At 32.9% G+C, this 143,726-nt stretch overlaps 6 protein-coding genes and 1 long non-coding RNA gene across 26 annotated transcripts; 4 read left to right on the plus strand and 3 right to left on the minus strand.

Annotated features, from left to right (window-relative positions):
• Positions 1–3,216: 3,216 nt before the first annotated feature.
• Positions 3,217–45,863, plus strand: LOC148611205 (coiled-coil domain-containing protein 180-like). 11 transcript variants are annotated; one of them, XM_088591486.1, is made up of 38 exons: positions 3,217–3,380; positions 4,581–4,780; positions 5,038–5,126; positions 6,364–6,421; positions 6,695–6,746; positions 7,105–7,209; positions 8,827–8,961; positions 9,621–9,716; positions 11,366–11,529; positions 12,035–12,154; positions 12,775–12,854; positions 13,404–13,492; positions 14,637–14,759; positions 15,363–15,536; positions 15,898–16,013; positions 16,469–16,592; positions 17,299–17,340; positions 25,372–25,404; positions 25,812–25,850; positions 26,781–27,004; positions 28,156–28,237; positions 28,716–28,809; positions 29,861–30,041; positions 30,721–30,867; positions 31,699–31,875; positions 32,285–32,468; positions 33,557–33,692; positions 34,087–34,192; positions 34,936–34,991; positions 35,421–35,550; positions 36,546–36,584; positions 40,994–41,141; positions 41,470–41,614; positions 42,202–42,362; positions 42,867–43,116; positions 43,479–43,595; positions 43,976–44,100; positions 44,801–45,172. In XM_088591486.1, the coding sequence occupies exons 1-38, from the start codon at positions 3,312–3,314 to the stop codon at positions 44,927–44,929; spliced, it is 4,539 nt and encodes a 1,512-aa protein (XP_088447612.1). In that variant the 5' UTR covers positions 3,217–3,311; the 3' UTR covers positions 44,930–45,172. The 11 variants fall into 11 exon arrangements, with proteins under 11 accessions (XP_088447612.1, XP_088447610.1, XP_088447611.1 ...); XM_088591484.1 differs by lacking the exon at positions 36,546–36,584 and adding an exon at positions 37,207–37,254; XM_088591485.1 differs by lacking the exon at positions 36,546–36,584 and adding an exon at positions 37,207–37,254 and having other exon boundaries at positions 33,557–33,686.
• LOC148611206 (arrestin domain-containing protein 4-like) lies at positions 19,211–23,161 on the minus strand. Its single transcript, XM_088591496.1, has 2 exons — positions 23,071–23,161; positions 19,211–20,500 (listed from the first exon to the last, which is right to left on the minus strand). The coding sequence occupies exon 2, from the start codon at positions 20,469–20,471 to the stop codon at positions 19,350–19,352; it is 1,122 nt and encodes a 373-aa protein (XP_088447622.1). The 5' UTR covers positions 20,472–20,500; positions 23,071–23,161; the 3' UTR covers positions 19,211–19,349.
• Positions 45,864–48,204: 2,341 nt separating the features above from the next.
• On the minus strand, positions 48,205–63,994 carry LOC148611207 (nuclear hormone receptor FTZ-F1 beta-like). Its single transcript, XM_088591497.1, has 6 exons — positions 63,860–63,994; positions 59,403–60,299; positions 57,592–57,771; positions 55,303–55,742; positions 53,080–53,338; positions 48,205–51,320 (listed from the first exon to the last, which is right to left on the minus strand). Exons 2-6 carry the CDS (start codon positions 60,295–60,297, stop codon positions 51,061–51,063), a joined length of 2,034 nt encoding a protein of 677 aa, XP_088447623.1. The 5' UTR covers positions 60,298–60,299; positions 63,860–63,994; the 3' UTR covers positions 48,205–51,060.
• A 9,863-nt stretch (positions 63,995–73,857) lies between these two features.
• LOC148611208 (uncharacterized) lies at positions 73,858–106,342 on the plus strand. 7 transcript variants are annotated; one of them, XR_015924087.1, is made up of 6 exons: positions 73,858–75,544; positions 77,489–79,322; positions 80,317–91,696; positions 94,143–94,256; positions 100,177–100,285; positions 106,117–106,231. XR_015924087.1 is itself a non-coding variant. In XM_088591499.1 (4 exons), the coding sequence occupies exons 2-4, from the start codon at positions 77,525–77,527 to the stop codon at positions 106,253–106,255; spliced, it is 2,046 nt and encodes a 681-aa protein (XP_088447625.1). In that variant the 5' UTR covers positions 73,858–75,544; positions 77,489–77,524; the 3' UTR covers positions 106,256–106,342. The 7 variants fall into 7 exon arrangements, 3 of the variants coding, with proteins under 3 accessions (XP_088447625.1, XP_088447627.1, XP_088447626.1); XR_015924085.1 differs by lacking the exon at positions 80,317–91,696; XR_015924084.1 differs by lacking the exons at positions 80,317–91,696; positions 100,177–100,285 and having other exon boundaries at positions 106,117–106,342.
• A 7,836-nt stretch (positions 106,343–114,178) lies between these two features.
• Positions 114,179–116,164, plus strand: LOC148611209 (uncharacterized). The gene is made up of 2 exons (XR_015924088.1): positions 114,179–114,414; positions 115,705–116,164. It is a non-coding gene; the product is annotated as an uncharacterized LOC148611209 (long non-coding RNA).
• A 4,836-nt stretch (positions 116,165–121,000) lies between these two features.
• On the minus strand, positions 121,001–137,617 carry LOC148611210 (pseudouridylate synthase TRUB2, mitochondrial-like). 4 transcript variants are annotated; one of them, XM_088591506.1, is made up of 10 exons: positions 134,002–134,191; positions 132,894–133,044; positions 131,415–131,553; positions 130,194–130,379; positions 129,386–129,466; positions 128,665–128,732; positions 126,108–126,189; positions 125,172–125,244; positions 124,018–124,157; positions 121,001–122,296 (listed from the first exon to the last, which is right to left on the minus strand). In XM_088591506.1, the coding sequence occupies exons 3-10, from the start codon at positions 131,533–131,535 to the stop codon at positions 121,914–121,916; spliced, it is 1,134 nt and encodes a 377-aa protein (XP_088447632.1). In that variant the 5' UTR covers positions 131,536–131,553; positions 132,894–133,044; positions 134,002–134,191; the 3' UTR covers positions 121,001–121,913. The 4 variants fall into 4 exon arrangements, with proteins under 4 accessions (XP_088447632.1, XP_088447633.1, XP_088447634.1 ...); XM_088591507.1 differs by lacking the exons at positions 132,894–133,044; positions 134,002–134,191 and adding an exon at positions 137,525–137,617; XM_088591508.1 differs by lacking the exons at positions 132,894–133,044; positions 134,002–134,191 and adding an exon at positions 135,357–135,389.
• LOC148611211 (uncharacterized) lies at positions 137,597–142,364 on the plus strand. The gene is made up of 4 exons (XM_088591509.1): positions 137,597–137,731; positions 140,250–140,475; positions 140,735–140,949; positions 141,885–142,364. Exons 1-4 carry the CDS (start codon positions 137,615–137,617, stop codon positions 142,038–142,040), a joined length of 714 nt encoding a protein of 237 aa, XP_088447635.1. The 5' UTR covers positions 137,597–137,614; the 3' UTR covers positions 142,041–142,364.
• Positions 142,365–143,726: the final 1,362 nt, after the last annotated feature.

A 143,726-nucleotide genomic window follows, 5' to 3' on the forward strand; every position in this document is an offset into this window, starting at 1 on the left:
CGTGTTTGATATTGGTTAGAATCATTGTGTTTAGGATTAGTTTTGTTTGGTTGGAAACCCTTGTTGCAGTATAAAGACTACAGTAGAGCATTTTCTTGAAAAATTTCGGTCGATTTTATGTCAGGACAATACACTGTTTAGTCTATGTTTCAAAGATTGTGCTGTGTAATACAGTGGATTATTGACCAACTTTCGAATATTAGCCTAATTATGATAAAAACTGCCAATATAATACAGAAGTGCGCCAATACGAGATTTAGTCGTCCAATACGTCATATTGGCCTGGTTTAAATCCATATTGGCCTTGGCCAATATGACGTATAGGACTAGTTAGTCAATAAAGGTATAATTGCGTATGGTTTTCCATATTAGCTGGGTTATTGGTCCTCGGTTAGCACTACTGAACTTCGGCTACGTCTCAGTCAAATATGGCTAAACTCGGACCAATAACTAAGCCAATATGGATAACCTTACGAAATAATACTATATTAATGATTGTTCGTACACGTTGAAATAGGTTAAAAAAGCCTAATAAAATGACCAATCGGTGCACCTGTTTCTTACTCCATATTCATAGTTTTTGTGTATTTCTGGTTCCTCTTCTTCTTTGGTATGTTGTAACTTGCTTCGTCTTCGACCCTTTGTATTTGTTCTGTTTTGTTTTGTTTCAGTCATGATTACTTTGTTCTACTTCTTAAGACAATTTTTGTCTGAAATTAGATTTGCAAGTCAAAGCCAGAGGAAGTAAAGTAAAATAATGTCGTTCACTACTACATACACAAAACGCGTTCTGCACAAATCATTTTTTTTTTTTTTTTTTTTTTTTGCATCAAGTTTATTATGTTTTTATTATGATGATGTACACATGCTTATGCAGAAAATAGATCGGTTTTGTTGTGTAAGCTGATTCCCAATATTTTTACTAACGCATTTTAAACCAGAGACTACCACTACGATCTTATTCCCTTCGTGTAAGCTTATATTATTTAAGTTTGATTTGTTCATTGTCAGATATCGCATGCTACTCGTGAACGACGCTATAGGTTTTACAATTTTCAAAATATAGGTCTTCTGTACAAAAATAAATGAGGGTGGCAATGTCAGTATAAGTAAACAAGTATAAATCTTTAAGGCTAAAATATTGCCCTAAGTAATCACTTTGATCAAAGCTAATTACAAATCAGGCGGTAACCAGTAAAGGACATTTATTTACACAATCTGTTTCACCCACCTACTGTAACACTCAATTTGTTAGTTCATCTTCTATAATAAAAACAAAACAAAAAATCAGATGATTTTTAAGGGATTTATAGAGTTATATTTTGACGGCCGTAATTCTCGTGTATTCCTACCTAAATTTGCCCAAATATTAAAATTCAATGAGAAAATTACGCATATAAAACGACGGTATAGCAAATATTATTTCAATAAGCCGTGCAAAATCAGGGTGAACGGTAACTACTAGTGGCAGATATAGGAGAAAGGTCCTGAGCATATAACCCTTTCCTCTTTGCTAGAAAACAAACCCAACCATCCCTTTTAAAACTTCTTGACCGGAATCTCCTTTTACAAACTTCTGGATCCGGCCCGAATGGAAGTCGGGAAAAAAATGTTGACTTGTATTCATCACCATTCATGCTTGAAGATGAACGCAACAATTATAGATATATTCATCATAGACCAAATGTTAGTAGACAGTTAGAGTGTAACTTTCAGTGTTTATCGTTATAGATGACTTTTCGGTGACTTATTGATTGAACTTCGCTTGATGGTTTTGCTTCATTTACAAAATATAAGTTACCTTTTTCCTATATTCAATCTTTTTTTTTCAATTTGAAAGTTTTTGGGGTAGACAAAACATACATACTTTTCCAACTGTAAAATGTAGACTTACTTAACATTTTGTTACGATCTTAATTTCAAGAAATTTCTCTGATCGTGTACATGTATAATATATTGTCACATCTATACCATCCTCTGTTTCTTTACCGACGTCCCTGGTCACTGAATCTGTACAATATTAAAAGCTGGTCCAAGATGGTGAAACCCAAGGGCCATCCTTCAACCTGATGCTTGTGAAGTTTGGTTGAATATCAGAAGAAAATACCTGCAAATAACTTGAGTGGGTTCCGTTCCAGGCTTTTGTTTCCTCATTTTTGTCCAAATTTTGCACGAAATAAACCAAGTTTCTAACAAAAGGGTAGTTCCATCCCCTGAACACCACTTCCATGGATGATGTTTGTGGGATGTAGCTGAATGTAGAATGTTTGCAACTGACTCTTTCTCTCACAGGTGTGTGCGTGCGTGCGTTTATAGTATTTTTATGTATGTATGTATGTATGTATGTATGTATGTATGTATGTAATTTATTGATGCGTCATCTGCAGCCCTTTTAATTTGAATGAAACATAATTATTTATTATATGATTAGATATTTTAGAACTTCTTCTTCTTCTCATCAGGCCTAGACTACACATAATTAGCATTGACCTTTGAGATATTTTTAACGGTTTGAGCCCTTGGCGTTTATTTCGGTTATTAGGACCATTAGCAATAAAGACTCATGTGCAATCAATGGTACAATAGTACAGTCACGCAGTGGTTAGAAGAAGAAGAAGAAGAAGAAGAAGAAGAAGAAGAAGAAGATGAAGAAGAAGGTTTATTTTCCGATTAAAGGACCAATGAAGGACATAGTCACAAAACAAAACGATTCTGATTAAGTTACATAGGGAGCAATACATGTAATTTTACAAAATAACCTAATATAATATATGATATGATTTAATGGTACAAAACTGTATTATAGTGGTTTTTAATTTTTAGGCCACATGGTATATTAGCAATTACCACAACGGTATAATAATACAGAACAGTCCACAAGGGCTTGTTCCCGGTCATTAATTGGGGCTTACTATCAAACGGGAACACCACTACCAAACAGCAACGGGCATTAATTATTTTGTGAAAGGTGACTCAATTGCAAAGAGTACCAAGGGATGGTGCATAGGACGACAACAGTTTGGTCCGACTTGTCAACTAGCATTGTTGTGGAACGCACTTGAATTCAACAAATCTGATTCGAATATTTTACACTTATTATACATACTTTATATTTTAATTAACATTTTTATGTACATTGATTCATGTTAAGTTCTTAATGAAGGGGAAAATTTCAACAATTACTATGTATTCGCTCCATTCAACAATACGTTTACATGTTGCTGTGGCAATAACCAAAATGGCGCCCGAAATTATTTTCCCATATAAACAGTTATTTTAAAACAATAATAACCAACTTACATTTATTCAAGATGTCAGACGCGACATCTGTGAGGGTAGTCCCTAGTGGAAAAATTTACCGCCAGATGTTCGATGCCCAGGTAGGTCTCTTGCATCAAACAAGATGTTCCTTCTGTTCTGGACTTAAGTCTAGAATTTGAAAAGTTGTTATTGTAATATTGATAGCATTGCACTGATTTACAGATCCAATGATATGACCCACTCATTCTATATTTTTGGGCCCTAACCATTCTTACAGAGGGTGGATTTAGCATAGAATTTTCTGTCAAGTTTTCAAGACTCAAATGGCTGAGATTTGGCAAAAGACCAAAGATCAAATGCAAAAACAATAGATCATGCCCAAAATTAGGGGTAACACGAATCACCGGAATGCCCCGTAATCACCGAAATGCCCCTACAAATCACCGGAATGCCCATTGAAATCACCGAAATGCCCCTTCAAATGACTTTACATGATGAATTTCATAAAGATTAATGCTTAAAATTTTCATAAATGCATAATTCCTACCATAATTAAATATTTTAAAGTGTTGTTTCTCGAAGCGTCAATTAGTTCAAAGAGCGATAACTCGCATTGGAGATAAAGACTATGTTGCGCAATCTCTAGTAATTACCAGTAATCAGGTGGAAACTCAATATGATTTATACTTCATAGACTTTAATTGATAACTAAATGCTGAAATTAGTTCATAATATTTTTTTATTGGTACACAGTCAATAATATGTCAGCAAAGCAGATAGCAAATTCTTACAAAACACAGAATATATGAAGCTACTAAGAAAACGGGTAAGTCTCACACAGACTGTGTGAGAATTGACAATATTGCTGCAAGGATGCATTTAAGTGTTCTTTCGGCAACATTGCAGAAAAGAACATTGTTTCAATGGATTTTTGTCCACTAATTCCAAGTTGTCTTCTACACTTGCAGCATGACACTTGGTTAGAAATGAAGGATTTCATCCTAATGTCAATAGTGTATAATGGTTGATAATGTTGGTCATTAATGTGTCTTTGTGTCATTATTTGACTTTTTTAATTTATTTTGAAGAAGTTTCATCATTTGTTTACTCACAGTTTCCATGAATTTAATTACTTTTGTTGTCATGGTCTTTCAGAGCTTACTTGAAGGTGTGTTTACACTTATTTAAGGCTTTTTTTGGTGATCTTTGTAAGTATTTATGGTGTATTTATTGCATTTCACCATTTCTGTTCCTTTTTCTATTACTATGGAGGTAGGCCATCCTGCCGTAATTATATGACCGTATATTCTTTTTTACAGCTACAACTGACACAGAGTTTGACAAAACTGAAGCGAGAAGATACCCAAAGTAGTAAGCCGTTGACAAGACAGAGTACAGGCATTCCCTTGGTAAAGCTTACTCGTGATGAAGTCAGTCATGGGTTACTAACTGAACGACAGAGGACATGGGCCGATGGATTTCCAAATGAGCCTTACATTGAAAATCCAGTTCTTCACAAGTACGTTCAACTTTAATATAATAACAGTGTTGATGGTGATGTTTGGGATAAACTTATTCTAGTTTACTGTCCTCTTTTTAAGACTTTAATGCTTGCCTTAGTGGTTTCCTTATCCAACTGTTTACATGTATTTATGATGTAACCATTGTGATTGCTACTATTAAGTTTGGTAAAAGTTTGTAAATTAATGTCATTTAATCAATAATGCCTTTTATTATACTAGTATGTATCTAATTGTGTCAATGACTTTATTACAGGCAATATTCAGAATTTGTGCAGGCATCACAAAGAGAAAGTGAACAGACTACTCTTGGCAAGGAGGTTCAAGGTCTACCAGATGTTGTTGGTTTGTATTTTTTATACCATATTTTGGTGTGTGTAATACACATTTATGTATTGTGTGCAGTGCAGTTTTGAAGGTCAAAAGGTGTGAAGAAAATTTTTTTCAGACATAGACTGAAGTTAAATTTTGTAAGACAATAGATCCATACTTTGCACTTGATCAGTCTATTTATTTACTTTGATGTTGTATTTCTTACAAATATGTGAGGGAAAGTAGCTTACAAAGACTCTAAAACATATTGTAAAGATCAGTAGCAACATGAATAGGATAATTTTAATTTGGAAGCACAATTAAATTGACACAGTATGTATGAAATGGCTTATAAAACAAAATCAAAAGTCGGGATAATCAGACATTTCCGGTTTTGGTTGTAATCAAATTTCCCAATTTTTCATTTTAAAACATACTTCTAAGGAAGAAAGTTGTAAGAAACAATCGAAATAAGTTTCAAAATAATCATTTTCAGCTGCAACAGCATTTAATAAGGAGGGTTAAAAAAGGACTTTGTTGCTTTTTGGTTTTTAGTTGCTTCATTTTAATCTCTAACCGTGTTTTATAAGAAAGAAATATTGTACAATCTTAGTCTGAAACATATTATTAGGACATTTGAGCATGATTTGATGAAAATGTCATTTAAAATTCAATGCTTGAAGATGTATTTGATGAACTTCGATCCTTTCAGTAACATTTCACTTCAGGTTTGTGTGTCTACATTACGCAATGTCTTTTCTCGTACAAAAATCTTTTATTTTGTGACTATTTCTTATATATTGATGCATTATATGCACCCCTATGTTCAAGAAATGATTTCTATGTAAAATATGTGCATTATACACACCAAAATAATTAATCCTTTTATGTCATTCTGCTGTACTAATTTTCTATTTCTGTTTTGTAAACAAAGAAGAAAATAAAGCTACTGGAGATTTAAGCTGGGAACAGAATTAAGTATTAGGAAAAAGTTTTAATAGTTCATGGGTCAGCATGACTAATAAAGAAGCAATTTGAAAAGGATTTTATAGTACACCAGTACTTACATGTAGTTACTCACCAATAAGATTTTTCGGTTTTCTGTTAGTTCTGCATTATTTCATCTTATGACAGCACAGTTGCTTCATTTGACTGGCTCAAAATATGAATCAGCATAGGGTTTAAAACCTTGAAATATATTTTTTTTTAAATGTACACTGGTGTATAATTTCAAAGACCTATTTGTGTATTTGTATAATGATTTTTTCAGTACCAGCAAAGGTTGGATCAAATATCATTGATAGGATAGCGGCTAACAGAAAAGAGAGGTAAGTTTAATTCACAATGACACTGTGCTGTGTAAGGTGACTAAGTTTCAAGTTAAAACATTTTGAGTATATGATTAAAGTTCAGATTAACTTGAATGAATGAAATGAAGGAAAAGTCTAGAATCTCATCAAATTCTAATCAAATACATATTAATTGGAAAACGGTTAAAATATAAAAGGGTTAAACTATAAAATATTTCAAGATGTTTGACCTTTCTAGCAATCCTGACCTATTAGTCTAAAAACTAATACAGTACAATTTATATTTTTCAGACATGAATCTGATGTTGAGGATATGCACCAAGAACTAAGTGTTATCAGTGCTGTAAGTCTATGTTCAAATCACAGAATTATATTTCTAAAAAATGTTAACATTAATGAAACCTAGGATTGTGTATGCCTTAACTTCACTAAATATTATGACTTGACAATGCAATTTCTTATACTTTTTTTGCATGTGTGACCTAAGGCATTTATTGACTAATACAAGTGAGCAGAGGTCATGTTTGATTTTAATGTCCATAAAAGATCATACAATGTTTGAACATCTGAAAGTATCTAAACTGACAAATGAGTCATGAATATTTGTAGAATTGTTATGTAATTGCTACTGGAATGCTATTTGGCATTGTTTTCATTGTGATGTACTGACTTTCATTACGCACTAATTTAATAAATTGTAGGATGTTGAGCCTAGAATAGAAATACATTGTGAAAAGTTGATGACAAAGTTAAAGGAAAATGACACAGAAATAGAAGCAATTTTAGATAGAATCAAGACGGATGAGGTACTAAATATTAATACCTTACATTTCTTAGAACTCAGAATTTTACTACTCTGTGTAAATTGCAATGGACATAATTATGTACATATTGATTCATAGCATTCTCTCACTGTTAAGTTACATTTTGGTAATATTTCATAAACTTTAATATTTGTTTAGTTTTTACTCAGAACATTTTATTGTCTTAAGTCATAACACTGTGCTATAGGGTATGTAAGTCTCGTTCTAGTTTCATTTTCTTTACCAGAATTTAGGACGTAGAACATGTTGAAAACCGAAGACCGATCTGCATTTTATTGTTTACTTCCAGGTACTCGAAACGCTGTGTATCAATGCAAAATCTTCTATTTTATGTTTTCTCTTAATACCTTTATCATGTAGAAATAGATATTTGTTATTTTTTATCAGTATTTTTTACACAAAAAGATGTTTTGCCCTCAACACTGAACTCAACACTTTCTAAATGACAAGTCTTCATGCTTTTGAGTGGTAGACTTAGAACCCAACATCGTGAAATCACATCGTGGGTCACATGACAAGACTTACATACCCTATTGTGATCATTGTGTTATTTTACAGTACTTTTTTATTAATATTATTCAAAACCAAAAAATGAATGATAATAAAAAAAGATCTTTAATAAAGAATCAAAATCTAATCCTTCTGAGGAAACACACTGTTTTCTTCTTTCTATCTGTCAAACACTGTTTTCTTCTTTCTATCTGTCAAACACACTGTTTTCTTCTTTTTATCTGTCCAAACATGCTGTTTTCTTCTTTCTATCTGTCAAACACACTGTTTTCTTCTTTCTATCTGTCAAACACACTGTTTCCTTCTTTTTATCTGTCCAAACACGCTGTTTTCTTCTTTCTATCTGTCAAACACACTGTTTCCTTCTTTCTATCTGTCAAACACTGTTTTCTTCTTTCTATCTGTCAAACACTCTGTTTTCTTCTTTCTATCTGTCAAACACACTGTTTTCTTCTTTCTATCTGTCCAAACATGCTGTTTTCTTCTTTCTATCTGTCAAACACACTGTTTTCTTCTTTCTATCTGTCGAACACACTGTTTCCTTCTTTTTATCTGTCCAAACACGCTGTTTTCTTCTTTCTATCTGTCAAACACACTGTTTTCTTCTTTCTATCTGTCCAAACACTGTTTTCTTCTTTCTATCTGTCAAACACAATGTTTTCTTCTTTCTATCTGTCAAACACACTGTTTTCTTCTTTCTATTGGTCAAACACAATGTTTTCTTCTTTCTATCTGTCAAACACACTGCTTTCTTCTTTCTATCTGTCAAACACACTGTTTTCTTCTTTTTATCTGTCCAAACGCACTGTTTTCTTCTTTCTATCTGTCAAACACACTCTTTTCTTCTTTTTATCTGTCCAAACATGCTGTTTTTTTCTTTATATCTGTTAAACAAACTGTTTTCTTCTTTCTATCTGTCAAACACAATGTTTTCAATAACCTAATATATATTGGATGCAAGAGAAATTATGTATAATGTAAAGTTGTGGAAAAAACATTGAATCTAACAAATTGTTGAATTATAGGGTAAAAGGGGAACATTTTTGATGTTTAAGACAAACTTTAATTGTATACACTTCTATTTTACAGGACCTTCTGACCTATACATTGAATGGACTACAAGATATATGGCAAGAAGTTCAAGGTCACACACAACAGCGACAAGAGTGGATAAAGCTACTGGATCAACAGCTCTGTGATCTTGAAGATGAGAGAATGGATTCTGTTAGTATTAGGGCTTTTCTCGTAACTAATTAACAAAATAATATTATCTGGAAAAAAGAACAATTGCTTTGGGATAAAAATTTGATGTTTTCCATGACAGTCAAGGAACAGTTCTTAGTTCTGAAGATTCAATATTTTATGATGACTAAGTGACTTTTTTTTCATCAACAACTATTCTTACAACTGTTTTTCTTCTAAAATATTTCAATGGGATGTGTTAATATTTGTTGATCTCTTTGTTTACTCATTGAAAGTTAATTTAAAAATTAATTTGTACCTTGAGACAGGTTGATATATTTAGTAGTCTTTATGGAAAGAACCTTTTGTCCGTTGCCCAATACTCTGTAGAAGATAATAAACAAGGGTCAAGCATATCCTTTTAGCAAATCTGTATTTTGTTGTATTTAGTATATTGTACAAAATAATAGGTATTTTCTGGTTCTTTAGGTATTCTTCAAACTACTAATTACATATAGTAATATATAATTTAAAGTTTATGGTAGGGTTGTGATTGAACTTACAATATTAGAATTTTGAATACTCTGTTAGTTGATATTAATACTTACATGTATTTAGCCCTCTTTATGCTTTAGTGCAAATAAATCTATGGGTTTCTAATACAATCAGTTGAATATCATAATTTATTCTTTGTATTACAGATCAGAAATGTATTCTCCAGCTATGCCAAGAGGTTAGAGAAGATATCCCACATGATGCCCCCAGACCTGCAGAGATTTATGGACCAAGAAGCACAGGTAATATGGAAGAATTGTGTATTATTGTGATTTGGTTAGTGATTATTATTATTTTGAGGATATAGAGAAAACTACCACTTATGTAATGCTCAACTTTCACTGATTTCTCAATTATTACAACTGATTTGCATCATTTCTGAATTTACATCATTTGAAAAGCCAAAACAAGCAGAAGAAACAGTTACTGTATTTTTTGGACTATAAGTTGATACTTTTTTTGCAGCCTCGACTTATCATCCACTTCGACTTATATAAGGATTTTTCAAGAAAAAATGTTCATCTACAATGTCATTGGATTTGTTTATTTCCTTTTTTATTGCTTTCATTCAAAATTTTGGGTAAACTGCAATCAACAAAAACCGTCAGTCACACAAACTGTCAAATCGGCGATCGAACTTGAAGATTATTGATCATTGCTACTATCCTGTATGAATGAATATGATGATGTTAATAAAAATTTAAAACAGTTGAAAGATATAAGCAAACTCTAGAAGATACATTAACAATACTCTTTTACTGTTAAAACAGTATCGAGTGTTCCAGAGTTATCGGTCCTTTAATATGCAAATTTATACCCATTTATGGTATGTCGTAACACATTGGCACATGGCTCAAATTATAATCAGTTAAAGTGTTATCTATATGGCTAATTGCAACTAAATTTAAAGGTAAGAATTTTCTTAATTTTATTTCGAAATACTAATTTCACACCTGGGTGCAGACGCTTGACATGTTTATGATTTCTTACACCTGATGATCCAAGGCTTCAGAGCAATTGACACGTAATTCTATAAAAATAATTGAACTCGCAGACAAAGTACACTTTAACAAAAAAACTATATTTAGTTCAGAAATACTATACAAAGTAATGTAGCTGGAATAATATGCTGTGAAAAAAACGAACCGTTCAACTCGGATCACTGCTGACATCTGGCAAATTTGACTTATCTGTGTTTTTTTCGTCGATTTTTGTCAAAATTAGGCAATTTAACTTACACTCCACATCAACTTATAGTCCGAAAAGTATGGAACTTGAGTAAGCATGTAGCAGAATTCTTCAGATGTTACAAAAATCAGAAATAGTTATTAGTATTATAGTCCCACTGATGAGAGGTACTGTACTTCATTCACCATAGTCCTTTCACCAATAAATTATACTCCCACTGATAAGACATACTGTACATCATTCACCTAGTCCTTTCACCAATAAATCATACTCCCACTGATAAAAGGTACTGTACTTCATTCACCTTAGTCCTTTCACCAATAAATTATACTCCCACTGATAAGAGGTACTGTACATCATTCACCTTAGTCCTTTCACCAATAAAACATTTTGTAACTTTTTTCTCACTAATTTGGGCAAATATCAATAGCAAAAGAATTGCTGACAACTTTCAGAATTTTTGAAATTACATTGTAAGTTTGAATTTCACATTTTTTTATAATAATGTGAATGAAAATGATTTACTGTGAAAGAACATTTGTTCATCATGGAAATTGATACCATTGACCTACACAGTAGATGTAACTTATAAAGCATACTGCAGCATGTCCTTAAAAGCTAGAAAGAATGGTTCAAGATTGTGAAAAGGATTTTTTACGATCTTTTCTACAGTAATATTGTATGCTTCAAATGTATTTTATAGGTTATAAACCAGACTATGTTAAGTAACAGACGAGCATATTCAGACCTGTATGTTAGACTTATGTCATCTGACATAGAAAGAGAAAAAGCACAACATACCATGTGGAAGAGACGAGTCGAGGACTGGAAACAACTTAAAACCAACCTTGCAATTCAGAAATTTATGTAGGTTTAGGGAAATTCTATTTTTTATCATTTTATTTAAACAGTAAGATGGAAAAGAAATTCAATATTGATAGGGAATAAAAAATTAAAATATGTAGATGTTTAAAGAAAAGCTGTTAGAACATTTCCTTAAAGAACTTGTTTGGAAATTATTATAAAAATATTGAGTATAAAAAATTTATTTAGAATGAAAGGAATGAACTTTAACTGAGTTTTCAGGAAACTTATTTTCTAGATTATTTGGTGTACAATTAATTTTGAAATTATTTTATTATGGTGAAAAAAATGAGGTGGCTTTATGTAAAAACTTGCCCAGTCCCATCATTTGAGCCAGTATTCCTAAAAATGCATGACTTCTTATACCCAATGGCCCCTCAAATATGTTTTTAAAAAAAATTCAGGAGGATTTAAACTAAAATGAAAGACTGCTTTATTTCTGTAATCTTTGCAAAAAAATCAACTAAGCAATATATGAGAAATTATGAAATGTATCTGAACTTTACAGTGAATACATGCAAGGAGACAATATAATAGACCCACCAAGTATACAACAGATTATGACTGAGTTAGCTTCAGAGCAAAATAAAATGAATAATAAAAGGAAAGAACTTGTGAATCAACTAAGGTAAGATTAAAATGTAGGTCTTGGAAAGTTGGGGTCTCATCCACTGTAATTAAATAAGTCAACATGGCAATTTGCTTAACAAATTTGGAAATTTATTTTTTAAGAGCTAAGGTATAGTAGTGATTTATTTTCCTGTAAGAGCTAAGGTCTGGTAGTGATTTATTTACCTGTAAGAGCTAAGGTCTGGTAGTGATTTATTTACCTGTAAGAGCTAAGGTCTGGTAGTGATTTATTTACCTGTAAGAGGTAAGGTCTGGTAGTGATTTATTTACCTGTAAGAGGTAAGGTCTGGTAGTGATTTATTTACCTGTAAGAGCTAAGGTCTGGTAGTGATTTATTTACCTGTAAGAGCTAAGGTCTGGTAGTGATTTATTTACCTGTAAGAGCTAAGGTCTGGTAGTGATTTATTTACCTGTAAGAGCTAAGGTCTGGTAGTGATTTATTTACCTGTAAGAGCTAAGGTCTGGTAGTGATTTATTTACCTGTAAGAGCTAAGGTCTGGTAGTGATTTATTGTCCTTCATTATGATTATGATTGAAAAGTTTGGTATTTAGTATTTAAAGAAAATTGTAAAATGTTTTTGTTTTCTTTTACCTTAAATGATTTTACTTTATTTTCAGGGAATTAAAACCTCCAGCATCCACAAAATCTTCAGTTTATCAATGGAATAAAAACATTCAAAATGTTTCAAAAGAAATAGGTAAGTAACTATTGAATAATAATTAATGCTAAATTTTGTTCTTGTTATCTCCCCTTGACCACATAAAATTTTGTGATTTTTCAACATTAATAGCAGATAAAATTGCAGGTGGAGATGAGATGATTTTTTTTTTAAAGTTAAATGTCTTTTCTGGATACACTGGTAAATTGTCTTCATATAGATATCACATGAAAATCATGTGAGGAAAATTTGCCATTGTAAAAATTTTTTGTTTTGTTTTTTAATGTAAAAAGTAATGTCAGTGCTGGAAAGTAAGTAAGAAATTTTGTCATCAATTACCAGTCGTTATACCAAATAACATGTACAAGTAGCAACTTCTGATTATTGTTGATATTCTAATTGTAGTCTTTTTTGTAATATTTTAAAAATCAACTGGCAGCTTTCATCATTTAAATCATTTTCTGCTTAAAATGTCTGAAGATATGATTGTGCCGAAATTAATTTTTAAAACTAACAAGGAAGTGTTTTAGCTAGAAAAATATTGCTTATGCTGTAAATGAAAATAAAATTGTTTACTTATTTAAACAGATAGCACAAACCAAATATTCCTGACCAAGTTACATGAAGGTTATGAGAAAGTTTGCCAAGATTGCTTAGAACAAGTAGATTCAATAAAGGTAGGTACAACAGGCATCTTGTTTGATTGTAAATCATAGCTTAGCATCATGGCTTATAGCTATGATTAATTATATTAAAATTTCTTTTATTTTGGGCATCATCCTTTTGCACCAATTGGATAAAAAATGTAGTTTAATTGGGCCAAAACAATTTTTTCCCATTAGTTGGATTGCACCTAAAAAAGACTACCAATTGTGCAAGTTCACCTGTAAAATATCTTTATATAAAGCCATTTATAGCAAATATTTCACAAAAAACATGAAAATAATATATATCCAAAAATGCTTAAAAGATGAAATCCATACTTGACAAGAATGATTTACCTTTTATTGGATCTAGTATTTAGATAACCTAAATGAACATTAACTCTGCCAAGGTCACCTGCTGGTCCCAAGTCCAGATAAAAGGAGGAAGGACCATGTTCATATGTTTCAACATCTTTATGTTTCAAGACATGAAATTATTTTGATATTTACTGTATATATTATCATTATAATAATATCAAGATAATTGCAAATTTATCTGTATTTTGGCACAAAAGTATCCTATTTTTTTGGCGCAATTCAACTTTGAAATTTGAAAAATAAATTTATGCCAAAGTATTACTGGCATAAAGTGTTTCTGTTTGTAATGTAAAAAATGTCTTATCAGTAACTGGTAATTGCCCTACACGATTCAAACCCTGCCAGTGTATGTTTTTTTTTTCGTGTATTAGTTGTGTTGCTAAAAAAGTTACTGGTTTATAATCATAGAAGTAAAAAAATCATTCAGGAATTTTGTACATTACTTAATAACTCTTTTCATTTATTCTGTAGTTTCTTTGTGTATTCTTTCATTTGATTTGAGTTATTTATAGTGGTGTGTTTGTTTTCTTGGTCTAGTCTTTGTCCCTGGATTGTTCATATCATGTTCCTTGTTTTAATCATGGTCTCTTTGCTTTAACTTGATTAGATCATCACAAACAAAATTAAATGAAAGTTTGGTTTTAAGTTGATAACAATAGTAACATATACTAGTTTCTATATTTACAGTCAACTTGAGGATGTTTAATTTATTTTACAACAAATGGTGTTTGTTGTTGTTTTTGTTTTTGTTTTTGTTTTTTTTTTTGCTATTAGAAATACATTTTTTATTTCTTTACAGAAATATTTGATCGAATCTGGTATTTGTGGTTTACTGAAGGCTAAGATGATTGTTGAGAATAAATTGTTACCATTGGTAGGAGATCGGCAGAGGATTTATGAAGAAAACCTTGAGACCATGGAGGTTAGTGTGGTTTATGTTTACATTCTAAGTGTAATACACATAATTTTATCTGTAATTCAAAATTTGTTGACAAAAATTTAACATAATCCTTAGGCCATTCAAAATTTATTTCTGGGTTCTTCGGCTAATTCTTTTAAAGAAAATTTATTATGGAGGGAGGACTTTTTTGATACATTTTTTATTTTCAATGTATCATTGATGATGATCCTTTTTAAGAACTTATCTTTCTAAGAATCAGACAAAATGTGTACATTGTATAAAGAAAAGAAATGCAGAGATTTCATTGCATTATCGAAGTAATTTTTACCTAAAAGTCCCCAGAAATAACATAAGTGTTAGTAAAGTTTAGTTGAAATGCACAATGAAAAAATGAGAGAAGAATTTTCCTGCACTTTTTCCCTATATAAGCAGTCAAAATATATCTATGTCAGAGATGCTTCAGAATGGTACTGAAAGAAATATGTAATGTGATCTATTGTGGCATTCCATTGAAAACATTTGTATTGTAAATTTACATTTTCATGTGTAAAATATGCAATTTGCATGGACACAAGATGAGAAGATATGGATTTTACTATGTACTCAATTTGATTTTTTTTCCAGAAAAATTTGGAAGAACACAATACAAAGACAAATGACCAACTAAAAGCACTGTTTAAATATGCTCAAGGTGCTGCCCATGTTTGGGATGTACATGAAATAGGACTGGCCAAACAGGAACGTGCTCTCCAGGAAAAATTGGAAAATTGTCGACAACAACATGACAATCAAAATCAGGTGAGGGGAGATAATAATCTAGATTATGTTTAGTTTTTGTTACCAAAGTGTTGGTAAAACCATTATGATCAAGTCCATGTGAAAATTAAAAGAGTTTTATATGTTGTAGGGTAGAAATTTTGACATCTGATGCAATAATGATAATTGCTTAATTCAGCATGGTCTGTTGCAGTTGAAAATTCAGTTTTAGAATATGTATTTTAGCTTAAATTTTTGTATCTTTTCTTGTTGAATTCCAAAGCAGTGACACAGTGCAAACAGCAGGATGTGATTTTTGCTGAATACATTCAATACCAGTAAAATCAGCACCCAAATCAAGTTATGATTTATAGAATGTTTCAATTTCTTAAATTATTTTTAGGATAAAGAAGCCCATTTAGATATAATTATGGACAAGATGAGACAAGATGCTAGTGAAGCAGCTCTCAAGTTCAATCTTACAAAAGCTCTGGAAATGTTAGAGAAAATCAAAGATGCGTAAGTATTATTCAGTTATTGGTAGCAATTTTTTAATACTAAAATTAATCAATAGAAAAAAGAAAAAGAAAATACAAGGATAAGTAGTTAAAGATCGATATCTAATTATTTTCAATACTAAAATCAAACGACAGTTGAGTACAAGTACTGCAATTTTTGACTTCCATTAAAAAAGAATTAAAAATTATGTCTTCCCTACCGGTGCACCTGGTCCGTGCTCCCAGTTTTTAGTGGAGTCCGAGTTGCTCATTTACTTTTGTTACTTTATATGTATGATTTTAGTTACTTTATGTTCTTTGTTGTGTATGTATGTTTTCCATGTCTGGTCTTTGTCCCTTGATTACATTCTTTTGATTACCGCTATAACCTTGGTTTCCTTGATTACTCTTTAAGTTGGCATGTCTATATTAAAGATAATTTATGGTATACAGAAAAAAATAACTTAATTTTTACAGATATGAAGTTTTCCACCAGGACCAGACCATTATAGTAAAACAATATCCTGACATGGTCAAACAAGAATTAGAGGGTTACGACTTGGCTGTTCTAAAGTTTTTCATGGTCGGCAGAAATCCTGATGTAAGCCTAGCTCACTGTCAATCCTTGTATAAATCAGACAGAATAGTTAAAATAGTCAGTAGAAAAAAGGTTTTTGACAGTATAATTTCATCATAAGTACCATTAAATAAAGGACCAGTGGAATAAAGACATGATTTGCCATGTGTTTTTTTTTTTTTTGGTGAAATTGAAATTTCATTTAAAAGACTTACAATTTATACAATTTCATTGAAATGAGTTATAATTTCAGAAAATTTCATTGACAAGGTATAATTTCATGTTATGTCATTAAAATGACTATAATTTTATATATTTTCATCAAAATGAGTTTTAATTTGATTAAAATGCACTGCAATAGAACAGTATAGAGGGACTTTACGCAAACACAATTTTTTTACATTTTATTGCAAGTTTTTCTTATCTGCAACAATATTGCAAGATTAAATCTTGTTCATTTTGAGAGAATAAAAACAACTATGAATGGAAATTGTCAAACAGGTGGGTTTTGGAACATGCATGTTTCAGACATAACAAATTCGTCCTGACCTTCAAAGACTTTTAAATATATATATCTGTAATATCAAGTGACAAAAAATCTCATTTATTTGTTGGTACATTACAAATGATTAATTGTGTATAAAATTTAAGGATTTTTTGCTTGATCTTTTTCTGTTGTTACATTAATTTTGAAATGATTTGTAGTAAAATTATAGTTTTGTTTTTATAGACACCAAACAGAGAGAAGACAAAAACACCATCAAAGAATAAAGTAAGTTATTAATTATATGTACTACCCTAAATTTATAAATGTAACGCCAGAAAAGGATTTTAGTCATCATTTTATTCAATAATGTAGAAAATTACATGTTTCATGATGTGATTATTTGTCCTGTAATGGTCATGTGACTATGACATGTTCTTAGTTTTCTTGTTGTATGTCAAGTCACGTGACAAGTTTTTCAGTAGCACGAGGTGTACCAAATTTGACCACCTTTACGTATATCACAGTATACTATATATAATTTTGTATAGTCTTCATTGAGTGTGTTACTGACTACATCAAAGAAGAAACAAAATTTAAAAAAGTAAAAAATTGATTTTTTTAAACTTCCAGATATCAATTTTTACATCAAAAGATTTGATGCAGTGAATTATATTTTTCCCTATAATAATTTTCTATAAAGGTGTGACTTGATTCTTCATAAAACTGGATTAGTTTAGGTGAATTCTATTGTTGAAGATATTGCAGAAATTTTACTGTTTTATGTGTGTAATATGTGTGGATAAATAGAAAAAGATAAGTTTTAAACTTCATTAATGTCACAGTGATGAAAGGGAAAGTTCTGTTAAATGCCATAATGATGATATCAATTCATAATTATTATACATCCCCCCTCCAATGAGGTATATTGGAATCACCTTGTCCATCTTTCTGTCCATCCAAATATGGGTGCAAATATCTCGGCTCCCAAAAGGTAGATTGATTTCAAATTTGTTATGTAGTTACATATAGATCAAGCATATGTTGTAAGCAATTTTGGGTTATGTCTGATATTGGCTTCCTGTTTTGTCGAACTTTGCCATATTTTACTACATAGAATGATAGAAAAAAATTTGTCATAAAATCTTGGCCCCAGCAAATGGATTGTTTACAAATTTGGTGTGTGGCTTCATATAGATGGGTCATATACTTCTTGCGAGGTTGGATGCCTAGCATGACAATGTGTGCAAGTTCATGTTTTATAGAACTTTGACATCTATACACCATATTTGTTGTAGCTATATTATGGTCAGTGACAATCAATTTCCTTTGTTATGTATATACCAGAAACAGCTTTGAATTTCCATTTAATAAAAACTCACTAATCATTAATGGAAGTGTTAAATCCCTATGTTCTTTTCAGTTTATTTCATGTAACCTATGCTGGTTAATGAGTCACTCCAAGTTTTGCTATTCCCATTCCTCATTCTGGTGCACTTGGTCCATGCTCCCAGTTTTTAGTGGAGTCCGAGTTGCTTATTTGCTTTTGTTACTTTGTATGTATGATTTTAGTTACTTTATGTTCTTTGTTGTGTATGTCTGTTTTCCATGTCTGGTCTTTGTCCCTGGATTACATTCTTTTGATTACCGCTATAACCTTGGTTTCCTTGATTACTCTTGCATACTGTAAATACAGAAATTATTGTGATTTTGTCAAATAAGAAAAGGTAAGAAAGCTTTTTTTATTTGACGTATTTCACAACTACAAACATAAACTCTAAAAAGCCTTTTAGTTAATATACTAATAATGAATTATCATTAAAGTAGTTGAAATGAGATTTTAGATAAGTCACATTTCTGCAATTACAAAAAAAATAGCACAATAATTTCTGAATAACAGTATATTTCAAGGTTCCATAGTTATGCTTTTTGTATGTATAGATTTTAGGAAGACTATTCAAACTATTTCTGGTAAATGTAGGTGTTTGCCCAGGAATATCTTTGTTATCAAAATAGTACAAATTTGTATCTGTTTTGATAATTGAGAAATTATCTGTAACTTTGACTTTTGAAGGCTTATGTGGTGATGTTTTCAACTTTTTAATCTGTGAATAATTTCTTTATTATAGGAATGCATTGAACTGTATTAAAACTAATATAAAAATGCATAACAAGCATTTAATAGCAAAACTTATTCATTGTAACATTTTATGAGAGGCATAACAAAATAAGTTTTAATGAAAAGAAGTGATAAATATGCATGAAATACAAAATCTAATTTATTTGATTTTTTTTGGTTATAGTTTTGAGCTTTCAATTATTTCTTCTGGGAGTTCATCTTTGTCAAAAAGTGGATTTTTCATTTCTGTATCAAAAGGTCGTAATTCAGGTACAATGCCATGATGCCATTCGTTGGCTTCGTGGCCATAGTCAATGTCTAGAGGAGGATAACCATTACTAGCGTCAGGACTTTCCCACTGCTTGTTGACACGAGAGTTTACTTTTTCAGGAACTTCTAAGCCCTTTGGAACAGATCCTATCACAAGAGGAATTTCAACTTTTAATTCTTTACTACCTGAAAGTTCCACTCTGAACTGAAATGAATATGATATTTCTATGATGTCACAATGTTCCAGATTAGTTTCAGGAATGTATGGTGGTATCGTTAATCGAACATTATGCCACTTACGTCCTTGACCTTTTGACATTTCTTCCTCATCCCGTCTTTTATTCACGACTTGACGGAATGGGATGAGTTTTTTCTTAGCATGATATAAAGTATTCATTATTATAGAAGCTTGAACTGCTGTCACGTAAACTGGGCTCTTGTTGGCAATTTCAGCCTGAATGAACACATCCTCACCAGGACAAGCACCAGTTTTGTCAATGATAACATTAATCTCAAGTTTACCACTAGAACACAAATTCCAGTAACGTTTTTCTATTTTTCGGCTTTCAGCAGCTCGTCTCTTTTCGGGAACAGCTGCTTCTCTTATCACTAGAAATGGCTCACTTGTAATATTTGTTTCATTTTTCTCTCCATTAACTATTGCCTTCAGAACATAAGTCACACTTCCAAATTTTCCAATGAAAGATGAAGGAAGATTGTTAGGAAGCTGGTATTCAAATGGGAACTTGTGTTGCCCTTTGACCAATATCAATGAATCCTTTGACCTCCTATCCTCTACATTATGTATTGCATTTATATACTCCTCATTTGCACTGAATGAACCATACTGGGGGTCCTCCCATGCCACTGCACCTTGACCAGTAACAGAAATGTAAATTCTAGTTATGAATGTTTGTCTGCTTGTTGTCACGGTAACATTTCCTCTAAGAATTTCACCAGGTTGATATTGGTACTGTTCATCAATGTCATGTTCTAAAGTAACATCTAACTGTTGTATAGCTGTTCCCATACTTGTTCATTCATTGGTCTGTCATCCAACTGTGAAATTATCAACAGTTTTGTTAGTCATATTTCCTTCCTTGTCATGTGCATTCATTCAAATAGTCACAAAATACTTTAGTTTGAAATTGGAAGAGTATATTATTTTCTGTTTTTACACAATGCTAAATTTGTATGTTTTGTTTTAACATGTAGCCTTTATAGTGACAGTCAGAGAGGAATAATGGCATTCTTTATTATATACCAACAGTTGAAAATGATTCCTAATTTTTAAAATACCATATTTTTTTTTCTTTAAGCCACCTTCGTTAATAGTATCTAGGCACCTAAAATCTTATTGAAAATATTTTTTTCAATTCTATCAGACCATAAAATCATATTCTTAAGGTTGTTACAATAAATTTTGTTCAGTCATAAAATGTTAATTAACCATCTTGCATATTTATCCAAATTATCAAAAATGAAAAAGAGAAAAGGAAACTTCAAAACATGTTATTTCTTGTGTGTTCCATTGTATATTAACAAAAATACAAATTATTAAACTTCTGTAACATACCTCCACAAATAAAAACCCATTGTTAGTAGAAACCATTTATAGCATATTTTGTAGGTGTGACATAACCAGGGTTGGGCTAAAGGCTATGAAAGTTGTTTACTTAGAGAATGAAACATAGGTTGCTAGATTTTACAACTAAGACTCAGGCATTGTAACTTCAAAGTGATTTAATATTGAAAAATGTTATTGATTTACAAGATAGTTGTAACTGAGAAACAATGTTATGTTTTTATTTACTTTAGAGAAACAATGTTGTGGTTTATTTGCACAGGGCAATAAATATATATTTGTTAGCACCTTTGAACATACTTGAAGAAACTATTTGTTTGAAAATATATTGCACAGTTTTTTAAATGATTTTCTAGTATTTTGTCAAGTACTACTGTCTTTTATTGATTTAGAAAGAAAATTAAATGCAAGTGTCAGGAGGCAGCAAGGCAAATTAAAGTTATGGAATAATATGTTGCATACGGAATTCTGAAAATGAAGCACATTAAAGTTTTTGCTTACTTTTCTTGATCCAAATTCATAGTTAATGTGGGCTGGTAATTCAATAAGAATCCATTTGAAATGCATGCATGGTTCATTTAAAATTTTACAGTGTGTTAAGATTGCCATCACAAAGACAGATTTTGAATCAGTTATGACTAAAATTTTAAATTCAAATCCCATTTTAATGGAAAAAAATAGTTGGTTGACAATGTGTAACGATTACTGACATTAAATGGATTTTTCATTTTGTAACGCTTAACTGAATTTAAATGATCAAACGGCATTACATAAGAGGAATATGTCACTACACCCAAGAATTACTGTTTTTTAATGTCTGAGACTATTTATTTAGTCTATTTAGAGATTGGGTGTGGGTGTCCCTATTAGTATGTCCCTGTGTGTACTTAATGAATTAAGCAATTTATTTTAATCTTTCATTTCCATGGTGTAAACATTATAATTGGTATGAAATAAGAAACTTGAGATATAATCTGATTAAAATCAAATGACATTTTATTTATTTTTGTTGGCCTGATAACGAACATACCTTTTTGGTCTTGATAATTTCATTTGAATTATAATACGAGAATGAATACAGGTAATATGTCAAAGAGAGAACAAATCCACCAGGTTGAAAAATGTCAACCAAAGGCCACCGATGGGTCTTCAATGAATGACAAGGAAACCCTCACACTACAGGGCAGGCTGCAGCTGGCCCCAAAACTACATTATACACTGATTAGTTTGATAGATGAGGTCATGTAAAATTAATTCTTCGATATCTTAAAAAAAACTTTGAAAGAAGCAGCCAAAAATGATGGTTTTGGTTTTCACATAGAATCCATTCTTCATAGTATGTGTTTGTAATAGTAAGCATTTATAATATAACAACTATAGTCTTGATATCTTAGTGTGAAATACAAGTCATAAATCTAAAAAAGGAGATATTTAGCAGGATACAGTTGAATTTTAATTCAGTAAAAAAAATATTAGTAAAAAATTGATGCAGCAAAATCTTCAGGAGATAAATCAATGTAACACAACTAACAACTCTAAAGGTCAAAATCATTAGGATATAGTATGTAATATGAGGATAGTTTATGTGTTGAATTTATGTACAATTAAAATAGCTAATAGTCGGAATTTAAAGGTAGATGACTGAGTGATTTTAAGCTTAATCCAAAACTTCTATAATACCTTGAAATTAATTTAATTAATTCCTATTTGATGAACTATTTACGGCCTAGTATTTCATACAATTACAAGTATTGATTGAAAGAAATTGAGCCATTCAATATTTTTGCCTTTGACTTCAATTTTTAACAATACAGAATATTTTAAGCAGTTCATGATGACCAACTGTCACAAATTCCTTTCTACAAATATTGGTTGTTGAACTTCGAAAATGTACATCATATTCTATGACTTAGGAATCACATGACATGTTGAAACAAATTTGTTTCCTCTGAAACTGCTGATTTGGTTATAATTCTTGAATGTCTTGAAAGTGAAATAAAAAAAAGTTATGAATGAAAACATGAATTATGTCAAATGTTCTTACCTGTCTAGAGAACATATGATTACCTCTGACACTTGTGTGTATTAAATTACCTGGGTAGTTATACCTGTGCAGGTAGCTATGTAAGGAACTGGTTTCTATTGAGAATCTATAGACCATAACAAAATCAATAAAGATATTTAAAATAGATGAGGTTCACTGGGGACAGTGTATACTATTGTAACATTGTAATTATTTGTGGTTAAATTGGAAGTAAAAGTACTTTTGTCACAATTTATACTGTGCATATTTAGAATAGACATACCAAAAATTTTTAAAGGCCTAATCAGTCATTTGTTTTTATTTCAGTACAATGCACTATTCAAACTTTTTTTGTAATAGTGAGGTAGTACATGTATTATGAATGCAATGAAATGAAAGATTAATATTCATCAATATTAAAAAAAAATGTCATGATGTACAAATATTGTTTTATTTTTATTTTTTTTTTGCTTTTCTTTTTTTTCTTTTTTTTATTGTAGTTTATTGAGTTTTTTTTCTGAAAGGAGTTGTTCTTAATGTTCACACCCTGTGATGGTAACAAACATTGAAACATGTTCTATTTCAAAGCAGCTGGCACAGAAGTCCTATCATTTTTATTTGCGAATTAATAATTTGTTACAAAAAGTTAGAAGAACCTCCTAAACGCAATCTTAGCTGAATGGAATGAGTTGTACCTAAATTTGTTTATTTAGTCAAAAGACATTTATTATTCTTACTTCTTCTAAAACTTTATCTGGTTTAAAAGGTAGGCATTTGGTAGTAGATGCTGTAGATACCCTCTAGAAACTAATATCAAGGTGCGTATGGTTTGTTTTTGGTATAAGCTTATGATCAATAAAAATAAGCTTTCTGGAAAATTATGTGACCTATTATATAGTTTATACGCAAACGGTAATCGTTCTTTGAAGTGGATTAGCTTCGTAAAATCTATTTTTGACAATATTGGCATGAGTGAGATATGGGATAATGTAAACTTTTATACATTGAATGCTTTAAAAGATACTGTAAAACAGCGTCTTCAAGACCAGTTTATTCAGAAGTGGTTCTCTGATACTGATAATTCCTCGAGAGGGAAATATTATTCCAATTTCAAGACTGAATTTTGTTTTGAGCCATACCTTATACGTCTTAAAGAAGCAAGTAGATTATATATATGTAAGGCAAGAACTTGTAATTTAAAAATCCCTATCGAGACAGGGAGATGGAATAGAATTCCAGAAAATGAACGAATATGTACACTCTGTGGCTCTGATATTGGAAATGAACTCCATTACATTGCTCATTGCTCAAACAACTCAGTCACTGAAATACGAAATGAGTATATACCCCCCAATTACAGAACGAATCCTATCCCACATAAGTTCTACGGTATGTTGAAGTATTGTAACATTAAAGTTTTGACTCACCTTTCTATCTTTTTGCGAAAGGTTGAAAAGATATTGTCCACATCCAGGTAATTTTCATGAATACACTGTTTGTTCCAAAACACTGACAAAATGTTACACAAATAAATTTTCGAGAATATTATCCTTTTTTATGTAAACCCATATATATATATACAATGCACATCATAATATTAAATTTCATGAATTCCGTTAATTTCACTGTTATACACTTCTTTCTGTGGTACGTCCGCATGTACCTGTATAACGTACGGTAATAAAGCTCATTAATTAATTCATCCATAAAAGGTGTGGTACCGCCCATCATACCCCTCTAGGTCACATGACTGATGGATAAGTAATTGATAAATTAAAAAGTAGTTTAATTTTTTTTACTTTTTTTATTTTTTGTAATCGGCGTGTTGTACTCATTTCGCTTCCTTGACTAAAATACTATAGGACTTCTAATCTGATATATATCATACTAATCAATCATGTACTTTATTGTATTGTAAATTTGTGTTAATTCATTATTTCATTTTCGCTCCTGTAGCGCTTATCAAGCGCCTGAGTGTTTTCTTGAATAAAGTTTTTTCAGTTTTTTCAGTTTTCAGTAAACTGATTAATTTTCATGGTTACTGATTAATTTTTATGGTTGCTGATTAATTTTCATGGTTACTGATTAATTTTTGCAGGTTCTGTTAAATGAGCATATTCCCAGGTATCAGTTTTCACTGATTTTAAGATGATAAATGTTTCAAAATGGTAAAAATCAATTTCGCAGGTGCTATTTTTTTGTGCTGATCTTTCAACCATGAAATTGCAACAATTAGTACACTGTGAAAATGGTTACCTTTAATCATAGATTAGTGCTATAATACAATTAACAGGTATTTAAATTGTTTTATCATGTTTTAAGGATAGTGATGAAAGTAGTGATGTGACAATTAAGGTATTTATAAAGTGGAGTTAGGTTAATTGTTGGTTTTATTAATTTTAAGTTGAACTATTTCATGTTTGTCATTATAATATTCCATTTTTCAGAAATCTTGATAAATGTAATACCTTTCGTTTGTTCCCAACAAAAAGGAGATTCCCTTTGATGTGTATACTGAAAACCACAAAACAACTAATTCAGGAATCCACAAATTTGTGTTTCTTCCATAATCCATGAAAATTGGTATCCACGAATTAAAGTACTTTCACAGTAGTTGTCATGTTAACTATAGGTGCCTTTAAATTTTGAACCTTCCATGTTTGCATGTAGAAGCAGGATTTTCTTTCAGGTAGAAACTTGGTTTACATTGAATTCAATGAACTATGTAGATTTATAATGATAAGTGTTGTATTGTATTGTAGCCAGATGATGAAGAAGAAAGTTATAATGATGAGGAAGAAGTGAGTTGTTGCTTTCTAAAGCAACATGACAGCCTTGACCTTTGACCTCATTAACTTTCACTGTGAAATAAATTTCAGAATATTTTCTTTTCTTTGAACTAATACACCATGATACAAACTTTTGCATGTTTTATTCACTTCACATGTATGTCTAATGCTATGCATACTAGGTCTCATCTACATTGTGCATGTTTCTTTTCAATTTGATCTCATTTTAGCATGTATAAGATACTCAGACTTGCTGTGAGCATGTTTAAGATACTTGAATTACTACAAGCAAGTTTAAAATACTTTTACCTTCTTGTAGCATGTTTTTGATACTTTGACTTACTTTTAGCATGCATAAGATATCCTGATCTACTTTTTGCATGTTTTAGGTACTTTGACATACTTAAGCAAGTTTATGATACTGTTGCATACTTGAGGAATGATTAAAATTTTTTACCAAATGAAATATTAAATTATACTTTTGATTTAACATTTTATGCTATTTTTAGCATGTTTAAATACTTGGTCTATATTTTTAGCCTATTATGCTGATAAGTTTTTTTTCTTTTCTTATTTTTGTAAATTGGACCAAAGATTGTTGTGTGAGTTGGTCTTTATGTAAGTCTGTTGGATTTCAAACATTTGCTGATAGTTGTAAATTAGCAACTATTTCCAAAATGAAAGACAGTTAATTTGTATGGTCCTTTAACACTGAGAGTCTGTTAAAAAATGAATGAGTATCTTTGTAGAAAAGGTCAGATTGATTTGTTTGGAAAGTTGTACTTAACACAACTGTATAATGTTTTGCCTGAAAACATTTTTAGAAAGTGCATAATTCTTAGCAATTAATACAATGATGTTGGATATATTATTACCGGTACATGTATTAATGGACTGCAATGCTGTTGAGGTCTCTATAACCCATAGTTTGTATATTTTCAGGGTAAAGGTAAAGAAACAACACTCCCAGATGCCATTACTGAGATTTTGAGAACTGAGAAAGGTACCATGTTCTATGTCTTGACTGAGGCAGGGGAATATGGTGTCACCCAAGACAAAAGCAAAGAGCCTGCATTCATGACAGAAGTTGAATCACCAAGGACCCAACCTAGCTACATTAGAAATGTAACTGTAGAGTTGGATCTGATCAATGAGGTTAAAAAAAGGTAAGGACAATAACTCAGGGACTTTGTTGGTGGTGTGTGAAGTACAAGTCCATGCAAGAATTAGGCAACATTAATCTGAATCTGACCCACCAAATATGTACAATCTGATTGTACTTTCCACTCAATCTGCTCTTTTTGGTTAAAACAACCATTTAATTTGCCACTAAATCATTTTTGTTGGAATGTTAGAAAACTGCTTTTTAATAGTCTTCAACAGTACAATGAATTGTTTGAAATAAATTATGTTACAATTATAATAAAACTTAGTTAAACAATTGAGTAAATCAAATAAACAATTGAGTAAATCAGATCTTTAGTACAAATATTGATATTGCACCTTCAGAGTGGTGTATTTTAGGACCAGTGTTTCACTCACTGCCAGATTCATACAGATACTTGTATGCATAATAAATACTGACCTTGAGATTAATTCTATTATTATTACAGAGTACAACTGAATTCAAAATGTGGCTATTAACACCTTTAAAGAAATGTTTTGATTGTAGACCATTTTACACCCTTAAGCAACAAATGAATAAAAAAAATGTTTACAAAGAGGATATTGTGCTGTTACTTTTACCGTTCAAGGCTGTCTTATAATTAAAACACACAACTTTGAGTTATCAGTGTGTAGCCCTCTCAAAGGCCTCTACTTCATGAAGTCATACAAGGAAATGAAAATTACTAGAATTGTAATTGAAATAAGCTTTGAAAATACCATGAAACTGGGTCTTTTCTTACATTTTTAGTACTTTTGTACTTGGTACATGTTTAATTGAAAACTGTTATATGCTTTGTTTAAAATGTCTTAATGCCATATTGTACCAACTTCTGCTTAATCAGAATAAACTAGGATTTATGCAGAATTTGTTTAGTGAGATCACATATATTATGTATATGATTTTCTGTTATCTGACATTTTTTTACTTTCTGTAGATTGATACTTCATATTTTCCATTGCCTTACACTTTATAAAAGTTTCCATTTACTGACATAATATACATGTATTTTCTGTTGACAAAAGCTGATCTTTATACAAAGATTTTATTTTGGTAAATACTGAACATGATATTATAAACTTTTTAACCGATGTATTATCCTGTTACAATTGAGCTCAAGTAACATTTAATATGTATGTTTTGTATTGATAGAGTGAGAATGAACTTTTTGAATCATCTTGAAACATGGATAGAACAAGCTACGGAGAGATCTGAAAGTGTTGTTGTCTCTAAGGTAAAAATATACAATATTTTAGAACTCCAGGGTCAACATTATTTTAGTTAAACAAATTCTTGTTTCTTATCAAACATGGACAAATTTTATTGGTTATTAAATAGGCCATTCCAAATTAATGTTAGGTATTCAATCCCTCATTTCTTGTGAGGTTGCTGCAGCAATCATTTTAATGAAACAAAAAAAACAAAAAAACAAAAAAACACCTCCCTATTATTTCTATTCAGACTCCTTGTTACTTTCTTGGGTCATTACTTTTTGATATTGAAAAAGTAAACAGATTTCTTTCCTTTATTGGTTTTGAATGGAAATTAAGGGCAAAACTGCTTTATCTGTTGTTTTTAACTAGATTTAAGCAACAGGGGAGATAATTCAAACTACTGTTTAATCTACAGACTTAGCATTGAAACTAAATCTGAAGATTACCTTTATATTTCACTCTATTTAATAATTTTGGATTGCTCTATTTGGTTTTCAGTGTGAAGAACTTAACAGTGAACTTGATTTACGACTTCATCTCCACAAACCTAGAGCTAGGAGGGCAGAGTTTGATGTACATAATGTCAGAGCAGGTTAGTTAGGATTTCTTTGTTACGAAATGTGATTTTAATTGACTATTTATACAATGTATAATTCTGTTTAAAAGTATCTTTTTTTTATGGATATTCCAACCTCTTCAAGTGATTTGATTTATTCCTCATTATACTATTTTGAAGGCCCACAGATGTGAACCATTGCACTATATGTATTTTATTACTTCTTCTTGGTCAAATTTTTTTTATATTTTATATGCTTACTTGTATAATTTACCTTTTAAATGATGACAATGATTGTACTCTCTCAAGTGCGAGAAGTTGTGGGTTGAGTCATACTGAAAACTTTTAAAAAAGGTAGTTGCTGCTATTTCACCAAGCATTGGCATATATTAGGTAGAGTAGCACCTGGTTGGATCACAGTGACATGCCTACTTGGGAGCTGTAGCTTCTGTAAGCTAGCTCATTTTGAATATGGCTCAAATTGCCAGATTGTTATATTTGTTTCTTTTTCTAGTGGTTCCTCGACTGTTCTAATACACAAAAAGCCAACAATTAGTCAATTCTTTTTTTTAACCATGCATCTCTAGGTACAATCAGTCAATTCTACAGCACTGCCCTGCATCTCTAGGTACAATCTGTCAATTCTACTGCACTGCCCTGCATCTCTAGGTACAATCTGTCAATTCTACAGCACTACCCTGCATCTCTAGGTACAATCTGTCAATTCAACTGCACTGCCCTGCATCTCTAGGTACAATCTGTCAATTCTACAGCACTGCCCTGCATCTCTAGGTACAATCTGTCAATTCTACAGCACTGCCCTGCATCTCTAGGTACAATCTGTCAATTCTACAGCACTGCCCTGCATCTCTAGGTACAATCAGTCAATTCTACAGCACTGCCCTGCATCTCTAGGTACAATCTGTCAATTCTACAGCACTGCCCTGCATCTCCAGGTACAATCTGTCAATTTCTACAGCACTGCCCTGCATCTCTAGGTACAATCAGTCAATTCTATATCTCTTCCCTGCATCTCTATATATAAATGTAGTACAAATGTAGCAATTACCATTTTTCTCTTTTCTAGCTGAGTTAGTGATGCACTCAGAGAGAGTAGCTAGACATACCAAAGGTGTACAGCAGGCCCTGACTGACCTCAAACAGGAGTTTACAAACATGGAGGATGAGCATAATAAACTTACACATAAATTCAGAGAGGATATAGAGGCATTAGAACTTGTGTTTATCAATGCAACTAAATCTTCTAAGTAAGTTTATATGACTAAGGCCATGCAGAGTTGTTTTTTTTTGTTTTTTGTTTTTTTTGATTTTCAGGCCCTCCAATGTACCTTCTGAGGTTGCCTCATCACTCATTTTCTTTGCTATATCAAAATAATAGAAATTAAAAAGTGCTTCCCTCCGTACTTTTTTCTGTCAATGAACATTGTCACTTTCATCAGACGATAAAACCATTTTGAAAAAAGCATCTCTCCCTGTTTGGTTTTCATATAAAATGGCCAAGTAATTAACTTTAAAGAATATAAATTACAGTTATTGATTATTTTTAATAAACTTATTAGAAGGACCAGTTTCTTTGCAACTTTTTTTATATCAGAATTTGATATGGCTATGAATGTTTTTTACATAAACTTTTGTAACGATGGAAAAGGAAATGCTCTTTCAATTTGCTGATTCATGCAAATTATTGATGTGGAATACCCTTTTCCTTATTTTTTTTTGCAGCTTTTGAAAGAATTCTTCTCTACTGTTTTAATGTGTACATCGTATACATTAAACCAATATATAATACTAATTAAGTGTACAATAAAATCAGAGCAATTTGACATTTTACAGAATATGATTAGGGAAGAATTCAAGGTTTTCTCTCTTATTTGTTACAAGATATACTATCAATCTTAGTTACATGCAGTTGTTGTTTTTTTTAAGACTTTCTTCCTTGAGAATGCATCTTAAAGATGAATCTGAGACATTTATGACAATGATTAGAACCTCACTGAAGAACTTTAGACAACATTTAGATGACACACTTCAGAGACTTCGGGAATCTAATGCCAGATTTATCAAATCATTCAAGTAAGACATCTGTATTTTCTTTGTTTGCCTGTTTTATAGGGTTTAACACCATTCATTGTGTATTGAAGTTTTTATTTGTTACCTGGATAGACTTGAATAGAACCACACCATTGGGAAATTAAACTTCAATCATAGAAATAAACTTAGCAAATAAAACTACTTTCAATGTGCTAAACTGTAAGTAGTATGCACAATTTAATAATTAGAGTTCTAGCATGTTACTCTCCACTAACTCAAATATCTGAACTAGTTTAGTTAACTTTAGTAGAACTTTATTTTAGAAAACAAGATATCAAGATTGACTTTTATTGATAGGTTATTTGAAAGGTCATCGTCCTAGCTTGTAGCTAATCAGAGAACATGTGTATTTGATGAAATCTTTTAATTCAAATTTCAGTAATTAATAGAACAACTGATATAAATCTACTTAATTGAAAGTATAAATAGCTCTACATTGATATTATACAATGACATGACTGTAAAAGTACTTTGATTGAAAAACAGCATATCATCTAATGAAAAGTAATAACAGTATATGTTATCTATTTTGAGATCAGTGATGGTCACCATTTTAGGAAGGAAACATGGAAATGTGAGGTCTACATACAAAGGCAAATACTTTTAAATTAAAAAAAAGATTTAATGAAACAGAAGCTTATAAGCATTATTTTTATCACATGAAAATATGGTCCATTTATTAAATTTGTTGACTTTAGGTCAGCATTTGGTCTATTTAGTAATTATGTGTATATGTATGTGTAATAATTGCCTATAAAACAATGCAATCTATATTTTTCTTATCTATGAAATAACCTTTTCTGTCAATTTTAGGGTGTTTTCTGATGGTGGAAACTTCTGCCCAGAGGAGATAAAGGAATATTGTAAGAAACTTGACCAGTCATCACAGAAGATAGATAAATGTGAAGGTGCTATAATGTTAGAACTGGAAGGATTAGAATCTAAACGAAGGGAACAAGTCACTAAAGTTGTCACAGAGTTTGATGATAGGTAAAATAATGGTCACACATTTATATGAAAGATAATGTATTGAGTAAACTTAATTGATAGTAAATGATAAATAGGATCATATAGCACAAGTCTTAATCTAGAGGGAGAAATGAGCGAAAATTTCTTGTTTATGCTCACTCCTCTCAGTAGTCTTTGACTGGGAGAAGTTTTTTGTAATAGATTACATAGATGAAAATGTCACAGAATGTAAATGATTCACATAACAGAAGTTCAAAATGTACTGTAAGTTCAAAAAATGATGTTAGATCAATTTTACTTTAGGGCTTTTATAAAAATCTTTCATGTCCAATTTTAATTTTAAAAGAGTTTGAAAAATTACTTTTTTTCACTACAAAATTTTTATCAACTTAAATCTTTATCATTGCATCATACTTATTTATGATTACAGATTCAAGCACCACATGATAGATCTTGTATTCATGGAGAGAATAGCTCGCTGGCTGACTAACACACAGGTTAAGATAAAGGGGGAGGTAGCCAATAGTAACTCACAGGCTCAACAGCTGGCTCAGCACCTCAATGATGTGATAAGGAGGATTGATGCTTGTGAGAGACCTAACCTTGACAAAGAGGTAATATTTAGGTGTCTTACACATATTAAAGGTTTAAAAATGGTACAAATAAAGGAAGGGAGATAGCCAATAGTCCAACATCACTTAGCACCTCAATGATGTTGATAACAGGGTTAATGCTTGTGAGTGGCCCAGCCTCAGCAAATTAACTTGTGTGAGTTTGTGTAAGTGTGCTGGTGTAGGATCACATAAATTTGATGTGACTGTATATGTATGGTGCAGATATTACATTTATGTGATGAATAGTACTCTATACTGTAATATTAACATAAAATTAGTACATATAAACATGTAGCACTGATTTCACATGTAGCACAAATATGACTATCATACTTCAATTTGGAGATAACCTTATCGTATTTGAAGGTCTAGATGCCTCAATCATAGGTTTGAGTGTGGCCAATATGAGTTTACTGGCAACATGTGAGCTTTAATAGCTAATAAACAAATATTTGCCACCTTCAAATATAGATTTACGATGACAAATCTTCAAGTACAATATGGTTATCTCCATTCTTATGCAACTGATAGATATATCAGTGAAAATAACAATTAAATTTTTTTAAATCTGTGCATGCATTAAAAAATATTTGGTGCTATCCAAGGAAATACAGTGTTTCAATGAATTAGAATTAAATTTTACATTAAAACATTTAATAAAATCTTTGTATGATAGATTTATCTTACTGAGAAATTTAATTCAAAAATTTTATTTGTTAATTTTTGTATTGTATATGTTTTGGGTAAATCTTGTATTATAGATATATATTTTTCAACTATTGAGTCATATATTTCTATCATTTTAATGTTGTCAATAATTTAAGAAGATGTTTTTAAAAGAGGTAAGCTGTGGTATATTTTTTTAAAATATTTTTGATAAGCAGGTTACTGGATTCTTATACAGTGGGAAATGGGAAGTAGATTTTTTTTGTTTTTCTAATCTATTAGGAATTTTCATTAGTTACAGGGGCTTAAAAATTCTTGTTTAAAGATACTCATTGATGTAGATATTTTTAGACTATCAAATATGTGGAAGTAGTTTAACCTTATTTTCAAGACAAAAAATAATTGGATTTTTTTTTCTTCAGCAAATAACATCTAAACAGTTGAATGAGTCATTGAAAGCAGTATTTGATGCCTTCCATGCCCGGAGTATATACCTAAACAGTCTAAAGGATACTATAGCTAGGCCTTCATCTGCCATGCAAGGTCCTCCTGGTACTGGTGAATATCTTCTATTAGTGAATCCAAAGGGTAGCAGAATGTACAAGAAAAAAACCCAAAATTGTCCTATTCAAAGGCAGACTCTGGAAAATTTCTCACCATTTATTGAAGGCCCATGTACTGCCTTTAGTGTTTTTTTTTTTTTTGCTGTTTGGTGGAGTTTTTGTCTTCGACACAAGTTCTTTTCAACACAAGATGTTTTTTTTTCTGAGATCCAAATAAATAAAACCTATACTGAGACAGAGAAACCAAAACATTGATTTTCTAAGCCAATAAATTCCTGTTCTACTTCCTTTTTTAAAGCTGAAGGTCTACTGAAATCACATCCGATTTCTGTTAGTTAAATAGAAAAATCAAAAGGCCTTGGTTTTAACCCCTTTCCCTTTATTTTCAGCTCGAGTTATATTTACAGCAGCTGAGACCACACCCACCCCTATTAGTAAGGCAGGGAAGCAGCCTGCAGAAGATCCATCAGTTGGTGTTATCAAAAGTATACTCAAGTAAGTATAGTAAAGTTACAATGTACCAGCTGTGTATCACATCTATACTGCTAATGTTATCTCTGAGCAGTTGAAATGCATTGACCATTGTGAGGTCACAAAATTTATTTTTCTAATTGCCAGAACATTGACTGCCTCAAATCAAGAGCATTGTTTCTCTTGCTGAAATCATTATTTTGTAATTTTTAAACTTGACAGTTTCATGTGCATATGAGTTTAATTTGAACTAGTGAACATGCTTGGCACAGCCATTTATTTATCCACTGTTCTAAGCTTCATCTAAGTTTCATGTCAAGCTAGTGCACTGTTATTATCTATATCTTTTTATACCTGTGCTGGTGTTGTAGCTTTCTGCAAAATTAAATAATGAGTTGCTGAAGACTTTTTGAAATTATGAAACTTGTTTGGCTGAGTGGGATCATGAAAATTAAGCCTCTTGTAGAACTGTTAATGATTTAAGTTTTCTGTAGTATAGATGGAACTCACAATTTATAAAACAACAACAACAATCACAGAAATCAAACCAAATGTTCTTTCTCATGGTTTTGTAATAAATTGTTTCTTTTATGATTTACATGTCACTTAAAAAGTTTAACCCTAGCAGAATTAATGTCTAAAATCTAGACTTTTTTCATGAACACTTCCTGCTTTTCTTTAATTTTCAGTAAATTTAAGCCTCGTTTATACTTATATTAGGCTATACTGTTAATAAAATATCAAATTGTGTATCTCCTTTTTTTAAGGACTCAGAAGACAAAGATGAGGTTTGGTATGGATGCTGAACTTGATGGTGAAACCTGTATGTAGTTTTTATACCTTGTCAAAATCAGCTAAAATATTTGTTTTACTTTTTAACATTTATTGCTGCTAAAACCGTTTTAAGGAGGTAGACCTAAGGTAAAGGACACAACTCTTACAAATTATCGGAACGCTTGTATTTAGCATTTTACATCAATGTCATGTAAGTATCAAAGTAACTTAGATTGATTTCATTCTGTTTCAAATTAAAGCTTGATAGGCTTTGGTAAAATTGAATATGATACGAACATATTACTGATTTCAAGAGTTTTGTCCCTTACCCTTGGTCTACCTCCTTAAGTTGAATATTTTTATATGCAATAGATTATGCCCCCCCTTGTAAATATTTTCACATAGTTTTTATTCATTATATCTATGATTCTGTGTTTGTATTGGTTAATTATTTTGGTTTACCTGGTATTTATTTCAGATGGTCAACCATTAGATATGAGAGAGAAAATGAAATCATCTTTGTCAGCAAGCACTCCTACAGAGAGAACCAAATCAAAGAGGAATTTAAACAGTGCATCAGATAGTCCCCCTAAACGTGTTCAGTCAGGGTAAATATCAGTTTGTCTCATGCTCAGCAAACAAAGGGCTATTCATGAATTATAATGTATTGCGGAATGAAAGGTATTGGGGAAACTTTATATTGGAGTTCACATAAAAAGTTGTATTTTTGGTTTGTAAGAAATTATAGTAGGCATTTTTTTTCATATTTTTGATTTTAGATATTTTTTTTTAAAGAAAAAAAATATTGATGATTTTTCCGTATACTTAAGTACACCTCATTTACTTAATTGCTAGATTTTTATTATGTTCTTTAAAACTATGGTATTTATTTTTTTTTTACTTTCTTCATGATACATGTACAATGTAATAAGTTTTTGATTTTATTGTTGTCTAAATTTTTAAAACAACTCACTTATTTATTTGGGGGTATTAAGTTTGGTTGTTTTGAGGTTTCCTTTCATTCCTCTGTACAGTATTTTAAGAAATAGCTCATAGAGAAAACTTATAAGTGTGTCAGTCACTGTACTAATTTCATAATTAAGTAGAACAATTCTGATTTAAGTGTCAGTCTCTGTAAGAATCAGGCATGGGTGAAACATGGTATAAAAACACATCATTTTGATGGTGTAATTTGACTATTTGCACCATCAGAATCAAAGAAAAAAGACAATATATTCCACATCATGTTGGTGCATTGAGTTATAATATTCATTGAAATGTACTGAAAATGAATATTCCAAGGGCAGATAACTGTCAAAAACCTCATTTTTTCTAGCATTCTATTTGAAAATTTCTGAGCAAAGTCAGTGATGCAGAGCTTAAATAATGGTCTTTTCAAATAGAGAAAGTATCCTTCAGTGATATTACATTGTCAGATCGGTGGGTTTTTTGAAATGCATGTTTCTGATTTTCCATTTTGCCTGATTCTTACAAACACTTACACTTAAGTAGAATAATCTGAATTAAATATTGACATGGAAATATTGAAATTAATTTGACTAAAAGCATGATGTACTATGATTACCTAACTTTGTTATTTTAGCGAGCCAAGTTTTGTTGGGACGCCAGCTGCGGCCCCAAGGTAACGTTGAATTTTCCTGATGCACAAAGTTTTAACACTGTGGTGGATTTCTTAGCTAAAACAAACAAGGCCTGAACTATGCAGTATTAGAAATCCAGAATAATATTTATCAAAGTCCAAACTCTACATTTTTGAACTTTGAATTAATAATACGAGGAGACTGTTGATTAACCAATCACACAACCTCTCTACCTATGTACTGAGAGAGTACTATCAATAGTAGGGTACAAATTTTCATGGATTTCATCGTAAAACTATTATTTTTTTTCTCTGTGAAATGTTTTGCATCATTGCCACAGTTATGTAGATTATTCAGAATTTTTTTAAATTCAGATTACAAAGTTTTTCTAAACATGCAAGTTTGTGCCCTTGGACTAAAGTGCTTATCTTGGTAGTTGCATGAAATTCTTCAAGGATTTCACTCTTATCTGTTAAACATTAAAACCCTGTCACACACCTATTAAAAATAAATCTCTTACTCTTCTATTACTGATAACTATTTCTTAGTAATATCATCTGTTTACACTATAATCTGTTAAAACTAATACCCATGTATGACCAGATCAAATATCTTACAGATAGTCTTAAAACATATACTTTAAAATAGTCCTTATTTTATCAGATTACAAAAAGTGTCATCAAATCATCAAAAGCCGACTGCCAGGCCAGGGTAAATAGTGTTGTTAGCCCTGTTCCATTTGTTATCTTGTTTATATCTTGTTCTTTTTTCTTTTTAGCTCACCTGGCTGTAGGCCATGTGAGCTATTGCCATCACTTAGTGTCGGTCGCTGTCATTGTTACAATTTTTCAAACATATTTTTGTCTGAAACTATTAAATTCATTTAGAAGAACCTTAGCATGATTGTTCAGCGTATCTTGCACTGCTTCGATTTTTGATCCGTCATAAAACATGGCTACTGTCACTAAAAATAGAACGTACAGGTCAGACAGCAGTTTTTTTGTATATATCTCCAATCCATATGGTTTAACCAAATTCTGACAAGGGTAAAAGTTAAAGCATGATGAGATCTATCTGGTGAAAATCTGTTGTCCTTATTCAACATTTTTGGCTATTTTTGATGTTAATATATCAAAAATCTTCTCTTCTGATACTGCTATTCAGAATCAAATGATCTTTTTTAGATTATTTTTTAGGGTATTCTGCACAGACTGATTGTTTAAATTTTTTGATATGTGAAAAATTTGGCCATTGTTAAAAATAGAACATAGCGCTCAAAATTCAGTTTTACGCAAATAACTCAAAAACCGTTGAATTTAGCATAAATTCTGAAGAGGGTGCAGGGGGAGGGGGTACCCACCTTCGGTTTACCTTCAGATGACAGACCTATGCCGAAAATTTGAAAATGATTCATCACACAATGTAATGCCCCTAAAACAGATATTTTTCCTCAATTATAATAATGAAGATTAAAGCTACCCATAAGGTAAATATGATATTCTGAGTTGACATACAGTGTTGAAATTTTTTTTTTAGTCAGCCATTTTGCAACCATTTCCACCTTAGGAAACATGGTATCTAAGTTGATTGGTGATGAGGAAAGTTTGTTCTGGGTGGTAATTTTCCAGGTGGCTGCCATTTTCCTGCTAATTATATACTTACTTTCATTTCAATGACATTTGGTTTACACAGTAAACATGTTCTTCTGATTTGAATGGTGATGAGGAAAATGTTGTATAGCCATAATTTAACTTTACTTTATGTTCTTTTTCAGCAAATTTATACTGAGCTAATGACCCCTCAGTCCCAGTTGAAATGTTGTATAGCCATATATAAACAGGGCATAGGGGAACCTCTGCCCATATTTTTCCAGAGGTTCTTAAAAACACTTTTAAGGCATTCCAACATTTTTAGTGCCTTAGTTACTCAATTGAACTTCAAGTATTCATCAATATAAGCTCTTTTACAGCAATTTTTTTGTCAAACATGGTAACAAAGCATGATACCTTTACTTACTTAGTTTATAGGGCATGGTTTGCCAGGTGAGCGATTCAATCTCATTTAGAGGCTCTTGTTTTCTTTCAGGATTTATTATTTATTTGTTTCGTTTGATATCTGGAATTAATGCATTACCTAAACATCTCATCATCATGTTGTTCAATGTTAAGACCAAAATGTTATGTCCAACTGAATTAGATGTACATGTATAGGAATATTTTGTTTTCTTGTCCAACCATTTATGAATCTCTCTGCTGATACTACATAACCAAATTGCATGAAATTCTATATTGCCAAATAAACCATAAAGCTCTTAAATATTTTAGACTTACCTCAAGCTTATACATGTATCATTGTAGCTATGGACAAGTTTATCTTTCTGTTCTTTCATGGAACAACTGACTAAATGCATTCCAGTTTTGAAGTTCTGTGAAAAAACAAACAAACAAACAATAATAGTTACAATCAATCAGGAAGTAATAGACTTTATTTTATTTCACTCCATTGAGAATTCTAGTAAATCATACATACAAAAATATGAATTTGCATTAGATACCAAAAAGAAATCCACAGTTTGAGGTCATTATAACTCATGTCTGTTTCTCAACTACAAGATGTTTTAGAGTTTAAATGTGGCTGGCAAAATATTCTCATTTCCACTGGTAAAATATTCAAATGACGTTTTCTATCTCAGTTTATCATTTTGTATCATTTTTTCCATTGTTATTTATTGATCCGTTAGATAGAAACCATTGGCTTTCTGTGTGACCATGTTTGACATTGAATGCTTTGTTGTTTTTTTTTTTAAGTTTGTAGTTATAGTGTTACAGTCTGCAAGAATTAACCATGGTTTTTCATTTATTGGAACATAAAACTTTTATTACCTTGTTGTGCTATACCTAGACAAATTTAGATGGCATGCTAGGATTGTGACCTGTATTTTATGTCTCTCTCTTGGTCTGCCAGTTTTCTCTTTTATAATTGATTTTATGATTCTGTGCTGTATTGCTCAGTGCAAATACTCTAGGTTTGCATCAGCCCATTTGACCATTATTTTCTATTGTGTTAAATTCCTCAGGGAATGTTTACAGTATATAATTGTCTTTTTGAACCTACATGTATTAATAAAACGTTTTGGCAACAGGCCCTCCCATTTTAAAAATCCAGTCTCGTAGTAACAAAAGTTTAATGTATCATGTTTCAAAATACCATGCTTAATATGGGCAGATTGTAATTCAGTTTAGACTGTTTGTTGGAGAGCCTTTTGTGACCTGCTTTGACTTAAAGGGACTGCTTATAGATGCTAGAGTCATTGCAGTGGTTTGATATTTTTTTTTTGCTCAGCTGATGTTGGCTGTATCAACAGGAATGTTTCAACAAGCATTTATTTTAAAACAGTTTAAGATATAACTGTAATAGAATAATTAATTGGAAAAAGTGAATGGCCAAAATATGATCACATGTGCCACAATTTTGTGCCACGCCTATATAAAACAACTGTGCAGAACTTGTTAAATCTTAAAGTTTTCTTGGCTTGAGTAATTGTATCTTGGTTATTCACCATAGTACCAATCTATAAATTATAAAGATTTTCTCTATGATTTGTTGCTATTCTCAACATAAATTTTTAATTTTGTGATCGGTATATTGATATTTACTTCGTGACGTTTTTGCCAGAGAAAATCCAAGAGTGAAATTATGAAAATTATTTCACAATGTGAATTATGGACATTTTTTCACAAGGAGCATTCAATAAATCATTGCTGTCTAAATAATAAATTGATTTTTATACCATTAAAATAAGTATTTTATTTGAGTTTTGGAATCAAACAGAAATTTGTTTTTTTCTTTAGAGGAAAGGCTGTGTCATATATTTGTACTTACTGAGTGAGTCAAATATTTTGTAAATGTAAAAGAAAAGTTAAGTTTCGATCACTTTCCAAAAAAAAACTATTTTCTACATTTTCATCCAAAGACCCTTTATAAACTTTGAGTGACTAAATTAGAGAAATCATGTTTTATTCTGATAAAGAATGAACTAGTAATGCCAACTAAATCTTATTTGATTTGCTTGATCTGTTTTAAGGGTGCTACATCACCAATTTTAGTTGTATCATTAAAATACAAACCAAAACATAGCTTCCTCATAATTTTTTTACTTACTATTGTAAAAAAAGCTGGCTGATCAGTTTGGAGGGTGAAAGAAAAATTTTGAAATACATGTATAAAAGATACCTCCTCCTCTCTCATTAATTTTAATGAAATATGGACTAGAACCAAGAAATCAGCTTTGAATGGTCCTATAGCAAAACTGTCCTGAAAAGAACAATACCAGTTCTAAAATTGTGATCAAAGAACATTTCATTCAAAGGAATGTGAACTTAACACTGAACAGCAGATTACTTTTGGCGTCTTTTTTTCTTTACAAACAATATTTTACAATGTATTTCAGGTTGAGAAGAACAAGCAAATCAACCAAGTTTGACAAGAAATATCTTGTGTTTGGTGAGAAGGATGAGGAAGGAGAAGAACTCCATCTTCTTGGAACAATACGGAGAAATCTTAGAGAAGCTCTGGATGGGTTGTTAACATCAGCTGAGGTAAGGATTGAGACACATCCCCTGGCTCATTGAAAGAAGAATTAACTCCATCTCTTTGGCATTATAAGGGGAACATCTGAGGGAAGCTCTAGAGGAGATGTTGAATAAGCTGAGTTTTACTGTCATAATTATCTTTCAAGGGGAATAACTCAATCTATTTCATCTAATTGTGAAGAAATCATACTTTTTTTTTGCTCATGGATGACACTGTCAGAGAATTTAATAAAAATAAAGAAATATTTATACCAGGAAATGTACAATTGTCTGCAATGATAATGAATGTTAGTGTGCATAATGGAAGTAATGAAATAGAATTAATTTTTTTAAGCTGTATTACAAGAACAAAGGTAATCGTCAAGTTACAAGACCCCAAGTTTTACAAGAAACATTTGAACAGTGTGCAGATGTAGTGGTTCAGAAATTACAGTCTTATTTCACTCAAGCTGAGGAATATCATAACCAGTGTTTGCAAGGTAGCTTTTAATTTTAATACCAGTTTTAATATTAAACCTATCATGGTTTATCTTGAACTCTTCCTACTTTTAAGGCAATGAATCAATTCCTGTCTTTAAGAAACGAAGTAAGTATAACATTGTAAACTTAAAGCACTTTACCTATTTCCATGTATGAAGATTTCCATTGGCCTTCAATGACTTAAAACCCATTCCCATATTACTTCACTTACAAAATATATACCTTAAATAGTTACTGCCATGTAATAAGTGGAACTAGCATTTTGAGATTGCCATAGCAGAGCTTTTAGACCAAGTCAAACATTATTACCACACCATTTTTTTGTATAATTTTGAATCCCAGCAAAGGTCGCAAATAAGGTATAGATGTCAAATTTGGTATACTGATTGACTCCTGGTGCTGATGTAATATTATCTAACATATAACAATAATTCACAGAAAACCTTGACCATATGACAAAAAAGGACAACTTAGCATATATAAATTTGGACACAACCTAAATGATGTTTGTGTATTTTTAGACTAAAATATTTTGCTTTCATTTAAGTTGAGTAAGATTTCATTCAAAAGTTGCCTACTTTAACAGAGTTTCGAGCCCAGTTGGGACAGTTAGAGAAGGCAGTTTCGCACGTTCCTGACTTATTACTGAACGACCTGTTAGAGGAAGAACTAACCAAGTCTAAGGATGCTAGAGATACTGTTTCTAAACAGTTCTCTTCAACACTTGATAATCTACAAAAACGACAGGTATTTTTTTCACTCCTCAATGCTGTTTTAAAATCACTATCATAGATTTTTGGAAGAAGAAAAAGCATTTTAATAACAACTTGTTTTTTAGAAATGAATGAAAATGTGATTTGAATGACTCCCGAAAAGTTGTTAATGTCAAGCTGATTGTAAGTACTGATGTCACAAGGATGTTTTCTATTTTGATGTCATAATTTACAACTAATTATACAATTATGACTTATTGTGATTTTTTTTATCATAAAATTTATATAATTTTAATAAATTGACTGTGATGGAGTTTTTGAAACAGTTGCTGCTAAATAGTATTATATTTTACTTGTTTTAATGGATGAAAAAAATTGTTTTGAAAATTTAAATGTGTCAAAGAAATAAAATCCAAATTGATTGCATTTCCAAATAAGAAAATCTCTATTCACAGATAAAATTGAGTTCAAATGAAAAATAAGTCTTTTAAAGAGAATTGTTTTTTCTTTTAATTGAGTCTTACATTTATTTTTTCAGAAAGAACATTCCACTTTACTCCGTCCTACATTGGGACATCCACACCAGAAGGGTGAGATTGCCTCCCTTTGTGAGAAGGAAGAAGAGAGACACAAGGAATACATGGTTGCTGTTGATGACCAGACTAAACAACTCCAGGCTGTAACATTAGAACAGGCCAAGGTCTTCGTGGAACAATTGTCAAGGACATCAGAGAACCAGCTTGTACAGTATGATAATCTTCTCACAGTTGATGATGTAGAGAAAGGACGTAAGTTCAAACTAACTTAGATTATCATTGATTGATTCTATTACTCAAACCCACATTGACAAGAGTGAATAGTTCAAAACTCAAAATTGATGTAACAATAGACCTTATAAAAATGAAAACAAGAACATATGATCAGAACAAAACTGGTGTTGAATGATCAGATATCTAGAAAATTGTGAAGAAAACAAACAGAGAAGCCTCATAAAACATGAAATACAATAAAGCAGAAAAAACTGACCACTTTCATTGAACAGATCCATGAAAAGATTTTAAAAAAAAACATACACTTACACCATTTTTTTAAACACCAAAAATTAGATGTTTTAGTAGATTATAAAGTTCATGTATTTTGTAAATCCCAGGTGTTGAGCCAAAGAAATATCCTACTAGTGAACTGATTCGAAGGAGAAATGCTAGCCAGCCTTTAGAAGATGATGAAGACAAGGATGCTCTACCTAGAGGAAAAAATACTTGGCAAGGTATAGAGTTGTTAGGCCAACACAAGTTATTTATGCTCTCCCTGACTTGTCAGAATTAAAATAGAATAAAGTAATTCAACTCATGATACTCAGCAAAAATGAATGTATTACATGTTTGTATTAATGATATTGTTTAGCTATTTAGCTTTTAAAACTTTGAAGTCTTGTAACCAGACTCTGGTTTGTCCTGTGCTTATTTGTATGAGAAATTGTGTTCAGTGTTGTTCCTAAGTGAGAGATTAAGGCTTCTTGTTGTTCAGAGTTGATTCTTTACCTCATAATTATGATATTAACCAATTGATTTCTTATAACAATTAGCTTACATATTCAAGTTCACCTCAAATCTATTTATGGTGTATAAAAATATGTGTATGCTACAGGAATACCTTCCAATGTGCTACAACTAGAGACTCCCAGTAAAGTACAGCAGACTGCTTCAGTTACAACTGCCAAGACAACCCTAGGACACAGTGCTACTGTAAATGCCAGGGACAAAGTTTTCCAGGTAATCCAAGCAGTATGATAAAGTTTATTTTGTATTAAAGGATATGATTTTGCGTATTTCTCTAAAGGACTTTTGAAAAAAGTCATTTCTGCCATATAACAAACTATGAGCCATGTAGTACAGGAAATACAAAGGAGGTAAAGTTACAATGTACCTAAATGGGATTTTTTGTAGGTATGATTTTTTGTGTTTGTCAAAATATATATATATTTTTTTTTGTGATAATGTTTAAATGAAAATTTTCCCTGTTGTTGGGTTTTGAATAAAAGAATTGAGCAAACAATGAAATTAGTACCCTGGAAAATGGTAGGTCTTTCTGTGTAGATAAGTCCCCTGGAAAATGGTCGGTCTTTCTGTGTAGATTAGTCCCCTAGATTAATTACCATTTAACATTTATCTCTGTATTTGTTTTTTTATTTATAAAGTTTTTGAAATGCTACTGTTTATGCTCATAATTAAATATACATTTACATCTTTGATGATTGTGGTAGTATTTTAAATGTCATTTATCTCACACTGAACAGTTTAATGTTACAAAATGTGATAGTATTTTAGTTCAGTCAATACATTCGATGAGATGTAAATCCATCAAATTTAAGAGTTACAAAGTTACAAATATTTTTGAATTATTTTTTTCAACAACTTAAATGCTTTACTTTTGATCATTGTATTAAGTTTTTTTCTCTCTCTCTCTGTACAGAATTACAAAGACAAGTTTATAAAGACATTAGAATCAATTGAAGAAGAAAAACAGAAGTTATTGTTAGCTGAACAGAGATGGGTGGACAGTTGGAATACGTCTGTGGAAAAAGTCAAACAATTGTACTGATGAACTTCTATAATAATCCTATGTTGGCCCAGAGAGATTTACTGATCTCTGGGTTTAGTAAATGGTGGTGACAGTATTTTGTTTTACTTGTAAATTTGTGGTTTGTTAGTTTTCTGATATAAACCACAGCATTTAATGTTATTTGTGATATAAATTATTTATTCTAAAAGTTATACATGCATGGAAAATTTTGTTACTCCGTCCTACAAATGATTTTTACTTGAAAAATTATTTTTGACATTATTACTGTTGTTTTTTTTATTTGTCTGTCTTAAGTACGGAACAATTTATATGTGCAGTTAAGTGGTTTCCCTGCCTGAGCCAAGCAGTACAGTGTCTCCTCAGGACACTTTATAATGAAGCCTTAAGTTAAATTTAATCTGTCAGTACTTTGACAGTATTATTGGAAGAACACTACTGTTTTACTGTTTACTGTGATAAATCTACGTTTGTCATTGGTATTTATTTGTCTTCTTTTTTACCTTGAATTTATTACAGTAATAAATCACATTAGAAACCAAACAGCAAAGTGCCTACCTTGATTATACAGAATAATCCAAACCTGTCATTAATATTACAGGAATTTATTCATACCTTTTGCAATGATAATAGTTAGTTATATTTCTAAGGTTATTCATAGTCAATTTCTTGATTCTGAGATCATTTTTTCATGAAATCCTACATGGAGGGCATTTCCTTTCATTGTTTAATTGTCCCACAATGGTGATGAGGGTTATTTACAGTGATATAAAAAAAAAAAATATGTGGAAAATATTTTTTTTTTTTCATTTTGTGATTAAAATTGGTAATGAGGCACTTTCGAAACAGACAAGACCTTTATGGATTGAAAACAAAGAATTTTTTTCATTTGGCCTAAGATGAGTTATATTTTACAAAAAGTTACATGAATAAAAAATGTAAATATAGTATGAAATTTGGTTTGATTTTGCTATACATTAATGCCATCAAATCTTTTATAATACTGGTAGTTGCAGAACATTCTACTACAGTTTTTATACGCCCGTCTTAGACTGGACGCATTATGGATACTGTTGTCCATCTGTTCGTCGTCGACACTTTAGACAATAACTCGAAAACACTTTCACCCATTTCTATAAAACTTTGGTGAATTGTTCATATCTGTTGACATAAGCTCCCTTTTGATTTTTTATAAATTTCAGATTTTTCGTTTCCCTGTTGTGAAGTTTTTATGCTTAAAAAAGGGGGATTTTCAAGTTTTTGCACAATGACCCAAAAAACTTTCACTAACTGTTATGAAAATTTGGTGAATTTTTCATATTTATTGAAGTAAGCTCCCTTCCGATTTTTATAAATGTCAAATTTATGTTTCTGTGTTATGAATTTTTTTTTTTCTTTGGAAAAGGCAGAAATGGCCAAGGAAATTTATTCGTTGAAAAATCTGTGAAAACTGGCCATTTGTTATGATAGGGCCATTTTTATTTACTTTTTTTTGGGGGAGGGTTAGGGAAGGGATTTGACAGGGCTCACAGTATTTCTAGTTGATCATGTAACTTCATTAAAAGCGTAAGGACAAGTTAAAAGGGCAACAGGCGTATCATGCGCTTTAAGCGCAGCTCTTTATTATATGACCAGAAAAAAAAATTAGGCTCTGTCATCATCTGTCAACACTTGATTATCATGCTGTAACTTGAGTATTAGTTAGTTGATCTTTTATAAAAAGGTTCTAACAACAAAAGAAAGGTTTGTACATGTATTGATTTTTGGGATTGTGGCCCCATCTTTTTTGGAATTAGGGGTCAAGTAGGAGCAAAAAACAAGCTTTTCATAAAACTTAACTACGTGTATATGACTCCAATAAAAGCATATAGATGTTTATGCTGTTCTATAACATTCTATAACATGTAGGACAGACTTTGATAGATTTTTGGGTTTAAGATTTAAACTGTTAAAGAATGAGAGAAAAAATAAGGGGCCTGAAACAAGCATTCCCATATGCACAGACAATGACTTGACTATAACTTATTGGAACTCTGAAATTGTACCAAAATGTGCCATGCCATTGAAGTAGAGCTGGGATTAAATTGGGGGATTATGATTTGCAAACGAACTTTTTCCTGGTGTCAAGACAATAACTTGACTATATGTAAATAAATCTCTTAAATTGCAATAAAGGGTGCCATACCAAAAAAGGGATGAATTTTTGGGGTTGTGACTTCATTTGATTAAGAATTAAAGGCCACTGAGTGGTAGAATTAGTTACAGGTATTTTTTTCTGATTTCTGGATGATAACTGGAGTAGAAGGGATTAGATCTCCGACATTGTACTACAAAGTGCTATATCCCAAAGGGCTGGGATTGATTTTTGAGGTTGTGACTGGAACCATTTAGGATTAGGGGCCAAAAAGAAACCACTTTGATTCTGGTCAAATTCTTTTCCAGTGTCCTATGTTTAATCCCAGTTGAAATTAAAAGCTGTCAAAAATTTAATTGGTGTGTCCCACTTTCCCCAACAATTCAAGGTTGACCTCTGCTGTCATATCAAGTTTGCCTGGACCCTGAGAAGCATTTGTTAAGACCATATTGCAATCATGTTTGTTACACATTTCTATATCAGATTTCTTTATTAGCTTCTATTGGAGGGAATGCTTAAATATTTGGTATATTGCTTTAGCATGCCAACTTGTGTCTCCCCTTTCCAGGTTTATCTACTGCTTTTGACAGAAATAGTTGAGTGGGAGTGTTCTTAAGAGGTTATACCATGCAAATTCTTCTTTTTAACATATGAAGTGTCATTCCATACAAATTAAAAAGTTGTGTGACGCATGAAAGCAATCAATTTCCTATTACATGTATTGTGTATTATTATACCCCAAGCAAATGAAGTTGGGAGTATTTCAGTTTCACCTTGTCTGTCAATCTGTCCACAACTATTTTCTAGGCAGCCTGCATCATTGTTCTGAAACTTTTATCGTAATATTACAACATGGAGATGTGCATCCTGTCAGGAATTTAAGTTTGGGCAAATATTGTAGAGACAGGCATTTTCATCAATATTTGGAAGAGGTGTGTTGTCCACAACTGCTCCTCAGCAACTTTTCATCAAATTATCTTGTGTGGTTTAAGAGTTTAGCATGCATGAAATATGAACAGGAAGGGTTCAAACATGGAATCTGATGTAAATTTGAAGGACATATACATAACACTTAAATTAAGCCTTATGGATTGAGCATTAGAAATGAACTTTATCAAATATTTATATAACCTGTTGAACAACAGAAATACAAGTCCATATATCCAGAAAATTATGTTTATTGCATGGAAAATTTGACATAGATTTCCTGATAAAGAATCCACATGATACAAAAATGATATCAGAGTAAATATATACATCCAAGACACACAATATTACTATACAGTAAATTCAGAAACAATATATACATTCTGACATCTAAATTGAATGCTTGAAACAATTTATATGCATTTAATTGTGTGATAAGTAATGTTAAGAGGTTTTGTTCATTGAACAAATTAGCTGTTAAATAACCTTTAAGGTTTTGAAAATAACCAGATGTATATAATTGTGTGAGCTTCAATGTCTACATCACATCATTCCAAAAGAAGTCAAAACTTGTGCATACTTTGAAGATATACAAGTTTTAAAATATATGGAAACTGTCAAATGTCAACGTCACTGATGTTATCTTCACAACAGCATTTGGGATAAGACTTCATAAGTTTGACTAACTTGTGTCCTATCCCATTTGTTCCAGTTGAGCAAATAAAATTGTTACAAACTAAACAATATCATGTTATTGTCTTGTTCATCTGTAACGTCATAAAAGTAACAAATACAACTTGAAAAAAAAAAAAAAAACAAGCATCTTTTTGAATATCCTAACATAAAGTACTAAACCTAACACCTTAAAGACATTGATGCTGTGACCCAGATAAGTTAAATCTACTTAAAATTGTGTCTTAACACAATACCTAACGTCTTGACCATTATCTTGAAATGTTAACTTGGCTCAAATTTGAAGAGCTGATTAATAGCGTTGTTACCTGGGTATTGATGAAGTCCATATTACTATCCTGGAATAATACATTAGACTGTTATAACAATCTATCTCAAATATAATCAATAAAATTAACTTCTGGCTAATGAGAAATAATTTTAGTCTTGTGTTGATGACCTACTTAAATATCCTGTTGAGATATTGATAATAAAATGAAAATGAGGATGTCGCCTACAATTAATTTGGATATTCTAGCACCAATATAGATATATTTTTTCAGATCTGGTTCTCTTCATTGTAAAGTTGTACGACAAAGTTGAGTTCGTATTTCCACTCACCACTGTAGAAGAGTGCATCTCATAACAAAAAAAAACAACATTTTCTTATAATCTTTGTTAAACTGAGTATAGATCAAGTAGAAAAGCTAGTAAATTATGTACCTACAGTTTTGGCCAGGAAAACAAGTCGGTCATATTTTTTTTTGCTGTTGGTGCAGTCACTTGATAAAATCTCTGCTTCCATTAACAACTCACAAAGGAGAAAATTCAGAACAAATTTTTATTCACTCCATTAAAAGGTAGCGATAAAATCTCTGCTTCCATTAACAACTCACAAAAGAGAAAATTCAGAACAAATTTTTATTCACTCCATTAAAAGGTAGCCAAAATTTTCGCAATGTATTTTTTTTAACTATCATTTACATGCACTGAAAAATTTTCCAAAATCCACTCAACTGGAAAGTTGAGATTGGACAGGGGCCAAAATTGTTAACCCAACCATGATGAATGGACACACTGAATCAATTTTGATAAGTTGAAGCCAAACTGAGAGAAATTGGGATGGACTGACAAAGTGATTCCAATACACCACCCACTCTTTGAGTAGGATATGATATCTATTAAGTAATATGCATTCCTTCTCCATCCATTCCACTTCAAAGTTATTCCAAAATCAAAATCTAGGATGCACACAGACACACATAAAAATGTCAATATACTCGCTTTTCCAATACATTATAAACTGAAACAATTTGGAAAGATTTTATTATTTCCATACTTCATAATGCATTTATTTATTTTCTCAAAAAATTGTGTGAAAGTATTATTTTTCATGGAAGTACATTTTATGATAATTTTATAATTTCTTAAAAACAGACAGGGGATATAGATATTTTATTCCAAAATATTTGGTAACTGGTCCTTTAACATCTTGCATAGGTTCTTACAATCTTGGTTTTGTGGGTGAATACATGAAGAATAATAAGTCACTTTTGTGCAGGGGGAGCAGGTCCTTGACCCAGACATACATAAAAAAAAACACACTAAGTATTTTCTATTTATGCAATGTTTTTATCATTTCTTCAACACAATGTCAAGGAGAAGTTTGCATATATCTCATCATGTAATATGCATTTGCCTTGCCTTACCTTGCCTATGCATTTTTAAAAAAAATTCATAACACCTCAAAGAATATGCACTCAAAAAAACTTTTCATATATTTTGGATGAAAAGAAATATATTGAGAAGTATGTACTGATAATTTAATATGTATAGGTGTGCATCCTAGATTACATGGAAAGAACCTTAAGTTTGTATACAAGTAACGTTTAGCACCTTAGATGCATCTTAGTATTTGACTGAACATTGTGTACACAAACATGATTAAAAAGAAGTGATTTCCATATACAATAGTATTAAAAACACCTGTACATACATGTACAGGTACAGTTAAGCACTTTTAACCTGTCCGCTAGTAATACTGTTAGAAGATTTAATTTTAAACAGTTTCTATAGAGACTGGTCTCTATCATACATATCATGATTAACAAGTACCTAGTATTAGAATTTAGTTCCATATATATAAGTAGCAGTTTTATAAAATATCAGGCAGAAAGTGATCAATAACCTACAAACTTCACTTTAAAACATTTAACATTTGAGACTAGTCTACATGTGTTAACAATAATAAGATTTTAAAAATGCTTGTTAATTTCATTCCTATAAAATGATCAACTAAAAATCAATTTAATACATTTTCCCATAATTTTCAATGATGGAGATTAATTACATAAATTACATGATCACAGGTAAAAAGCACATATTAAAATACAGCATTAATTGACAGAGAGACCTATAGTTAGCTGTCATCCTTGGCAGCACCATCTCCTTTCAGAAGTTCAAACAGCAACCCACATGACTGGAACCCTGGGGGCATTAAGGTGTTTAACAGTTCTTTACCAATACTGCTCACACGAGTAATTTCTGGCAGTCGCAGCAGCATTTCACCATATTTGTCGGGAGATTGAGGATAATGTGAAGTAGTGTATTTGTGTAAAGCTTCACTTAATATTTCTTGTTGCTCACGAGCACGTTCACTTTCTTTCATTCCTTTAACGTCTATAAATAAAAAACAGTAAATTAAATAAAAGATTTTTTTAAAATAATAAATAATCAACAATTTTAGATGTAGAATTATGAAGTGAAAAACAGATTTTAGAAAAGCAATAGACATTTACTGATGTCACAGAAATTACTGAATTTGTCAGAATATTTGGAACTGTCATAACTTGCTTTAATTACTTTTATTTTTTTTATCTGTTTGCTTTCCAATTCCATTCATGTATGTACATATATACAGTAAGTTGTTTGGAGTTTTGGTTCTTCATAAAATTTATTGTTTTTAACACATATTAATGATATGTCTATAAGCATAGATGATGACTGTAAATTGATTTTATATGCAGATGAGAGTGCAATATTATTTACGCATAAAAACCCTGATGTTATTTCAGATAAATTCGGAAAGGTTTTGGAAAAATGTTCTGACTGGCTTATAGATAACAAACTTTCTTAACATCTAGGTAAAACAGAATGTATGCTTTTTGGTCCTCCTAAAAAGGTTAATAATGTTTCAAATTTCAGAGTGAAATGTTACAATCATGTTATTGATTCTACAGATTCTGTCAAATATCTTGGTGTATATATAGATAAATACTTAAATTGTGAACAGATTGTATCTAAACAAAGTCAATGGTAGACTGAGATTTTTATATAGAAACAGCAAGTGCTTTGACACGAGAACAAGACTGACCCTCACCACGGCATTAATACAATGCTATTTTGATAACTCATGTTCGTTGAGGTATAGTAGTTAAGGGAAGGGGTTGTTAAAAAAGTTTTACAAAATAAGGTGGTGAGGTTCATTCTCAACCTCGGTCTAAGAAGCAGAGTAAATTGTGAATTATTAGAAAAGGTGAATATGTTGTTTGTGGCAGATAGAGTGTCTCAATTTAGAATAAATCATGTTTTAATATACTTCATTGAAAGGCTCCTGAATGTGCAAATTGTATTCCGCCATTTGTTGCCAAATGCCAATTGTTGACAAAAAACTGATAATTGTATTTTTAAATTTCTGTTGTGACAAATGTTCTCGCAATTTTGAAAATAAGTATTTGGTAGGAATGATAACCTTCAGAGAATTTTAGACACAAAATCAGGTGGTAAAACATTGTTTGGTCAGATTACAAACAACCAAAAATCATCTTGTTAATGAAATCACAGCTGATTTGACAATGTAAACATTGTGATGTGGATTAAAACGTCATCAGATTTGAACAATTCACATTTTAAGGAGCAGCTGTTTGTGATATGAATGAGTAGTCATTTAACAAAATTTAAAAATCAGTAGGTGTCAATAAAAATGTATACAATTTTAAATTCAAATTTAAACATAATATTATATTTGTTAATGTATATACATGTATGTGACACCTAATATATATACCCCTCATTTGAAGTACATGTAGATGTAACAGGAACAAGCACTTTTTAAGAACACAGACTTTTCATTAAGAGAGGGTACCCTGTACTTTTCCCCTTCTAAGCTACACAAAGGTACATTCAGAATTTTAAAAATTTTATATTTTTTATGAGAGAAAATGATGAAAAGTATCTGCTACAAAACCATTGGTACCTAAACTGCAAAATAAATAATGAAACCCTTGAGAACAACTCACCCACCAGGAGATAAGGGAAAGCACTTTAATAAGAACAAGCACTTTTTAAAAAAAATAGTAGCACGGTATTTTAAAGAACAGTTAACTCACCAGGAGTAATCAGAATAAGTACATGTAGTTTTAAAGAACACTTTACTCACCAGGAGTGATAAGAATTAGCACTTTTAAAGCTACATATTCATACTGATCAACATGTAACCTCCGTAACTGATCTGTTAAGTCTAACATTCTTTGTACAATGTCTTCACATCCCTCACTAATACCACGAGCTTTTTCCAAATCAACAGTTTTACCAAGTGGAAGAAATATTTCAGTTCTACTCTCAATTGATTTCATACAACAGTTGAATATAAGAAGCTCCGCCCAGCTGTTTTGCAGAAGTAGTATTTGGTCATCTGTCTGTAATATGAAAAGATAAACCCTGAATATCTCTAGTATTATGAATAATCACCTAGCTCAAGCCAAATATCTTTTTAGAAAGTTATTAGAAATCTAACTGACAGAATTTCCATAATAAAAAAGAATTAACAAAAAGAGGCACAGTTGAACCTGCCCTAACAGCACCTCAAACTAGCCGTCACTACTTTCATCCTGCCCATGGTTTTCCCTATATATTTTAATTCCATTCAGCGGCCACCACTCTAACTCGGTCAGTGGTCATCAGTTTATGTAAAAAAAATTGTCTTGTTCTACATTCAGAACTTAATTTAAATCTACAATTTGTTCACTGTAAACACCCAAGAAGTACAAAAAGAATTACTGGTGTTTAAATGATTAATCAATCAATTGGCCAGATTTAACTCACTAATAAAAACAAAAACACATGTATAGTTAAAGGAATAGTCCAATGGTGTTGAAATCTTCTCACTGATAGGTAATAATTAAATAACTTCTAAATCAGTTTGAGGCAAAACGTCTCAGTCAGATCTCTCGTCATACAACATGATCCCATAACAATACCTTCCTTTCTTTGGCTAAACAAAATGTATGCAAAGCAGATATGTGCATGCATTTCTATTCAAATTTTCACTTTGGACTCAGAAAATTGTAGCATTTGACCAAACCCCTTTTGAAAGATCATCCTCTTTTGAGAGGTCACTTTTACCATTCATCAACAGTGACCCCTTAATAGAGGTCACACTATCAGTAAATCAAATAATTCACTTGGATATAACAATTAAAAGAATTACATGCATCAAAGTCAATTTTTTTAACATGTACATGTATGTACATGTATTAGCTTTTCATATAAACAATACTACACTTAGTTTGCAAAGTGTTATGGTTTTACAAAATTTTTTTGGGGTACAAATTGTAAATAAAATGCTTCACAGATCGCAGCATGATACAACCCCAGTGGTCGAACCCAGAAGAGTAGGGACAAGTGCAGATACAATATAGTTTTCGACACACTTAAGCATAGGGAATAAGGATTCATTATGGATACAATATAGCACAAAACTTCAAATTCCATTAAAAAAAATTTAAAATCCAGACCAAAAATTAAAAAGTTCATTTTTTGGGGTGTGGCCCCTTTGATCATTATAACTCAAAAACCTTAAAGATATCTGAAATCTCATGGATTTTCAGAAGGAATCAAAAAAAAAAAAATTCAAAATCAGGCCAAAAATTAAAAAAAACAGAATTTTTGAGATGTGGCCCCTTTGACTCCGTAAAACTCAAAAACAGTTAGAAGTATATGAAATCTGAAAAACTCAGACATGGATTTTCATAAGGTATCCAATAGAAAAAAAATTGGAAATAGGACCAAAATTTTTAAAATATTTAAGTTTTTGTCTGGACATTTTCTGCCCCACTTTTTGGCCTCTTATTTCTAAAGTTCAAGTCTTTACCCCCAATGTCAATATAAGTCTGACGATTGTGGTATAAAATTTTGTTGAAGAATATCATCGACAGTCCTATGCTTTTACTGGAGTTACATAGTTGAATTGAATGAAATATGTGTATTAGACCCCTTTTTGGTCCCTATTTCTATAACGGTTGGGCTATATGCTCCAAAATCAATACATTAGACCAACCTTCCCTTTGTGGTTTATAAACTTGTTAAATAATTTTATAAAGATCAACCAACTAAAACTCAAGTTATCCCATACAAAACCCAGTGTCTCTGGGCAACGACGACAACGACACAGACGACAGTGCCATACCAATATACAACCTCAAATATAAGAAGAAATGCCTCAATCTTAATTTTCATCAGAATATAGATTTTTCAGCCATAAGTACTAGGTCCAAACTTAACAAGTGGATTAATTTTTCTATAACAGAACCATTTTCTGGCACTTAGCACATGTACATTTTTGTACAATCCATTGAAAATTCAATTTGATAACAAATCTTACTGATATTGCACTGAACTGAGGCAGATTCCTGGCCCATCTCACTAATTTATACAACCGCACTTCAGCAATTTGCAAAAATGTCAAGAAAAAGTTCTGGTCACCCTCAGCCAACTTTTCAGGGAGGTCAGAACTTGTTTCATCCTCGGATAATAAAGATTCCATATTCATTACTTCTGTAAGAACAGGAGGGACAACAGGAGTAACAATTTCTGTAGGTTTTGTTGCTGTTCGTTGAAGAGCATTCACCAGTTGACTCCCTGAGATTGTCCCTCCTGATGGGAGTTTAAGCTCCATTGTGTGTAATTGTTTTATATAATCAGGTTGCAGTTTTTTCGGTTTAGGAGTTATTTTTTTGTCAAGGAATGTTTTGCTGGGGCGTCCATGTGGAGAACATCCATCATAACAGCTTCTACCACCACGAGTCCTATCTAATCTGACAGCTGAAAATAAAATAATATACATTAACTTGTGTACTACATTAAGTGTATGTCAGGTGAATACCTTTATCATTATAGTACATTCAGAGATCAACATGAACTAAGTGCTAAAAATGAAAACTTTGTCCATCTTTTTACTAGAATGGGTACTACAGGGATGATTTTACAAGGTCAACAAATAAAGTGGATATTTCAAAATCAGAAACAAATATACAAATAAATGAATCGTAACGGTTAAATTCGGATTTGAAATAGCTGAAATCCACTAAAAAAGCAGAAAAAAATCATCCCTGGTACTATAACCAAGTTTTGCTAAAAAATGCCTAAGTTTCAACCGCTGTCATTTTTATAATTGTTGCCTCAACATAAATTCCAGGCAACATGCATATCTCCATGTGGTAATCTAACACCACATTAAGTTTCATAATAATCCTTTGAATCGTTGAGGAGTTGCAGACAATGCATCAGACCAAGTTTTGCTGAAAAAAGCCGAAGTTCCAACAGCCATCATTTCTACGTTTTTGTCTAAACATAAACCCTGACAGTATGCAAACATCCACATGGTTATATTACATCCTACAAAATTTCATAACAAAGTTCCTAGCAGCTAAAAAAAAGTTGTACAGGGTGAAACCTATATACACCCAAATAAAAATTGTGATTATTTTTGCAACTGGAAAAGATAATTTCAGATCATCAACTGAATGAAGATTTATAGGTGTACTTCGGGGAATTATATTCAAAGGGAAATAACTCTAAACAAATTGAAAATTCTCTAGTTAGTTGTACAATGTATATGCATAACTACAAACAGTGTCCTATCTACGCACCAAAGTTTCTGAATTTCTGTTTGATAGTTTGAGAGAAGTTGCTTTAGTCCAGTACTTCTGCTGAATACACGTAAGTTCAAAGAGGTGCTCTAACTTACTAAGAGGGATCATACAACAACATATTGGCTATTTTCTATATAATTTTCATAAAACTCAGTTTATTGATGTAAGATGGGTTGTTAGGATAAAATAAGGACTGACTGTCAGATATGTCAAAAATGTTACTTGTAAACCCTCTTTGTGTGGAGTATAATAAATTCTGTTCAGATTATTTATTTCCCTTAATTATATTTTACTATATAAACACACATTCAAAGACAAGTAAAAAAAGTAAAAAAAAACCGGTTTGATTCATCAACCTTAAATTTCAATGAGGTCCCTGCAGTGTTTAAATTTCCAAACAAAACAAACAGTTTTATGTCAGTATACTTATATTTATGTACATGTGTTGAAAATTTCACTTCTGGTATCAAGATTTACATTGTAAAGTACATGTACATGTACAATATACCTTTGAAAATGAATGAAATCATGGGAATTCCCATGCATGTAGGTCATATGACCACAGTCTACTTATTTCAAGTATGAAAATGCCAACTGGCACATGATATTTAGTAGAAGGACAACTTGGGAGTACAGCAAACTTGCAAAAAAATCAAAAATCAAAACTTGTAAATTCCTAAAAATTAAATGGCTCTTCCTTGTCCCCTTCACATTTTTTTTCTCAAACAGTTTATCAAATAATGATTGACCTTGCAATTTTATACATAGTACTGCAAGTGAAAAGATTCCTACCCTTATTGCACTTTTTCCTTAAGCTTTTTTGTGAAATCAAGGCCTTTTTAATTTATTTCTTTATGTTCATTTTTAGTCAAATATTTTTATGCTCTTGCTTTGTTTTACATTTTTGGTGATCAGAATTCCCTGTTGCATTTCAAATTTCAGTATGCCACTTTTTCAATCTTAGCATACATTGTATCTAATTTCAATCCTACAAGATAATAAAAAAACATTATTTATACCTTCTGTTTTCATTCCTACAGACAGACATTTGGAAAAACGACAAGCTGGACACTTTTTTCTATTATTTCTCATCACATCACAATCAGCATTCCTGTGACATTGGAATGCCTTTTTGTTCTGAACTGTTCTCTTGAAGAAACCTTTACAGCTCTCACATGTGTATATTCCATAGTGGTATCCTGAAAATACACAACACACAAATGCACATTTACCTGTGTACAATCTGTCCTGCTTTAAACACACATTACACATGTACCTGTGTGGAATCTGTCCTGCTTTAAACACACATTACACATGTACTTGTGTAGTAGCTGTCCTGCTTTAAACACACATTACACATGTACCTGTGTAGAATCTGTCCTGCTTTGAACACACATTACACAAGTACCAAGGAATTCTATGACCTAAAAATGAAAGTCCCATAATTCTGAAATTAAAAATGTCCAAACAGGGCCCATGAAGACATACATGTAGATGACAAGAAGCTTCAGAAAATTCTGTTTGAAAAACAACAACTGACATCTTTGTTCATGTAATCTATTACTGAAGCTTTTGCCTGTCAAAGACAAATGGGAGAAGTGAGCATTAACAACAAGTTGCAACTTGATACAACTACTGTAAACCGATGGGGCAAGTACATGTATATGTACATGTTGACACTACAAAATTTACATTAAGGTTTTAACACATCTCTGCATTCAAGTTTATTTTTGCAAAAGCATGTTTCTCCTGTCCCACAAACTGTTCTGAGCAGAAATGAAAGCTACATGTATGCAGATAAAGAAATGGTTTCCTAATTTTAGATTATTTTCGGTATGAATTTCTATTGGCAAGTTTTATCATAATATCTTTCTTGGATATTGTAAAGGTCGTTACAATTATTATATAATAACCCGAATAATTTTCCTAATGGAGCTGTGCTGACAAGGCAATTCATCAGGATTTTTGGCAAATGTCTAAGTTCAAAGGGACATAACTCCTACAAAAATTTGGGGATCAAAATTTCTTGGTTATATGCACAACTATATTTGATGTTCTTACAACATACCACTTTTCCTAAAATTCAGTTCAATAGTTTGAGAGGAGTTGCGCTGACACAGTTATTGATGAGGATTTTTGGCAAAGTTCAAAGGGGCATAACTCCTATAAAAATTAAGGGGTCAACATTTCCTGGTAATATGCACAACTACATATGATGTTCTTGCAACATACCAAGTTTCGTAAAATTCGGTTCAGTAGTTTGAGAGGAGTTGCACTGACAAACTTTGTTACGGACACAAGGACAGACAGACGGACAAGCCAAAAACAAAACATGTATGTCTCCTGGCAAAAGTGGGAGGGACACAATGAGATATTGAATAAATATAGGAAAATGCTAAGGTCCCCATTACTTAGAGAGCTAAAAATGGAATTTGACACTTATCATGCTCACGTGTAGACACTTGCTGATATGTAGACAAACCAATAAAAACTTCTTTTTAAAATGTGACCAAATTTCAAACAAGAGCTACCTCTCTTACATGATGTATGTAACCTAATTTGACATGCAGTATGTGGCCATCAAAAGTAAATAGAAATGGACTACTATACCTTTTTAAGTAAAAAACTGAAAATCTACCAAAATTGTAACTGAACAATAACATTAGGCATCGAATAAACCTTAATTTCAATTTTTTTTTAAATTAAGCAAAGTTGAGAAATATGTAATTATAGACTCTTTATACTTCCATGTGGACCAATTCAAAAATGGTGACAAAATATTATGATTAAATTCAACATATTAAAGAACCCAATTATACATGTATTGTACCTGACACCTGGTCTCCACACACTGGACATGGGTCTGTCACAGGGGGAGGGGGAACAACTGAAACACCTATTCCAGGATTTCCTTCAGCCTTCTCAGCAGTACTTGCATACGTCAGAGAATCAGATATGACCAACTCTCCTTTGTCATTGTATCTAGCCTGCTTGATTAAGTCTTCACATCTGGACTGATCAGAACCTGATTCTGTATCTTGCTGCACAATATACCTTTGGCCGCTTTGGTCAATCACAACATTTAAAGCTGAACCAGCATCAGAAACAACAATATCATTAGCTGGTGATGGAACAGTTATATTGTTAGTGGTTACTTGCTGATTGTTGTAGCACATAAAAATCTGATCATTGTTCATAGTGCTTATAATACTAGGAGTAGCTTGCACTGTAGATTCATTATTGAAATTTTTATTCAGTTCTGTAGGTACATGTATATCTGTAGAGTTTACATTTACACTATCTGAAGACTTGGACTGAGTTGCTGCAACATTTGACAAGAAATTTATCATTGATGAGTTTGTGGCTGGTTCTGTATTTGCTGAAAATGTGGTCTCTGGTTCAAGATTTTGAGCAATGTTCTGCTGAGCTTGTTGAGCAAGTTTGAGGGCTATGATTTGACGAATGTCCTCTGCAGTAATTGTTCTTTGTATGCCCTGACCAGACAGTCGCTGCTGTACTGAATTCACAATGTCAGGCAGAAGCTGTGTCATGTCTGCAGTAAGTCCTGAGTCTTCTTGAGAACTGTCATCATGATTTTCTATCATTTCCTGTTTAATAAATGCCGGATCCATAGCATTTGTTATAGGTCTTTCTTTGGAAGATATTTTCTGACTAATTGCTTGCAATAAAAATGGGGATATCCCCAGCTCAGTTGAAACATTCATACCTATTTAAAAAAAAAACAAAACAAAATCAATTGCATAATTCTTATACTTCATTACCAATAAAATTTGGTTTTGCCTACTCAAAAATAGTTCATGCAACTACATTGTACATGTATATTGGCTGAATACATACAGAACTAGCCCCGTGCAGGTCCAGGTCTTAAAAGAATAGGCCTGCAGCAGCGCTAAGCTTGTCGTAAAAGGCGACTAAATAGTGCTCAGAACCCTAGCCACTAGGGTGCTCTGCCCACAGAGCAACTGGGATGTGTACCCCAGGTGGTGGAATGGGGTACCCCTAGCGTGTTACATGCTGGGTTTGTCAGGCTATACTACAGAAAACCTGACCGCAAACCATAGTGGTGCACCGTGTTGGGAAAGATGCCACGTTCCTCGCACGTTAAAGAACCCTACTGTGGTATTCTCCCAGAGTAGGAACCATAGGAGGCTAAATTGCCCAACCCTACCCACCTCTCTCTATTTCCAGTGGCAATCAAAATTTGTCGACCCCATTGTCCTTGTGTCCCATCCCTTTTTCATTTCATGATCATTTCATGTTCATTTTATCATCAATTTCATGTTCATCGTCTGAATATAGCTGAAATACTGCTGCTTGGACGTTAAACCCCAACAAACAAACAAACAAACATACAGAACTAAGGCAAACCAACTGACCTTAAAGATTTTTCACAAAAAATCAGAATTTTCAAATATCAGTACGTTTTGGTGAGCTGTATTCTCAGCAACAGATCTTATGTACAAAATGTGTATGTACACCAGCTGGTATATGTGTATGTAGAATCAAGTGAACCTTGCAGTAAATGATAAAAATAAGGTAGCATGCCTGATGGTGTGATAAACTGTTTTATTGTTATTTATTAGTAATGTCCTATGACAACTTTAATTGTATTGATGCATGTAAGTCTAATGTAAGTGTTATCAAGTTAGAATTAAAAGTTGTAATTACTCTATTTACTGCAATACAGGATTTCCAAGATCGATCGCTCTCTGCGAAGGTAGGAAAAGACATTTCTGGTAATGTTTTGTTAGGCATAGTTCAAACACACTTGAGGCTCTAGAGAGCCTAAATCGCTCACCTGGTCAAAAATAGTCTTTATAGCTTTCTAAAGCTGGACTCTTGACCTTACCCTACAATTGTCACAAGAATCATTTAATACAGAAATCTAAGTTATCCATCAAGTTTTCATACCATAAAATAAATCTCTAATTGTTATTTTTTCTCTTCGAAGGCAAAAACTCAAACATTGAGCAACAAATCTTTACGAAAATTTAAGCAAAGATGTAGGTTGGTCTTACCATGTTGATCAATTTTCCCCCAAGAAAATTAAGCTACACCCTTCGGTTTTCAACTTGTTTCAACAAATCGTCAATTTTTATTAGTGGTGGCCATGTTTTCCACAGACAAAAAAATTGTTTAGGTTATCCTAACAAACATTCATAAAATGTTTGGTTACCATCCATCCTACAAGTACAAGTTATCTATGAGGAAATTTGTTTAAAAAATCAATTTCCAGACCCATAACTCATTCATTTGTCAATGGATCCTTTTGAAAATTCTGGCATTCATGTACATGTAGGTAATCCAATCATGCTGAACAATACTACTCCCTGCCAGATTTTAGCTAAACCCAACTGTTTTTGAGTTATTTGCATAATTCCACAATTTGACACCTATGGTCTATTTGAAGTAACAGCAGCCATGTTTTTTGCCAGATCAAAAATCCCCACACAAGGACTGCTTAACATGTTCTACGTAACATTGATGCAAAGTTTTGTTTAAATCAATCCAGTGGTTTTAGAGGAGAAGATTATTAAAGTTGGAAATGTAAAATTCTGGAAAAAAAACATTTTAGGATCCACAACTCATTCATTCATCAACAGATCTTATCTGAAATTTCAGCATAGGTCCAGCCCGTCAAACTGAACAATTTTACCCTCACCAGATTTTAGCTAAACCCAACTATTTTTGAGTTATTTGCATAATTCTATAATTTGACCCCTATGCTCTATTTTTAGTAATGGCAACCATGTTTTTTGCCAGATCAAAAATCCCCACAAGGTTTGTTAAAAATACCCTAACGAACATTCATGCAAAGGTTGGTTACAATCTATTGAGTAGTTTCAGAGGAGATGTTTGAAAAAATTGATAGACAACGACGACCGACACATAGTTATGGCAATTGCTCTCATGGCCTTTTGGCCTGGTGAGCTAAAAATGTGAATATTTTGTTGTTAGTTGTCTTTCTACCTTCTGCAATGAAATTTTGCACAGCACACCAAAATTTTGAAAGGGTGTCAATATTGTTTGTTTAGGTTGATATTTTTTGTTTTACAGTTTTTTTTTTCGTTTTTTTTATGCTGATGATTTTATTAAAGTTGTTCAAATGTATAAATGATTTAATTTTCTAAGTTAGAATTATCAAATGAAAAATAAGTTGCACAAAAATGAAATACTTATATAAGAATATTTAAATATTTATCAATTAAAAATTAGCAAGTTTCAATAATCTAATGATTGAGATCACCTAGTACATTGTACATCAATTTTAAGTAATCTAAAGTATTCTTAATGATTTCAATTCTTAATCAATTTCAAATAAATGATTATTTGAATAGGAATTGAAATAAGATAAACATCATTTTGAAATAATTTGCCATAAATAATGAAATGTTTAAATTCTCACATAAAAATATTTCTCTTTAAATAGACTAAAAAAATATTCGATAAAGTTATTTTTGTCCAGTACTATATATTTTTTTTTTCAATAAATCCAATACTAGCATATTTCTATTTATTTATTGGAAATGTATTGTATCCCATATGGCTCCCCATACTTGTTTCATCTCTGAACCGGATATGCACGGATTTGGGGTACGACAACAATAATAGTGGGTGATTGACATTCAACTTTCAGTCACTGGTGTAATGATTAAATAAAGCCATGCACATAACATAATTTACTGAAGTGAAACATAGAATGTCTGAATTTTATTTTTATGAACAATAATAGCGCCGTCTGGTCAAATTGATAATTTGATCAGAGGAATATTATTTTGACCAACGGAATGGGGGTACCCCGGTATACATGTACATAAAATACAAAGTTGCACTTTTCCACACAGGACCTATTATTGTTATGTCATGCGCACTTTCCAAAAATCCTGGGGAGAACACTGAATAATGTAGCCCATGGTACAGAAAGTCATGCAAATTTATGGTTGAGACATCAGATATAAAAACAGTGGTGCATTATAAACTAACTCAAATGTTAACTTGGCCCTGATCTTCATAGGCAAAGCCTAAAATCATGTTGTTAAGCGCATAATGGATTCAAGAAATTTAAGTGCATGCATGTTATGTATCACATGCACCATAACGTAATTTGTATACACATGGACGTCATGGTCATGGACATGGTACTGTTGAGTATTGCATTGTTTGTAAACATAAAATTTGCAATGAAATTACAAAATATGCAACATCGAGGATGCCATTATTTTCAAAATAAGAACACTTTTCTTATGAAACGACATTGCAACATACTTCAAACTTGGAACAATTTGCATTCGCTCTTTGAAAGACTTCTCAACTTTCGGTTTCAGCGAAGATGTTCGTTTCCTTGATCTGGCCATGACCTTGGTCTTGCACAACGTCCTTCACAGTTCTCTTTGTTCCACCACGCCCCTTTTTCTAGTATCAGTTCGTAATTTACAGATATAATTCTATTTTCAATGGTCAAACACAACAAAACAACACAAAATGTGACAATTATAGGAAGGTTTTCACTATGGCTGCCGTTTTGACCTAGAAAAATTACAAAGAGGCTTAAAAGGCTTTGTTTGGAGATTATTTTGTCCGCGAAGTATAAAGAGTTATGTCCCCATTAGACTGGTTCCCGACCGCAATATTCAGTATGTTACACATGTACAGGTACCAGTATCGTATTGCATATCCCTGAGCGGGTGTACGCAAAACATGGATGCTATAAAAATATAGTGCATTTTCTTTTTGCCTCTCTACAAACTAATATTTTGTCAAAAGATATGAACAATGACTTATAAAATAGAGCAAACATCACACTGTAAGATGAAGAACTTTTTAAAAAGAAAATCTAACATAATATCATAAAAATGTTCCACTGAAAAGGTTGGTTTGGTGAGTGCAAAACGAAAGTGAAAGTAGGGAAAATGGCTATTTATAGTTCGAGACTACTTTTCTGTCCGATCTTCGTGGACTCACCCTATTTTCTTTGCGGGAAATTATTTTTTCACATGTCCTTAGAAATGCTACATAAGTGAAAGTTTTATTGAATCAATTTACATATTTTTTAAAAAATCCTAAAAATATGCACTTCACTATAGAAGTCTATGGGAAAGTTAATACGATACTGAGACCTACAAACTTTGCTTGCGGGGGGGGGTGTATACCAATACTAATCTTAAATAAATATTGTGATTTTTTGGTGTGTTGAACACGTGTTTCAAGGAGTAACTTCTCGTCAGCCCCCAGCATTAGAAACAAAAAACAATGGAGGATCAAGATCCAAAATGAATAAATGAATATAGTGTACAAGTAACACTCATAAACACAAGTCGAATCAAGCACCGAGAAATTTCACAATGTGTAATATAAGGAATGGTGCTCTGTGTTTTAGAAGTTTGAATTGTTTAATACTACCAGTTTCGGTTAACAAACTACTGAGCTAGTGAGTGCCAAATTAAGGTGTGGTGACGAATTGTGTGATGCGCAACATTTATACAAGTGGATGTCTCAGCTGTAGCCGAAATTCGTGAATCTGTAAAGACTAGAAACTTTATATGCAACCTACTAGAAACTGGGTGTTTTAAATTGTATAGTTCTTATATAAAGGACAGATTTTTTTTTATTAAATTGATTATCTCATAACAAATAGCGATAAACCTACACTTAATCTTCATAACATAACAATAATATATTTGTAGCTGATACATGCAAGTGAAATCAAGGATACATGTAACCACAGTTAAAGGGATATACAAAACTCTTCATTCAAAAAGAAACGAGTACATAGTAACGACCAGTTGCTTATAGGAAAGAAAGCAGACGAGTGCAATTTAGCGACACTGACTGTAAGTATATATATTAATGCTTCTTTCCAGAAGGTTTAAAAGACACAATTTTCCTAAAATGAAAATTTGAAGGAGAGTTATACTAAAGCTGTTTTTAAGTGATTCTGGTTCAGGTCTTACATAAATTATAACAACCTTAGCGAACATATCAAAAAGCGCGCCATTTGTCCCGCCATTTCAACAAAGTTTATCAATTGACCATATATTTTTATATTCTTACTCTGAGGTAAATGCGACTCTCTATCATCTGTTAAAATTTAAATGAGTTATTATTGGTCATTTCTTTGCGATCAAGTATTTTGATTACTTTGAGATGGTAACAAAAATGACAGGAACTATCAGTCATTTAATTCATTGAGAGTTAATTGTGTTGTGTTACACTTGTCATGCCACACTCAGAACTACCTGCGTTTTTCTGAAAAGGTGTCCTGAAAAAAAATATACAGGCTAAACTATTTATTTTGTAGATTAAAAAAACACCGACCATTTTAAAATACTGAAAGGGGGGCTGGGATTATTCTTTAAAAATTTGATCATAAACAAGTTTTTTTTACTCCGCATGAATGGACAGAAAAATTTGATTCAATATTTCCGCCATCACTTAATAATATAGAATTTAAAATTCTAATTCTTGCAACAAACTCCTAGGCCCTTCCTCGAGAAGAAAAAAAAAAATAGCTTGGAAGCACTTAACGCCACATTCCAGTTTTCGGAGCTTCCCATACACACTTCGGTATTTTCGTATCTTCTTCACTAAAAAGCGTCTATTATATGGTCTTCATAATTACTTAGATGCAGATTCTTTTTTTTTTTCGTTTCCGACATGACATAGGAAAGACGCCGGTCTCACTGATTAGTGACAAGAAGTATAAAAAAGTGCCAAAAAGTGACAATAACCATCTTGTCTAGAAAAGGCGACAAGAGGGGAAATAGCGACAAGACTTTTAAATATAGTTATTACATGCATCTATATATTCAACTTCGTCCACTTACGGTTAAACCTGCTTCATATCATTATACTAAAAATCGAAATCGAAATGAGAATCGCTCATCATAAAAATTGAAAGCCTACTAAAACTTATCATAATTTTTAATACGGTGTACATGTACAATAAAAAAAATATCATGGACATTAAAACTCGGTATCGGCCGATTCAGTATGCAGGAGCGGATCCAAGGATGGACTTTTCGGGCGTACGCCCCCCCCCCCAATAATTGGGAAGGAAAAATATGTTTGCATGATATCTTGATTTTTTACAATTTCTACGTCCATTTTTATTTTGCCGCGCTTCGCTCAGCATTAAATATTATTAACGCCCTATACCTGAAATCCTGGATCCGCCCCAGGGTATGAAATCTAACAATGCATAATTCAGATCAGAGCAGTTTGGATAGTATAATAAGGACACGATTGCAAAGGATATTAAAAGGACAGAGAAATAACAGTAAATAAAACTCAATATCAAACACCGATTTGATAATAATGAAAAACCAACAAAGTCCGGTATGGGAATTCGATATTTTTACAGTCAACACACCCAGATATTCATGATCACCTATTTAAAAAATTATCGTCATTATCATCAACAAAATAATGTTTTAACAGTGTCATAAGCAGGAAAAGGGGAAGGGAAAATTCTTCAAGCAAATAATTTGCAAATCTGAGTGAGCGATGCCGTAAAAAGCGACTGAGTTTGTATCGGAATCAGTTTTCAAATTGACGTAATATATGTAATTCATGTTCGTTGTACTGGTTGATACAACTCGTGCCAAGTTGAGCAGTGTAACCGCAGTGGTTGAGTTGGGTAAACTTAAATGTTATATATATACCAGTTTTATCCCTCGCATTGTGATACTTTTAATGCAATTTGCATTATTAAGCATTTCATAGTATAACCAAAACCTCAGTTATTTATCGTTGTCTTGATACCTTCCATTTAATTCATTTTAGTATTTGGTGGTTATGCCTCCTTTACGTGGTATAAATGTCAATAATAAGTGAGTTTCACTTAAACACACATGCAAGATTATAAACATTTGTAAAAAAAAATAACAAACAATATATGTAGGAAACAAAATTAAAAATACATAAAAAACGTCAAACTACTTTCGAACATGGACCGAATGTTAGGGATATCTAGAGTCGGGTGCCTAAGAATACTTCCTGTAGTTTGTTTTTTAAACAAAATGGTGCAAACAATATGACGAATTAAATTAACTTTTAAGTGAGAAGTTTTGGCAAAAATAGTATGGGGTTCGCTACCGCTGCACATGTTTATATTTTGTTTCTGGTGATGGGAACAAGAGTATCTTTTCGTGAGCTTAGTTCGCAATTGTTTTTCTTGTTTTAGTATCACAGACGAGTGACTTTAAAAAAACGACGCGTAGTTTTCGACTTTTTGCACCCACCTTACGCACAACTGATTTTATCGTAAACATAATCTTTGACTTTTATCGAACGCTAAAAAATCGTGCCGTAGTTTTTTAATGCAATGGACGTTTTTTTTGAGGATCATGGGTGTTTATGAAAATTATAGTACTATGTTGAATATGCTTTCATTATTATGAGCTGAATTTATTTATATGTAGGCGCGTAATTTTCTATGTGGGTACGTAATTTTTGCCATACGTTGTTGTTATCCTAACACAAAGAGCATCGATAAAAAGAACGAGTTTTCTTCTTGGTTTAAAGTAAAAACTGACGTCGAAAAGTTTAGATTTTTAAATGAAAATCCTCATTTAACCGGTCTTTTTTTCATCTGATTAAGGTAAATGGGTGATCAGTGAACATAAGTACACTATTCGATGCATATCATTTTATTAGTAACCATATAAGAGTCGTGAAATAGTTTCGCTTATTTTTTTTTATTGCGCTCCCGCCCTGTTTTCCGCTTCCGCAGTATTCAGAAAGGTTTATTTTACTACAAATGTCCTTGCAAATGTTTTATTCAATCTAACTTGGCTGTGTGTGTGTGTGTGTGTGTCATGATATATTATACATAATTTTAAACGGCCTTGGAATGCATTTCAACATTTTTTTTACAATAAACAGTGCTCTGTTACAGGTAGTAAATTCTCGCCAATTTTATAAGTAAATACCAAATACACCAAGTGTATACATGAAATAAAATTCATCATTATTCATGAATTGTCTTTATTTCAGAGGTAAAGGTTTAACTAGACAATTTACATTGGTTGGTGATTATACAATTGTACTTGAATTTATTTCTGTTGTAACACGCTTTATGATTGGATGAAAACTTCATAGACAAAATTGTGTGATGTGACTATGACGTCTTCAACCTTTTTGTAATATTGATTTACTTATTAAATTTTGATATTGAAATCAAATTATAAGGAATGACTGTTATATTCTTTGGTCTATTTGAAATAACCCCAATACTTGATGTTAGTTCATAATAGACCTAAAACATAACAGATCATTCCTTCAAAGTCCCTCATTAGCTGATTACAACATGGGTGCTAATTTTACGGCTTTACAAAATATCAAAGTACTCATGTACTGAATCAATTCATATCGATCGTTTGCATTTTTAAACCCCAAATAATCGTCAAATTGCAAAAACATGGAATAAAAGGAAAGTACGGGGGTCGAATTCAAACGTATTTCAACACAAACTTATTGTTATAAATGGTTAATATTGATCTTTTTGTATTATTTTTAAATTCACCATTCTGTTTATGAATGACATTAAAACACATATACACACATACAAATTCACGATGCATCGTACCAGTGCCCCAGTTTGCGTTATATTCAGTTTCGATATCGGTTTACATGGAACACCTAGATGAATGAACACAAAGTTCTCCTACTCAGTGCATAAATGAACTACAAACTACTATTTGGCCAATCTCAGTTTTTAAATTTTCAGGTCGAAATTCAATTTATCGACCTCCAGGTCAAAACTTGAGCCATAATCATTGAAATAAATCATATCGTAAGATACATGATCCTCTCAACTATATAGCTACATTTCTCAGTTGGTAAGCTTAATAGCTCAAGTGCTACATGTTATTCCATAGACACTTATGTGTCACGAAAAAGCGCTCAGTTTCTGGATACATAGTTCCAAAGACACGCACATTAACATACCCATAAACGATAAAGCCTTAGAAAATAATTTCAACAATGGTGTCTAGTGCAGGAACATTAGCCATCTACCTGCAGCTATATTATAATAACATACACATGGTCAAAATAGTCAAATAGATTAAGAATGATTAATAAAAAAGCAATAACACCACACCAAAAAACGACACAATTCCCGAGAAATGCGTTATCGAAATTTCTATGCCATCGTCTTTGCAAGATTTCATTTTTATTTGTCATCTCCGGGCTTCCGATGTCACGAGGCGGTAACCGTAATAAAAATACACGATACAATTGCTGATACGTCAGGATGGTTTCGGGGGGTTTTGCTACCCCTTTGTAAAAAAAATGGCATACCACATATAGATTCAAATGCAGTTAGATCTATTTTGTACGTATTTCTAGTATATCAAATTTGAGTCTATGTTTTTTACGACAATAAACAGCAAACTTTTTCAATTTTTTTTATCACTTTATGTCTGAAAATAACTTCTGTAAGAAAATTGTTTAAAAGTTTAACTGATTTGCTTAGCTAGTTTTTATATATTAAATTTTTTTTTTAAAGAAATTGCTTTAGTTTATTACATGTATATGGATTTTTACAGTTCAAATGTGATTTATAGTGTGTCGTAGGTCCACATTGGCCGGATGTCAGACTATTTTTACTTATATTGTTTTATGTTATTTTACATGTATATAGAATAATAATTATGATTATAATCTGATGTGTGACGCTTAAATAAAATAAATTATCATTACTTGATATGCTGATTAATTAGGATTGTACATTTGTATTAACAACGACCCAATTAAAAATAGTTGACTTCTAATCTCTAATTATCAGTACCTGTTTATTTCTTTGCAATCAGTCGTTCACTGTCGATATATTCAAGTTGTCTATTTATTTTTAGACGGATAATGTAGATAGAAATGAAAACCTGCTAGGCTATAAATTTTCGGAATGCTAAAGTTGTCTTCTCAAACTCTTCACGTTGATGTACTCCCAAACAGTTAGAGTGGAGAAACGCCCTCGGAAACACGTGGGGTCTGGGAGTAGGCCAGAGCGTCAACAGAGCAGCGCAGCCGCTAGTAGGACATGCTCTGACTGAGTTCTTCGGTCAGGTATCCCGAAGGCTGGGCTTCACTACCTCCAACTACTCACGGACATCTCCTAACACAATGCCCGCAAGGGGCGGTCGTGCGAGATCTGCAAGGATAGTCAAGGCCGTATAAACCACCAATCGGAAGTTGTCTTCTGATATTTCATGCGGGGCCTGGCGGATCCGAATATTTACAAAAAGGGGGCAGTGGATCCGACCAAGAAACTTACATAAAGATAGAAGTTCCATGCTATCATTAGCCACTCCATTTTTTTTTCGGCCAAATGTCTTTTAAAAGGGTAGCATACCCCCACCCCGAAACCATCACATACTGTGTCGTGTATTTTTGTTATGGTTACCGCCAAATAACATCGGAAGCCCGGAGATGACGAATAAAAATGAAATTTTGCTTAACGATGGCATTGGAATTTCGATAATGCATTTCTGGGGAATGGTGTCAGTCTGTGGTCTGGTGATATTGCTTTTTTTGTGAGAGTAATCAAGGGAACCAAGATTCTAGTGGAAATCAAAAGAATGCAATCCCGGGACAAAAACCAGAGATGGAAGAGCAACCAAGGGAACCAAGGTTATAGCAGCAAGAATGGAATCCAGGGACAAACACCAGACATGGAAAACAGACATACACAACAAAGAACATGAAGTAACTAAAATCATACATACAAAGTAACAAAAGCAAGTAAGCAACTCGGACTCCACTAAAAAACTGGGAGCATGGACCAGGTGCATCGGTATGGTAAGCGTCCTCTGCTTTTTTAGGTACACCCGCCGAGCTGCTCATAAAAAAGTCAAGTCCTGGGTAGACGAAAGAGGAAAGGAAAACTACGACACGTTGAACAAATCAGTTTTCATGGCGCAGATGGATACACTGTAACGATCCACGAGTTCATGAAGACGACCATCAAACTTATATAGTGATGACGTCAATCTTGTCGCAACATAACCCTGTTCCAGAAGCCTATTTGTTAGAGTTCTAGCGCGATACAAAAAGTCTGCGTAGTTTCGGCAACCTCTGGCATAACGTATGATATGAACACTCCATACGCAGAAGCTGAAGGGATGTTGCCACAGATGAAAGGAAAGTTGACAATTCTGAATGAAAAGTCATCACGTTTGTCGTAAAGTTTGGTCAATAGCTTTCCTATATCATCGATTTCTGAGTGTAGGACAAAATATGAGGCTGACTTAACAGAGTCTGTAGTATCCTTTATCTCAGGTTCTTTGGGGTAGATGCAATGTATCAAATCCCCTAAATTAGGATTGTTTAAAGATAATACGCTATCTATATAGCGAAAACTGAGTTTAAAGGATCTAGCTAAACGATATTCTTTCTTTCGGATCAGATCAGCAATAAACTCAGCATTATAAGAGTGAATGAATAGGTCAGCAGGTAGAGGAGCACAATTTGTTCCCATTGGAATGCCGACCGTTTGTTGAAAAACGCGTCCACCACACTGGACAAATGAGTTGTTGATTAAAAATTCAAGCATTTTGTAAACATCGTCTTCTGTATATTTCGAAGGTGATTTGGAATTATTTTTTACAAGGTATGAGGAATCTCTACCAAGAACTATATATTTGTATCCAGGTGTACCATCTTTTTTGAAAAAAAAACAACGATGTATAATGCTTTTAAGTCGGGATTTTAACTATGGGGAATAGAAGTATACAGTGTTGAAAAATCATAGGATTAATGCTATTATATTCTGATAAAAAATTTTTTGAATTTGTTAGGATCCACATTGAATTAATACAACCACGGGAGTTCCAAGTGTTGTGGTAGGACTTCAGACCCTCTTTAGGAATACAGTATATAGACGGTAAATCACAATCATCGTCCTTGGGAGTGAGACCAAAAAAGTCGATAGCACAGATTTATGGTTATCCACAATCTCTTCTTTGGAGAGTGTGGTAGCATTATAAGTCTTATCCCTGCTATTACTTTCTACGTCTACCTCTGATGATAAAACGGACAAACACAACAAGGAACATGAAGTAACTAAAATAATGCATACAAAGTAACAAAAGTAAATGAGCAACTCGGACTCCACTTAACACTGGGAGCATGGACCAGGTGCACCGGTAGGGTAAGCGTCCTCTGCTTTTCTCGAAACACCAACCAAGTTGCTCATAGAAAGTCAAGTCCGGGGTAGACGAAAGAGGAAAGGAAAACTATAATAATCATTCTATTGGCTATTTTGGTCACGTGTAAATATAATAGAGCTAGCTGCAGGTGCTCTAGGGCCTTAAAGGTGCATGGCTAGTGTTGTCTGCACCATACATAATTGTTTGAATTGTATTCTAAGACTTAAGCGTTTATGTTTATGTACGATGTCAGGAACTAGATGCCCAAGAAACTAAGCACTTTAATTGAAACATATGTGTCTATGCGATAACTTGTAGCACTTGAGCTGTAAAGCTGATACCAACTGAGGAATGTAGCTAGTTAAGGATTTATTTCAATTGTGGCGGCTTAAGTTCGAATGATTTCACAGACACCAGAACGGTGATATTGATATGTCGGGTTCAATATCCAACTACTGTGGCGGTAAATATCTACACTCAAGGAAGTGTCCAGCGTACGGAAGACATGTAACTATTGTCACAAACCATATTATTACACCGAAGTGTGTAGATCAAAGCAGCGCAGTTCGTCCAAAGGATTTAAACAGAGCAGGGGGATTGATCGTGTTGAAAATAAGGAAGATTCCTCTACAAGTTATTCTGATGATAATTACATATTTTGATTACGTGAAGAAATTAATAATGTGAGAATTGACCAACCGAAAACGCAAAACAAAACAGGGCCGGATGCAAGCACTTTGAAAAGAGGGGTGCCAGCCAAGGTTCATCAGAAAAAAAGGGGGTGCTAGGACATAATTTGCATTTGTTTTGTCTATTTTACAAATGAAAATGACAAATTTTCCAATAAAAAGGGAGGTGCCCCCCCCCCCCCCGAATCCGCCACTGCAAAATCAATAAATTCATGATCGAGTTGTTAATAGTTACAAGAAGCAGCATCAATGCCATTGAGTATATTAAAGTCAGTAATGTGTAAGCCAAAATTAAACAAAGCAAATTGCAAAGTGTTTGCTGATGGGTCAAACAAAAGTTTAAAGTTTATAACAGCGCCAGTGTATGTAGTGAAACGTCAATACGGAAATTTATTTTCTTATGCTACTTCTGTGGATTTGTGTGGAAAGGTACAGTGATACATTTCAAGGAATAGGCAAAATGAAAAATATGAAAAATAAAAATCACGTAGATGAAAGCATCAAGTCCTTAAGTCAACCACATCGAAGAATACCGCTTCACATGAGAAAACAAGTTGGGTCTGAGCTAGACCGACTAGAGAAGCTAGATATCATTGCGAATGTTGATAGACCTACACCGTGAATTCACGATTGTTGTGGCGGCGCAGAAACCTAAGTCTGAAAATGAAATAAGCCTGTGTGTAGATATAAGAGACTCAGAGCCCAACAAACATATAAACCGCGAGGAACGCATAACGCCATCAATTGTAGATATGGTTCTAGATCTTAATGGAGCTACTGTGTTTTTGAAATGTGGTTTAAAAATGGATATCATCAGTTAGAACTTGATAAACAATCCTGTAACATAACGGTCACGACGGTTTTGGTATTTCCTCAGCCGCGCAAATATTTCAAAACACACTTCTTAATGCCTTAAATGGGTTACAGGGAGTTGGCAATATTTCAGACGATATAATTTTGTTTGGCCGTATGAAAGACTGGAAAAGTTATTCATCCGCTTCAGGGAAAAGAACCTTACACGAAATAAATCGAAATGCGAGTTTAACAAAGACGGATTTGGGTTTTATGGACATGTCTTTACTGAAAAGGGGATTTCACCTGATCCCATAGACTTGCTACAAGTTCCTCTTTATTGTATATAACACAGGAAATCAGTGTAGTTTTCTAGCCATTACAAATTACTTTGGGAGATTTATTCAAAACACTTCCACCATTACTGAGCCATTACGCAGGCTAACAAAGAAATGATGTGAGTGGAACTGGTCAAATGAAGAGCAGAAATCGTTGGAGACATTGAAGTAGAAACTTCTTGCAGACACCGTTATAGTGTGCTTTAATCTAAAGAAAGAGATATTTCTAATAGTTAGTAAACAGATGTGCTGTTGATTGATATATCTAGTCTTATATATATATATATGTCTGAAAAATTCCCAACGATGCTAAAACTGTCAAATTTGCGAAGGAATTTTTTTAGTCGTTCCCTCCGCAGGACTCGAACTCGTACCGCCTGCACTAAGTCCAGCGCCGTAGACCACTCGGCCAGCTAGGCTATTTAAACATATAATTTTCGCTGGCCGGGTCATTCCTCCTCGTAGGATTAATCTAGGGCTGTAACTTAGTACACGATGTATGGTAGTACGGGACAGTTCATCTAGGTGTTATTATGTAGGATAGAGGATCAAATTAATGATGCATGTCACAACAAATCTATAATATACAACGTCTCAGAATGAGACGACTCTATTCGCTACACTGCTTTTGGATTTGAATTATCATTTTATGGCACACCATTTACCATCGGCAACGAATTTAGGAGATTCTCACAATAAATCAATAAAACACTGCTCTGGTGTGTACCATGTAGTACGTGTTGAAATTACTTCCTAAATATTCGAAAACATGCTGTGCATTAATCAGTATCACCACGTTGCAAATTATGTACGTGAACACTGGGAGTAAACACACAGAATATATGTTACATAAATCATTAGTTTCCCATCGAATTTAGAAATTTACTACACTACACGACACGACATGCTGTTCTACACAGTAACATTTGAACATGATGCCGTGACTCATATTATTGTGTATGTTGGAGTATTAAACGTAATTGTGTAAGTACTCAGTTTTTACGTTGTTCTTCTAAATGCAAACGATATTTTCATTATCTAATATATTATTTTCAAATCGATGTCGCCCCTCTTTTATCTTGCTTGCCAGTTAATTAGATTTCACCACTGATTATAATGATATTAGTTTATCTAATGTTTCGTACACATTGGATTGGGGGTATCCTTTTTGCGCCAGTGTATCAGTTGCGTCACACTTTCGATTGCATAGTGAAGTTAGGTAAAATTTCGAACATTTTGAAGAAAAAAATAAGTAAGAATTAGTAAAAAACCTCTCCTCCTTTATCTGGACTGGAAACAAGCTAACTTTATCTTACTTCAAAGTGTTATGTATTGGGTTAATTATGGGTCAGTAAATAGTAAATAGTAATAAGCTAGATCAGGATTAAGATTAATTTTAACAGTTAGATGCACAGACTTTCTCACGACCATCTGTTGATTTATCCCAGCATCACAGGACAAAGATCTTAAGTTTTATTTTGATAACATTTTATGACACTGTCCCCTGTTGAACATTACACTGGTTTAATTAATGCTTTTTACAAGTAAATATTTTGGTACGATTGGACTCATTGGCCAGAGTTCGAATTTTGAATTTTATATTTATAATTTGTGGGAGGAGGTTTTGGTGTGTTATTTTCTCTGCACCTTTTGTATCATCATGCTCCGCTCTTGTAACATCGAGCATTACCTATGTTATTTGTGAAATATTGTACCATCTATATAACATCATAAAAGCGATATATTTAGATCTGTGGATTAAATCTTGAAATAGTGGAATGCCCATTTGGTTGACATTTTTCCGGACTTATACTTTAATAATTGAACAACGTGTCCCCAGTTGTTCACAAAAGTCAATACACTTAGAAAGTACAATTGAATACGTGAAACCTAAAACAAAAAATACAGTAAAAAAATGAATTATTTAAATAAAGGGATAGAACTTTTAACTCGTCACACGTTTCTCGGTGACTTATTTCACCGTTCGCATGTAATTGTTAAAGAGTATTCAAGAGAACCAAGATTCTAGCGGATTCAATTTCGATAAGTTCTCTTTCCCTGAGTTATTTCTGCTTCTGATCTCAATGTTGATTATACTACTGCTTACCATACATGTACATGTTTCATAATTCTGGCGGAAAGATTTGTGGCGCAGTGCTACCTCTAAGAATATGTAATAGACCCAAAAAGCGCTTCCAATGCAGAATGCGATCATTTACAGTAACTTCTCACGGAGATCATAACCGACAAAATAACACAGGTTAAATTTCAACATTTAACCATATTTTTCAATACGACAGATTTACTATTAATTTCCTTCTGCAACGTGCACAACTTACTGTATGCACTTATTCACTTATTGATTTAAGCTTATTTATACCGGATTTCCCTAAGCATGATTTTATTGAGTTTGTTTATTCCTGCATAAGTTCGGAATACCATGTATTTAAGGAAGGTTCGCTTCCTCAGGATGCTCGCTGAATTTATTACCATGCCCAGCATTTTATCTTCATGAAGTTCGGAGGGTCATATGTCTACTGTTCGGTTCCAATACACACTCCTTGGTCTTTGTTGGGGTCATAAACCCACGGCATCAACTGGACACAAAGATGGTCACATATTCAGTGCTTTGTGTGGTTTTATATCAACTTCAAAGTACGCCATAGTTACATGTAATTAATCGTACAGGTACGGGGTATACGTCTTTCATTTGTGCAGAAAATATATTTTACACTGTAAAATCGAGGTCGAATTCGATAATTTTGTTAATTTTAATATCGAATATACGTTTTAGGGAAAGATTATTTGATGTATAAAATACTGTCACCTTTTTTTTCAAGTTTCATATTGCTTACATAGTGCAATCTATGATTGTTTTGTTTACCTCGTTAAGTAAAAGTACTAGTTAAAGAATTCTTATTATTTCAGAGAGGAAATGATAGGATATTCGACAGTACAGTTGAAATGTTGATCCGACTTAAATGTCGTCTGAGAACTCGTCGTCTGCTGACATTTTCCTTCTTCTTCATACTGTGGTTGACTTACCGGAAGTATGGACAACCTGTTAGGTTTGGATTTATTCATCATGCCGTTAACACAACGTGTGTCTTACCGGATTTAGACCCCTTTGACAAGTCTGTAAAGAAATATTTGTATGACCCAGACCCTATAGTGTGTGATCCATCTCCGTCTTTAGTGTATGTTGATTTTAATGGTGCTCTACAAATCAATACGACGCTGTTGAAAACGCCAAACCGGACAAATATACATTGCTCGTATCGCCATATTGAACGTAAGGGTGAAAATGATATTGATTTTGCGCCATTTGTTCATATTAAAGGTCCGGTTAAACTTTCGTCGGATCTTGTTCATGTGAAATGTAAGACTACAGTAGGGGTGATTTTTGATAAAATTCTCTTCAATGTTGATAGTGATTCTTTGCTTAAGCGAAAAGCTGTTGCAAAGGAATCAAATGAACGACTTAGTTTGTTTATATTTGGTTATGATTCTGTATCTCGCCTGGCTGCTCTCAGGAAGACACCGAAAACTATGGACTTTATCAAGTACAAACTTGGCGGTTTTACTTTTAATGGTTATACCATGATCGGTGGGTCAACTTACCCGAATTTAATTGCAGTGACTACTGGTAAAAAATCATCGGGTTCAGAACTCCCCAAACTTGACCTCAAAATGCAATATACAGATCAATATCCTTTCATTTGGAAAAACTTTTCTGGAAGGAATTATGTTACAATGTATAGTGAGGATTTTCCTGAAATCTCAATTTTTGCAAACAATATGGCTGGATTCAACAAACCACCTTGCGACCATTACACCAGAACTTACTATATCGCGCAAAAGAAAATGAATTTTTTACATACTAATATAGAATCGTTTAAGATCCTAATGTATCTAGAAGATAACCAATTTAAGCTTGGAAAATACTCACCTTTTTGCTATCAAAATAAACCCAAACACGTTCTTCACATGGACCATTACAAACAATTTCTAGACCGCTATAAAGGCTATGCAAAGTTCGCATTTTCTTGGCTTACGGAGTTATCTCATGACTATTATAATTTTTTTGGTCTGACAGATAATGATAACAAAGATTTCTTTAAATACATGAAAGATTCAGGGCACTTGCAAAATGCTGTTCTTGTATTCATGAGTGACCATGGTTCTAGAAATGATGAAATTCGCAATACAGCGGCAGGAAGAATTGAAGAGCGCATGCCTCTGCTCTCCATTGTTATACCAGAAACGTTACAGACACGGTATCCACATATCGTACAGAATTTGAAGGAAAATCAGAGACGTTTGACCTCACCATTTGATCTCTACGAAACTCTTGTCGATATATTGAATAATGATTTTAGTGAAAAATCCATCTTCCGCAAACGCCCGTATCCAAGGGGAATAAGTCTTTTCCGACGCATTCCAAAGGACAGAACCTGCAATGACGCAGGAATAGCTGAACATTATTGTGCATGTTACACTGCTGAAAAGGCAAATGTGACAAGTAAAAAGATCATGATGCTTGCCAACTTTGCAGTTAAGTCAGTTAATGCAAAACTTTCTCAAGTACAAGACGTTTGCTCAAAACTGAGCCTCCATAAAATTTTAGAGGCTCAGAAAATCCAATCGGGAATACGTCACAATGCACATCTAGATAGACAGACTATTTATAACCTTTTCTATCGCCCAGAAGAGCAAAAAGAGGAAAGATACCTTATTGTATTCCAAACTTTTCCTGGATTAGGTAAGTTTGAGGCAACTATCAGTTTTACAGACCTCAATGATAGCAACAGTTTTAAAATACTAGGAGATTTCAGTAGGACTAATAAATACAGAAATCAATCACACTGTGTTCATAGACAGCAATTCAAACATATTTGTTACTGTAAAGTACAAGGTTAGTGCCAAATCAATAATGAGGATACTAATATGCAACGCTATGTCGTGAAAATGCTTTTTCTCGATCCTTTTCTTTATTCACCAAAGTTTTTAATCATTGTGGTGATCAAAACGGTTAAATTACCACATGTGTTTTCTCGGTATTTTTATGAGTTTCATTTTTTTACATTTACATTTTGTCAAGTTCCTCTCCATTCTCGATAGTAAAATTTACCCTTACCCTCACATGTTGATCCAATATTTAATTGATGTTAAACTAAACCACTCATTCCACACTAGATACTTCCAGAAGGGAAACCCCTTTGCTCTATATGCGGATAGTTATTGTGTTCGATTGCACCACTAGTAGTATGGTAAAATTTCTGACAAACTGAAGTATGACTCCCAACCTCCTTTATCCGGAGTGGGAATACGGAGAAACCAAAAATACAGTCGAACTCATGAATTGTTTAAATAAAAGAGATGGAACTTTCCATTCAATACAAATTCGATCGTTTTCTCGGCGGCTTATTTCGCCGTTCGTATAATTATACCAATAGAAAAGTTCTCTTTTTTTCTGAGTTATGTTTGCTCCGGTGTTCTATACACGTTTCATACATGATTTATGGTATGATCAGTAGTACGTGATATGTACAGATAGACTTGTGCGAATGAGTTTCCAAACCTGGCGCTATTCAAACAAGTTGAAAATAGGTTTGTGGTGCAAATGATACCTCTAAAATAAGTCATTGTCATAAATGGAGGCTTCCTCTTCCAGAATATGTTTGTTTTTCACGGTCCATTATTTTACACTTTCATAGTATTTTACAATTTGCATTAAAATTTTGTATTTTTTTCAGCATAAATTGCAGGTGCCTTAGGTGAATCGATTCAGGCAGTTCATACCACTTTAAATGGTGAAATCAAATATTTTTTCTTGAATTTCATGTTTAAAATCGTACTTTTATTTCACATGGTTCCATTTCTTCAGTGAGTACTCCCGCAAGTAAAATGGCTCTAACGATTTCCAATCAAAACTTGGGTTAATACTCATATATCTGTTAAGATTTTACGGAAAGCGTTTCATTTATCTCATAGAAGTTCTAGAAAAATAAACTAGAACAAGTTTGAAAAAAAATGTAACGGTTTGTATTTTTTCTGTTACAAAATTGTATCCTCTTTTTAAAGTATATTTTAACTGTTTAATATTATACACCGCCATTTCTTGCCAACTGCTATTTACCTCTATCACATGAAGACTCAGATAGCTTTAATTAATACCATAATATTCTTGTTGCCATTTAAGGAAACTCAATCAGACAAAAAAGAGTAATTCCCAAATCGGTTTTCACGCCAATATTACAGTTATTAAGAATCCTACCATTGTCAAGAGATAAAGGAGAAACCATTGTATTATATAGCTGATAGGAGTGCTTTTTGTCTTGATTTTGTTTTCGGAGCTATTTCAATATATTGACTTTTTTGCATATACATTTGTGCATGTATAACTAACAGTGGCTGATTCATGGGAAGGCTGTGGAGTGACAGACACATTTTTTGTTGGAAAATTTGGTTTATTTCGCGAGAATTTTGACAAAATATGAGCAAATAATAGCCTGGATCTCCTCTTTTGAAAATCTCCGGATCTGCCCCTGTAACCAATATAAAATATCAAGTAATTCTTCCCTAAAATGAGACTAGTATGCATGCTTGAATTTTGGTATCATGCTTATTTTCACTAAACTTACAATATTTGTTCTTGTATAATATTTCTTACTTAGTATTGATAACCGCCGTACATCCTCTTTATGGAGTCCGCCAATGAAAGTTTTTTTTCTACATGTACAAACCCGTATTGATTGGGCTGTGTACACTGATAATGTGTTGACCATTTCAATGTGTTCATGTGTTACATTAGTTAGATTTTTGCGTTGTCGATTTAACCATTTTTAAAATTGTTATATTAATCATTTTATGTAATTCCTAATTGATTTTGTTATGATCTGCACTTTTATTGCTGGATTGATTTCTGTAGCTGGAAGTGTCTTTTTACACGATATCGATCTATTCTCGTCTGCTTGCATGTTACATCCATTAATAAGTCTGAGTCAGAAATCATTTTTTTAGTTTACTTTTGTGATTCTGTTTTTATAGATGTGTATTTTAATCATTTAGTTTTCTGTATGAAGCCGTTTTACTTGATGCAGAAGTAACAGATGACAAGAAGCTACTCCGTACTGTATACGTTAGGTATATGGCTCCATTTAAGAATCATGCATAGAGTAGAGGATATATAAATGAAACACACGTATCTACATACTTCTATTTTAAGTAGGGACGCATTTCTTTTATATTAATTTTAAACGTGTTTCCTTATTACTTTGTGTCTCCTAGAAAGAAACAAAAATGAAACATTGAAATATACTTTATCCTCCAGAAGAGATGCATTTCTTTTAGGTGAATCTAAGAAATGTTTTAGGAATGCTAATCATGTCTCAACATTTGAAAAAAAAAAAACGAATTACACATTATTACATTTAGTAGACCTCATATTCATTGAAAGTATTTGTGAGATATTTCAGTAGATATAAACAGGTAAAATTTACATGGATTCTACTTTGAAAGAGTAAGGAATTTTCCTGCAAATACTTCGTAATAGTAATCAAAATATGTCTATATATTTTTGTACTTGTAATGTTTAAAGGAAATACTAAATTTTTAAGCTAAATAAATGACTAAGCTAATGACAGCTTTGGGGGTTAGAAGTATAAGTACGTGTAACCCCTGTGTTGGATAAACATGCAAACTTTCCTTATATTTTCACAATAGAGTGATAATACGATAATAGCCAATACAAATTATATGTTTCCGATACTTAACATTTACATTTTATGTTTTTTTTAACTTCATTGTTTTATTGTGCATTAACTTGACTTGTTCTATTGCTTTTCATAGTCTCTACATTTATGAATTAAGATCATTTTCTGTTTTCATTTATATATTGCCTGAACTTTTTTTGGCATTAATTGTACGGCCTTGGCTGTAATGTATACAAGATACATAAATAAAAATAAAAATTATTGACATCATACAGATGAGATCAGTTCTAACCTCTCACAGAAATATACTAGAACTAAGAGAAAAAAGTTCTATGACAGATTTAGAACATCTTTCGAACAGTTCTAGAGCATGTCCTTCTGACAGTTCTAGCATAGCCGGATTTGCTAGTAGAGCTGGCTCTGACAGAAATGTCAGAAGAGCTGGCTCTAGTAGCAGAACTGTTCTCGTAGAGCTGGCTCTAGTAGCAGAACTGTTCTCGTAGAGCAGGCTCTAGTAGCAGAACTGTTCTCGTAGAGCCGACTCTAGTACCAGAACTGTTCTCGTAGAGCCGACTCTAGTACCAGAACTGTTCTCGTAGAGCTAGCTCTAGTACCAGAACTGTTCTCGTAGAGCAGACTCTAGTACCAGAACTGTTCTCGTAGAGCAGACTCTAGTACCAGAACTGTTCTCGTAGAGCTGGCTCTAGTACCAGAACTGTTCTCGTAGAGCTGGCTCTAGTACCAGAACTGTTCTCGTAGCGCAGACTCTAGTACCAGAACTGTTCTCGTAGAGCAGGCTGTAGAACTATTCTATGACACTTTTAGAATTGTTCTAGAGACGGCGCTTTTGACGTATATAAAAAGTAGAATTGAACAGAATTTGACAGTAGAAATGAAACTTCTTATATATTTGTGGTAAAAAATGGTTAATTTTCCTTTAGTGTCACGGAGAATAATTATAATTGGATTTTACCTTTTCTTAGGTTATAAACTGTTTTAGCTCACCTGGCCAAAGGCCAAGTGAGCTTATGCCATCACTTGGCGTCCGTTGTTGTCGTCGTGGACAAATTTTAAAAAATCTCCTCTGAAACTACTGGACTGACAGGATTTAAACTTGGTATGGTTGATCCTTAGGGTGTTCTGAACAAAATGACCGTTGGAATTTTTGATCCATGAAAAAACATGGCCGCTGTTACTAAAAATAAAACATAGGGGTCAGATTGCAGTTTTTTGCAAATAACTCAAATACCATTGCCTTTAGCGAATTTCTGGCTGGGTAAAATTGTTCAGCATCATGAGATGGACCTATGCCAAAATTTTCGAAACGATTGGTCAACTAATGAAGGAGTTACGCCCCCTGAAACAGTTTTATTTTTTGCAGTTTTTCGCATGTGTAATTTTGAAAATCTTCTCAATATCCATTGCACAGAATTCAATGAAAGTTGGCATTTATGTTCCTTAGGGTATCCCACACAAATTGACCTTTGGAATTGTTGATTCATGATAAAAACATTGCCGCCGTTACTAACAATAGAACATAGGGGTCAGATGGCAGTTTTTTGCAAGTAACTCAAAAACCGTTGCCTTTAGCAAATTTCTGCTGGGTAATATTGTTTAGCATCATGAGACGGACCTATGCATAATTTTCAAAACGATTGGTCAACTGATGTAGGAGTTACGGCCCGTGAAACAGTTTTTTTTTCTATTTTTTGCATGTGCAACTTTGAAAATCATCTCAAAATCCATTGCACAGAATTCAATGAAAGTGGACATATACTTAGGGTATCCCATACAAATCGACCGTTAGGATTGTTGATTCATGAAAAAACATGGCCGCCATTACTAACAATAGAACATAGGGGTACGATGGCAGTTTTTTGCAAGTAACTCAAAAACCGTTGCCTTACCAAATTTCTGGCATCGGGTAAAATTGTTAAGCATCATGAGAAGGACCTGTGCCAAAACTTTCAAAACCATTTATTGACTAATGTAGAAGTTGCGACCCCTGAAACAGTTTTTTTGTTGCTTTTTTTTTCACGTATACAACTTTGAAAATTTTCTTCTCTAAAACCATTTAAGATGATCGAATGAAAATAAGCATAATAGTTCTTTAGTGTTGTGCTCAAAATGACTGTCGTAATTTTTAATCCGTGAATAGATATGGCTGCCTATACTAAAAATGGAACTTAGGGGTCAAAAGACAGATTTTTGAAAAAAAATCAAAAATTTGGTTCAGGTCATGAAAATGCTATGAAAAGCATTTCCTGTATTTGACAATTTAGTTGATTTTAACTTAGCCTGTCTCATTTCTCAAGTTTTTCAAATAAGAAAATGGTTAACAAAGTGAGCGATTCAGGCTCTCTTGAGCCTCTAGTTTATTTGTCTATTGATTTGTAATATTTGCATGTTTGCGCGACTATACAAATAATACTTCTGTGTTACTGTATATTTGAAAAAAAAAACTTTTATACAACTGGTGATAAATAAGGTACCTGTGTTTTCGCTAACATGCTTAAAAACTATGCTCGGCAAGTAAGCAACACTTGCTTTGTTTTGGAGACAAATTCAGACTTTAATTGTGCTTGTCAAAATTTGCTGAAACAAAACAAAACTTTAGGACGTGTACAAAAAAAAGTCGGTAAGGTTAGCGAAAAAGCAAGTAATTTTTCGGCATAAACAACATTTGGTTCATTGACTTTATTATATATCCATTGACGATGTCGATCCGAATTCCTTTGGAGAAAGTTATTCCTACAATATCAAATATGAACGAACTGCTAGACTTACCAACAATCAAAGGTGTCCGTGAATTAAACCAAATGTGAAAATATATTTTTTTGAAAATGGTTCAAAAGCCTTAGAAAAGTTTTCTTTGAAAGTGGTTTAAAAGTCACGCACGCAAATGTTATCTTTGAACGGGCTAATGTCTGTTTGATTTCATGTATGGTTGTAATGTACCCAGTAGCAACGTTAATTTTGAAATACAAGGTAAGTATGTTTTATCATGTTTTAAAATATGTTTGATTTACTTCAAATACATATAGAGATGATGTATTCATGAATACAAAAATAGTGTTTTAAAAGCAATAACTTCTTTTACTTTTACATTTAATGTTTTGTTATAATATGAGTATCGAATCTTACCATGCAGTGCATGTGTTCGGATGTACTTTAAGTGTAAACAGTATTTTGACTTCCTGTAACGTGTGGTGGAGAAATTCTTCCAATGAGGAGTACCTAAATAAATAACAAGATGTTTGAACATGTAACTTTGGTTTTATCATTTCCTTCACAAATAAAATACATGTAATCGCAATAAACAGACAGAATCCATATCACCTGAAGAGGGGCGAATTCAGGCGGGGGCGTGGCAGGCGTGCGCGCATCCCCCCTAAAATTGCAAAGCATGGGTTATCGGGGGTAGATTTGGGCGGTTTTAGATTGAAACTTTAATTTCTTCCTAATTTTACCACAAAAGATATCTGCAATGCTGAAAAGATATCTACATTGCACCCACTCTAGAAGAATATTTGAAAAATTTAACCTAAAAAAGTTTTTTACTGTGCGCCCCCCTAATTTAAAATCCTGGATCCGCCCCTGCTGAACATAAACTATTCATGTCAAAGACCCCCCATTCAAAACCTACAGTTGCATTTCTTGGAGCTCTTATGAATTGTGCTTTTATATGTCTAATTTTTCTATAGCAGTGCTTCTCAAAGTAATCATAATCCTTTCGAAATCTGTTAAATCGAGATTTATTCATTAGTGATACAACATTAATGTGGTGTGATTTTTAACAGACCTTAACGCACTGCCTGACTTTTTAAAAAAGATTGTACATCACAAGTACTAGTGTTATATTATCTAAATCACTTAGGGATTGTTGTCTGTGTAATATGTCGACAACTGATTCATATTTCTCATGATTACATGCTTGTACTAATTAGATTTAGATATGAATCAATACCATGAAGACGTAATGACCATCTACTCCAGTGGGAACAAAATAGAGATGATATTCATTTACGTTGTTTAAGAAAGGTCAGCAAAATCGTTGAATCAATGAAAATGGTAATGATTTGTTCGTATATTTGTATATGTTTATCTATGTATACAATTGAAACTTGATCAATAAGGGACGCAGCTATTTGTATCAAACCCCATACTTATGCTTATTCAAAATCAGCTTTCCTCATAAATTTGAATTTGTTATCATTCTAATGAAGATCATTTTACAATAACAGTATGATTTGAAGAGGAAAAAAAGAATGAAAAAAAGAATGCAAAACAAAAACCTACATGTGCATATATATAAATTTAATACTGTTGGCAAAACCGGTTCAGTTAGTTGTTGTAAATATAAACTTCCAAATTGTTGGTACCTGTGTTTTTGTATGGTGTGACGTCAAGAAAAACATCACATTTTCATTAGGGTCCAATTTCTTTTTTTTTTTTTGGAGCTTGTTTTAATTTTTGATAGATCATATGCCTTTACAGCCAAATTTACACAGTATATCAAGTTATTATGAATTATATTTTTAATTCTGATTAAAAATTGTAACAAATGCACTTCTATTGACTCAGAGTTATTCCCCTTTACGCACAAATGACAAGAACCAGTGAAAATATTTTCACCCAGGTTTGATCATCGAAAATCACACATTCGAAAATTAAGTCATAAGTACTTGGTCGACGTATTTTCCAATCCTTCCGCCCATGAATCACGTAAGCATTTCCTTCTTATTTTAAGATATACTTGTTAACTGGTCCATGCACCTAAAACTTAGACTTGAATTTAATTGTTTCATGCGATGATGATAGATACTGTTAATGACACTGACCTAATCTGTTGGTGATACATGTTGTCCTGCGGTTCTTCGGTAAAAAGAAAATACAGTCGAATATTATAAATGCGGTGGCGAAAAAGTGTTCGAACCATTGCCTTACGGTAAATGGCGGTAAGTTTTTTGTCTCTACTAACAAAATAACACTTACAAGACAAGACAAATATAATGGGAGATAGGGGTGAATCATTTTAGGACAATAACATATTTTCGGAGGTATCATTATTTTTAGACGCCTGTCAAAGATGAGTATTTAAATGTGTGTTAATGTGTCGTGGCGTAACTTTGGAACCCCTTCTTCAATAAATTCCAAACTTTCCACAAATGTTTGTTCTGTTAGTCTTACGATCCGTATATTTTTTAGACAAATTCCAGTTTCAGTTTCTGAGTAATGAGAGATTTTCTGAAAAAGAAGGGGATAAAGATTTTTTCCACGGTGTCCCAAATTTTTTTAATGACTTGTTTTTTAACTTCAAATTTTACACAGTTATTTGTTACAAGGTTTGAAGTTCCATTTACATTTTGGTGAAATTCCATTTTTTCCTTTCCAAATTATTGATTTTTTTTTCACTTGTCGCACCGTAACTTGAGAACCCCTTATGTAATAATCTTTAAATTTTAACACAATTATTTATTGAAATAGTTTAATACGGACTGTATACTTTTTGAACAAAATCAAATTTTAGTTATAGAATTATTGGACTTTTTCATATTTTATGGGATTTTTTCACATGTCGCACTGTAACTTCCTCATGATAGAGGGCGTATCATGCCCTCATGGCGCAGCTGTTTTTTTAATTGTTTTACATGTAATTGTGAGAGAAGACAAAACCAATTTATACACGTTATTCAACAAATATAAACCTAGAGAATATGCAGCTAGGTATGGTAAGCAATCATCAAAAGCAATAATAGTATGCACCAAATAAAAAATGAGTAGTTAAGTTGGAGGTGGACAATAAACAAAAACTGTCGTATTATAGCATATATTGGTAAAAAAAAGTGTATGACAGTACTTAGAGGACCTTTTGCACATGAGCCCAACTAGAAAAAAAAGATATCTGAGAAACAATCAAAGATCATTATGAGTTGTTAAAAATTGGGTTGTTAAAGGTATAAACATTCTTGGTTGTTCGAATGAGTTCCTGTTAGGTGAAAAGGGTACGAGCAAATGGATGTCACCCGAGAGACTATACATTAGACAGTCAAAATAAATAAAGTTATATGTATCGTGCATCCTAGAAATTAAAGAATAATCGAAAGCAGTATTCTTGATAGCATTTGGCAGTAAAATAACACACATTTTCATTTTGGAATATGAAAATAAATATATCTTCATTTGACATATCATAAAAAATTTTACTATGCCATCAAACTTTACTAAACAAGATCTTTACGATTATCTGCATAAGCACATTTTTCGTCCTCAGTACTAGTAAACTTTGCATTTTACAATTCATACGAGTCCTTTCACTTAAGACTCCCTGTTTCAATATGAATATCTGGGGCACTTGACATAAATTCTAAATTTACCAGGCATTGCAAGACACAATATATTTCTGTACAATATTTGTTATATATTATGTCGTTCGCAGTTAAATCGAGTCATCTGCTGACAGTTAAAAAAGATTGATTAATTTAATAACAGATATGTATTTTTATACATAGATCATTATTCATATATGGTGGTTGGAAACCAAACAAGATTCTGGTGTATTGTTATTCCCAGTGATCATGTTGTCCGTATCCAGTTCTAATCCGCAACTCATCTCAAACCGCAGAATGGAATTTTATAAAACTTTCACAAATTCTTTATCGTTTGAATGTACTTTTTTAATAAAATGACGTTATGTCTCAGTTGAAATATACTGTGCTCGATTCTAAGTTTTAATCCTTAATAAGTATATTGCAATATAAATTTCACCCCATACATCATTTAGAATCTTGATATTTTATGGAATAGAAATTATCAACAACAAAATTTCTAGTTAAAAAAGATTAATCAAGGGAACCAAGATTCAAGCGGAAATCAAATGACTATATTCCAAAGATAGACTACACAAGAAAAACCAAATACGCACAACACAAAACATGAAGTAACTAAAATAACACGTTCAAAGAAACAAGTAAATTAGCAACGGGTGCTTTGACCAGATGCACCGGTAAGGTAATCGTTTTTTCTTTCTTAGAAACACACACCGAAATACTCATACAATATTGTGTCAGGGGTAGACAAAAGAGGAAAGGAAAACTATGGCACGGTGAACAAATCGGTTCTCATGGTGCGCAAATGGGTACACCATAAGTACAAGATGACGATCATAAATCTTGTGTAGTGATGACTTCAATCTTGTATCAACATAACCCTGTTCCAGAAGCCATGTTGTAAGAAGTCTAGCACGGTACAAAATGTACGCGTAGTTACGGCAAACTTTGGCATAACTATGAGTTGTGACATGAAAACTCCATTCGCAAATGCCACAGATGAAAGGAAAGTTGACAATTACGAATGAGAAGTCATCGCATTTGTCGTATAGTTTAGTCATGAATTTTCCTTTTCCATGGATCTCTGAGTATATGTCAAGATATGAGGCTGACTTCATGGTGGCTGTAGTGTCCTTTATCTCAGGTTCTGTGGAGATAGATGCGTGTATAAAATTTCCGAAAAAAAGTATTGTTTTTAGACAATTTAAATAAACATACTATTGCCTGACACATAAGGATTTATATCAGACCACCCAAACATAACTTTTTTTTACTTTTTCTAGAAGAAAAGTTATAGTGATTTTTATGCTTCAATTAAATCAAAGAATTTTATTGCCGTCAAATTTAATTCAACGTCACGAAACGAGGGAATGTTTTTTTCATAAAAGTATTTAAATCACAAAAAAATGACTGTTCAGCAACCATTGACATATACAAAGAATACAATGACATACATTTTCTCATTCGCCGTGGAGCAGTACTACCATTACTTTAATCCAATTCAATAGAAGACGTATGTTTAAATGCTTTGGAAGATAATTCAGAGACCAAAATTACAATAATACCATTCACTGATTATGTCACTGTTCACTGGGTGGAATCCAACCGTAATTTTTGGAACCACCACTATTCAACAGAAGGATCCAGTGGCCCTTTTCACAAAAAAAAAAAAAAAATCGTAAGAGTAAAATTAGTCGTAAGTTATGACGTCATAATACTTTGATTCACTATGACGTCATAACTTACGATTTTTTGTGAAAAAGGCCACAGAACAACAAATCATCTAAAGGGTTGGCAAAACAAGCTGATCAAATCATCCCACCCAAACAACTTCATATCTCATACATATTGACTGAAGTGTTAAGAATTTCACTTTAAATTTTTGTGTTATCTTGTTCTGAATATATAATGATGACAATGTACTTTTTGCATTTTATACTTTTGTAATTTACATATATTAGTGCTTTTTAAAATATTTATGATCATGATGACTTGCCGTTTTAATAAAATGTATGCTGTGCTGCTGTACAAGTTTGTTTGTTAAATTGCTAAACATGCATATGTTTATAAAAATATATTTAAAAACAATTGCCTGTTTTCTTTTTTTTTTTTAAATATAGTCACCTCTATTCCTACGCCAATTTAAAAATGTTGTTACAGTATAAATAAAGTTAATCCTTTGTTTACACAAGATTTCAGGCTACTCCAACATAGACTTCTTACCTTTTTACCTGTAAAATTCAAAATGTTGGAACAGCAAGAATAAACCGTTTAACTCGGTTCTCCTTTTGCAGTGATCTGTCTATATTTGAGTAAGCAGTTAAATATAGATATAAATCCTTCATTTGAGATTGTGTTAAAAAAAACTTCACAAATATATCCAAGAACTCAACTATTTACTTTTTTTTATGTGATATGCATGTGCTTTTATTTTAGGTTGCGAGAAAATTCAAAGATATATATACTTTCAGTAACCTTATATTTATTTATGTATTATTTTGTTGTTGAAGAAAAAAATACGAATGTTGTGTCAAAATGAAACCGCTTTTATTTTTGTATACATTGTGCCATGAGAACCGATCTGTTTCCCTTTCACTGTTTCTCTTTCGTCTACTTCCGACGTGACAGTTTATGAACAATTCGGCTGGTGTTTACAGAAAAAAAATAAATCAAGGTTATGCTATTGGCGCACCCATTCCATGTTCCCACTTAATGGAGTCAGGGTTGCTCTTTTACTTTTGTTTCTATGTTATATTTGGTATTAAATTTTCTCTATTTCCGTGTCTAGTCGTTATCCGTTGACTATATTCTTTTGATTACTGGCTCCCCAAACTTTTAATGTTTTAGTAATTGTTATGGCGTGTATCCATCTGCGCCATGAAAACCAGCTTGTTTACTATGTCATAATTTTATCGTTCGTCATCATCGTGCGCGACAGCACATTAGCTTGTGTTTCTATTCTCAATCTATGCAACTTGCGATATCGTAACTTTGTTTTTGTCTGGTTTAGATACATTGTACCATATTTGTATGTGAATAGAATATATTGTGGGTATTTCAGACGCTTTTCGGACGATTATGTATTCTTCTGGGTTTGTATATTTATTTTTACAAAATAAATGGTTTAAACTATAAAAATGTGAATCATATATAATACACATTACTAGTACTATGTTTGTATTGTTATGCGACAACTTATGACTAAATGTGCTAATATTTGTATTTAGTGTTTGCAATCATTGCGGCTATTTCCGCATCAAAAAACATAAACATATGGCAAAATATCATTATTTTAGTCATAATTATTTCCAAGTAAATCACAATGTGTATGATTTAGATTAAAATTTTCAGCATTACGTATACATAGAAAACTTCAAGTGTAGTTATTGTTAATTTTTTCAGTGATCAGTTTGACACAATAATACATCTTTCACGGTGTTTTGAACGTTTATGTTTCTTCAGGCCATCGGCAATTTATTTTCTCCACATTCGTTGTAGTCATATGACGGCGTTTTGGAGTACTTTCTTTGATGCCTAATGTTCGCACTAGGCCATACTGTACTATAAAGACACATTACACATTTGTACGTCTTCTTTATGTATATCTTTATCTTCATCAGATGTTACTCCTGCGATTTCCATTCTATTAAATAAAGGATACATCAATAAAACTTAAACTCAACTTCTATTTTTGTAGACATGCAAATTGTATCTTTTAGAAGATAGCTGTATCGTGTTTTCAAGATTTTTCGGCATCAACTGGATGTCAGTTGTCACATTCAAATTTGAGTCTATTGGCAACGCGTTATATGTCCAATATGATGGCAGCAAAACCTTAAAACACAAATACAGTTATTAATTCTAATTCAACGTGTATCAAATGTTTAGTATAATTAATATATGGAATGAAATTATTGGTATTTTTGTATTTCAATATTTAATGTAGTATTATGCTTTCACTCCTTAATGTCATAATTCACATTGTTATTTTGTAAAATCCATTCAGTTTATTAGTATAAGCAATAAATAATCATATGCATGTAATCTTTCGTACTGGTGACTTTTTCTATGAAAAGATATTCATTTGTCCGTATAAATATTGTCTCTCAAAGACGCAAATATAGTCGGAAACACAAAGTAAAACTGTCGCTAATTAACAGCCACCTACATATAAATAAGATAACATTTAAAGTTGATATGTCTAATTTTGTTTGCTTTTTGTGCTTTGTAAATGAACAATATTTCCAAATGTTGTTTAATCGTGTAGTAAATGATACTAAACTTATAAGTATTCCATATTTCTGATCTCAAACGACCTTGACGTCTCTTCCCACTGGTACTTCAATGGTTTGAAAATACATAATTTTTGCACATTTCTTGTATTTACTATGCTTCATCGAGCACACTCGATTCCTAGCAGTACATTTATACTGCTTCATCGAGCACACTCGATTCCTAGCAGTACATTTACTATGCTTCATCGAGCACACTCGATTCCTAGCAGTACATTTATACATTGCGTATACTAGTAGTCTGTTGGACATGTAAATAAAAGCGTTTTATGTCTCAATCTGTATTTGTCCACCTTTGCTGTCTGCTAAAATTATTGTTAAAAAATAGGCTAAGTAATTAAATCAGACAAAAACCAATTTACGACATTACAGATTGTATAGATTGATTATGGTTATTGTGTGCACTTATTTTCTTGTTCTTGCTCTTTTTGATTACCGTTGGAAGTGCTAGATACCTTGATTCTTCTTCCATTCTCATTATTAAAAACGTACTCTCTCCATTTCAATGATTACAGTACATATACAATACATGTATATTGCCGGAAAAATTCAAATTTTTTGACGAGCTTCAGATCGAAGGAGTTCCTCGAACTAATCTGACTGTTTCGAAGCGAGTACAAATAACTATATTGTTATTTTCGGCAATGTTCATGTATTGTTTTTTTTCCCTGCAACCACATGTTCTGATTAAAACATGCGAAATTTGTCCAAAATAGTTTATTTTTGTCAGCAATCTTTAGAGCGCGGCGGTTCACGAAATTACCTTTAACTTTGTTATTTGTTTCATGTTTTTGACGTTGCTCATAACTGAAAAGGTAACCAGGAGGAGATAAACAGTGGAGGGATAAAGCTTTAAGTTACTTGACACTACTTGTATACTAGAAAGCTTAATTGCAGGATAAAAGGTATTTACATTACAAACGACCATAAGCAATCATACCAAGCATTATTTATTGACTCCAGCTAACCATACGTTTATCTCCGGCTTTACTGGTCCATACTATCAGTTTAAGTTTTAGTTCGGGATATATACAATACATGTATATACAAATTTATTTGTCGAGCTTTGGAAACAGTCAGATCGCGAAGGTTCTCCGAGCTTATCTGACTGTTTCAAAGCGAGTAAAAATAATTGTATATTTTTTGGCAATGTTCATGTATTGTTTTTATCCCGCAATCACATTTTCTAAATAAAACATGCAAAATTTGTTCAATATATTCAAAATACTTAGTCTTATTTTTTCAGCAATTATTAGAGCGCGGTGATCAGCGAGGGCACTTGTTATCTGATTCCTGTTTTAACTTTGCTCATAACTGAAAAGGTAACCAGGAGACGATATTATGCAGTGGAGGAGTAAAGGTTTGCGTTATTCGACACCCTTTATTTGTAGAAAGCTTAGCTTCAGGATAAAACCATGTACTTGTCTTTACTTGTATTGTTCTATTTTTGAATGCTGTTATGTCCTCTGGCAATTTATGAAATAGGCTTAGTGCGTGTGTGGTTACTCGGAAGGACATCCGGTTGATAACCCCCTTAAAAGTACATCCATCGCGAAAGAGATCTGGCGGATGAATATTAAAATGTATCAAATTGATTTTTCGTATAAATACATTGCCCGTTTGACAGTATACGATTGAAATTATTTTACATGATTGATTGTTTAAGAAGAATTCATATACATATATAGAAGTTTGAACTATATTTCATTAATGCTAAGGATTCCACGTGATTGGCTACGTTTAAAAAAAATAGGTTGTCAAGATTACACGTTGAGGAATAAAATAAAAACGAAATGAAACGAAAGAAGAAAAAAAAGTAAACAACTTTAATTTAAAATTTTGAATCATCAGTATTTTATGGATGTATAGTAGTTCTAGTAGTGGTGAAAGCGCTGATCCAGGTGTAAATAATTAATTGTTTTGGGAATACAGAAAGAACAAATTACAACCAGCAGGTTATAAAGGTTTTTAAATACCAATAAATATCTCATGACTTCCGAGGTTCAGCGCTACCGGCGCTTTGATTTTGATTATACTCCGATCGAAATTATGATCCTTTATGTAAAATTACGCTTTATATTTTATAAAAAAATTAAATTATTGTTTTCCACCGAACACTATTACTCTTCATTATCTAACCCATACGATGAGGACATAACTTTTTGTATGATTAAACTGGTCTGTATTTGGCTGGTGAGTTAACTGCTAGTAGTCCTTTGTTCGGTATTTGTGTAACGTATAGCTAGTTTCTTTATTTATGTTTTAACGGGATTCAGACCTTTTTTATGAACTGATTTAAAAAAAAAAGAATTAATTGTTTCATATTTTTTCCGCAGTGGCCTGTTTTAAAAAGGAGATAATTGTGATCACGCCAAAGTACTTAAACTCAAGTCCTGTCCCAAGTCAGGAATTTCTGGCCTCTATGTCTTATTCCCTTTTCTCATTTTCAGTTTACTTTTTCTTGCTGGAGTATATAAAGGCAACTATTTCGCTGCTCCTGTGTATAATGTTAATGTTATTAGTACCAGCTGCAGCCTACCCAGTGGTGCTTGAGTGGTTTCATTGTCGTTCATTGAAAACCCCAGGGGTGACCTTGAGCTGACATTATTCATCACGGTTGGGTTGTTGTTTCTTTGATATATTCACCATAATTAACTCTCCTTACATGTTTATGGTGTTTCTCTTAAAATTGCAAAACATGCAACATTCTTATAACCGACTCTTACTTCTCCAGTTCCCTTACAAACAAAACTTTCCATACAAGAAGTCACGAAGTTGCAAATCAACAAACTTATCATATGGATTATAATGCAACTTATGTGAATGTCGAAAAAACACAAGAATGATAAAACAAAAGAATGTGCGGTCATCGGTCGGGAATTAACCATAAAATTCCCGACAGTTTATCAACATTTTAATGAAAGTTCGTATTTTAGAAAAAAATTACCATCCTACGAACAGTCCCGTTCTAACTAAAAACTATCGTACGGAAAGAGAGGGGTACTGGATACGCAGACTGGGTACTGTAATACCTTACGGATGCAATGACAACATCGAAAGTATAGGAAACCTCTCAAGCCAATATAACAATAGCATAAGTGTGATGAATTTATTCGACAAAAATCCAAGACGGGAAAGGAGTCGGCCATCGCCACTATATGTCACCTAAATTACATGATGTCTCCATAGATGGTCTCCTTCATTACATACAAAAACCTCTTGGACTTCATCACATTAGAACCAAACTTTATTCTATACCCCTTACTCTTCTACACTCTCTTTACAAAACAAGTCTTGACACTCCTGTTTCTCACCCCACCTCATCATTATACAGACTAGTTGCCATCATTTTGGATATTGGTTTCCACAGACTCTTTAAACCAGTTTGTGTGAAAGACGAAGAAAAACGATCATTTCTTCCACTACCGTTTGTCAACAAAGGTATAGATGCAATTACTTTTGCTAACATCCTCCGTCACAAAAACGTTACCAACAAAATTCCCCCATATTTCAAAGACAAAGCCATACCAATTATTTCATATTCCTACACTTCACCCATTGCATCAAAAATTTTCAATTATAAAAGGCTATTGCAGAACCTCGAAATTGAGAACTTCCAGGCTAAACCACCTGACTGTTCTTGCAAAAACTCTCCATTCAAATATGGTCCTTGTGGTCACGTCGTCATGTCGGGAGATTTAACCATCATCGAAAACGAATGTCTGCTTAATATCCTTTCTAAAGGTCCCAAATACCGTGAACCACGCTCCATAAATTGGAATTATAACTTTTAAGTACTTATGGATGCAGTGGAGGACTATGTCAGAAAATGGATAAAACGAGAACAAGAAGACTTGGTTTTCTGTCAGAGTGGTTAAAGGCCGTGAGGTCTTCTATTTTGAAACGAATGAAAGTTTTAAGTAGGTCAATGGGTGCAAAGACTACATCAGCTTTCAAAGACCCCAATGTGGCAAAAAAATTGTCTGCTATACATGACAAGTATGTTGTCGTACCAGCAGACAAAACGCAAAACAACATTGTTTTTGTCTGCAAAGCGTTTTTACATCCAATGTTTATTATCAGAGGTAGACGTAGAAAATAATAGCAGTGATAAAACCTATACTGCTACCACACTTTCCAAAGACAAGATTGTGGAAAACCATAAATATGTGCTATTCTCTTTTGGTCTCTACCAAGGACGATGATTGTGATTTACCGTCTATGTACTGAAATCCACAAGAATCCATACAAACAACGTTTCATAGCTGGATCTGCAAAATGTACCACCAAATCTCTTTCAAAACTCTTAACTTCTGTACTCACAACTGGCAAAGAAGGTCTGCAGTCCTACCACAATACTTGTTACTCCCGTAGTGGTATTAATTCAATGTGAATCCTGAAAAATTCGAAAGATCTTTTTGAGACAACCAGTTCAAGACTATTATCTAAACATAATAGCGTTAAAACCTATGATTTTTCAACACTGTATACTTCTATTCCCCATACTTAGTTAAAATCAAGACTTAAAACATCATACATCGTTGTTTTTCAAAAAAACAAAATGGTACACCTAGATGCAAATATATAGTTCTTGGTAGAGATTCCTCATACTTTGTAGGAAATATTTCCAAATTATCTTCCAAATATACAGAGGAAGATGTTTACAAAATGCTGAAATTTTTAATCGACAACTTATTTGTCCAGTGTGGTGGACGTGTTTTTTAACAAACGGTCGGCATTCCAATGGGAACAAATTGTGCTCCTTTACCTGCTGACCCATTCCTTCACTCTTATGAGGCTGACTTTATAGCTGATCTGATCAGAAAGGATCGTTTGGCTAGATCCTTTAATCTCAGTTTCCGCTATATGTATTATCTTTAAACAATCCTAATTTCGGGATTTGATACATCGCATCTACCCCAAAGAACTTGAGATAAAGGATACTACAGACACTGTGAAGTCAGCCTCATATCTTGACCTACAATCAGAAATCGATGGTAAAGGAAAACTATTGACCAAACTTTACGACAAACGTGATGACTTTCCATTCAGAATTGTCAACTTTCCTTTCATCTGTGGCAACATTCCTTTGGCACCTGCATATCGAGTGTTCATATCACAACTCATACATCAGAGGTTGCAGAAACTACGCAGACTTTTTCTATCGCGCTAGAACTCTAACAAATAGGCTTTTGGAACAGGGTTATATTGCTAGAAGATTGAAGTCATCACTACAGAAGTTTTATGGTCGTCATCATGAACTCGTGGATCGTTATGGTGTATCCATCAGCACCATGAAAACTGATTTATTCAACTGGTCATAGTGTTTCTTTCCTCGTTTGTCTACCCCGGACTTGACTTTTTATGAGCAACTCGGCGGGTGTTTCTAGAAAAGCAGAGGACGCTTACCCTACCGGTGCACCTGGTCCATGCTCCCAGTTTTTAGTGGAGTCCGAGTTGCTCATTTGCTTTTGTTACTTTGTATGTATGATTTAGTTACTTTATGTTCTTTGTTGTGCATGTCTGTTTTCCATGTCTGGTGTTAGTCCCTGGATTACATTTTTTTTGATTACCGCTATAACCTTGGTTCCCTTTCTCTTGATTTCTCTTTCTATACTATTACCCTCATATTCTTATTTTTTTGGGGGTATTAAAACCAATGATGAGATTAAACATCAAATAAATACTTTTTCAGTACCCAGAGTGTGGAAAAAAGTATGTGTCTTAATGTGTTTTCTCATTTTTGCAATGTATACAGTCTTTTTCATTATATGAATGCATGTAGCAGAACACAAAGAATCACGATCAAATGAACCATTCTCAGTGTTGGCATTTGTTGTTAGGTTAGTACCTGTATTTGTCTAACAGTTACCAAAATCTAATTTTTTATGCTATCTATTCTTATTTTTTTTTTCATAAAACTATTCAAAGTTTAATATTTTTCTTCGAAAATGATCTTGAAAATATGTGCGAGTTAATAAGTGGCATTATCATTTTTTACAGCGAAAAGGTGAACAAAACGAAGCAGCGACAGTTTTGAATTACTTAAAATCATTTTTTGACAGAAATTGTTATTTGCCGGCAAAGTTAGATTTAGTAAAAGTTGTTTGTAATATTATGCGAATGTTGGGTCTGCAAAAAGTAGTTTTATTCGTTTATGGAAATACGAAATCACAAAACAGTTGATTACGAGTCATACAAGTGAATTCCAAATATAAATAAAAAGTCTTAAGCCGTCTTATTTGTGTAACTTTATATTTTGTAGTTTATTTGGACTTGAATATTTGTTATTTATCAGTTCAGGCGTCGACGTAATAGACCTTGGTGCCTCCAATTTATAGTGACGGAACGTCAGCTACATCCTACATGTATAGATCTGCTGTCAAAACATGAATGTCTCAAAATCTTTATGTTGAAAATGACGTAAGCTTGTAGGATGTGAATATTTGAACTTTTAATATATCGTGTGTTCTAGAAAGTCTCGCCATTTGTCGTTATTCGAGCAATCGGCAAACCTCGGCTACTCTTCAAGCAAGCCGAGGATTTTTCGAGAGGTTGGTCGAAACATCAGCGATATGACAACATATAACGATGCATGATCAACAAAAATTCATTTGAGAACAAAAATTAATCTCCGTCCCTTATAGGCATGGTCTAAAATCATATTAAGGACGGAGCTTTAGCGACGAGCTATTTATGTAGATGCTCTAAAACACGAATTGATTAACATCATTCTTTGAAAATGACGTATTAAGGAAATGGCGTATGCAGGTTGGAAGTGGCTGTTTGAAATTTTAACGTAGACAATCAGCGTATTTTATAGGAAGTCAAAAATTTACTTGTTGGTCGGAATTTCAGCGGAACAATAACATAGCATCAACAAGTCAAATGTTATTTGAAAACACATAGCACCAGCCCGTCCCTCATACCATTTTATTGATACAAATACATTGTTTTCAAACTATAGGTAAAGCCAATACTGAAATTCTTCCTACCCATGAATGATTCATGGCTATTTTTGCAGGAATTTGGTATCTATTTGAATGCAGTATTTTAATGATCTAGCTTCGTGCTGGCAATATCATTTTATGCCAACAACAATCAATTACTAACAGCATGATGCTTTGAATGAATAGCCTACAGTCAGACGGTTACCTCTAATTAGTTCTGAAGTGTTAGTTACGATTCCATTAATATAAGATAGTTCACCTCAAGAGGTTTTGATGTAAAGATAAATAACAATTTTCTGACAGTTTACAGTGTAAACAAACTTATTCCAGGGTTTTCGAGTGTAATTAAGATTCCTGGAATTGAAATGTCAGCCTTGTTATTGTCGTATCGGTTACGGCAGTTGAGAAAGAAGGATTTGGAAGAACAAGACAGACAAAGGTAAATCTATTACATGTCATCTTCATCGACGTGGATTGTTAGTTGCATACATTTGTTTTATTGCACGCATTTGAAGCCAATTGGCACTAAAATATGTTTCATTTTCATACGTCTCTTGGTACTGTGGTACGTCCACCCGTCCGTTCACACGTAGTACGATAAGTGGAAAGCGTTTGGTGCATTTTAATATGTTGAAGTAAATAATTGGTTGATAAAGAATTAAACGTTCTTCCATTTAATGTTAATTTATGATTTTTCATTTCCGTTTTTAAAAATAGATACCAAATTTCTGTAAAAATATTACTGTATCTATTTCACCTATAATGTTCTATTGGAGGCACCATTCTCTCTTACGTATCTTACTATATTCATATTACTACACAATAAAACTGTACACAAAGAAAGCCGCTGTTTTCGACGCAGTCGATAGTTTCGCTTTTTACCCTTTGACCTTTAAGACGCTCTTCCATGGAAACGCAAGTCACCTGATCGCAATTTTGTTTCCCGATTGGCCGATTACTGATAACTTGATGATTTATTCCATTTCGTCCATGGGTGGACATAGGGCGACTACTGTAATCGTTTCTGTAACCATTTGTATCCACTAGTGGGGGGTTGGCCCTCTAGCTTCAGCTTTATTTTAATGTGGTGGTCAGCAAGTCCCTCACATGCTTTTGTATCAGAGTCAGCTCTCCTAGATAGGTTCCCTACCATGGGTGACGACTCCTTTCTGGCCGGGTTTTACATCAGAGTTTCCTCTCCTAGACAGGTTCCCTTTCAAAGGTTTGATCCCAGTCTGACCATCGTTTTCTGTCTGGGTTGTCTCCCGTAGCCTTTGACTCAAAGGTCCATCACAAGGCAGCGATCTATTTAACCCATAGGTGGGGCAAGGTTGGTGAGAGCCAGGGCGTGTTCCACGCGCCGGTGGGCCTGCACTCTACACCTCTAGGGTCCTTGTTACTCCGAGATCCCCTTTATGTTAGCCTTGAGTACTAGACCCAAGTTACCGTGTGTTACCTCGGGGAGGCAAATTGAAGGAGTCTTGGTAGTGTAGAGGCTATGTACTGGCAGAGGAAGGCTTCTGCTTACGCTGCTCCCCTTTTCGTCTACACGTAGACTAGCCAGCGTCAGTAGCGATCTAGAGACGTTCGATCACTACTGCACTAGACGCATATCACTACCCTGTGGTTATTAAGCCACCAACACACTAATTACTTAGTGGCGTTCGAAAAAAAACTGTATCGAAAATTGTAATTGCGTGCCATGTGGTTTATTCTGAAAGGTAGAAAATTGTAAGTAAAAATAACAAAATTTTACTGCGTCGGCTATCTTTTTTTTAAGATAGTTCTTGTTTGGTATAACCTGATTATGATTGTTTTGTAATTTTATTAAAAAACATAAACTGCTCTTTGAATCCCCATTACCTGCGTGATATTACTAATAACTAAAACTAAATTCAAATTTGCTAGTCAAAAAATATTGACAAAACTGAAGCATCAACAATGGAAATTTTCGACTGCGTCAAAGTCAGAGTGAATAGTTCAATAACAGGATAGTAAAATGTTTCTAGAAATCTCTTAAAAGTTGAATAAGTAATTCAAAATTGCTTCCGCAAAACAAACGGCATACTACCTATATTACACTATGGCCTGTAAAAGATACTGTAAAAATGGTAATTTGGGTAAAGAGGAATTAAAGCTGACAGAAAGGAAGCAGATAGCTAGATGTGTATCAAAATCACAACCGTTATTATAACTGGTCTGCACTTTTAGCTTGATGAAAAATAAGAATTTTCGACGTTCACTTTCGTTCTATTGATTCGTACAACTGCTGTGCCATGTAAGGTTTATTGCCCTTTATATTATAAAACTTCAAACGGAGTGTGGGTTGCTTATTTACTTTTGTTTCTGTGTGAGTGCTATTTCGGTTATGTGCGTGACTTTTTCGTTATACGTAGATTATGCTCTTTATTATTACCATTCGAATCATGGTTCTTTTTATTCTCTTTAGACAGACAAATGGGGAAAATGAAAACAAAAACTTGTTGTCTATTTTACTTTTCTTGTTTGTATGAGTCAGATAAATCACCACAACTAATTTGTTTCTTCATTATGTACATAATATATTTTTTCAAATGAGACATAAAAATCCGTTTTCATGTTTACTTAAAAGCAGTGGCATGAAATCAACGTATTGCTAAATGCATGAAGCTAGATCACTGAAAAACTGTAGTTAGTAAAATAGATCCTCATTCCGCAAATATAGCCATGATGATAGCAGGATTACCAACCTGATCAACTCTGGGCAATAGTCAAATGGAATATTCAAAACGGAAACATGAAAGCCCAAATAACAAATAGCAATATTAAGGCAAACAAAAAAACGAGCAAAAATAAAACAACCGCCAATGGTCCTGACTTCAGTTAAGGGGTTTCTGATGAAATGGTGGGTAAAATCAGGTTTTATATCATCGTCCCGCTTCCATTACGGTTAATTGGCTGCGGTATATTGGAATAACAGCAGGTAGCACAAAATTGCTTTATCATTGTATCCGCTTCACAAAAATGTATAAATTGGAGGCACCCAACTCTATTACGATTCTACAAATAAATCGCTGTGTCTCCCTCTGTCTGTCTGTCTGCCTGTCTGTCATTTAAGCAATTAAGGATCTCCAAAAGACAAAATCCGGCACGCACATATATACAAATGCACTCACTATTTTAGTTATCATCTAGAACGCTTGTATAAAATGCATTATCATATAATAGATAGCAGTCTTTTATTAAATGATCCCAGTGTAATAAATTTCGATAATTTACAGTGTGCAATAAATTCAGTAATTTTACTCTCGGACTTTCTCCCGCCAAAACGGCACAACTTTGATATCAATCCGCCAATCACAAAATTTAAAATTCATGTAGGAAATATCGATAAATTATGGAAAAAATCTATGTAATAAATAGGATAATCAATTGGTTTATCATGAATAACCAAAATATGATCACTCGTGTCAAGAACGCTTGAGGATTTAAATCGTGCGCGGAACAACTTCCACGCACTCGTTAAATTCAGCATAGGTGTTCTTCGGTACTCGTGATTATATCTTAGTTATTCACTCTTTCCAATTAATTATCCTATTACACTTCTCAATTTTTTTCTTCTTTTCACCCGAAATATATGAAAATATGGTTTTGAATTACATTCTTAAATGTTATTTTAGATTTTTTTTTTTTAAAATGTGCTTTGTCAAGGGAAATGCATATTGCATGGCAAAATGTATTCAAACTTCTTCCTTGACATCGTATTAATGTCACTGATACAAACATTTCATAAACAGAAAAATATTTTGATTTTTCTATGTATTTATGGGTCTGGGTCATATTCTCCCTACACAAAAAACAACTTTTTTTTTTCATTTTAAATGTGTTCCACTATAAAACAAAGATCGGGAGGACCTCCACAAGATGTAAAAAGCACAGGAGTACAAATTTTTTCCTTGCCACTGCATTTGAAATTTCCCAAAATTTAAGTGTATGAATTTTAGAAAATAAGGAAATGCATTACGGAGTATTAAGTGTGGAAAAGTAGTCAAGGGATCCAAAATTCCAGCGGAAATTATGAGAATATACGATTGATTGAAATCACACACAATATGAAATAACCAAAATAATACGTACAAAGAATCAAAGTAAATGAGCAACTCGGACCCTGCTAAAAACTGGTAACATGGACAGGAGCATCGGTAGGTTAAGCGTCTTCTGATTTTTAGAAACTCCCACCAAGCTCACTAAATGTAAAGTCCGGGGTAGATGAAAGAATAAAGTTGAACAAATCGGTTCTCTGGTGCAGATGTATACACCGTAACGATTCATGAGTTCACCTTGACGACCACAAAACTTTTGCAGTGATGACTTTAATATTTAAGCAACATAACCCCTTTCTAGAAGCCTAATTATTAGAAGTCTTGCACAATACAAAATGTCCGCGTAGCTACTGCAAGTTCTGGCAAATCATACGAATTGTGATTAGAGAAGTTTCCAATACATTAAGAAGTATGTGATAACTTTCCAGAATGTTTAAGCTTATGATGCACGAAAAAGTGTATATATCAACTGACATTCTCATGGGTTTATGTGAGCGTCCCAGACGTTGACTTCAGGAGAAACTTAAGCAGTTTTCCTTATGTTAAATGACAAAATATAAAGTACACAAATTCATTAATTTTATGTATTCACATTTGCGTGAGCAAATTATGGACAACGCGGCCCATAGACAAGTCGTCACAAACCCAGTATAACGAAACCAAAACTTCGATAAATCTATCGAACAGGTCTCTCTGGCTTACACCTTCGAACTCATACATGTTACGCCTGCATCATATGTTATGCCATATTGCAGTGAAACACTTTTGGTGATCTCTGAAAGTATTTACAAATTTTGTATTTAGGTTATACGCTGGTGCATATGTTGCGTTTTAGCATTTGCTTTCTTTTCCTATACAATTCGAATCAAGATATTATTAAACAACGATTACGTTATTACTCTAAGAACAAATATGTGACATAATCTAGCACAATGCATCACGAGTTCTCCAAAATTCATAGAATAAATTCTAGAGGCATGTTTTGTCGTGAGATAAATTATTTAACAATGACATACCAAATTTTACCTACATTTTAAGCTATGTTTACAGATTTACTATTTTATGATTTGAAACTTCAATAAACAACAAACTGCTCTTTAATTCCCAACATTTATATGATATTACTTATAACATACTTAATTCATTTTTGATGGCTTATTAAAAAAATTCTAGAAGTCTCAGGAATAAGTTGAGTAACTCAATATTGTCGCTGAAGAAATAAACTTTCTGGTTCGAATCACCAAGATGATGAAAGGATTTAGAAATGCAATTACTGATTACTAAGATAACTGATTACTAGGAGATTATATAAAATTATCATATGGGAAATGGGGAAATAAAACTGAAAATAAGTAAGATAACAGCCGTTACTGTGATTATACTTTAGTCTTAGCTTGATATTTATATTGTATGAGAAAAAAATGGCCACTTTCACTCTCGTTCTTTTTTTTTTGTGTTAGAGGCCATAAAACTGCTGTGCAATTTGAGGTATACTGTCATCAATATAACTCAATGGAAATTCCTCTTAACATACTAATATAAGACAATAAGAAGGAAAGCTTGATGTTAATATTAACTTTAAACTATTCGATTAAAAAAATACGAGCCATTTTTTAAGGATGCGGTACACTGCAAAATTATCATGTTAACTAAATATATCCCCGCTTGAAATTGGATTTGTTTGTTATGATCATGCTGTCCGTCCAACCGCTCTTCCGTTCAGTCGCTCGCTCAACAGTTAGTAAGTCCATCCGTCCTATCGGCAACTCATTTTTACTGTTGAATCAAATTCGATTCACAAATTTTTCATTAGGTGATGTTATTGTGCACCTCCTATTTTGATTTCTACCTAAATGACATTTGAAGTTTTCTGATGATTAGTATGGTCATTCGTCGAATAATACAATATTTTATCCTAAACGTCTCAGAAACCGCTGAATGGAATTCATTGAAACTTGCACACATCAGCGTTTCACTTCCCATATTCTCTTTCTATAATGTTTCCGTGGAGGGACCGGGGTACCAGATGGTGAACTTTTTTTTTTTATTTTTCTCATGTTTTAACTATGATTAGATTGAATATAAAACAACGGTGTGATGTCCTTTTCTATTGCCAGTTTTAACTTTTCTATGTTTTTTTCTTTATTTTTGTTAAACTATTCTCAAATTAACCAAATTTATTTTACAGCAGGATATCAATGAACTCGTTGCAAGAACATGTCTCATCAGCGTCACACCACGTAACATCAGATGGAGCAACCCCCTCTGGTGGCTGTACAAAGAAAGTGACGACCACAACAAAACAATTTAAAGTAACAGTGAAGTGATAAACATTTTTTAACGTTTTTGTTAGAATATTTCGTTTTATGAAGTATTTGTATATTTGGATATAAATACAATTTCTGAATATTTAATGAGTAAAAAGTAACACTTACTAATACATTGCCTGTTCAGTAGCTGCATTTAAACATAAACTATATATAGGTTAGATAATTGCGATATTACCTCGACAGTGATAGTAACTCGAAGGAGGTTATTGGTCTAGACATTAATAATGCATAACATCAATCTTTCAGCGTTCGAATGTTTTGTCCTATGGGGTTAAGTGAGTTTTGATCTTCTTCATTTAATTTTTCTACTGTGAACGAATTTCCACTACTTCCATATTAACTTTGTTATATTAAATTATATTGCAAAGTTGTGAATCCCACATGGAGTAAATGGTGGGACCTCTTTGCGATTCTGCCTTTAATAGAGTAATCAAGGGAACCAAGGTTATAGCGGTAATCAAAAGAATGTAATCCAGGGACTAACACCAGACATAGAAAACAGATATACACAACAAAGAACATAAAGTAACTAAAATCATACATACAAAGTAACAAAAGCAAATGAGCAACTCGGACTCCACTAAAAACTGGGAGCATGGACCAGGTGCACCGGTAGGGTAAGCGTCCTCTGCTTTTCTAGAAACACTCGCCGAGTTGCTCATAAAACTTCAAGTCCGGGGTAGACAAACGAGGAAAGAAAAACTATAACCCGTTGAATAAATCAGTTTTCATGGTGCAGATGGATACACCATAACGATCCACGAGTTCATGATGACGACCATAAAACTTCTGTAGTGATGACTTCAATCTTGTAGCAACATAACCCTGTTTCAGAGTGTATTGTAGAGCTACATTATTGTAGATTGACGCTTTATAAGACATAACAAAGGATTCGGTGCAGAATCTTGAAATGTCATTTTCTCAATAATAGTTACCTTTTTGCTAAACTTTGCTTATCGTACTTATAGATGACATATTATCGTTAAACAATCCTCGTTTTGGGAATTTGATACATCGCCTCTACCCCAAAGAACTTCAGAAAAAGGATATTACAGACACAGCTCATGCCTCATATCTTGACACACACTTTGAGATTGATGGTAAAGGAAAATTATTGACCAAACTATACGACAAACACGATGACTTTTCATTCGGTATTGTCAACTTTCCTTTCGTTTGTGGCAACATCCCTTCTGCACCTGAGTATGGAGATGTCATATCACAACTCTTACGTTATGCCAGAGCTTGCCGTAACTACACAGACGTTTTGTCCATTTTTACACATGGTCAGCATTTAGTAATCACAAAGAAAAAAGTCGTTGGTTTCAAAGCAGTACTCTCATCAACTTCAATACTAGCAAAAACGGTCGTTCATTGTCAAAGTCGTGATTTAGTTTAAGATTATTCAGTCTTTTATGCACCATAAAATGCAGTATGCTGTTGTCGAAAGGGACTGTTTCATTTATGATCATGATACCAGTTGAAACTGTAAAAATCGGTAGATAGGTAAGTTGTTAATGGGGAAGGGCGTTTTGAATAGTGACTGAGCAAATGTTGACGATGTGCACAGAGAAAAAAATAAACAATTTGAAGTGCATGTATTTAATGAATAAGTGGGAAGGTCACTCAACTTCAAGCAAATAGACTCGCATTTCTGCTATCTCGAAAGTTATGTTACTAAACTTCCCACAAAAAGCTCAAGTTTAACGGTCTCGACCTGACTGTCAAATACTTGAAAAACGACTATATTTTTAAGTGTCATTTCTTCTTTAGGCAATTTTCAATGGAAGTGAACAACGAACATGTCAAATGATGGAAGGATAAATAAAATACAACGTAATACATTAAGGTTCTCCTCCCCAAGTCAGGATCTAAGACTCAGGCATACACAAGAATGTCAATAAATTCATTATTGTAGTATATTATAAACTGAAACGATCTGTAAAGTTTGCATGACTTATAATCAATTTCTTTACTGAATCGACAATGTGTGACTATGTGACTTTTCATAGTCATTTCACTAAAATATTTCTTAACTATTCTAATGACATACTCATGAGGTCTTCCCAATTTTCGTATATGCGGTTATACATTTTACGTGTTTTTGTGCTGTGAATGTATATCTTCGCCTAAAAAATACATATCTTAATATTTTCTATTTATGCAGTACTACAAATTTCAAAATACGCAACACTGAGGCTTCATTCTTGTATTGCACATGACAGAACCTCTCGGTGATGTATTCGGTTTATTATTTCGATAGTTTTGGTTTTGGTGCCTCATGTATTCAATTAATTTTTGGATTTAGATCCTGTATATTTGGTTCTAATGCTGCAGATGGGAAGTTACTCCTTGAAACAAGTGTACAGCATATCGAAATTTGCAATATATGATATAGGAAGAACCTTAATGGCCATTGTAGCAAAGAATGTTCAAGTCGATCAAATATTCACCCTTCACATGTATGATGACTAGCTGATGGATGTACTATTCTTGATAAATAACAAAACGGTGCTTTTTTGATTATCACATCTCTGATTGCTTTGCTCATTGCCACATAAATAAGAAAATTCGACAAACAAGCGATGACAACCAAAAATCTGGTTATATCTATGAATAATTTAATGTTTCTGAACGATTCAATATTTCCTTCTCTAATATCAAACACGTCATAAAATGACATCACGATTTGCGTTGACTGATCAACTAACAACTGACTACTATTTTCATCCTTTCGAGAAAAAAATTGAATGATCCCGAATACTACAATTCTAGGTAATTCAACTACCTGGAATGTGACAGTTACCGCAGCTACGAGTTTTGATGAACGTTTCCTTATGTTATGCAAAGCCTCGCTTTCATTCACATTTGCGCTGCGATGTTTTGATAAAGACCATATGATATAGGCAGATGAAAGTATCATCACAAAGGATGCTGCAAATAACAAACTGGCAATTATAGTTGAATAGTGATTGAAACTGTAGGTTAACAATCCGTTTGATCTAGCAGCTATATGACATTGCTCCTTACTATATTGACCTCGTTTGAAATCCGGTAAAAGAAATCTAGGAACGTGTAAAACCAGCGGAACCAGATATATTACAGTACATACAATACACATCATTACTCTGTTCAGGTTTGTAAAGCTCCACATAGGCCATCTGATTGCAGCTGCTTTCTGGACTCCCAAAGCCGTAGTCATGTATACCGAAATCAGATGAAACATGTCAACTAAGATATTTTTGTAGTTGTGAATCTTGCATTCAGGATAATGTATAACTGTCACCTCAAGATTCCTAATGTAAGTGCCGACTAAGAACGGTTCAAGCCCGTAGGAAAAGACTGCTACAAAAGCGTCGGAAAGGGCTAATCCTTGCATAAGAATAGACGACGGATTTCTCAATTGTTTTGTCGACAGAACAACAATTATTATAATGTTAAACACAATAGAAATATAAGAAACAATTGGTCCGACTAAGTCATTTATAACCTCTAAAGATGGAGTGATAAAAATATAGTTAGTAAACTCAAATGGCGATTCCCGTTTGTTTCTCATTTCTCGAAGTTAAATACACAAATCGAAAATGATGGTAACAACAAATTTATCGAACACTAGTACGATTCATAATCAAGTCAAGTCCAAAATAAATCTGGCAAAATAGGTATTAACACCACCGCAGCAGCTTGTGTAGTTATTACCAATTAAAATAGTAACACGTTTAAAACTGCATTAACGGTAATTTGACATGAATGTGAACCAACCTGTCAAATGTAATTACTATATAGTTTGATATCAATTTTGAATATCAATTTACTCACAAATACATGCATTATTTAGATAGAAAGTGACAATAAAAAAAACTCATTATGAAATACTGATATACATATGCTATTAGACTTGTTCAACCATAACATTTTAAAATATGCCTTAGGGATGGCTTTTCCTGAAACTAATATACTAATAGCATTCTATCTATTCATATATCGCGTTTAATATAACATAAGCTAAAGAGAAGACATCGTATATAATTAGTTCTGGTTCCTTGTTTAATCTCAGTCTAGAGTATAGCAACTGACTTAAATATATACAAATGTTTTTGAGTGTTTTATTTATTTAAAAAAAAATTGATACTTGACAACTATCCATTATATATCATACTTAATTATATATAAGCTCTTCTATGATTTTGAAACTCATTCTATACATATTGAAATGGAAACATTCGGTTGCGAATTTAGTATGAGCTGAGTAACCCATGCAGAATTATCATTTTTGTGAAAGAAAGCCAATTAAGCTCTGAAACATAGGATGTTGCTATAACTAAAAAGACTATCATTCAAACCAAACGACGATAAAGGTTTTATGTCAAAGAGTAATCAAGGAAACCAAGATTTGAGCGGAAATGAAAATATATTCCAAGGTTAAGCTTAAGACTAGACGGGGAAATTAGACACACACACAACAAGGAAGATGAAATAAGGAAAATGACACGTACAAAGAAACAAAAGTAAATAAGCAACCCGGACTGAAATAAAGACTGGGAGCATTGACCAGGTGCACCAGTAGTGTATTTCTAGAAACACCCCCTACCCTACAAACTACTGAAAAAATGTCTCGTGCGGGGTAGACAAAAGAGCAAATCGGCAGAGTAAGCTTTCTCTGCTTTTCTAGAAAATCCGCCGAGTTACTCCTAAATGTCACATCGAAGATTGACGAAAGAGGACAGGAAAACTATGACACGTTGAACAATTCGGTTCTCATGGTGCAGATTGATACACCATAATGATCCACGAGTTCACGAGGACGACTATAAAACGTCGTTAGTGATGACTTTAATCTTGTAGCAATATGGTCTTGTTCCAGAAGCCAGCTTATAACAAGTCTAGCATGGTACAAAAAGTGTAGTTTGAAATGATATGAAATCTCCATACGCAGTTGCTGAAGGGATGTTGCCACAGATAAAATGAAAGTCTTCAATGCAGAATATTTGTTATATAGTTTGGTCAATAGTTTTCCTTTTTCATCGATCTTAATTTTTTGTCAAACATGACGCTAACTTCACGGAGTCTGTAGTGTATTTTATCTGAAGTACTTCGGGGGTAGATGCGAAGCGTCAAATAGCTGAAATTAGGATTTAAGACAAAACGCCATGCATACAGCAAAAACTGAGATTAAAATGTTTGGTTAACTTTGTTCCTTCTTTAAGATCAGATCAGCTATTGAATTGGAATGCCGATCCTCTATTGAAAAAAAAAACATCCACCACATTGGACGAATATGTTGCTGATAAAAAATTCAAGCATTTTGACAACATCTTCTTCTGTATACATTGTATTTAGAAGATGATTTGAAAGCGTATTTTACAAAGTATTGAAACTCTTTACATAGTACGACGTATTTTTATCTAGGTCTTTTTTGGAGTAACAATTTTTTATAATGCTTTTGATTCGGCATCCAACTGGGTATGGGAAGTAATGTAATAAAGGTATGAACAATCATAGATCCTGATGATCTTGTAGTGTAGCAGACAATGTTTACATCGCTGCATTGCAGTCTTCGAAAACTTACACTCATACGTTTCAAGATTAAAAGTCTTCCTGTTCTCGTTTTATCAATTTTGTAGTATACAAAAATTTAGTCATCCACAGCATCCATAAGAATTTTAAGTTATAATTTAAATTTATGGAGCATGATTCACTGTCCCTGGACCTTAGGATGCACTATACAGTTACATTAAGGCGCACTGTTTCGCACACCAAGTTACCCCGTCAAATTTTGTAAAACTTAAAATTAAAAGTTGAAATTTGGAGGATATATTGTTTAAATGTAGATAAGCATTTATACATAGACATATGTAATATATGTTAAGGTAAACAGGTGTAATTTAAATGCAGAGTGGTGTCCGGAACTTTTCAGTCTCCTGCCGTATTAGATTCTCTCCTCAGCATCAGATGACTGACTTCAGAAATACCTTATTTTGCACGAACTATTGGAACTAAAATTGTGAGAGAATTAATTTAAAATGGTCTTATTATTTTTACCCTTTTCCCACCTACTCTATGCATGCTTTCATCCTGTGGTAGTATACAAGTGCCTGATATTTTATAAAACATTGTATTTGGCACCCCTGATTTGTACTAAAACTCAGTTATATTTTTTTTCAGTATGTTACCATGGCTACTGGATTTTATAACAATAATAACCAAATTACTTATAAATGACTTGAACTTTCACACACCATAGATTGCAAAAATATGCACTTTTTATGGAAAAAACAATTCTGTGCAAACTGCTTCAAAACAGCTTTATCTCAACAAAATGAGAACAAATTTTCAAAAATGACCCAACTGTATTGTACTACCTTGTTCTTATGATGTCAAAATCTGCCGTAATGACGTGACCGGAAGGACTATAATTTTATGGAGAGTTTCGGCAAGGACAGTCAGGTCGTTTAGCCTTGCAGTCTTTTATCTTGAGGTTCTGCAATGGCCTTTTTAGTTGAAAAGTTTAGATGCAATAAGTGAAGTATATGAATACGAAATGATCGACAAACAAGACACATACCCGCAGAATATGAGAAAAGTTCAATATGCTGAAAACAGAGATATATATAAAAATCAAATGGAAAGAGCCGAAACTTAAGTAAAAAATAACGAATTTACCGTTACCAAAATAAAGGATTCAACCTCCCTCCTCAAGTGGTTGATTTTTCACTGTGCGTTGTTTTAATTGTTTACACATCTTGACAAGTTTCAAATTGTCTAAGTATATTATTATCATTCGTACCGAAACTGCTTTGACCTCCTTTTTTTCAAATTTGTCATCCTTTTTGTAATATTTTTTATTATACATATACTGTTTTACACTATAAGATATATTTGTATAAAAAATATTTTCTGTATGTGCGTTAATAGTCGGTATTATTTCAATTAATAACTCTATCTTTTCATTGAAACCGTTGTATTTTCATGTTCACTCTGTACAATGCTCTCAATTGGCCTCAGTGGACCACTGACTTGTGAATAAGAGTAATCTAGCAAATCAAGATTCTAGCAGAAATCAAAAGAATGTAATCCAGGGCCAAAGACCAGACATGTAAAACAGACACACACAACAAGGAACATAAAAAAAGTCAAAATAATACGTACAAAGCAATAAAAGTAAATGGACTCCACTAAAACCTGGAGGCATGGACCAAGTGCACGGGAAGGGTAAGCTTTTATAGAATCAACCGCACAGTAACGTATTTGTATCCTTGTATTCTTGTATACTGTTCCAATATCTTGGTTTATTGTTTTAGATTGTTTGTCTTCTGTCATTTAAGTAAAATGAACAAAAGTACTTTGTAAGTGAACTATAGCTGTTAATATATTAATCTGAAAAATTACTTTACAAAATTCTACACCGTAAGTGTCAGAATTGCAAGATGGACTACGATATTTTGAAAAGTTTTAAATAGAAAAAAGTGAATTTTAACCAAAAAGTATTTCCAAATAATATTTTGTTAGTTTTTTTACTTCGATTCCAATCCTCCTAAAGCACTTTTATTGTAGTTTTTTTTCTCTTCTTTTTGTTTTTGTTTAGTTATTTATTTTGTTTTGTTTTGTTTTGTTTTTTTTGTTTTTGTTTTTTTTTTAAAGAGTGTTCCATTAAGTAACGGGTGAATATCTATCACACTTCTTACAATAGGCCATCAGGTTAAAATTTTTAAAAAAATCAAAACTGATTTCTTGTTATTCGGAAACGGTCTCAACCAAGTGAAACAAAAGAACGATAAAATTGATGTTATCCATGATTCCAGAAAAATCTTGAAACCTTTTTCTTTGGTTTTCAATCAATTTGCTCGTTCTTGTCGTATTATATTTTGCCCACACCCTACCAATTATCAGCATGATTCTTTAAATGAATAGCCTACAGTCAGACAGTAATCTCTAATTGGTTCTGAAGTGTTCTTGCGATTCCATTAATGTGAGATAGATCACCTCAAGAGGTTGTGATGTAAATGTATGTAGCAATATTCTGATAGTAAACAAACTTGTTCCAGGGTTAGATATTTAATTTCCTGGAATACAGAAATGTCTGCGTTGTTGATGTCATTCCGTTTGGGGGAAATAAGAAAAAAAGAGAAGGAAGACAGACAAAAACAACAACAAAGGTAAATGTCTTAAACATATCAATGAACTTTAGGTATGTGCGCTCAAACTTAATTTATATATGCATGCTGCCAATTGGCTTCAGATCTTTCTTAATGAATATTAAAGTGTTTATATAGGAAAAAGTTTTGATCTTATCCACCTAGAGCATATATTCAGGAATAATTAACTATACACATAAAGGGCTGTACCATAAAGCGAAAATAAGTCGTACACTTAGATGTGATATGCTACCTACATGTACTGACTAAAAAAATAAAAATGTCACTGGATGGAGTAACAATGTTATTACAGTTTATGGGCTTAATATTCATCAACTACGACAACTACAATTTGAAACCTAATATCTTACCTATCATAACTTAATCTTCATCATTCCTTCACTTCTCTCAGTCCTGTTCTCTCTTGATATACAAAACAAGAGTTTGTATTATATACACTCCTAATGTGATATGCGTCAACAGTTTGCCTTTTAGTTACTTACATTACAATCGATTTTACTAGCAGCATGGGTTAACTAAAAAAAAACATTACTTCAAATTTATTGCCAACATATACTTACTTAAGCTTTGTTAATACTTCTCCAACGTACATTTTCAATTGTCAGTTATGTTATGTTTATTATCATTTAAGTTTAATACTTTTGAAATGTATTTGAAATAGTCCGGGTATTTCTTTATCCAACCGACTTGACCAGTATTATATTTAACTAAAGAATATAAGTTATTAAAGCTATGCTACTCATTCACAATTTGACAGAGACGGAATGGCAACGAGAAGTAACTGATTGCTTGGTATAGGAATGACGTAAAAGTAATCTTATAACACATGTACAAAGTCATAGGAGATTAAAAGTGACAGACAGCATGTATCTACACTAAACCAGAGTTCCAGTATTACTATTGTTGAATAAAATGTTAACTTTCCTTTTTTTGTTGATAGGAAATAAATGATATATGAATATAAAAAATATACAACGTTAATGATTGATTGAAAGGAGTCATGGTGTAAATGTCAAAAATATATTTTATAAAAATTAAGATAAATTTCGATTGTTGAAAGTTTATATTTCTAGGAGTATCGAAATTTCTGTTCTAATGGATTTTCCTGGCACAATTTTTTGGAATATTGACTATTATGTCTTAGTATGACAGAAGGTTTATCAATATGAAAAAAACATGCATTCAAAACAATTAAATATCTTTTTATCGTAATGTTGTGCAAATCGTAATAAGGTTTAAATTTGTCAGAAGTTCTCTTCCATGCTGTTTAAACTTATATATTTATTTCAGGAAGGACAGTGATTTATCAGTAGAGTCAACACAACAAAAAGTTACATCAACACCAGAAACAACAGAGACGGCCACAACCTCTGGTGGCTGCACGAAGAAAGTCACAACTTCTGGTGGCTGCACGAAGAAAGTCACAACCTCTGGTGGCTGCATAAAGAAAGTCACAACCACTACAAAACGAGTTAAAGTTAAACGATAACATCATACAACTATATTTTGTCTCGTCAACAAATTTACATTTCCTTTTAATTATTACTAAAATTGGTATATTCATTTTCTCTTTCCAAACTAAAAAATTATTATGATGACTAAACTGTCACTTGCAATAGATCAGGGAACAGCACTCAATTTTATGTATACTACATTTTTAAATCTCTTTACATACACAGTGTAAGCTGGTTATTGTTCATGTACAATCCCAATTATGGGCAAATAAATGTGTATATGATCATATTGTCAATGTCGGTCGATTTTTTTTTTATGTTTGATATACTCTCAAATGCAAAACAATGAACAGTTTAGCAATTATTATACAGCAATCAATGATAAACATAATTTAAGTTAAATCACAAATGCTATAATGACAGGAACAATGATCTGGCACTCATCAGTATATGTAGCCTTGGCACTCATTGACCTACTTAAAACTTTCATTCGTTTCAAAATTAAAGACCTCACGGTCTTTAACCACTCTGACAGAGAATCAATGTCTTCTTGTTCTCGTTTTATCCATTTTCTTGCATAGTCCTCGACGGCATCCATAAGAACTTTAAAGTTATAATTCCAATTTACGGAGCGTGCTTCACGGTACTTGGGAACTTAAAGTTGCAAATGGTGCTAAATGGAATAGAAAGATATGCTAAAGAGTACCTTTATAAAGTTCATCCCTATAAAACAGAAAGAATTTCTTGCTCGAAACAGAGAACTAGACACAATTGGAATTTGGCATGTAATTACGTAAAAAAACGACGGATTGTATTTTACATCTTGGAATACAAGGAACAGATGAACATTAAAAAGTTGAACCTAGCAGATAGAAGTCAAACAAAGTAAACCAAGTATACACAAAGCAAAGAGTAATCAATAGAACCAAGGTTACAGCGGTAATCAAAAGAATGTAATCCAGGGACAAAGACCAGACATGGAAAACAGACATACACAACAAAGAACATGAAGTAACTAAAATCATGCATACAAAGTAACAAAAGCAAATGAGCAACTCGGACTCCACTAAAAACTGGGAGAATGGACCAGGTGCACCGGTAGGGTAAGCGTCCTCTGCTTTTCTAGAAACACCCGTCGAGTTGCTCATAAAAAGTCAAGTCCGGAGTAGACAAACGAGGAAAGGAAAACTATGACCCGTTGAATAAATCAGTTTTCATAGTGTTGATGGATACACCATAACGATCCACGAGTTCATGATGACGTCCATAAAACTTCTGTAGTGATGACCTCAATATTGTAGCAACATAACCCTGTTACAGAAGCCTATTTGTTAGAGTTCTAGCGCGATACAAAAAGTCTGCGTAGTTTCGGCAAGCTCTGGCATAACGTATGAGTTGTGATATGAACACTCCATACGCAGGAGCCGAAGGGATGTTGCCACAGATGAAAGGAAAGTTGACAATTCTGAATGAAAAGTCATCACTTTTGTCGTAAAGTTTGGTCAATAGTTTTCCTTTACCATCGATTTCTAAGTGTAGGTCAAGATATGAGGCTGACTTCACAGAGTCTGTAGTATCCTTTATCTCAAGGTCTTTTGGGTAGATGCGATGTATCAAATCCCAGAAATTAGGATTGTTTAAAGATAATACGTCATCTATATAGCGGAAACTGAGATTGAAGGGTCTAGCCAAACGATATTTTTCTTTCTGATCAGATCAGCTATAAAGTCAGCCTCATAAGAGTGAAGGAATAGGTCAGCAAGTAAAGGAGCACAATTTGTTCCCATTGGAATGCCGACCGTTTGTTGAAAAACACATCCACCACACTGGACAAATATGTTGTCGATTAAAAATTCCAGCATTTTGTAAACATCTTTCTCTGTATATTTGGAAGATGATTTGAAATTATTTTTTACAAAGTATGAGGAATCTCTACCAAGAACTATATATTTGTATCTAGGTGTACCATCTTTTTTGGAAAAAACAACGATGTATAATGGTTTTAAGTCGGGATTTTAACTGAGTATGGGGAATAGAAGTATACAGTGTTGAAAAATCATAGGTTTTAATGCTATTATATTCAGATAATAGTCTTGAACTGATGCCTCAAAAAGATCTTTCGAATTTTTCAGGATCCACATTGAATTAATACCACTACGGGAGTAACAAGTGTTGTGGTAGGACTGCAGACCCTCTTTGACAGTTGTGTGTATAGAAGTAAGAAGTTTTGAAAGAGGTTTGGTGGTACATTTTGCAGATCCAGCTATGAAACGTTGTTTGTATGGATTCTTGTGAAGTTTAGGAATCCAGTACATAGACGATAAATCACAATCATCGTCCTTGGTAGAGAGACCAAAAGAGGATAGCACAGATTCATGGTTTTCCACAATCTCTTCTTTGGAGAGAGTGGTAGCAGTATAGGTCTTTTCACTGCTATTATTTTCTACGTCTACCTCTGATAATAAACATTGGATATAAAACGTTTTGCAGACAAAAACAATGTTGTTTTGGGTTTTGCCTGCTGGTACGACAACATATTTGTCATGTATAGTAGGCCCCGTGCAGGTCCAGGTGTTAAAAGAATAGGCCTGCAGCAGCGCTAAGCTTGTCGTAAAAGGCGTTTAAATAGTGCTCAGAAACCTAGCCGGGGGCTAGGCGCTCTGCCCACAGAGCAACTGGGATGTGTGCCCCAGGTGGTGGAATGGGGTACCCCTGGCGTGTTACATGCTGGGGTTGTCAGACTATAATACGGAAAACCTGACCGCAAACCATAGTGGTGCACCGTGTTGGGAAAGATGCCACGTTCCTCGCACGTTAAAGAACCCTGCTGTGGTATTCGATAGGAGTAGGAACCTTTGCGCTCCGCCACAGGATGCTAAATTGCCCGACCTTACCCATCCCCCTTTTTCCAGTGGCAATCAAAATTTGTCGACCCTATTATCCTTGTGACCCATCCTTTTTTTTTTCATTTCATGTTCATTTTATCGTCCATTTCATGTTCATTGTCTGAATATAGCTGAAATATTGCTGCTCGGACGTTAAACCCCAACAAACAAACAAACAAACATGTATAGTAGACAATGTTTTTGCTACATCGGGGTCTTTGAAAACTGATGTAGCCTTGGCACTCATTGACCTACTTAAAACTTTCATTCGTTTCAAAATTAAAGACCTCACGGTCTTTAACCACTCTGACAGAGAATCAATGTCTTCTTGTTCTCGTTTTATCCATTTTCTTGCATAGTCCTCGACGGCATCCATAAGAACTTTAAAGTTATAATTCCAATTTATGGAGCGTGCTTCACGGTACTTGGGAACTTAAAGTTGCAAATGGTGCTAAATGGTATAGAAAGATATGCTAAAGAGTACCTTTATAAAGTTCATCCCTATAAAACAGAAAGAATTTCTTGCTCGAAACAGAGAACTAGACACAATTGAAATTTGGCAAGTAATTACGTAAAAAAAACGACGGATTGTATTTTACATCTTGGAATACAAGGAACAGATGAACATTAAAAAGTTGAACCTAGCAGATAGAAGTCAAACAAAGTAAACCAAGTATACACAAAGCAAAGAGTAATCAATGGAACCAAGGTTATAGCGGTAATCAAAAGAATGTAATCCAGGGACAAAGACCAGACATGGAAAACAGACATACACAACAAAGAACATGAAGTAACTAAAATCATACATACAAAGTAACAAAAGCAAATGAGCAACTCGGGCTCCACTAAAAACTTGGAGCATGGACCAGGTGCACCGGTAGGGTAAGCGTCCTCTGCTTTTCTAGAAACACCCGTCGAGTTGCTCATAAAAAGTCAAGACGAAAGAAGAAAGGAAAACTATGACACGTTGAACAAAAACCTCTGTATTTACTACCAGAAAAAGCATCATATGCAGCTGGCTTACTCCATTTGGCAATATCTAATATACCTATCACTTCTACTGTAGATTCCTTACTTACGTGTGACAACAACAAAAATAGAAGTGGTATGAATAAAGAAATTGCAACCAATTTTGACAAGAAAAAACAGTTTCTTCTCTAGAAAGGTAAGCATCCAGGAATAAGGTTTACAAAAAAAAAATGCGGAAAACTGTTATTTCCATGAAATTTTTAAAGTCCAGGGCCCATATTTTTGGTAAAACTCAGCGTAGCGGAACGAAACTTTAACTCGATCTGTAACTAATCATGAAAGACACACATACAAAAAATCAGTTCAATATCTTTAAGCATTTTCAAAAAAAGTGCGGAAAACTTATGGGACGGACAGAATTACGGACGGACAGGGGTAAATCAATATACCCCCCAACTTATCGTTGCGGGGGCATAAAAATCAATCGAATCTTGAACTGAGAAAAGCAATATTGAAAGCCACAATGATGACAGGAACAAAATCATTACAACGATATAAGTTAACACATAACTGTTCATCAGGTTAATGTCAGCTATGGACAATTGGGGAGATTTAAATTTCTTCCAGACTATTCAAAAGATGTTGATATAAAGTATAAATCTCCTTCTGAGTTGTCCAGTCGAGGAAAATTCACCGGACATTTATATCATCTGCACGAACTTAATCGTTGTGTGTGCTGTTGTGGTCATGTATTATTTAACAGAAATTTACGACTTAAATGTGTATCAATAATTATCATGGTAATATTCTGTTGTAAACATATGTTCTGATATCCAGAAAAAGATATGAATTGACAAGATACAGGAAACTTTTTGTCTTGCGCTTGCCTAGAAAGCTTTGTCATTAGACTTGTGCGTTTTTTTTTCTTCATTTGTTGGAAGATTGACTATTAAAACTTCTTTTCACACCGAATTGGTTGCATACATGTACATTGTCAAACTGATCTTTTTTTGTACATACAATATTTTGTAAGAGTTCAGAGCTGGAAGTTTAGATTAAGGTTCATGATAACCATTTTGTTTCCAATTTGCAATTTGCTTTGTGTTACAGAAAATGCACAAACCTTTCAAAATTTAATACAATTAAACAATCTTATTTCAAGGCTAAATGCTGGCAAGAAGTTTGAAAAATACTAGTTTCTTATTTTTTTCCAAATGTTTTTCATTGGTTTTCTGTGACAATATAAATGTATCTTTTGAAATGCCCCAATATGTAGACTAGAAAATAATTCATTTATGTATACCGGTATAAAAGAATAAAAAATTAAACGACCATAGAAGATTTGAATAGCCCCAGTGAGTTGTATTACCTAAAATATAAGTGAACCTATTTAATCTGAGAAGGTTTACCAAGGTCTTATTAAACATATTCCTGGATATCAAAAGAAAAATAATCATAGAAAAAAATAAAAATAAACTTTACAACTTATGACATGAGAATATTCTTATATACATTATCTATGTGCTGCTACGATAGCCATTACATTTCTGCACCTGCATCATTGTAATACATTTGTCAGCACATAAGCATCATCAATATGTACATAAAAACTGTTGAAAACACTTACCGGGTGGATCACAAATTTCTTAATTTAATGTACCAATGATATTCTGCTGCAATATGGCTAATAAAAATGTAGGCCAACTTAATCAAATTTCTCAGTAATATAAGGTGAACATCTTCAATATGTGTATAAATACTGTTTACATGATATTGGTATAATATGTATTTTTATGTTACAGATTCTACGAAGTAGGTACCCCCTATGTGTGACAGACAAACTGAAGGATGAATAGTAGTGGCTACTAAACCTGCTATGCAGGCGAAAAAAACAAACAAACAAATTAGCAAATTAACAAAATATACATATAACCATGATTGGGCTGCTTAGTCACACATATTGAAGGAAATTCTTAGCCTTGGAACATATCATGTTTGTTATTTATATCATTTGTTTTTTATTTTTTTCCCAATTTGTGATTTGTGTCTTCTAAATATCATAATAATGTATTTGAATCAATATAATATTGATTTTGTAAGTAAAGTGTTTGGAGTTCTTTAATAACCAGTTACTGAAACAGAACCCTTTGCAGCTCTAAATGTAAATTCGAAGTTCAAAATGGATGAAAACCTAACTACGTCCTGCAACAGCTGGTTCAATGTCTTTCTTATCAAATGTATGCATACATTTTTCATTTTGTTCAGTGTCTATAGAAATTTCATTTGAGTTATTTTCTAAATGCTCTCCTGATCTCGATAAGTATTTCTGCCCTTGTTTCTGTATATTGTATTCAGACACAAGTTTATCTGGTCCTGTCAAGTTTTGACACAGTCTAATATTATCTATTATAGGTTCCAAGTGCCACTGTTTCCTCAGCAAGGCATGGTCCAATGTGAAATGTCCATATCTTATTCTACGGACTTGTGGACACACAGCTGACGATTTTAATTTTAGTCCTATATCATGAACCATTTGTGAAAGGTACATGCATTCTTCATTGATGGCATAAATTTCTGAAAAATAAATATATCATCCTATGACCCAAGTTCATTCTTTTCATACTAGCTCAGAGTTCAATTGTAAAAGAATAAGCTTAACATGTGTCTTGTTTCCAGTAGCTTCTTAATTCTTCAAGTTCAACTGACCTGCAACTTTATACAGTCCCATATGGTCAATGCAGAAATTTCATTCTCATGTAAGTTGGGTCTGTTGACTGGTAATTTAAGGCATTTGGTTCTCAGGCCCTCCCTTGTTTCTCTGTATCTCAAAAAATAAAAACTAAAAATCACCACCCTAATAATTTTTAAGGAGGCAATATAATGGTGAAAAGAAACGCCCCCTTCATCTGTTTTTTGTGAAAAAACACCTGAGAATTTTTAAAAATATTACTTCAAATAATCTATGGCTAATTTTGATAATGAAATCTATATTAGATTTAAAAATGGTTAACTTTAGGCAAGGTCTTTCGTTTAGGATTCAGCTACTCTATTTCCCCCAAAATATTTCTTTAAGATCTATTCTCAATTCATATATTCTCCTACAAGGTTCTTTTATTAAAAAAATCTAGTTCAACAAAAGAATGTCAGGAACTGGAATTATTATATCATTAGCTTGGATTTATCAAATGTTCCCTGTGTAAAATTAAGAAATAAATCACAGAAACTCCATTTTATCATTGTTTTACCACGTGCTGACCATTTATGCTGCATTATTTTATCCTGAGCGACAGCTATGTCAGTTGAAATGGTCGCTAGTGAAACTTTGCTTTGTATTTTTTATAATGAAGGAAAGAACGAATTAAGTAGAACGATGTTAGATATGGCAATAGTTGTTTGCATTATAAGGTCACAGTGTTCACACACACATGGACAGGAACAATGTTCCTTTCATTGACGATTGTTCTTGCTTGGTTTCATACATGATGGTGCACATGGCACCGTGTATGTGTGTATAGTATTTTCATAATATAATACAACTTTTCTAAAACATAACCTTTAATATCTTTATTAATTATAAATTTGATGTTTATTCACTCAACTGAAATGAATGAAAACAGCTGATACACACCGGAATGTTACGTGTGTTTGTTTACAAGATTAAAGTGAACAGTAATTTACACACATACACAAGCCACACCCAATAAGTAGTGTGCTGCTCATATTGCAATCGAATATCGACCACAGTTGTGGTCTCGAAGCCTGTTAAGGGCGTCATATTAGAGTATCTGGATAATTCACTATGTGAAATAAATTTGTTAATTTCACTCTCTGAAATTACTCCACCAAAACATCACCACATACATATCAATCCAAAGATCACAAAATTTGAAATTTATGTAGAAAAAAGCAATAAATTGTGGAGAAAACCTTCATAATAAATAGGATTATCAATTGGTTATAGTGAGTCATGAACAGCCAAAATATAATTACCTGTACTTGTGCCATAAACACTTGAAGATTAACCCAAGCGCAAAAAAAAGTTCCAGGCACTTGTTAATTTTAAGCGCTCTTTGGCACTCATGATCATATTTTGGTTATTCATTCTTTCCAATTAATCATCTTACAATGTATTATTATTTAGAATTTGGAGACAAAATTAAGCTAAAAACATTTGGCATTTTAGTGATTCCATGACTTAAACACCTCTCCAGAGTGACAGTGAAAGCTTTGACAGATAGAATCTCTTACAGCAGTCACTGGATTTTTTGTTCAATATTTTATTCCACTCCACATACCTAAAGTAGCATCTGGAATCTCAAAATGGATACATTTAACACCATAAATCATTGGTGGTGTGTCTTCAGTATCTGGTCTTACAAGTCCTCGACTGGCCATTTCATAGGCTTCTTGGCTCTGAGGGTGAACACCAGCATAACTATGAAAAAAGCAAAAAGCTTCTGACTATTGACTAACTAATAATAAATACATACTGAAGGCACATGGCATGTTTATTGCCATAATGGCTCAATCTTCTCTCAGGTAAATGCCTTCTTGGCTACAATAAAAGTACACATCCTCATCGTTCATTGAAGACCAATGGGTGGCCTTGGGCTGACATTTACATCCTGGTGGGGTTGTTGTCTTTTTGACATATTCACCATACCTATTCTCGTTATATACATTAATCTGATAAATGATTAATAAATAGTAGCCTCTTCTTAACGTTCAGCTTTTTTTTCTACAGCCCTACCATGTAATATATTGAAAAAGTTGGTAGATATCCCTGAGTTTCAATACTCAAATATCTCATGTTTTTGATACTGTGAGAATGTTCCTTTGTTTTCATTTTTTATATGATGTCTAATGTTTTGTTCCCTCTTTTTATTCCTTAATTTTTGTCTCTTGGTTTTCAATGTTTTCAATATGATTCGCAATAACCTTGGTTACCCTTGATATCACTTAAAATGCAAATTTTATGCAAAAAAAACCAGATCCTGTGGTTATTCCCAAATTTCAAGCAGATTTTTCTGAGTTATCTTGTTTTATCAATACATTTGTATTTCATCTTTGAATGCCTATATCTATGCATGATAGCATATTATTTCTTCAGTTTTATTGTGTTACAAAATAATTATGTGCAAGATGAACCTAACAGGACTAAAATAGTCATTTTCAACTTAATTTAAGACATTGACAAGAGATGTTAAATGCCAGTTTAAATCTGTGGCTACATGACACTCTTGATTAGCCATCTAATAAAAAAATAAAGAAAACTACAAATAAAACCGGTACTGACAAAACCTTCCAAAGAACAAACAATATCTTCAGTTTAGACAGGTGGTTCAAAATGCAATGAAACTGATATGAAGACTCTTCAGTTTATTCAGATATTTGGTATATTCTGCTTAATATAAGGCAAGTTTCATTTATGCAATTTTAAAATACATACTCAAATAAATGTCTCTGGTGGCTGGCTTGAACTGTTGCACATAATTTGTCTAAATATATCTTTTTTATATGATCTGCAATGAAAAAAATAAATGTAAATATATACTTTGTATTAAATTGTTTTCTAGAAGTACTTGTTTTCATGGAATAAAATGTTTCCATGTGTTAATATGTAAAATTTTATCACTATAAAAAAATAACAATTTCATAAGTGTCAATAAGGCCATAGAAACTTAAATGTTATGCCAAATGGCAGTTGTCTTTCCTTGAATATCCCAGTATGCTTAGGTTAAGATGGGTGCTACATGCGACATTAATTCCACACAAGAGTACTGTAAAGAAAATTTACAACTTTTTATTAACTTATTAACCTATACAAACAGATTTGTACTTATTAATTTCTTGTTTGTCTCTTATGTCCTTTGTAACGAAGTACTTAGAAACAGATAAAAAAATATCACCACCCTGGAACAAACCATAAAATTGGAAGCACCCTTAATTTATAAAATGGGAAACACCCTTGGTCTATAAAACGGGATACACCCTTAATCTATAAAACAGAAAGCACCTTGATCTAAAAAATGGAAAGCACACTTGATCTATAAAATGGGAAGCACCATTGATCTAAAAAAGAAAAAGCACCCTTGGTCTAGAAAATGGGAAACACCCTTGGTCTAGAAAAGAGAAAGCACCTTGGTCTAGAAAATGGGAAGCACCCTTCATCTATAAAAGAGAAAGCACCCTTGGTCTAGAAAATGGGAAGCAACCTTGGTCTATAAAATGGGAAGCACCCTTGGTCTATAAAATGAGAAGCATCCTTGATCTATAAAATGGGAAACACCCTTGGTCTATAAAATGGGAAGCACCCTTGGTCTAGGAAATGGGAAGCACCCTTGGTCTATTAAAAGATAGTTAAAGAGTACATATAAATACATACGGAATGTTGTTCGTTCTATCAGCAGACCTTCTGGTGTAAAATCATTTGTACAATATCCAAATCTGCATTTCACATGATATACCTAAAAGAAAAATAATTAAAATACATTTACAAAAAATGTACTGTTCTTCCTTAAAGCAGTTTCATATAAGCAACATTAACATATTATTTTGAAGGGGCATTGGAATTTTGTGCTTGATTGAAGATATTTCTGGTCAACAAATAATTATTCTAATTTTACATATTCAGGAAAGCAAAATATTGTTTTCCTTTTTTAAGACTGAATATTGCTAATAAAAACTTGGACATAACTTTTTTTTTGGGAGGGATTAAATGCATCCCTTATACTCCTATGACAAAATGGTTGGAAACTAAGATTGATTGGTTTAACACCCAGGCAGCAGTGCAAATCCAGGGAATGAACATGAAATGATGATGAAATGAATAATGGGATGGGACAAAGGATAATAGTGTCGACAAGTTTTGACTGCCACTGGAAATTGGGAGAGGCAGGTAGTGTCAGGCAATTTAGCCTCCTGTAGCAAAGCCCAGGCTCCTTCTCCTGTCAAATACCACAGCAGGTTTAATTAATGTACGAGGAATTTGGCATCTTTTCCCACATGGGCCACATAAGAAAAATGACAAGTTACTTAAGATATAGAAGCTGTTCTATGATATAATTCAACACCTTGTGCTTGATTGAAGATATTTCTGGTCAACAAATAATTATTCTAATTTTACATATTCAGGAAAGCAAAATATTGTTTTCCTTTTTTAAGACTGAATATTGCTAATAAAAACTTGGACATCCTGTAGCAAAGCCCAGGCTCCTTCTCCTGTCAAATACCACAGCAGGGTTAATTAATGTACGAGGAATTTGGCATCTTTTCCCACATGGGCCACATAAGAAAAATGACAAGTTACTTAAGATATAGAAGCTGTTCTATGATATAATTCAACACCTTAGAGAAAACAAGGTAACAACTGGTGATGTCATAAATGGAAGACTGCTTGGATTCCTGCTGTTGCTGGTGCTGAATGTCAAGCAGGCAAATATTCGAAAGGCATCATAGAGAAAACGGTTTTATAAAGTTGTGAAACTTGACTACTGAAAAAAATATTTACTCACTTTATCAAATTTCATGATCATAACAAACTCACTGAGGCTTATTTGTTATGTTGTTGAAATATAAATAAGTTGAGTCAATATTTTGCAACATTAAACTTTCATTTTCTATGAAACCTATAGGTATTAAATCAAATAGCAGTATTTCACATCAAGATAACAACAAATTTCACTGTATCACTCCATTACACAAGTTAATTGGATCTTTTAAATCATATTTTTTTAGCAGATTAACACTTTTAATTTAACAGTTGTAAAACTACATGTACCATTATACAATCAGTGTGTGAAACAGGCTTAAAATTTCTATAACTTTTTTTTATATGATATCATATTATTTCATGAAATGTAGGAAGATGTTAACCATGCAAAATCAATTTTGTTTTGTTTCAAAAACTTAATACTGGAGCTAGAGGCACTTTAATATCAAAGTGTAATTGAGCATATTTCTATTCGTATGTAATTTAAAGTAAAAGCATGAACAGATGGAGGAAAAGAGACAATGACAAGACCAACAAAATAGAAAACCACCATAAACAAGAAATCTCAGTGTTGCGGCTCACTCGTGATACCCCCATTCGATCACAATACCCCGCAATACAAGGAATAGTCATGTTTTTCAGCAAACAGGAAGTATATGTCATATGAGTATGAAAATGCATCACACAATTCAGTTTATCCATATGAAGCTTTGTATTAAATATCGACAGCCAGGGATTTACAAAATCTAAGACTTTTAAACAAATGTGTTATGGAATGAAAGAATGACGAATGATGGACACAGGTAAAACAGTACACCCCCTCTCCTACAGAGCTGGAGTATTATAATATAAATTTACTAAAGGATTACACAAAGAAACTGAATAATAAATGCACAACCAGGACTCCTCTTAAGTGTAGTAATTACACACTTCTTCTTGTCAGGATAATTATGCACTACATGTACATGCATTTTCAATTGCTTTCCAGTCTTTAACATGTAAGAAAAATACACTAATTCAAGTCAGGAAGTGCATTATAATATTGATAAAAATCTAGCATACACAAGCAGAAAACTTAATGTATTTCAAATAAAATGGAATATTTATAGCAACAGAGCATCAGTTACATCCTAAATATTTTGGGGTGTTAAACATGAATGGCTCAAAATTCCTCTGTCAGAACGCATGTAATCCATAACCGATTGTTCGAACTTTTAAAGCAGACAGTGAGCAGATGTCCAAAAAAGTTAAAGCAGACAGTGAGCAGGTGTCCTAAGAAGTTTTTCATATTCCTGCTGAATGATGTGAATGATCAATAAAGTCTTCAGTTCCATCCATCATCGGCACAGCCTAAAATCAGTATTAAAATAGATTTGACCTACTAAGTTTTTTTAGGAATTGTGCTTATCTACATGTTATCACTTCAAACAGTGAATTAAAGTATACAAACCCTAAGGAATTGTGCTGATCTTATCAATGGGATTGTGTCTTCAATTGCAGATTCTCCAATACCACAAACTATGTAGAAAAAACAAACTAGCATTAAATTTATTTCAATGTCATAATTCTAATCATATATTTATATTTTAATTATATAAATTTATGTTTCATCAAATATACCACACATAAAAGTGGTAATTCTAATGTCATTACAATATGGGTCTACAAGGAAAATAATGAGTAAAACCCCTGAATCTTAACCAGTTACAAAGCAAATAAAAATTAGATACTTAAGGCCTACCTATTTATAGTAAAACTTTGAAAAAATTGTGGAGTGTCAGCAGACTTGCAAAAATGTACAGACAAGATGTCAGGCATTTGGAATGACAAACTTGAAGGCTTTACCAGAATAAGAAGGGACACTTTGCCTTTTCCTGGCATTTGCACCACAAAACGCACTAAAATACTTAAGTCTTGGAATATTTTTACTTCCATAGTAATTACTATCAGTATTAAAACTGATAACACAACAAACAGTAAAATGTTTTCTCAGACTTTAATAAGTCTTTTTTCAATTTTGTGGCACTGAGGCCGGAAAATCACAAAGTGAGTGTACAAATTTTGTGAATAAACCGTTTAACTGAAGTTGTCTTTCTGACCAAAATCTGACCAGGAAGTCTACAATTGAGGTGCCAGGAAGGAAGAACTCATTCTTGAAGATTTAAACCTACCCATAACACCAGAGGACCTTTCATGAAGTTCAGAAGCACAGGTAATATCAAAGTCTGAAGGCTCATACCTATTTCCAAGTACTGGCAAAATAAACAAAAGTATAGATGACCTAGTGGATTAAAGTACTAGTACGGTAAACATATTAATTATCACAGCATTCTAATACCTATTTTTGGAATAGTAAAACAATATATGTAAAATTGATTAATAAAATGCTATTATAACTATCATTTTTCTAAAGTGTGAAAATTTACTAAGATGAAACTATCAGCAACAATGAAAATTAACACATGTACAGTTTATCTACAGATTGTATGTAAGTCATATCCTTACACTGTACGGATTGTTCAGATTTTAGTCCAGATAAAAACTCTTTATCTGAAATTATCAGGTCAACCTAAAACACATTATAAGACAGTTTTTAAATCAGCAAAAAGGAAGTGTAAGTAGTTTCGGTTAGAACATGCTAATCTGGTGGTCAAAGGGTTTCACAAGGAGAAGTGTCATAACAATTACAAAATTTCATTTTGCTTTCAAATTTAAACTCAAATCAGATTTGTATTAAACATATTTGCTTGAAAATTTAAGGTTGAGAAAAAGATACAGAAGAAATTCCAAGTTAGAAATTCCTATGAAACCAATTTTACATGTACACATACATGCTAGCCCTCTATCCAAATATTTGGAAATTCACCTTCTGTTCTAGTGACATAAAAAGGTAACTGACCAAAAGATAATCTGAGACAATGAAAATTACTAAAAAGCTCAAACTTTTGCTAAGCAGGGTATCCAAAGTTATTACCATACCTAGTCTGTGGTCTCTTAGATCCTCAGTGACTGTTGGCATGGTGACAACAGATGGTGCGAAGTATGATACGTGACCACCATCTTCAGTGATCAAATCACCAGATCTTGGACGTGTTGTTTTTGGAACTGTCTTTACTTGCACTCTCCTGGATCTCTCAAACTTGTAGCATGGTAGAGCATTCAAATCTGCATTGAGCAAAGATGGATAAAAGTATGTATTAAAAAAGAAGATATCTTAATATTGTTAAAGTACTTATATTTGTGGGTATCATTGTTTGTGGTTTAGGGGAAATGCACAAGTTCACAGAAACTTGAATTTGTGGTTATGATGATTTCCTCATACAATTTAAAGTGAATAATCCTTTGCTTGGGAATCAAATTTTGTGGTTTACCTTACCCAAGAAATCCACAAAAATTGGTAACCCATGAACAATAGTAAATTTACAGTATATCAAAAGTGGTTTTATTAAATATTTGATTTTCACAGTATATCAAAATTGGTTTTACTAAATATTTGATTTTTATTCATCATCTCACAATAAAGTTCTAGTAATTACATGTACAAATGTAAAAAATGTGTTACTTGTACATAAATGTACAGTGGTGTAAATATAGGTATTTATAAGAAACAGACATGAGTGGATCCATGGTAGATAAAAAAATGAGAAATTTTATTGCAGTTTTGTATTGAGTTGAGCACAGAAAATAATGACTCAGATACTTGTGTTTAGATATCAATCTGATATACTAGACCAAGATTCTGAAAGGGGAGATAACTTTTAACATTCAAATAGAGTTTTTTAAAAAAAGTTTTCAACTGTTGCAAAAGTTTCAAATAACTACATGCAACTCATTACAGGTAAAATGTTTTTTGAATAAAAGAAAAGTAAAGGTTTGGCCAATGGTAGCATGTGTGATGCCAAAACACAAATTTTAGACAGAGAAATGCTTGCTGCTTCTCAGTAAAGTGCATTAAAATATACATCAATCACATGCGTATCAGGAATAAGACACCTAAATACAACATATACAAAAAAGTTCTAGTAATTGAAACAGACAAACAGAAAGATTGATTGATTGTGGTGTATGACAGTGTCCAGTCCATATAGAACACAGAATAAACTAAACCAAAATACCTCACTGACAGTTAACATACAGATTTGAGAAGAGATACATGTATATTGATAATTGATTATTTGGCATTTGAGATTATTATTTTACCTTTAGCTAAGTTCTCCTTTAACCTTTGCACTAAGACTTTAACAGACAGCCCCTCTGGTTTGTACACACAGAATACTCCATTCAATAATTTTGCGGCAGCTGGAGCCCATTCAAATCTCATCACTCAAAATACTGTAAGCTATGCAATACAAATGTATATAAACACATGTTAGATGTGTAATGATCACTTATAGTATTGAAAATATTTAAAAGTGTTATATATATAATATTTCATATCACATCTAATTTGAAAGAGAAGTATAAGTTAATGATCTTTAAATTTTTTTAATTAGTGTTTTATTACTGATATTTCAAACAAATGAACAGTTGTATGAGAAGGAGAGGAGTAAGTCTTTTTGAAAATTGGAATTGATTGAGCATTCAAATGCTTTATAATTCATTATCATAATGTTATTATATGTAATCTAATAAAGCCTCCAGACATGTGAAGCAGCTGTGTCTGAGTCAATCACTAGAATTTCAATTAGAAAATTAATTTTATAAAAATTATTTATACTCATGTATACCATGAATATACAAGGAATTAAAGAAACTGTGGTGTCTGACAAAAATTTTCATATACATGTACCTTTCTGTAAGTTCTTAATTTATGGTTTGTATCATAGAAAATAAAGAGCTTTGCCAATTGCAGCATGATATGACTGCAGCATGTTGAACTCTGTTCACTTGCCGCAAGTTTGGACACAACATAAGCTTTCGGTACACTAAAACATAATGACCACAGATAGATCTCATCAGGCTTAATACTTTTACCTATGTCAGAATTTGGCTAAACCTAACGGTTTTGGAGATATATGGGAAAAACTACTGTCTGACCCCTAAAATCTATTTTTAGTAATGGCAGCCACGTTTTTCAACAAATCATAAATCCCCACAACAGTTCTATGCAGGATATCCCAAGGAGCATTCACACCAAATTTGGTTCCAATTGGTAAAGTAGAGCCAGAGGAGAAGAGTTTTGAAAAATTGTTTACAACAAGGGACAACAATAAAGACAAAGACGAACCCAAGTTATGGCAATAACTCACATGGCCATCGGCCAGGTGAGCTAAAAAAGGAGCACAGAAAAGTACAGAACAAAATGGCAAAGAAGATGGACAATTGGAGAAAAGGGCAGAAAACTGTGTGAGAACCTTCCAACCATAAACCTAAAACTGCTGTTCAAACATCCATATTAATCCTACTAAGAACAAGATACTTAACCCTTAACAATTACAGACATAAACTGGGCCTAAACCAGACATTGATGACAAAAAGAAGTTTTAGTAAATTCTGTATAAAACTAGACAAAGGGATGCCCCTGCACTCCATTTAAACACAGCTACTGCATAATGTTTAGTTATCTAAATTCATTGATGAGAAGGCTGCAGTGTCTGAGAGACACATTTGATGCCCCCGCATGTATTTTCTATATATATATATATATATATGTATATATAAAAGTCAATTTATACTTACAAGCTTTAATTCTTTACAATGGCAATAATTTTATGATCAGCACAAGAAGTTGATAATGTCCTGATTTGATAGCATTTGTCTACAGGAACAAACACTAAATCTAATGTTGATCCACTCTTGTGTGTAGGATCTTCCACTAATTGTTTATAACCTTCATGATTATTCAAAATTATTTACTATCTTTCTTAAATACTGTAGTAGGAGATATCCAAAATACATGTATAATGTACCCTATTCCCTCAAAATGGTGACAAAATGACTAAATCCAATTATCCATGAAAATGTCAAATACTGATAGAAATAAAAACCCTGATAATATGCACATCTTCAATCCATATATGATTATTCTGCAAAGTATCAACTTCATACCCTAAATACTGTAGGAAGAGTTAAGCAGAATAACTATATACCCTGACTGGGATGGACGGACAGACAGACAGGGGTACAACAATATGTCCCCCAACTAGATGTGGCAGGGGCATAAAAATAACAATTTTGACATTTTTGTCTATGTAATTAATGAAAAAAAAATGTCTCATTGTCAAAGACAAGAAGGAGAAGTCAGCATGAAGAAGGAGAAGTTTTTGCTCATTTCTCCCTCTAGATTAGGCCCTGCATAAAGTGGGCCAAACTGATTCTTCACCACTATACCTCTACTAATCTTAACTCCACATCAATCAGTGATTTTCTAATTTTCACCATAATCTTTGGCATAGATATAAAATGTTCGTATAGACTTGGCAGTGTATTCCTTGTTGAAAATACAAATGTATACTTAACATTTTTGAACTAAATTGTGTCCACTTTAAACTTGTGTTGCAATGTTTTAAAATAAAGCTTTTGAATTTTGAACTTTGCTGTGTAATACAAAGTTCGTCAATCAGCTAAGATCCGCAAACTTTGAGTGAGTCCGAAATCGTACGAACTCAAGCAAAGCAGTAGCTGCGAAATCGTAGCTCTTGATCTTTTTTTTGACAAAAAATATTCAGAGCTACGTTTCGCAGCTAGCAAAGTAGCAAAATGCATTAGCGACTAGAAAATATCAGCGCCAAATCACAAATAGGAATCACAGTAAGCTAATTTCACATCACAAGTAAAAAACACAAACCTAATGGAGGAGTTGTAACAGTCTATTGTTGTCTTTATATAGATATTCCTATTAAGAAATATTTTCTGAATTGGCAGGGGATGGAATTGGTCATGAAATTATGCTTACAACCGGACATTGTGGTGAGCTGCTAATTCGACACAAAATCGGGAAGAAATGAACAATTCCGGATTTACTTCGAGGAAGAAATTATTCATGTTATTTTGTCATCATATATAATGTTTTTGTGCGGTCGTTTATTGATTCTGTATAAATTTATAATGAGTTCTGCATAAGATGAGGATTTAATTTTCATTGCATTATAATATATTTTTTTACTTTTTACATGGTTTTACAAATTAAATATACACTGTATTCCTTCGGTTAATTCTAGAAAAATCAAAACGAACATTTAATTTATATATATTTCAATTCCAAATGTACATTTGCAGATTGAAGTTAAAATTTTGTCTATTATCTTATATTTCGATATGTACATTGACATATTGACGACGTTTTCAACCTTTACACAATGAAATTTGATACTTAAATTGAATAAAATTATAAAGAATGGCTGTAATATTTTTTCTGTCTACTTTAAAAATCAATCATACCTTCAACGTCATACTTTTAAAGTACCAGTCCACATAAAATTCAGACACTGCCTATGGTAAAGTGATTTATGGCGTAGAAAAACCCACCGAACAAAAGATGCTTTTCCAATCTACATATGCCATATTTTCACATAACGAAATTTATTCTGTATTCAGACCTGCACTTTTGAGAAAATCATGCATTTATTTCCCACTACAATTAACCAAATCAAACAAAATCAAGAATGATAACTCTTGCAAAGTGCCAATTTCATGTACAATCTATATAATTTTTATCTAAAAAGTGCAACATTCAAATGAAAAACAAGGACTGGTTGTGTGATCAGTGACTGTTTCTGAACAAGAAATAAGACTGAATTCGGTGGGTTTTTGACGTGCATGATTTTTTCATTTTTGATCATGTTGTGCAAAATTAACCAACTTTGGGGCAGTTTACGCGACATGAACCGCGAAGGGGTTTACGAACAATTTTAAACTGCCCGAGCTTGGTTATGCGAGCATATTTGTAATTTTCATTTTAACATGAAAATGTTAAACATAATGACAAAATTAATTCATAATGAATTAAAGTCAAAGTTAATATCTGTCCCTTCATCGAAGCCTTATTTCGTGAATTGCGGACTGCGGACCGATCTCGATGTTAATGACGTCACAGTACCAAGTTAGTTCATGGGAAAAAATAACCTAGATCAATCTTGATCAAAAAACATTATTTCAGTGTAAACACGACCATAATATTTGAGTACTCAATAAAATACAGACCTCTCTTATGAATTTTGTTGTGGCTCATATTTTAGAAAAATTATGCAATAATAATGTAAAGAAGGGGAAGATATCCAACCTCGTATTATTAGTCATTTAAATAAATCAGTACTCAGTGACACATTTCTACGTAAATAAATATGTGAAATTATGCGACATTTTTGCAGTTTTATGTATATCAATTTCCATATGTTTTTCAATACAAAACATGTCATATATCATGTAGGATTAATATCATCTACGGCACGAACGTATTAGTCTAAATTAAATCGGTTTCAGATTAAGAAACGTTTGTCTAAAATAATTTATACAGGTAGCGGGGGGAGGGGGAATCCTTCATAATACTTCATTACTTCCAAAATCATTTACAACATCCAACAAAACGAATTGGTTAATCTGTTAAAGCAAATGCACCTTTTGCGCCCCCTTTGTGTATATTTGAGTACTCTACCTGAACGGAACATGAACACCTTTAACACTTACTCATTTTTCATCCACACCTTAACCACAATATAGGTATAATGTATTATACAATTACAGAAAGTGTTGGTTTCAAACCCAAATATGGCTTAATAAAAATGTCCACAAAATACAACAAATCAGGTTTTTTATGTTTTCATGTTAATAAAATGAAAATTATAAATGCAACAAGATCACCCGCAAAAGGGTTTAAGGTCACTGACAAAAAAAACCCAAATTATTGAACTTTATGAACTAATTATAATGATTCAATATTTACTTTATCGTGTGGAGAAACAAACCATAAAGGGATCAGTTATCTTCGAGTCATGACCAAAAATTACAAAAACGGAACATATTATTTACAACCCGCTCCTCCTATAGTATTATCATTTGGAAATGTTAATTAGTAGCTTTAGAAAAGTACGTCCCAATCAGAAACCTACGTGTCATTCCAAAGGAACGAGTGAAGACCGGTCGTTTACATCACAGTTTCATTCTCATGTCCATCCCTTGTAAAATAATTCTCTAGCTTACGTATATTTACTTTCCCAACAAGAAAATGTTCTGTTCATTACTGTTAATTCCATGAATCTGTTATTAACCGAAAATAATTAAACTGTAGCCGAAATGTTCTTTAGTTTATTTAATGATGTATCGGCATCTGCAACAATACATGTTACATACGGGCTTAACTTTGTGTAGGTTTTAACTTGTCTGGAGCTGGCATATCAGTTAACTGCTAGTAGTTCTTAGTTTGTACATTTGTGTAATTCATATCCAGTTTCTTTATTTCCGCTATAACAAGGTACACAGACCTTTTTGAACTGATTTTTAAGTGTGTTTCATAGTGTCATGTTTTTCCACAGTAGCCAGGCTTTAAAAGGTGAGGGTTGTGATCACCCCAATCTACTTTAACCCCGCCATATTTTTTGTGTCCAAAGTCAGGAATTTTTGGCCACTATACATATATGTCTAGTTTCGTTTTCACTTCAGTTTATTTTATGTTACTTGAGTATATTTGGGCAACTTTTTCGCTGGACCTGTGTATATTGATGTTTTGGGGCCAACTGCAGCCTTCCCTGTGGTATGAGGATTTCCTCGTCGTCCGCTGAACACTAACTGCTTGCCTTGGGCTGAAATTTTCATCCCGCTGGGGTTGTTGTCTCATTGATATATACACCATACCTATTCTCGTTATATCTATAGCTATCAGCCAAGCAATGACAGTTGATTTACACAGGTGACACCAGTGCATGGTTCTCTTTCCTTAATTCTTATGTTACCGTATGGTCATCCAATGTCGGGTGGATCCCAGGGCGATAGAACCCTCCTATTTTGAAGTAAACTTTGTTAAATGCGTGCAAAATTTGAGCATAATAAACAAATGATAGTGGTACAACCCTTTTTCTGCGTCTCTGGATCCGCGTCTCGTTCTTAAGGTTTGTGATTTTATTACCACCCCCATCCCCACCCAGGAATATCGAATGGTAAGTGCGTCGAAACTGTCACTCACGGTCATTTACGTAAAAGTTTTTAACTACACTGTACTTTTATGATTATGAAATATGATTTCATTAACCTATAGTGTGACCTTTTCATACCATATTTTGAGTTCATCCAATTACATGACAAAATATTGGCATCGGTAATTAGGAAGACCTCCACCTTATCAAACAGTACATTTACACTGTATATATTAAACCTACCCATGTATCGATGACTGGTCCACCCACGAGTCGTGGTCAATTGACTAGCGTGATATAAAGTGTTAGCTTCAGTTGGAAATCGGTAATCCAATGGATAATATGGATTTTGTCATGTTCGTGTATTTCTTAGTATGTCTGTGTTTTCAGACCAATAGCGTTTCTTCATTTCCTAGATTTGAAGATTTTTTGAGTGATAGTCCGTGGTCGGTAAGTTAACTTTAAAGTACCATTTTAAAAATAATTTTAACGTTTTATTCGAATTTCACTTTAAAGGAAGTAAATACTATGTGTTTTTATTTTTAACTGATATCTGTATATATGTATCAATTACTATAAAGGTATGCATAGTTATAAATACATGTAGACAAGTTGTACATATATGTTGTTATATTAAATAGTATTCCTAATATATTTCAAAAATAATTTGATTTTTTTCTAAAGTAACATTTTTGGAACTATAACGAATAGAAGCCATACTCGAGCTTTATTTTACTCACGCTTTATTTTACTTACGCTTTTGATACGAATGTAATTTTTAAAAAGTGACCGAAGATGCAACAATGGGAAGTAGAAGAAATGTTATAAATTCTTTCAATGGTTTGGTCATAATGAAGCGATAAGATAAAAGGCAATATTTATGCTTAGCTTCTGTTGATTTTTGATTTCCATACGCGTGGTGCCAGATGACTCAATGCGCTAGTCAAGTACAGCGATGTTTTTTTTTTGTGTGTGGAAAATTCTAATAATTTGGTACATGTCTGTAAACATATTTAACTCAGCAGATGAGTAACAATAATTGGTCATAATAAATCAAGCACTTGACCCCATATGGTATAATTAGATACTTTGCTTTAAACGGATGAACGGAAAACAATTAACCTCATGTTTCCTCCGGCAACTACAAATTATTCTATGGCATAAATTCAGTACAGTAAGTTGGATGAACCTTAACCATTCATGAATCTAGGTTCTGGTATTTGGTATTGTTTTGTATTTAAGGATTCGTATGCAAGTCATGCGTTTCTCCATTATACATGTACTTACGAGCAGGAAAAACAAATGATAAATGATAAATCATTGATAGAATGAAAGGTTTCATGTTTTATATGGAAACATTCTTATTCCTGCTAATCTCAAAAATGAAATATACATATAGCAAAGAAATCACAAGAGTTGAGGATATCAAACCAAGATTTGCGTTTTTATACCTCATCTTGCAAACTATGTTTATAGCGATAGGTGTGTGTGTGTGTGTGTGTGTGTGTGTGTGTGTGTGTGTGTGTGTGTGTGTGTGTGTGTGTGTGTGTGTGTGTGTGTGTGTGTGTGTGAGTATTTCCTTTGCACGGGAGGTGGGATACTTCCCTGTCCGTTACTCGTTCTATTCACCTCTGAAAATGGTTTAGTAGCATACCCATGATTAGATAAATTCAAATATGGTCTTTCTTGTTAATTATAAGAGGAAAAACTCTTAAAGAAAAAAGTCGTGGAAAAAAAAGAACAACAACAACAACAACAACAAAAAAAAGAAAGAAAGAAAAAAAAGGAAAAGGGTATTTTAAATAAGGTTCAAAGGGTGACTACGCAACACTCTATATATGCGTACTCCTCGGGAAAAGTTTATGACACGTTAAATGTATAAATTAGAAACAATAAATGGTCAAATTGATATTAGATTGCAATTATACGTTCATTATATGATGAAGTTATAAACAATGGCAGATGGCCGGTTCCATAGTGTCTCTCTTTCTGATACATTATTTTATTAGGAACTATCTGGATTGTAACAAGTAGTTCTCCAAATTCCCATGAAAGTTTTTGGCAAACACGATAAGCTAATAACAAGCTCTGTTGTGGTAATATTTCGATCATAAATCCATTAAATAGAGGATAGAATGATGCATGTATGGGAATAACATAGTACAGCAATATTTATAAGCAAACAATCATTAATTTTGATCCTTCTATATTGATGGTCATTTCTGATAGTACTAAAGCGGCTTATTTACTACTGACAACATTGATCAGCTTTCAGCTTTTTTGAGTATGGAATTGTGGTCATTTGACTCTCTCATTTAAAAGATTTTTTGCGATGTCTACATAAACAAAGGTACTTCTCTGTTTATGAATGAACATCTGTTGTAGCAGAAATATCACACGCGCCACATTAGGAAAAGGGTTCTGGGGTTGGAGCCCCTTGTTAAAAAATTTTGTAAATTTCGTGCAAAATTAAGGAAAAAATTACATGGAACCCCTTTTCGAAACCTCTGGTCTTAAATCAATAAAACTGTTTAAAAGGGAACAGTTTACAAGTGCACACATATTTACATTACTTGTTAAACGTAGGTTGATTTTGTCAATTGTTCAGGACTTCCATGTCTCGACTTCAGTTTACAAGTTGTTGATGCAGGATGATGTAGTTTTATATTTAAATCATCACTTCAATACTTGAAAACCGATTTGGATTGCTTTTTATATGAATTCATTGTCTAATTATCTTAATGACTTTCAGAAATGAGATATTCCATGATTGGTTCTAAAAGGCGGTTGACGCTCACCCCGGGATACTTACTTACAGCCATTTCACTGAAACTGTCGTGGTGTGCCTGACATTTGCTTTGGTCACTATTATAAACTAATAAAAAAGTTAAAGGCAGATTTCTAATTAAATATGTGTGTGGTAAATACGCAGGTTTTCATGTCAATTAATTGATATTCCGATTTTCAGAGACTTCCAACATGCAGTCGAGTTGACCCATTAAATAATCCGGAACCTTGTGACTATGCCATTAAAACCATATCTGTGCAAAGAAACGCAAACGGTGAAGTGCAGAGAGAAGAGGTCTATTATGAAACACAAACAGAAACATGCAGCTGCCCTAACGGTCTTACATGTCCTAAAGGTTGGGAAGATGCACCGGACAGAAGTATTACTCGGTCTCTACTTTCTTCTGGTAAGTACTTCTGCAGTGTTTCATTTGTAGTAAAACCTTAGGCTAATATCTCGACGGACAAAAAAACAAAACAAAAACAAAAAGAGGCAAGATCGTACAAGAAAGCATAGCAATGACAAAAACAAAAAAAAACAAAAAACCACAACAACAACAAAACACAACAACAAAATAATAATAAAAAACCAACCAAATGAACGAAGTAAAAGCAGTTAATTTTTATTCTTTTTTTTAAAATATCTTATTAAATTCAACTTTTCAGGGAAAAGAGTTGAATATAAAATGAACTACTGTGCTGCACCACCCACGGTGGGTACATGCGACGACAACCAGGTTGCCGTAGTGATGTCTGGATTTCCGTATCCAGATACGATAGAAACCATCAACTGCTCATGCCCAAACAACAGATACGACCTACACCTCAAGAGAGCGTACTACAGAGGAATCAAGATCACCCACGAGTTCGTGTGTAATATGGTAAGTAAATAACGTTTAACACTTTAAAAACTTTACAATGAATTTGAAAGACTTTTTTAAATTCGTGCATTCTTCACCGCCCTCAAAATTTGCTTAGAAAATATGCAACTAACTAGTATATAATAGTAACCTAAAATTGCTAGCAATGCGCAGTTTGATGCAACCGCAGAGGTCAAACATTGAACTGCTGGTACAAGTATGGGCAAAATTAACTGCTGATACAAGTGTGGGCAACACTGAACGTCTAGTACAAATATAGACACACCTTTCAAGCTTGATACAGGTCTTGATTTTTATTGAACGTTGGACACAGGAAAATAACTTTTATCAGAAACGAAGTGGCCCCTAATTCCTAAATGATTCCAGTCAAACCTCCAAAAATCAACCCCAGCATTCCTATAGGGGGCATGGCACCTTGCGGTACAGTATCAAAGAGATCGATTCACTGCTATTCATGCAGTTAGTATCCGGACATCAGACAAATGCCTGTCTCTGTACCATGACGGTTCCTTATTCCTTTTCGGTTCAAGTCACAACCCTCAAAATCAATTCCTTTGACATGCCATGACGCCTAGTATTTACAATATCAAAGAGATTAATTTACTTGTACTAAACTTATTGTCCGGACATCATGAAAATACTTCTTGTTATGCTAGTCAAATAGTATAACAAGCTTCAAATTAATGTACTTATAAATCCCTAAACAAATTTATAAACTGTACGAATCATTCAGCTCTTTAAAAAAAAGTAACACACACAAATGACCCAATAGAATCCGAAAATTAAACAAAATCAACATTAATTCTATATGATATGTATAAGATTCACACACTTGTATAAAACAGCTCCATGCTGTAAAAACAAGTTTCAATTTTCAATAGGTTCTTCACCAGGGGGGAATAATACTGTAATTATCCATAAATATCATTTCGCAGAGAACGTGTAACATAGACGGTGACAGACGACGTGTTTGTAAAAAGATCACGAAAGACGGTACAACGGAGTACAAATGTCAATGTCCAGAGGATTATGAATGTAGAATGCGGCAATCAGAAAGAAAAGGATACTGCGAATCTAGGATTGAGATGTGAACTGTGACTTTCTACCCAAAAAGTGTGACATAGCATGCATCTAAATCGTGTGAATTTGTATCCGTATCACAATACAATTGTGACTTTCTGTTATACAACCGGGAATAGGTACCCGGTATTAGCGTGACTTTGTCTAGAATACTACACGTACTTGTAGATTAGTGTGTCTTTGTACTATCATACACATTGCATTGCTGTGCATCTTATTAAGACTTGTACTACAGTTGTGTTATAACATGCATAAACACGTGCTTGTGGTATACAAACTTTAAAATTCACTATCGATATAAGTAGCATGCAAAATGTATTAAAACATATAACAAATTTTCAACTTATTCAACTTAGCGAGCGAAACATGTGCCAACCCTTCATTCATATAATACATGTGCCAACCCTTCATTCATATAATACATGTGCCAACCCTTCATTCATATAATACATTTTATGCCAAAGGTCAAAGTAAGAATTACACATACCATGGGAAACTAGAAAAAAACTGAGCACCATGTTCCCCTTACTCCCAGAAACATAAGGAAATAAAATAAGAGTCACAATGGAAATGCAATAAAGAAATAAATTATGAGCGTTTCATCAAATTCAATTCAACGTTTTGAAGTTGCAGAGAAAAAAACTTGGGACGGCAAGACGAACATCATGATCACTACGACGTTGCGTACGTTGTTGGTGTCACATTCGATTGAACCGGGGCAGGTTACGAAAACCGGAATATTGCTATTAGAATGTGAAGTTATCAAAGGCAATATAGATATTAAAATGTTCGAAAATGGTTGTTGTTGTAGGATTACAATTATGAATCTTTGAAAGATGCCGTTAATTGTTGAGGGAAAGCATTATTCGATCACAAGAACGTCCATTTTCATTTGTGGACGGGTAACATTAAAAATGCTTGCTTCCAATTTGACCAATATATTTAAGTTGTTTCTTGGCCTATTTTGATAAAACAAACTTTTTTGGTAGGAGCATTTTGTGTTGCAGACGATGTCATATTTTCCATGACGTAATTATAAGATCAAAGCATATTACAATATCACAGACATCTCCCCTTTGATGTGGACATTGTAAAAATGGAAATAAACCGATTTGAAGACAAAGTGTTAGAGATTTCTTTTCAAGTTATGCGAACAGCTTTTTTTTAATCGGGACTTTTATTAACTATATTGACAATTTATTACATAACCCCAATGAAAATACATATTAAATGTTTAATCAATCTTTTTGTTAAAAGCCTTTTGTCCGTAATTCAATTATGTCACAAATCTTATTTTTTCGACGTTGGTCATTGGCAACTTTCTTGTTTACGGTTGTAAAATATAACAACGAATAGTGTTTTTACCAAAGTATATTCACGCTTAAAGGACTGTATAAATATTCAGAATATCATGTTTATTCTAAAAAATAATTAGTTTTATTGTCTAATAGTAGATAAATACGCACGTATGTTGTGATGTCACGTTGTCTTTTTCCCGACGTTTTCTACACGTTGCGTGCTACCCAATCTTTATCAAAAGCTTTTTTCGTTAGCTTTGATTGAACTAATAACTATGAAATTTGGAATTTTACATGTATATATGCTGCAGATAGTATATTCTAAAAATAATGGTACTTGGTTGAACATGTATCTAAGCGCATCATTTTGTCTTTAAAACCGTGTCTAACGAAAATGTC

The sequence above is a fragment of the Perna viridis genome, chromosome 7, assembly GCF_037379345.1.
Source record: "Perna viridis isolate PV_CMFRI_1.1 ecotype Kerala chromosome 7, ASM3737934v1, whole genome shotgun sequence".
NCBI lineage: Eukaryota > Metazoa > Mollusca > Bivalvia > Mytilida > Mytilidae > Perna > Perna viridis.

Excerpts from the sequence above, each read along its gene's own strand:
- LOC148611205 (XM_088591484.1), top strand. The coding sequence starts at position 3,312 with ATGTCAGACGCGACATCTGTGAGGGTAGTCCCTAGTGGAAAAATTTAC. Across the intron at positions 6,747-7,104 it reads AACTAAGTGTTATCAGTGCT|GATGTTGAGCCTAGAATAGA; the intron begins GTAAGTCTATGT and ends AATAAATTGTAG. Across the intron at positions 35,551-37,206 it reads CCTAAACGTGTTCAGTCAGG|ATTACAAAAAGTGTCATCAA; the intron begins GTAAATATCAGT and ends TTATTTTATCAG.
- LOC148611206 (XM_088591496.1), bottom strand. The coding sequence starts at position 20,471 with ATGGGAACAGCTATACAACAGTTAGATGTTACTTTAGAACATGACATT.
- LOC148611207 (XM_088591497.1), bottom strand. The coding sequence starts at position 60,297 with ATGAATGTTTCAACTGAGCTGGGGATATCCCCATTTTTATTGCAAGCA. Across the intron at positions 53,339-55,302 it reads CTCAGTTCAGTGCAATATCA|ACAGATGACCAAATACTACT; the intron begins GTAAGATTTGTT and ends TTCATATTACAG. Across the intron at positions 51,321-53,079 it reads GCTAATTCTTATCACTCCTG|ACGTTAAAGGAATGAAAGAA; the intron begins GTGAGTAAAGTG and ends TTTTATTTATAG.
- LOC148611208 (XM_088591499.1), top strand. The coding sequence starts at position 77,525 with ATGTTGATCCGACTTAAATGTCGTCTGAGAACTCGTCGTCTGCTGACA. Across the intron at positions 79,323-100,176 it reads CCAAACTTTTCCTGGATTAG|GGTTTTCGAGTGTAATTAAG; the intron begins GTAAGTTTGAGG and ends AACTTATTCCAG. Across the intron at positions 100,286-106,116 it reads GAAGAACAAGACAGACAAAG|CAGGATATCAATGAACTCGT; the intron begins GTAAATCTATTA and ends TTTATTTTACAG.
- LOC148611210 (XM_088591507.1), bottom strand. The coding sequence starts at position 131,535 with ATGAGATTTGAATGGGCTCCAGCTGCCGCAAAATTATTGAATGGAGTA. Across the intron at positions 125,245-126,107 it reads GATAGAACGAACAACATTCC|ATCATATAAAAAAGATATAT; the intron begins GTATGTATTTAT and ends TTTTCATTGCAG. Across the intron at positions 122,297-124,017 it reads GATTCCAGATGCTACTTTAG|AAATTTATGCCATCAATGAA; the intron begins GTATGTGGAGTG and ends TTTATTTTTCAG.
- LOC148611211 (XM_088591509.1), top strand. The coding sequence starts at position 137,615 with ATGGATAATATGGATTTTGTCATGTTCGTGTATTTCTTAGTATGTCTG. Across the intron at positions 137,732-140,249 it reads TGAGTGATAGTCCGTGGTCG|AGACTTCCAACATGCAGTCG; the intron begins GTAAGTTAACTT and ends TCCGATTTTCAG. Across the intron at positions 140,476-140,734 it reads TCGGTCTCTACTTTCTTCTG|GGAAAAGAGTTGAATATAAA; the intron begins GTAAGTACTTCT and ends TCAACTTTTCAG.